The following is a 127,183-nucleotide window of genomic DNA, read 5'->3' as shown; positions in this document are numbered from 1 at the left end:
CAATGTCTTGTGTCGAACTTGTAGAGTTGATTAAAGGCCTCATTGACGAATAGGGGCTTACTAGCTGTCAATTAATCGTGATGGAGATAAATTATATGTATATACTTTTGCTGTGGGACAAGTACCCATTGAGCATTTCCATTGAAAAGACATTTAAAAACTTTCTTTGGACACCACAAAAAAAAATAATAATAATAAAACAAAACAAAACAAAACAAGTTCAAAAGTCAAAGTGGCCTGCAGGTTGCTGCAGTAGTTTGCTGTGTTTCCTCACCACAGTAAGGGTCCTGGTTTGATACTCTAGCATTTCTCTGTAGAGACTGTGTATTCTTCACATACATGTGTTGGTTCTCTCCAACTTCCTCCCACAGTCTGAAAACATGCAAGTCAGGGCTATAGGCATAAAATCAAATGAGATCATATTTTAACTGTGTTTAAAGTATCCAGTCAGGGCCAGTGAAGTGTTCCCTGTGGGTTTGATCACTCCATCTTGATCTCTGAAAAGAAAAAAAAAATCACATGAGACAAATGAAATAGATGGAGGCCAAAATATATTCCTACTTTGTTTTAAAAAATAAAAAGTTTATTTTTTCATGATCCGGCCTGTTTGAATCACAAAAAGCAAGTTCCTTTAAACCTGTGTTCCTTTTGCCAGCAGTCACTACAGAACTGTGAAACAAGTTTGGTTGCGTGTTCATCAATTAGAAAGTGACAACACCTTCAGCTACAAAGAGTTATTTAAACACAATGAAGAGGTTTCAGTTCTCATGATCAGGTTGGCAGTCTACAGGCTGCACCAAAATAAAGTGGAATATAACCTCCAAAAGACATTGTTTTAGCTCCACATATTACTCAGACTTATCACTTTCAGGGGTGGCAAACTCACAGTTTCATAAGGCCCGCCACTTTATATCAACTTTTTGTGAAATCCAGCCTACCATGGTGATGGCCCAATCCGTTGCTGGGATGAAATATTGACGCTGCCGGAGAAATATTCGGCAGTGTTCATGGGGATCCCATGTCATAAAAACAAAAATCAACAAACAAACAAAAAACTCTTGACATTTAGTACCCTGCCGGTGTCCTCAAAATATTGTTGAAGCAAGATGTCTCTTCCAAAGGCAAAGAAAAGGTTGATGTGGAGCACAGAGTGTTGCAGAAGTATCTATCCAGTTTAAAAAAGGGTCTGTTTTTAACCCATTTAGATGGAGCATTTATGTGTATATATGTTTAAGACCACATGCAACATTTCATTTCAGATCCATCTTAGCTGTCAAAAAGCCAGTCATAGAAGAAATAAAAATGAACACAAACTTTCCATTCTCCACATGAATTTGGATAAAAAATCTCCCAAACACGTTGTTCCTCTCATGTATATGTTATTAGACAAACAGCACACTTCATGAGACACACATCTTGAAAATAATGACAGGGACTGACGTACGCATTGCATCCAGCCTTGAAGAGAAAAATAAACTAATAAATAAAGCCTTAAATGTTGCATCCGGTCAAAAACAGTGTTGAGGAGTATAACCTTGAGCAGCATTATTCAGTTAAACCCATGGAACAGTACACAAAGTACCGGAGAGATGAGCGGACACAATGGATGCTGTTCAGCTGAAGACAGCTGTCAATGCAACATGTTATTTCTCTAGAGAGCAAGCAAGGAGACAAATCAAAGAAAAGGTCCATCTTGGTGATATCCATCTCTAAACCATACTGGGGTTTCAACTTCCTTGTCCCTCTGAGCAACTGTGACAGCATTCAGCAAGAAAAGAACAAATATGACTGTGAAATGGTTCATTTTCAGAAGTACAGTCGTTCAAACTGTTGAATGTCTACTTTTTTTGTGAAACACCTGAAATGGTCCCCCTGTGATGAAACTGGATGATCAGGTAATTTGAGGACCCCTGGTTTAGATGGCGACAGCTCACACCCTTAGAATAGATCATGGCCTACATTACTAAACCCATGTTGAATCAGCGCTCTTCAGGTTGATGATGGACAATGAAAGCTTTCTGGTGGGTTTTTGGAGTTCATTGGAAATCTTTATTGGTTGTGTACCTGCCCAGACACAGATCCTGTCTGAAAGCATCAGATTACACATTGGGTGTGTAGTTTTTTTCAGCAATCCCATCTAAAATTCTTACCCTCCTTGACTAAAAAAAGGGGAATTTACGTTTAAAATTTGGTTAAGGTTGAGTTTTGTTTGACATGAACCATGTGTAATAAAGTTGTGGTCTTTACACGAGTAATAATTTTATCCAATAAATACAAAGACTGATTATTTTTTCTCAATGGACTGAAAACTGTAAAGGATTTCATTCACATCTTTTCTTTCTCCTCATTCTAATTTATATGTGTAATGAGAAAACACACACACACACACACACACACACACACACACACACACACACACACACACACACACACACACACACACACACACACACATACATATAGCTCATTGTGTTAAACACACCAAGCCCTGAAGCTTCAGTTTTCACCTTTTAAGCTTGATAAATATGAGGTTATATTTGTGCCACTAAACTGATTTTTAATTAAAATATTGAATTCGAGAAAGCATGATGTGTAATGGAATTTAATGTTTAGAAAATGAATTTATTTTTTTAGTTGGATTAATTTTTTAAATTGGATTTGAAGTTGTCTTTTACCTAAGAAAATTTAACCCTTTTTATACTTGAATTCAAAAACACAGAATTAAATTTCTATTCACAAAAGGCAGATTCAGTTTTACAATTCAATTTCAATTCAGAGTGGCATGACCATTACGTGCCTGTTAGGGAGACTAATCGAGCACAGATTCACAGACACCCTCTACACGTCAGGGGACTCTCCTGTGGGAAAAAGGAACTGGGTGTGACGTCTTCTCTGAATCAAAGTTAAGTCCGAAAATAATGTGCTGACAAACCAGGGCCACAGTGTTAGCCACTGTTAGCCACTGTTAGCACGCCCTGCGTTTGGTTCACAAATACTACAGGAGGGATGTAAATAACACTGTAGCAGCATTTCTACAAATGTAAATTGAACGATACCATGTATACAGCTGATTTAGTGTTACAAACATTTGTCAGAAGTGGAGCTACAGCAGCTTATTAACTGTTTAGAATGGGGGGCAGCCATCTTCAATTGTCAACTCGGGGGTCAGTTGACAAGTTAACCGTAGTGACCAATTGTAACTCAGTTATTTGTCGGTCCCGATACGTTTCGGAGCAATGTGAGATGATGTTTTTAACAGAGGCCTAGTGATATTACTCTAGCTGTTTTGATCTGATGAAAGGGGCATGTATGTGATTTCATTCATTTCTATACCAGCTATCCCTTTCGGGGTTGCGGGGCGGGTGCAGGAGCCTATCCCAGCTGTCACAGGGCGAGAGGCTATACCCATCGCCAGTCGATCACAGGGTATCATAGTGGACAGACAACCATGTGTATTATGTGATTTCAAACCTGATTATTCAACCGCTGGTCTTCAGCCATAGTTGAACTGACAATCAACAGGGGAGGAGGAGTACAGCTAGACACAACACAGGAGAGTCCGCAATTGATTCAATTAAAAAATAAATTCATTTTCTAAACATTAAATTACATTACACATCATGCTTTTTCAAATTCAATATTTTAATTCAAATTCACTTTCCAGTGGCACGAATATAACCTGATTAGTCATCAAACACCCGATGAATCTATCCTAATAAATGGAGATGAATATCTGTATGTGGGCTGTGGTGCTCTTTGTGCACTCCATGGTCACTGCTGCATTTATAATGTGCTCCACATTTTTCAATAATAAATTCTTGCTGCTGGGATGTAATACTGAAAAAAAAGTGTGGTTGTTTAACCCGGATGCCCTCTGTTCCTCTTTTTTTCTGCTGACCTTCTCAGACAGAAATATGCCGTTTCAGCAGCTTTGCTTTAGTAAAGATTTTTTTTTCACTCATGCAAGTTTTAGTTTTAACTCAATCAAAGCTGCTCTGATCATTCATCTTTATTTCTAATGAGACACTATGACTGTTTCAAGGCCTGTGATGACTGCAGCAGCTGTCTAATGTTGCTTATTTGGCTTTTACTGAAAAAAAAAGTGTGAATCTGATTCCACAATGCTTCAGTGAAGTACTACTGTAATAACAAAGCTGCCAGTTTGCACCAGTAAATCACTTCTGAGGGACTAGCAGCTCAAGAGAGTGGATAAAAATTAAAAAAAAAATCAAATAATTAACAGATAATTTAAAGACATGTATTCACTTTAATGTTCTATGGACGTGAAATACTGTTTTTGTTATTAGTTTGTTCAGTCTACACCCACCAGCTCTCAGCCTATGTATGTTTTAACATTCCCTCAGTCTGTCAGTGCGAATAAAGCACGTTTGTATTTCAACGTCTTGTGAAATCTGTCCTTCCTCACAATCATCGAAGTGTTTCCTGTTGAGAAACTGGCAGAGAGCCAGTCCAAAACCCTCACAGCTCAACAGAAATCTGTGTTATTTGTCTTGATCTTCAACAATAGTCTTCTTAACCTCAGGGCTTTTAAACAGCCAAATGTCTTTTCCAACAAGACATAAAATCACATTTTGTTGGCAGACAAGCTCAGATAAATAATAATTTAACCCCTGTTTATCAAATGTCTCTAACCAACCAGTTTTAAGAGAACCTAGCTCCACCCACTACTCTCCTGGAAGTGTGTCCAACAGCGTCCAAGGACTTTAGGAAAGTGTGGCAGACCAGTGGATCGTCTTTGGGGTTAAGACGCAGAGAGCTTGAAGGATTATTTCCTTTCTCTGACTACTTAAACAATTTCTTCATATCTCTGACTGTGTTGTCGTCTCTACAAACAGAGGTAAGGATTGCTTGCAAACTTTTGTATAACTGCAGTTTCTTTAGTAAGAAATCACTTCAAAGATGAAACAAGCAAGTGAACAATCAGGGCCAGTAAAGAGAAAGAAGTTTGCAACATCCTGGTAAAGTTTGTACAGCAGTATTATGTGGGGGACAAGTTAAAGGGAGCACATTTTCCTGTGAAAAGCTAATGTTGGTGTTTTTTTTCAAGACTCCAGTCATTGAAGGGTACAGAAATGTCTGTTAAATACCATGCCTCCACACTGACAAACCTGGAAAGTGATGAAAGCAAAATTGACTACAAGCAACCTGCTTTGGATGGCAGCAAGTTTCTACGCTCAGGTAAGAAAACAAAGAACTACAACTATACAACCATAAATAATCAGAATGATAGTTGATCATTAACAACTGAACTTTGAATTTATGGTGAAAGATGAGAAAAATATGTGCTGTGAGTTCATCTGTTCAAACAGGCTAAAAAAAGGCAAGGACATCCTTTTTTTAACATTTTTTTTTTGGTAAACTAATTTGCAACAACACTCAGTCTTAAATCACAGATGAGACGTCGTCAGATCGCTTGATTTCTGTTATTTTGTGTCTCCACTCTCACTTTCATTAGTTCATTCAGTGAGGAAAACCCCTTTCGGGGTTGCAACAGTCTTCCTTGGCCTGCTGTGTGTCCTCCTGCTTTTTGTGGTGATAGGTCAGGGTGTTCACTGTGAGTCTACCTCTCCGTTCTCCCTGGAAAATGTTAAAGAGTTTGAAAGGATTTTCTCTGTCACAGTAATTTCATTGTTCAAACACTTTCTTTTGTCTTTTGCAGACCGAAAATTAGACCAAGACAACCAGAACACACTAACAACCCTGAGTAAAGACAAAGAGGATCTCCAGGAGAAACTGAAGACAGAGCATACAGCGGAAAGAGACATTGACACCCTCTGTAGCCAGCTAACAGAGAAGAACCGTGTTTTAAATATAAAGATAAGCCAGTTGCATACCAACTACATGATACTCACTGAAGAACAAAACACTCTTAAGACCGCTCAGAGCCTGTTAGAGACCAGTCACGCTGCTTTGAGCAAAGAGGCAGAGCAGCTAAAAGCCAGTAAAATCCAGTTACAGACTGTTAACAGCGCCCTGACCAAAGAAAAAGACCTGATACAGGAACAATACAACGCAGACCTCAAACAAAAAAATGAGTTACATGCCAGCTACGAGTCTGTGGCCAGAGAAAGAGACATTTTGCAGAATAGTTTCAATAACGTTAGCAGATCAAAAAATGAGCTACGAAAAAGTTACTTGAAACTTTTCCAGGATTTGGAAAAAACGCAACAAAGACACAACTTTTCTTCCATTGTAAAAGGCAAGATGGAAACGAGTCACCAGGCCCTGGCTGATGAACTGTTGAAGCTGAAGGGCAACTACGACACCCTAACAGCTCGAGAAAGTATTATGCAACAAAATTTTTCAAAAATAATGTCACCTTCAAGTGGGATAGAGTGCAGCGCTGAAACTGAAGCACTAGAGAGGCTGCAGAAGACGAACGACGCACTGACTGAGGAAAGAGACCGGCTGCAGGGGGAATATGACAAACTGAACGCAACCATTCACGGTAAGCAATACAGTTTCACAAAACACAAAATGTGTTTGAAACTCGAGACAAAAGTCTAGCTTTTATGACCGAAAAAACCTATCTGACACAAAGTGGAGAGAAGTTAAATGCAGTCTCAGGATTAGACATGAACATTATGGGTGAGTTTCATAATTCAAGGCACACATACATTGTGCAATGTTGGATATTAATGCAACCCAAATTCCAATGGAGACCCCGACTCATTTATCTTTTTTTCATGGGTGTAGTGTTGACATGTTTTTCCACTTTGGAGTCAAAAAGCTTCAACAAACTCTTCCTGTCACTAGACCTGGTCTCCTCTCTGAAGTCTCCATGGTCTGAGGCTCACAGGCATCAACCTGAATTCAACCAAGAGCTTTTAAAATTGTCAAACAGTCACCACTAAAGAGGCTTAATAGAATGAAACTATAAAACTTAAGATGAGCTTCATGTCACTTATTGGCTGTTTGTGTACGATCTTTGCCTAACTGGTGCAGTTTGGGTTCGGTTTGGTTTGTTCTTGGGGTTTGTTTTGATTCCCAACCCTCACCGTCTCAATGTCAGAGTATTGTTGCAGCGCCAAACCACTGTGACTATAATGCAGTGTCTGCGTAAATGTCTTGAATTTGATATTATGTTTGTGCATGCGTGTGTGTGTGTTTGATAGAGAGAGAGAGAGAGAGAGAGAGAGGGAGAGAGAGAGAGAGAGAGATTCAATACTGATGTTCGGAGTAAAGTACCTTGAGGTCAAATTAACTTCAATGCCATGTATGCATGCATCACTTCCACATCGGCATAAGGGGTTTGGACATTTCTGGTTACTGAAACTGTGCGTTCACACCAAAAGAGGCAAAAGAGGCAAAAGAGGCAAAAGAGGCAAGCACGCCCGAGAAAGTGGACAGCGGCCAAAGCGGCTAAATATTTTAGCCACTAGTCATGTGACTGACGTCAGAGTAATATTGCGCTTGTCATTTAAAGAAGCTGCACAGCGAACTTCTTCACAGAGGCAGCTGCTTGCTGTTGTTCAACTTCAGTTTAAAGCATGAACATAATAAAATCACCACCTGATCAGTCACAAGTGAATTGACAGGCAGGAAGCAATTTACAAAGGAGATAATATTGATATATCCACGACATCAAACTTTTACTGTTTTGAAATATACTTAAATTCTGTGGAGGTAAGGAGAGCCCATTTGCGCCTTTGCACAGTGTGTGTGTGTGTGTGTGTGTGTGTGTGTGTGTGTGTGTGTGTGTGTGTGTGTGTGTGTGTGTGTGTGTGTGTGTGTGTGTGTGTGTGTGTTCTATAATCCTAAAGAAAAATACTCAGGAGCCGGACTCAATGTTAATCTTTTTATCACTAAATCAACTCCCTGCACAGCCCGTGCATATTCCCTGTTCCAAAAAAATACCAACCAAGATAAAACAATATTCTCAATGTTCATAAAACAAAAATCATGAAAAAGTTTGCAACTAACGAAAAAATACAAGCTGTCCTTCACACTATTTAAACAGTCCTTTCATCCTGTTTTTCCAGTCCTCTTAAGTCCATAACACAAAACGACTTTAATCCACTAGAGACGAAAGATAAATCCTCAAGGAAGAAAAAAGGTAGCCCAAAACAGGCAAGTGAAAACCAGGTTACCGGCGTCCAGTAAAAGCTTTTCTGTATCCAAGACGGAACTAGGAACCAAAGTTACATGCGTTGTTCCTTTGGCCCGCTAGGTTGAAGGACATCTCTACTCTGATTGGTTGCCACTGTTTGCCACTGAACTGGGTCATAGCTAATTACCATAAAGTTGACCGAGGCTCAACTTCTCATCCGGTGCCTCATTTGACGCTTTAGCCGCTTTAGCCGCTTTAGCCGCCCAGGACGCTCAGGACGCTTTGGCCGCCCAGGCAAAAGCGTCCTGAGCGTCATTGAAAATGAATGGACTTCGGGCATGCTTGCCTCTTTTGCCTCTTTTGGTGTGAACACACAAAAAGAAACTTGACAGTAGCAGTAGACGGTGTTATGATGGCAGAGATTAAATAGACAAGTTGCTGGAGTCGCCTAAAGTGTCTGTCAATGATATACGGAGACTCACCCGGGCCTTGGTGCAGCACCATTTAACAAATTGTACCAAGGCTTCAAATTGTATGTGTCTTTATTTCTTTGCAACTTTGCTAACGCTTGCTAGCCTGAGCTAGAAGCTTTGCTTGTGTGTTTAAAGTTATGACTCCGTTCTGCTTTAGGCTAATCATACTTTAGAGTAACTTTAGTTGTGTGTATATACCTTTAACTTGATGTGTTCGTACTTTTATTAAAGTATCAGGTAAAAAAAATAACAGGTCTACAAATGAGATCCCCCTGAGAGCCCGCTAGTACACAACTCTCTCACAAGATATTCTAATACGATACAATCAACAGTTTTACACCTCTTAATGTCCCAAAAATAATTTAGAAAACCTCGCGCTAGCTAACCTCCGAATGGAATTTGCACTGATATGCTAGTGGTTAGCTTACACCGCTAAAACATTCTACAGCATCATTTAAACTTTTATCACTGACCACACAAAAAAATATATACATTATTCTCTTGTAAGAGATTCCTATTGAATACATTCAACATGTTATACACGTCAGCTCCTCCATACAGCAAGGTTTAACCAGAAGTATACCATGGCTGCCTGTGCATTATGTCTATCATCTATTCCTAAACACTTTTGTCCCAATGTTTGGTTATCAATCAGAATTCTTCTTCCATTCACAGGAAAGATATGCCCATCTGGCTGGAGGAGTTTTGAGTACAGTTGCTACTTCACCTATACTGTGACGAAAACCTGGAATCAGGCAAGAGAGAGCTGCCAAAACCAGGGGGCGGAGTTGGCAATTGTCAAGACCCGACAGGAAATGGTTAGTCATCGTGTCTGCACTTGTCAGCGTGTACAAGTGTGTCACCACATTCACGTTCATGAAGCGTACCATTCATTTCTTATTGGAAAAAATGTTAAAATAAACATGAAGGCTTATTGTTTTCATAGCAAGCATGTAAAAGAAAAAAAAAAACTTGTATTATGTAACACATTCACCTGACTCTGCAGTTTCACCCAGCTCCACAAAGCTGCAAAAACACAGGTTGGTTTCAGTTCTCCCTTTGTGAAAGGAAGTCTGAACAGCACAAACTAGAAAAAGACACTTAGAATGAGGTTAACAGGACTACAAAGCACATTTTAGATGCAGTATTAGAAGCTCATGATTTTTAAAGATTCTGAGCAAGCAGTAACCACCAGTCTAAAAATATGAAGCCTATGCTGAAGTGCTACAAACTGCAGTTTCTTCTTCGAGTCAGCTTAAGGCAGACTGCAGAAAGACCGGAAACCACAAACGCACCAAGACAAAAAGACAGTTTTTACAGCAAAAGTAAACATAGTACAATCGCTAATGTATGAGGAGATAACTGCCTCTCTACCCCTCCAAGCTCAAACTAAGCTGTGTTAAGTTCAGTACTTGTCAAGTACTGCCAATATGTTAACACTATGTTTCAAAAGTCTGTATCAGAAACGAACGGTTGGCATTACCAACAAACCACTTACCCAACCAAACAACTTTATTTATGAAGCACTTTGAAACAACCATAGCTGTAGAGCTGTATGGATAGCTAACATAAAAAAAAGATAACAACAGATAAGAAAAACAGATACATGAAATTACACTCAAAAAATGGTTAAAAGCGAGTGAAAGCAAATAAGATCAGATGACTAAAACCAGTCTTGCTCAGGTTAAAAGCCAAGAAACAAGAATTGGTTTTAAGATGCATTTTAAAAGTGGGCACAGACCAGGTCCATATGTTATACAGTCTGTGGTTCTGATACATGTAAAGTAGGAGGACTACTTTGGAGCACATATGAGTGACATTGGACTCTATGAATGTTTTCAAAGTTTAGGATTTTACTTCCTCTTGGTGACAGGCTAATAAAATCTTATAAAGTTACAGGGGCTCTTGGACAGGTTCTGTTTTATTTACCAACGGTGAAATAAAAAGGTTTTGATTTCAATTCAAACAAACTTTGACTGTTGGCTGACAGCCGTGGTTATGCTTTGAATAATATCAACTTCAGATCAATAGTTTGGTGCTCAGTTTGCAGAGGAGTGAAGTCCCAGCCTTTCTGGAGTCTATGTGGGAGCTAGCTTCAGGTCAAAGTTCATACTTCGACATGTTTTCTCTTCAACCTTGGAGCCTCATGTTTCCATTGGGATACCAAAATTATCATATTTGTTAATTTTCTTTAACCTAAATCAAAACCTAACAAGTGTTTTCGGCCTAACCTAGATTAAATTAGAACTTGATCTAAATGAAACAGAATCGTTGCTTGAACCATCTGTAGTTAGCACAGTTAAGCCTTAAAAAGCTCTGAGTGTGTTGGACCCTGAATTCTTATATTTTGGCTAAAGGCAGGAATGAAGATTATCAGGTGCCTCATTGTACTGAAAACATTTCCCAGGAAAGTTCAGTCATGGTAACAGCATTGTCAGGAGTAACGTTTTCGTAGCCTGAAGTACAAATACACAGTGTATGTGCAGAGTGCATACTGATGGACTGATGGGACGACACCATATCACTCTATTTGGATCATAAATCAGATCGACATTTAACAAGTTTGTGACAGCTGCAAATGAGACAAATTTATGTATTTTTTATGTAACCCTTTTATGTCACCATCCATTTTGCACAAGTTTTTTACTTTAACCTGAACAGTATCACTCGCGGGATGACTTTACCATTGGCATGCTACTGTTTATGATTTTCCCTTTTCTAAATACAACTCAAAGTAACTTGATTTGTAAGAGACACTTTGAATCACATATTTCTCTCCTCACAGGATTTCATCAATGGCCTGTTTCAAAGTAACATAGAAGCTTGGATTGGCCTGACGGATAAAGGAGCAGAGGGGCAGTGGATATGGGTTGATGGGACACCCTTGACCACGACGTAATATATTAAACTTTTATTTTCCAAAATCAAAAGCGAGGTGTCGAAGATGTTCAACAAAGTAAAATTTAATGTCTTCTCTCTTTTCTCATGTTTTCTCTGCCTGCAGGTTTTGGGCCAAAGGCCAACCTAACAGCCATAATGGGGTGAATCAGGACTGCGTTGAATTCTGGCACCGGGGATCAAATAGCGGTGAATGGAATGATGAGAACTGTAACTTAGCTCAATATTTTATCTGTGAGATGTGATTTTACTGTACATAAAGGACTTGAGGTTTGGGCCTGGCACAAATAATCATCATAAGAGGGGTACTGTAAAAATATTTATATTAAAAAAAACATCATTAACATAAAACACAGCATTTCTAACAGCTTGAGCTTGACACACTGTTTTGTGATGATGTATTTTGATGGATCTAGCAGATGGTTCACTTTGGATTGTGTTGATAAAAAAAAGTAGGTTGTTTTTGAAAAATATCCAAGGAGTGTCAAAACAGCTTAATCAACAAGGGACTGAGATTCTTATTGATACCTGTTAAATAAAACAATCCACTAATGTGCATCATATCTGTTCCCATCTCTTCAGAAACCAGCCCTTCAGCCAGTTTTGCATCCTACATGTGTTTTTTCTCCATCTTAATTTGGCTCCATCTGTTCTGTCACTATTTCTGGTAATTACTCAGAGACTCAGAGGCAGATTGCAGGCATGAGTGGCATCCAGGGAGATGAGTGCAGATTTAGCTTGCAATCTTTATTAACAGACTGACAGAAACTTGTATAAAATTGTCCTTAGCCTCAAGAAACCTGAAAGAGAGAGAAACTGCAAGATGGACTGATTATGAGGTCAAAGAAATTTAAAGGCACTGTGGGGACTTTATGGGTGATCCTGAAATAGTCTCAGTTTGATATGTTTGCCTGTTCATAATCCAGGATTTAAAACAAGAACAGCAACGCCAAAACCACTTGTTTCTAGATGTTAATTTCTCAGTTTCTGTGGCTTCAAATGAGAACATTTGTGGCAGGTAGACCAAAAGTTTATTTTATTCCACTAAGCTGGCTTGGAAAGCTCTACCGTGGGATGTGAGTTGACCCAGTGCAATGCAGGGTCTGAACTTTTCTCCAATAAAAGGGGTTTATTAGATTTAACTTGTAATGATGATGGACACTGGAGTAGCACTGTCGAGAAGAAAAAGGAGGCCAGAGCAGAAGTAAGCGAAACAGGAGAGTGTTAGATCACAGGCTAAAACATGGGTTAAGCTGTTTGTGATAAGTGTGGTGTTGTGGCTTACTGGCGATCCAACCAAAAGAAAAAACAACAACAACAATAAAAAAACAGCATGCCACGGAAGGCTTTGCATGGGAGTTACTAGTCACATGCACTCACACAAACACACATTCACTTTCCACTTCAAATGTTCGTTAACTGCTCTTTACTTCTAACCATATGGAAGTCCAACAGATTCTTCCTATAGCATACAAGATAAAGCACGGAAAAGCAAAACTAACTTGGCATGGCATGGTGTGGCATGGTGTGGCAATGGCATGGCATGGCGTGGCATGGTGTGGCGTAGCAATCAACATTAAGGGCCTTTTTCAAACCACCCCCTACACACTCCCCCTCCGTGACGGAGTCACACTGGCAGCTGAATGAAGTTCACTTCATCAGGGTGTAGGGTATAAATACAGCGTTGGGACAGAAACTTCCCTCTCTCAGGCGGAAACAAATATACAAAGAAAAAAAAGAAAAGAAAACATAGCAAAGACAAAAGAAACTTACTTCTTTGGCTGCATTTCTTTTTTTATTGAAGAGATTCTCATGTTTCACTCTCGCTTGAATGAAGTCTTTTGTTTTTGTGACAGTCCCTGTAAATATTAAACACTCAAACACGAAATGTCTGAACAAATGCAAGGCAGGCCTTAATCAATGACATGTACATCTTAAGTTGTGAACATCTGCTTGACAATCATTAAATATTTGTGTTAGTTTAACAGTGTTTGTGAAGGCACACATGCGTGGAACTTTCATTTGTCTGTTGCTTCCTCCATGGCTGACACCGGACACAATTTGGCGCTGCACGTGTTCAGTGAGTCGGCATCCATGCAGACTCGCTTTAGGAGGGTTTTATAGCCCACTACACCTCCCCGCAGATCGGTTTGAGATGGCCCTTAATGTGGCGGACCCTCAGTGAGAACGCACAAACGAAGGGGTAGTGGGTAGGGAAAGTGTGTAGGGGGCGGTTTGAAAAAGGCCCTCAAGTGTCAATCCCAACTCACCTCCCTTATTAGCAAACCAGCAGACAACAGGTGAGTGGATTTAGTTGTAACCCCTGAGACACACCCACAGTGACCCGCCACATAATGCCAGCAGAGTGTACACACCCCCATCACATCAAACCACAGCATTATCAAAACGTCACACATAAACATGCACATATATTTATATATATCCAGAAGTGTTACTTTATGTTTATGTGTAAAAGCTGGTGGAGCATAATTCACCCTCTTTGAGTCAAAGTGCTTCCCATAAAAAAGTAAAGGAAAAATCCTGATTATCTTCTTGATTTCATGACATCATGCCATGTTATTTCCTCTAGTTGTTTGAATGATTCAGTTCCAACACAGAGTGAAAGAACATTCCCAATCAATTTGTCTTTGAATCTCGTGGCTACAGGAGTAATAATGTGTTTCTGCACATCCTTTGTCCCCTAACTGGACACATAACATTGGAGATGTCTGTGCAGGTAAGTGTGGACTAAGATAGAACAGGACATCTGATTGTGCTGCAGACAAAAGGGCTGAATATGTTGTGTTTTTCAATACCATGAACTTTATTTAGGTTCCTGACTCATCCATGACGAGCATCTGAATTAAATCAGTGCCTGAATTTCATTTGCTTGATAATTTTATCAAGGGAGGTGGATATCAAACTTTAATACCGTGAACAAACACACCTCTGGGTGTTAGTCAACTTCATTCTGGCGTCAAATGCTCACAGTGCTCTTGCAGGCACTTTAGTCCACAAGGAATGGAGTGTGTGTGTGTGTGTGTATATATATATATATATATATATATATATATATATATATATATATATATATATATATATATATATATATATATATATATATATATATATATATATTCTCATGAATTTTAATCATGTTTTGTGCTTTTCCTTGCAACAGTCAGAGAACAGGGCAGCCACATCAATGGTCCAGGGTTGTAATATCATTCCTGCTCAGTGATTCATTTTATGCATTTAGGCTCAGACATAGATTTTTTTTCTTTTTTAATGAATAAAAAAAAAAAAAAATGGTATGAAAGGTTTTAATTCCTTTCATGGTCAGGGCCAGCATAATGAATAGCACACATTTTATGCAGAGGTAGTTCTGAATTTCTGAATGTATTCTAAACTTTTGTGTTATCAGGGCCAAAATACGTTATGCTCATTGCTATCTTTTCTAATTTCTTATTCTCTGTTTTCATGAAGTTGTAGCACTTTGAGATCTTTGGATGAAAAATGCCTTATAAATAAAATCCATTATTGTTATGATACTGCTACTAATACTACTACTACTACTACAACTACTACTACTACTACTACTACTACTACTACTACTACTACTAATAATAATAATAATAATAATAATAATAATAATAATAATAATAATAATAATGTTATTATTATTATTATTTCTCTGTCTGGGTAGGCCAGGACCAGGTTAACCTGCCACACCCAGGTGTGAATTGATACATTGACATCATTGTTTTTGTTAAACTGATCCTCAAAATACAAATGAAATGAATAAAAAAATCTAAAAAGTCATCATTATCTCCTTAAGCTCTATATTACAAAGAATGAAGTCATCACAAGTTGATTTAGGTCATTTTCTCCATGAAAAGGAAAACACTGAAATGATAGACGGACCCCAATCCCATCCAGCAGATTTGGATTAGTTTTAAAATTAACTGAACAAATCTATTTTACATTCAAAAGGAAGTATTTGGCCTGAGTTGCAGAGGGCATGGCATAGCATTAGTGTTGAAGTTCTCTGGAAATATACTGATTTGCTGGAGACATCTGCTGCTATAACTGCTGCAAAAGGTTGACCAACCAAATATTAAAGTTAAAATGAGTTGAAAACAGGAGGACTCACTCCATCTGATGTTTGTTGTGCACAGAGCAACCATCTGCATGTTTTGCGAGAAGGCGAAAAAGGTCAATACTTTCAGATCTGTCAGCTGTTGAAATAAATTTTCCCACCAATATAAGAACATCACACTGACCAGGCAGAGCTTAGTGTTAGGCACTCAGACAAATAAAGCTCTGATTGTGATCACTTTACTGAAATGCTTCTTTGGTCTGTGTTATGTACAGCGTTGGTGCCCCCACCTGGTAAGGTGTTCCTGTCATCAGACCAAACCCAATCTGAGGCCAGAGATATCAGCCAAAGTGAACAATATGAAAATAAATAAATAAACAAGTGTGAGCATTTCATATTTTGAGTACAAGAAATGGGTTTTTGTTTGAGTTGACAGTATGTGTTTTTCTATGCCACCTGTCCTCTATTGTGATAAGTTGTAGGCACAAGCTAAGAGAGGATCTGTTTACATGGAAGGAGTAACACAGAGACATTCTGAGCAACTGAAATGGATGGGCAGCTTTATGTGCTGTATGTGGTTTCATGTCTTTAGCCGTCCTAAGAAGGTACTTTGATCACTTTCTGATGAAAATGGGAGGACTCCACAACCCAAACAGTCCCAGTTAAAATCAAAATGTATTTGAGTTTGTTTAAAAAAAGAAGAATAAAATAAAAATGGAGAACACCTTTCTATCCCATCATTCCGGTTATCTGTGACTGTTATGGAGTGAATATGTAAACGTGCATTGAGCCTAAAAAAACAAAGACAGGTGTCATAGTGTAATAAGGGATTTATCAGTCTTATAGAGTGAGTAGGGCTGCATGGTGGCACAACTGTTAATGCTGCTGCCTCACAGCAAGAAACAAGAAGCACACTGGTTCGATTCCCAGCTTTCTGTGTGGAGTTTGCGTGTTCTCCCCGTGCATGCGTGGGTTCTCTCCAGCTTCCTCCCACAGTCCAAAACATGCTCATCAGGTGAAGTGATCACTCTAAATTGTCCCTAAGTGTGAGTGTGTGCGTGAATGGTTGTCTGTGTCTATGTGTCAGCCCTGTGATTGGCTGGCGACCAGTCCAGGTTGTACCCGCCTCTCGCCCAATGACAGCTGGGATTGGCTCCAGCCACCTGCGACCCTGAACAGGATAAGCAGTTTGGAAAATGAATGAATGAGTACAGTGAGTACACATAGCAAAGTTGAATTTACTGGGCCAACATACATAAACCAAAAAATCTGAACCCAAGGTTTAATTAGTTAACCACAGCCCAGGGATGACTGGATCACTGCAGCTGAAGGACTTCCACACTTTAGAATAAAAATATCTGTTTAAAAAAGTGGTAAAAGCACTGGCAGCAAAGTTTTTCCAGACAAATACAGTGAAAGTATTTCCTGTGAAAATATCATTTTACCCATGTACAATAACAAATTTGTAATGCATAAAAACAGACTCTGTACATAAAACTAAAGATAAATGTCTGCAGATTTACAGTAATAATACTTATTTTATAGAAAATACCATTATTTAAAGGATTTTTCCTAAATTATTAAGGTCAAACACCTTCAATATAGTGACGATGCAAAGAGTTCTTACAGCAAAAACATTTTGTTGAGATGATGTTTTGCAACCGTGAGTGAGGAGGGCACACAGAGGATATAAGACTCTGCTGAACATTAAAATCTTGCATCGGAAGAACATGCTGCCTGTGCAACACTGCATGGGCTGTCTGTGTAATTCAAATAACATTGTTATTAAAACACAAAAAAAATCATTTTTTTTTTTACTTTTTTTTTTTTTTTTTATAATTCTATGTTACAGCGTTTGACTGCAATTTTATGTTATTTCTCTGGAAACATTGCTGCCAGTGCATTTACCTTTCTTTTTTTCTTTTTTTTTTCACAGTTCTTTTTTTTTTTTTTACTGTGTAGTAAGAGAAAGTACTGTAAAAATTAAGGGTAAATAACTGTAACATTCAGATTTTTTTTTTGACTGTGTGAAATTACTGAATAATACTGAAGAATACCTGTAAATCTACTAGCATTTTGTTGTTTTATAAGAAAACTGGAAAAATCTGTCAAAAATTACAGACCATTTCCTGTAAAATCACATTTTACAGTACAGTGGAGCATGAGGACGAGCTTGTTCTGAAATCCATGTTTTTTTTGTGTGTGTTTTTTAATGTAGTCAGCAGTGAACTAACTTTAACTGAAGACTCTTCTTACCCAGACACTGTAGACATTTTTCTGAGGGCACCAGACATGTTGGATTAAGAACTAAGATAAAACAAAGCTGTATACCTGCTTTGTAAAGCTGCCTTTTGTGTATATCCATTGATTAGTGAAATTATGTTGAGTTAAGTTAACTAAATCTATAGCAGATGCTATCTGTTAGTGAGATCACAATCCATCTCTTTTCCTATGGTTTAATAATTTTTAACCCTTTGTGCATTGCAGTAATGACTCAGTGTAGGTTATAATAGCTTTAGAGTTGGCGTTGTTTGCAAACTTATGAGTTTGCAGCATTGCGGGCGGGGAAAAGGATTATTTGACTTGCGGCACAAACTGAAACCATCCTTTCTATAGAAGAAACCACAACAAGCTAAAATATGGAAAAAGAGGATTATCACATCACAGCAGGTCAGTGTAAAGTCAATAAATGTCAGGTTTACGACTACATAAACGGATGCTTGATTTGATTTAGAGCTAAATAGATACAGGTATGTGTTGCACCTGCAATGGCTCTAAAACCAATAAGCTTTTTCACAGAAATCACATTTCTGAAAAATGTCTCAACGTGGGGTACGATTACACTGACATATGTAGTCAAGTAAGTTATGAATCTTGGTGAAACTGGCTCTGCCCGCAGATAATGATGATGTTACACACCAGAGGTGTCCAAACTTTTCTCCTCGAAGGCCACACTTTGTGGGAAAATGACTAAGGGCTGTAAGCTCTTGGCATATTTATTAACCATGAAAACAACATTTGGATGCTCTTTTATCAACTATTTCTTTTGGTGATTTCTGGGGGGGAAAAAGAGGATTTAAAACAAACAAACAAAAAGAAAAAACAGTCACTTAATGTGGTCAAACACCTGCGTCATCATTACTGACTTATGAAACTAATGAGGCCCCCCCTGCCCCCCTTGTTCAAACCACTGCTAGGTAGACTTTGTTGTTGTTTGTGACCTTGATTGACAATGTAACTGAACACTGAAGTTAGAACATGATTCATTTCAGAGCATTAATTAACACTCTGGGGGTCGTACGAAAAAGGACCTCAGGCCATGATTTGCCTCTGTCTATGGCTTACCAGTTCTCTTCCTGCTGTTGCAACAAAGCAGCCGAGTTGACAGGAAGTCATAACCGTACCATCAACGAGAACCTCGTACAACCTCTCATTGAACTATCTTTTCCAGATGCTGTTTTTTTTCAGTGATTTTCTCTTCTATGAAGAGAAAAAGTGACGGCCTGGTGCATCTTTTGCTGTGTCAGTAAATCTGCCGATAGGTTTTTCTTTAGTTTGTTGAATTGAAAACACCACATTCAGCAGTTTTGTGTTATGTGAAATCTTACCCTTCCTCAAATCTGTTCCTGTTGCCAAACTGTCAGCTACTCACTGTTGCAGATCTCAGATGATTACACAAAGTGTATCTGCTTTATTCACTATAAATATAAAAAGTGGTTTAATTTTTTTTAAGAAATGATAAAAAAAATTAATAAATAAAGGAAAGAAAAAATAATTCTCAGTATTATTGGTACTGAAATTTGTGTTTTCTGAGTTTATAAGTTTGTTGGATAACTAATAATGATAATAATAATCAAGAAATTAAAAAAAACATGCTTTACAGATTCTCTGAGCCAAAAACCATAAATTGATTGTTAGAGATAAGATTCACTGATCAAGTTTAACGTCAGTGGAACAAATTTCTCTCACATGGATGGCACAGTGGGAGGCTCCTGCTCTGCTTCCTGACCAACCCCAGTTCCTGTTTCTCTGACCACACGTCCAACAAACTCAAACGAGGATAATGATGCACTAACAAGCTGTTTTTGTAAGCTGGAGAATGATCTTGACTGTACCCTGAGAGACTCACTCTTTTTTCCTTGGTTGTCAGCTCTACAAGCACAGGTACTTTTTCCTCTTTTTTAAAGTCTTTCTTTTAGGTTTGATGACATTTCTAGAGGTGGGAACACAAAGGCTGACTTCGTATAACAGAAAAGTCTTTAAGGGAGGTGGATGTTCTAATATAACTGCATATCGGAAACTTCTGAAATGTTAATGATACTATTTCTTTTTTTATTTGTTTCCTTCTTTTATTTTGTAGAGAGCCACCCATGGAGGACGCAGAAATGACTGACACCAGTAAAAATGGCTACAGGCAATTCACCAACGACGGTGAGCTTCAGGATTCAGGTAATAAAATATGAGCTTCATTCTAAAATGAGTTTCTTGTTAAAAAATGTGACATGAGAGAACAATGACTTGAAAATCTGTGGCCATAATTTCTCTATCCACTGTCCTATCTGATTAAAGGCGTGAAAAATAATACTTAGAAAAGAATTATAATAATTTGGATATCAGACACAGAAAATTAAAGTAATGCCTTGGAATGAGCTACAGAGAGAAAACACTCCATCAGCTCAGAATTGACTCTGGTTAAAGCTTGTTTGTTTTTGTGTTTAAAGTTCTGTTAAGTTCCTGTAAACAGTTGGGGGGACAGGTTAGGGGAGTGTCACCAGTTGGTTCTAGTCAACCTCAGTCTCAGATGTAACTTTCTACTAAACATCAAGTTTATTCCTGTACAAAAATTGAATGAAAAAGTCGACTGCTGTTTAGGCATGAGTAACTGAAGGAACAGAGATCTGAGACTCTTGTCCCAATATTAAATGCATGACCCTAAGTGCATTGCAATAAGGGTGTGCTGATCTGCATGTTGCACTAGGTAAGCGGGACGGGACATCACTCATGGGAACTACCAAAAATGAGCTTATGACTTTAAAATGAAACAAATTGTGTAAAAAAAGAAAGAAAGAAAGAAAAAAAGATTGCATTTAGCTTGACTTTTAGGACAAACTGACCTCATGGGTGCGGTCAGTCAGCAGGTTTGAGACATAGACTGTTTAAAACATGGATGTAGCCTCAGACCGCCACCTGTCTGTTCCTGAAACCGTGAAATGAAGCCAATCTGCAGACACAGCCACATTCGCTATGACACCTGCTGTGAGCTTCTTTTTGAGCAGCTACAGGGCGCCCAGTGGTCATGTGACCTGAACTGTGCCTCTGATTGAACAATCAAATGATCCTAATAACTTCTAAACTGCAAAGATAGACAAAAATTTCACTCACCGTTCAGTGTGTGCTGATAGTGAAATCAGTGTTTTAGACCAGAGCTGTTTTTTGAACCAGGCTGTAAATATGATTTTAATGCCGTAAAAGTCTGATTTTATGGCTGGGTGTCTATGTGACTCCTGGTCTTCCTGCAGCCAGCCTCAAGCAGATTCACAACAAACAGCAACTTTTAGCACTTTCGCATAGGCTTCATTTTTGATGTTTTAATTGTGACCTGCCAAGGGACTGCAGATGTAAACTAGCTCCAAGCTAACTCGGGTACAATGCATCAAATGGTGACATTTATGTTGGATATTGCACATGGTCCCTTTATAAAATAAATTTAAAAAAAAAAAAAAAATACTGATTGGATGTTGCCCCTTAGTATTGAGGTTTTACAGGCCATCATGAATGAAGAGATTCATCATCCTCCAAATTAATGGGTAAAATATATCTCTGAGTGAGTCCTGGCAAACTTGTGTCAAGAAAATTACAATGACCCTTAACATGCTTGTCATAACACTACATTCTACATGCCTCATAACAGTGGTGCTCAGCTGGTCTGGCTTCAGCACCCACCATCACCCCTCAATAACAAGCAGCGACCCTGAACAAATTTATGCAATTTAATTAAAAACAAAAACTGTCCAGTCCAATCAGCAGTCAACGGTGTATTACCCTGTGCCTGCTGCAAACCTGGAGCACTTCTGTTAGTCAGAAACTTTATTGACATCTTTTGAATGAAACCAACAGGCCACAAACTTTTATTATTCTTTTTATTAAATGTTAATAAGATGGCTGCACGGTGGCGAAACGGTTAGCGTTGCACCCTCACAGCAAGAAGGTTGCCAGTTCAAATCCCCACCTCTGCCAGTGGGCCTTTCTGTGTGGAGTTTGCGTGTTCTCCCCTTGCATGCGTGGGTTCTCTCCGGGTGCTTCCTCCCACGGTCCACAAACATGCTCATCAGGTTAATTGGTCACTCTAAATTGTTTGTAGGTGTGAGTGTGTAAGTGAATGGTTGTCTGTTTCTATGTGTCAGCCCTGTGATTGGCTGGCGACCAGTCCAGGGTGTACCCCACCTCTCGCCCAATGACAGCTGGGATAGACTCCAGACACCCGTGACACTGAACATGAATGAATGAATATTAATAAGATATGAATTAATAATATACAAATATTTTATTTTAATATGTGATTATGAACTTATGAAGGAAAAAAATGTTGGTAACGTGGTACCAATAGATTGATTTACTTTTCTTTGTGACATGCCATAAATGCTCCTCTGTGGTTTGTTTGTCGCATTTGGATGCAGTTCACTTTTTAGACAACAAAACCAAAGTAAAAGTGCATCACCATGCTGGTACTTGATTGATCCTTGTTATATATAAGTCAGCTTTGTTTTTTTGTTTTATTTTGCTGGAAAGAAATGTTTGTTCAAGCATTTTTCTTATATTACATCACAGAAGAGGCACATGATGGCAGCTCTTAGACTTCCTTAATGCTAAGTTTCTGTTTCCACCCACACAGTCACAGATGGTTCTTTGAGGAACAACCCTTTCCGGGTTGCAACAGTCTGCCTTGGCATTCTGTGTGCTGTGCTGCTGGTTGGGGTCATAGCTCAAGGGGTTCAGCGTGAGTCTACATTTTTTTTTCCCCCTTGTTCTTAAAATCCAAATTGTTTCTTGGTGTTCGATCGTATCACTGACTAATTTTTTTCTGTTATTTTTTGCAGAACAAAAATCAGAGGAAGACTTTATTGTTAAAATAACAGGCCTGAAGAGAGAGAAAGTGGATCTGCAGGAGAACTTGAAGGCAGTGCACGCAAAGAAAACGTATCTTGAGTATAATCGTGATCAGTACATGGACATTAACAAATACTCCACCCAAGAGGCGGAAAATTTGCAAAACTCTAACAATTTTCTGACCGAGGAAACAAACAATCTGAAAGCTAGTCAAAGCCAGCTAGAGGCCAGTAAAGCCACTCTAAGTGGAGAGACCGAACAGCTAAAAGCCACTCAATACCAGTTACAGGTGAATAACAAAGCCCTGACTAAAGACAAAGAGCTGCTGCAAAAGCAACATGATTTGGTGCTCAAACGCAAGAAGGAGTTACATGCCAGTCTTGACTCTGTGACCAAAGAAAGAGACGAATTGAAGACTAAAATAAGTAATGCAAGCCGATCAAAAGATGAGCTGATCACAAGCCACCAAAACCTGAAGAAGGATATAGCACAATTTAGAGAAAGATGGGTCTCAGCCGCCGCTGAAATGGACAAGATAGCAGTCAGTCACATGAACCTGACTGCAGAGAAGGCCCTCCTGCTGGAAGCTACAGAGGTACTGAAGAAATCGATTGCAGAGTTGGAAAAGGCGTTTGGAAGATATGAGAATGAGCAACAGGAGCTTAAAACGAAATGTAAAATTGTAGAACAAGAAAAAGAAAAGTTTCAGCAGCAAAACAACAATGTGACTGCTGAGAAAGACCGGCTGCAGGAAGAAATTCAGAGACTGAATGCAACTGTTGATGGTAAGCAGAAAATATTTCAAGGCTTAATGTTTATAATGTTACAAAGTCAGACCCATTGGGATTTATCTGAGTCACTATCACTTGACAGAAAATCCATCCTCACGCTATTTGAATGAATTACACTTTGGTCTTGAAAAAAGTGACTAGGGCTCAGTTTAAAATGTTTTAGCTGAGCTCATTACAAACCAAAACAGACAGAGCACATCACAACTTTGTCCAGCAGAGGACACTGTTGTTTCACCCAAAATACCAGACTATGTGTGACACTCTTAGACTACTAACACTGTTCACACGTGGCTTGGTGAGGACAGAAAAGCACCTTTTAATAATATTAGATACAATCAACTGACTAATTAAAGATAACTAACAACACATACATGTTAATGACAACATTAACATTAATAAAATAGCAATCATAAAAAAGACCTTAGAGGAGCTTTGGCTGCAGCCTGTCCTGTCCTGTCCTAAGTATTTTCTGTTTCTATTTCTATTTTGATGAAGGACTGCTAATATACGTCTTTTTGTTTTGTTTATTAACTGTTTTTACTTTGTTTTTCCTGCTTCTTCTGGAAGCTTCTGCTCCTCCTCCATCGGTGGATCAATAAAGTGTATCTTGTCTTATCTCTAATCCAATAACTCTTCCCCATTCCCAGGAAACAAATGTGCTAATGGTTGGAGGAAATTTGAAAACAGCTGCTACTTCACTTCAGTTCTCAAGAAAACCTGGAATCGAGCCCGAGAATTCTGCAAAGCCAGGGGAGCAGACCTGGCAACCATAAAGAGTCAGGATCAAATGGTATGTAACAGGAAACCAATGTGAAAGTGTCATATGTGGCATATAAGCTCCTTCAGGACAGACAAGAAAGAATGTGCTGCATAAATCAGTATTTTCTTGTCTGGTGGACACTTTTAGTGCCATCCCAGCAGTGGCTTGTGCAAACTTTTTGAAAAAAAAAAAAAAAAATAGTGACATGCAAAAAGAAACTTACGATTGAAGTGGAGTCACTGAGATTGGATTGAAAATTTGACACACCCCTAGTCAGCTGATGGAGAGAAGCGGAATAGAGTGAGTGAAGCAGCAGATGGGTGTGAGCACCCAGTCTTCCTGACTGAACTTTCGCTAAGTGACGAGTAGTAGTTCAAGTGGTGATTGTGACTGTGAGGCCGAGGCTGTTCATCTTTACTGATAAATGTCTGAGTTAGCTTCGGGGATAACTCTGTTTCTTTTCTTTACAGGATTTCATCAACGGCTTGTATGGGAGTGACCAAGAGGTATGGATCGGCCTGTCTGATGAAGGAGTAGAGGGGCAGTGGAGATGGGTTGACGGGACACCGCTGGCCACAGCGTAAATAAATCAACTTTTATTTTCCAAGATCAAAATCATTTTAACATCATTTAGCAAAAGATAACTTAAACTATTCTTGGGCTGTTCTTCCTCCTTGCAGGTTTTGGGGTAAAGGCCAGCCCAACAGCCATAAAGGGAAGGAGCAGGACTGTGTTGAATTCTGGCACCGTGCGTCAGGGAGTGGTGAATGGAACGACGAGAGCTGTGACATAGTTCAAAACTTTATCTGTCAAAAGTAAAACTGCAAAGCAGAACACATTATACTACAAATGTCAACATACTCCAGATTGTTGCGTGTACAGAAATAGGAGTGTATCAAAAAAAAAAAAAAAAATGAAACAAAGCCTCGCTAACATATTAAAGCTAATTTGCTGTAGCTTGTAATGAGCTGTTAAATAGAAAACTAAACGTGTGTCTCAATTCAGGGACTGTAGCCTTTGAAGGCCAACAGATGTGTCCTACTGTTTTAAAAAAGTCATGCATTGACCTTGGAGATGACCTTGGAAATATTGGTATCAGTTATGTGATGTGAGCAGTACCAGGTTAGACACTTTAGCCAGCTTGCTTCCTATCATATGCGATGGGACGCAGGTTTTTGGCCTGTATAGGTTGAGGAAATGAACAGAGAATCCTCCATGAACCAAACTGTTTGATCGATTTGGCTTTTGCACTCTGACCGGCAAAGAAGGCTGGGTCCCTCGATGACTCCAGCCCATGGATTGAGACACAGCTGTGTACAAACTGTTTTAGAAATGTGGGACTATATCGCTGTAAAGGGTACAAAGATTCCCTGTGATACCTGTATTTACAGTGAAACCATCATATGATAAAGCAATAACTGTTGTATAAGACTTTTTTCAAACTTTACCTTGTGTAGAGATCAGCATTTCCAGGTTGACTATAACTGAATCACAAACTCAAAATGTGCTTTCAGAGAGTGGTTTTGCTTTTTTTTTTTTTTCCAGGAGTGCACACATCTAGCTATAGAAATGGTAAAATTGATAATTGTAATGATTTATGCTGTGATGAATCACTACATGTTAACCAAGAATTCTGTGCTTCAAATTCAACAAAAGAAGATGACTGCTAATACTGTGATTCCAGCCTTTGTTTGACTCAATTTATTTTGTGTAATAATGGATAAAAAGAAAAATAAATAAACATATTTGGATAATTCACATGTTTCTACAGGATTAATCACTTGCACTCTTCATAATATTTCAAATCAGATATCAGTACAGAAATTTGATTGTGTTGTTAGCTGAACAGAAATTTAATATAAGTACATGTTTGTACTCCTTTTAACCTCCTGGCTTCTCATTTGGTTAGCATTCTTCTCACAGCTTAGCACACTGTAAAAAGGGAATCTTCAATCAGTTGAAGTGATGTAATTTTTTTTAATCAATCCAACTCAATATTTTAAGTTAAGGTTTCCAATGTATTTTTGTGGATCATATCAACTTGAAATTCTGTGTCGCTACAACTAATAAAAAGAAGAAGAGGTGGTTGGACCAACTTAAATTAATTGCTGCATTGGTCACACCTAAATAAAGTTCTTGGAAATGAAATTAACAAGTTCATTTAACACAACTTAATAGGTCAAATAAACTAAATATTTTAATTTTTCTCAAATCAACATTTTGCATCAATCCAACTCAAAGATTTAAGATGTTTCAACTCAATAATCTGCAAAACCCAAAAGGAAAAACCATGGATGAGGAGGGAACGCTGTGGATATTAGACCCTGATGCACATTAAGATACCACGCAGGGACAGTGTGTCTGTGCTCCATGGCATGGAACAGCTTGCTGTCTGTGGTCCACTGTGCTGGCTGTCCGTCTGTGCTACAAGGCATAGGCTGCCTGTCCTGGCTGCCTGTGCTCCACAGCGTTGTAGACATAGAGTAAACACAGCTTAAGGTTATTAGTCATATTCACAAACCTTTTTAGTGCAATTGTTTTCCTAGATTCTTTTAAGTAAGCTCAACTTGTCACATTTTTACAGTGCAATAAAGTATAAAAACACCTCGTCAGATTTTACTTACAGGTTTTGCAAATTATTGAGTTGAAACAACTGAAAACTTGAAGTTAATAAGTTCAATCAACACAATTGATTAAGACAAATGAACTTAAAGATGTGGTTGTTCTAAAATCAACATTTTGCATCAGTCCAACTTAAAGTTTTCAGTTGTTTCAATTCAATAATTTGCAAGTTATAAGTTATTTGAAATGAAGTTAATAAGTTCAATCAACACAATTGATTAAGCCAAATGAACTTAAAGATGTGGTTGTTCTAAAATCAATATTTTGCATCAGTCCAACTTAATTTCAAATAACTTAATTTATTTAGGTGTGACCAATTGAAGCAATATTTAAATTGGTCCAACTGTTTTCTTTCTTCAGTGCAGTGAGAAGCGACATATGTGTTTTAAATGCATTTTTACCGCTGAAAAGGATGTCTTGTATTTTTTTTTTTGTTGTAATGACAGACACTGGAGCTGGACTGTCAAAAAACAAACAAAAAAGACAGAAGAGCAGAAGAAAGCTAAACAGAAGATTGATAGAACAGAGGCTAAAATATAAGTCAAAGGCTAAGACACAGGTTAATCTATTTGTGAAAATGTTCATTTCAACCCACATGTCACGTCTTCAGGTCAGTGGGTGCCAGTGCTCATGGGAAACTGAGTCCTTATCCTGGAAAACCACTAGCTTTATACAGTCTATGGCTTTTACTAGTCAGTCCTCACAGCCCCTTTAAACTATAGATTATAAACAGGAAAGTTTACAAAAGTGAAATTAGATCACTTATAAAGTCCTCTTATAAAGTGATTTTTAACTTGAAAAGAAAAAAAGTAATAAAGAGGAATAAAATTAAAGAAAAACAAAAACGTAGCTTAATATGTTAGTATTTATTTTATTTACAATGTGTTTTCCAAAAGATTTTCCTTGTTAACACTGTACAAAAATAACATTATACATGTACGCTGGACTGCATTTAGTGTGCTTTGGCCTATTAAAGGTTAACTTAACGAGGAAACAATCAAAATCAGGAAAACTGACCTTAGTCTGACGTTGGTGGATCAGCAGCAGACACTAACTTTCAATCATAAGTATCGAAAAAGCCACACCAAAAAACTAAATAAACGCTCAAAAATAATGAGTTTTACCTGTATCACTTTGAATACACACGTGGCTGAAGATCATGTTAAAAGTTTCTTGTAAATAATGTGCATGAATGATCATTTTCACAGTAAAGATGTTAAAAACCGTCCATTTACCTGCTGTATTGTCCACAAACCATCTATCAATGCTACTATAATAACACAAAGTCACAATCATCACAGTTTCTGTTTGGACTGCATCATTGAGCTGTATGAATTTATACATGTACTGCATACTGTGTATTGCTGCTTTGTGATTGTCTGTTCATGGATAATTAAATTCACTTCTGGAGGGACCACAGCTTTGGTTGAACCTTTCCATCTATCTACCAGTGCTCATTTCATTTTAAACACATTTTACAATTAAACCACAGAGACACAGTTGAAGGGTTCTCTCATATTTGACAGTTAATGGGAGTTCAAAACACACATTGAGAGTTTCTCACATCACAATGAAATACACAAACATTAACACTGTGCAGTCTGGTCTTCTTTGTTTTTCAGTGCAGCAGAGTGACAATTTCAGCAAGGAGTCAGCGAGACATCATTCGCACGAACTCTATAGAAGAAATGAAGATGTTATGATTTTAAAGTGGTTACATTACACTTCTCTGTGTCTAGTTTTTAAGTTTCTTTTACCCACCTTCAAAGTCCACCTGTCCGTCTCCATTGAGATCCACATCTCGCAGGATCTCATCGATTTCTCGGTGGTTGAGCTGCTCCCCCATCAGCTTCTTCATAGCTTCCCTCAGCTCCCCGAGACTGATCTGCCCATCGCCGTCAGAGTCAAACTGCCAGAGGAAGACAAAAAGGGAAAATCTATGAAGTAGACATGAGTCATGGGTGGAAAATGAGAGAAAGCAGTTCGTTTTTCCCACATGAACGTCTTTTTTCATCTTTCTGTAGTTAAACTGATCACAGACCTCTTTAAATGCATCCCTCAGCTCTTTGACTCCAATCATGTCCGCAGTTTCAGCAAGCATCTTTGGACCCATTAGTTCCACAAAGTCTTCAAAGTCCACTCTGCCACCGCCTGCAGGGGAGAGAACAAGAGCTCAGGGAAGCTGTAAACGGTTCTTTAGCTGACCGTGTCTTTAACAGAGTCACAAAGCAAAGAGATGTGAAAATGAGCCTCTGTGGATGTGCTCTGATGTTAGCATGCACTCACAGATCTGCTGGCTGAGTTCAATCAGTTCCATCTCTGTGGGCATGTATCCCATGGTCCTCATGCACTCTCCCAGGTCCTTACAGCTGATGAAGCCATCTTTGTCTTTGTCAAACTCCCTGAATGCTTCTCGCAGCTCTGCAGGAAAAAGATGAGATAAAAAAGACAAAAGAAAACAGTTTTAATAGGGATGGGAATTGATAAGATTTTGTCAATACTGATACCCTTATTGACTCTGCTTATCAATCTAATTCTTTATGGATTCCCTTATCAATGCCTGTTGTGAATCTCCTTAGAACAAAAAGTAGTTTTACAGGCTTTCTGTGTCAACAACATTTAATTGAGTTTATACTGTAAGTGAATAAAATATAATTGGTCCCTGAGTCTGGATATTTCTGGGCATAATGATACAGAAACAGGTAAAAATTGCACACAGTGTGACTTTGATGTACTGTGTTGTAATATATTAATAATTTAAGGAGGACATCTAGTGTCTTTAAGTGGTTATAGCAATGGTTTAAGTTGTTTGGAAGCTTTTCGTAGTTATGAAGTCAGCCATGAGCCTTTCATTAGCCTGTTAGCTTTTGACATTTGAAATTCTCAGTATTTTTTACAAAGAGTTGATGTGATATGTTTCTGTGATGAAAGTTGAAATTCTATTCTGAAGCTGAGTTATACTGATCTATGCTAACTGCTAGCATATCAACGCAGTTTCTCATATACATTAGCATCAAACTTGCACTATTTTGTTATTTTGGTAAATAAGGGGATTTATACCATTTCAAATGTACTGAATACGAATCTCCTGAGGGGGAGAGTAATGTTCTTTTCTTTATGAAGTCAGTTCTTCATGAAAAAATTCAAGCTGAAAATCCTGAATCAGAGTTTTCTTGGGGAACGTTATCTAACTGCTAAGCTAAGATAGCTGCAGCAGACTAGTTGACGCAGAGCCCGGCAGCTCCGACACACTGTAAAGAATTGATAAGGGAATCATCAAGCACAAAGGCTAATATCAATGGATTTAAATATTTTGTATGAATTCTCAACAGGAACCGGTTTTTGATTCCCATCTCTAAGTTTAAATGACCAAAGTTGGTGCCATACCACCTTCATGAGTGGAACTTTATCACCATTTAGCACTTTAAATGCTTTTCCCCTTTTAATAGGTGACATCATTAAAGCTTATCATGTTTTATTTTTATGCTCTCAAGATGGTTTTGTTTTATCTTTATCTGTATCTGTATCTATTTCTATTGTCACAAACTCTGCTGTGACCTGACGAGGGTTACAAATAAGCCTTAAAAAATTAGCATTATGGCTAACTTTGGCATGGATGCCATGCTGAAATTTGTATATTCACTTTCCCTTTAGATAAATAAATAAAGAAACCTTTCTTTAAATAAAGCAAAAAAAAGTAATGCATATTTTTATTTTTTTTATATGTATATTTTTAAGTCATTCATCCAGGTGATTTCCCTATAAAATAAATCACATCACAGATATTCTGTAACTAAGGCTCTGTTTGTGTGAAATTCAAAAGAAAATGGTGAACTATTGTTGTATTTTGCACAGAAACAGCCTTTTGAGCAGAAAGTTTTAGAGGAGGTTTCATGATGAACTCATTTGAAAACACAGCCCCTTCTGTTGTCTGAAATGTCACTCCATTCACATGTGTACGATGTTTTCGATAAAAAAAAAAAAAGCCATTCATTAGTGGGAGGAGAATTCCACCAATGTGCTGCTGACCCCACAGGGTTTAGAAACAGTTTTTGGAACAGTGTCTAACAAGGATTCTGGTTTGTTGGGGACTCACTTCAATGGTATTTCATTAAAATCTTGGGTCTTAACCCAGTGCCCTGGATTGAATGCTACAATTTTTTTTTTTTTTTTTTTTTTTTTGCTGATGTTTACTGGCAAAACCCTGCAGACCAACCAAGCTGACACTTCATTTGCACTCTAGGCTAGCTGCCATCCAGCCTCACCTGAATCTTACAGGGATAGTTCAGTTTTGCTGAAACCAGCTAATCCAGTCTATAGTTTATGAGTCCCTGAAGAAGCATACATTTTTCAAAACTCAGTTTAACAAAAGGGTATTCTTCTAATGCCTAATTTCTTTCTAACCCCTCTACAAACTGCACTGTCTCCTTCACCTTTGCTGACTTTCAGTTTTCTTTGTGTGTAAAGTAGGTGCCTGCGTTTCCTAAAAAAAAGATAATGTTGTGCCTGGTTCTTCTGTATTAGTAAAACAAAACCTATGTAATCCAGGGCAGAAAGGAGTACTAGTGACAAAGTCTAATCCATATGAAGTCCTGACTGAATGATGGTTTGATGTCTGAGAATGTTACCAGGCCAGTTTTTATTCCCAATGAAGGCTGTGTGAGCTTCTCTTTTTTTGTTTTGTTGTTGTCATGCAGACAAGGAGCCATGAGCATGAAAAGGAAAGGTGTCTAAAACTAAAGAAAAAAAAAACACTTTTTCCTGATAATTGTCCAACAAAAAGTTTAAAAAAGAAATCTAACCTAATCAAAAACACTGATGAAAACCAAAGAGTCTCAGACCAGTCAAAAATTAAAATCCAGAATCAAAGACCAGGACACATGTGCGTGTCCTGTCATTACCAGGACCAGGTTTGAGAAACACTGGTCTAATGTATTGTTATGGAATTGCCCATTTGGTTGTAGGATTAGCCACATGCATGACTGCAAGTAATAAGCAAATCAACCAACTCCACCATGAAAGTGAGGCAATTGCAGAATGTCATATGATGACAAATCCGAATTACGCATGCCTACTATGCATCAACAGCAGCTAATATGGGGAGTGGTAACGGTGTCGCCGAGAGAATGTATATATAAAAAAAACAACAATTTTAGCAGAATAAATGGCAATTTTATTGCTAGAATATATAATAAACAAACAGTCGTTAAGAAATAGTCAGTCAGATAAACAAAGAGAATGGGAGGGTTTGACGAGAGATCTTAGAGTGAAACCATGTGATGTTTCTGAGGGCACAGAAGACCTCAAAACTAAAACAAGCAGTTTGAAAGCTGTAAGGACCCAGATGTATAGAATCAAAGCACCAGACAAACTTGAAAAACTGACGGCAATGAGCATTGCTGGTTTGAGACTTTGAATGCCTCCCTTGTCTCATCTCATCTGTTAGAAAAATGTAGTGAAATCTAAATATGCTGTAATGCTCCACATGGTGGTACTTATCAAAAAGGTTGGTTTGATCCCTAAATATCTGCTGTATTGGTACATTTCATCTTAGACGGCAAAGCATAAACACAATGTCTGCTTTTAAACAGCTGAACAGGTGTGGAAATTCTGTAAGGCCTGTAATGAAATGTCTACCACCATTAAATTTAATACTCTTGAGGGGCGTTGACCTTATAGTTTAGTTTCATTTAGCTGACGCTTTAGCCCAAAGCAATGTACAACACAAGAAAGAATTCAGACAGGAGGTACCTGGCTCATGCATGCCATTAATCATTATTATTATTTTTCTTTTATATTATTGTTTCCTTTTCACCATTAGAACAAATGATCTGTTTCCCTGCTTATGGCTGGGCATCCATACATTCCCCCTGAGCTCAAATACACATCCAGTTATTACACAAACAGGACCATTAGCCATAACCTACCATTGTGGAACGGTCAATTTGGCTGTAGCATAGGCCACATGCTTGACCACTAAAAACTGGCCAGTTAGCTAAATGCATGCACGAGCATGACGTCAGCCATCTTTAAAACAGCCTAACTGGTACAGTAATCCTGCCATTAGGGTCCGTAACGGTGTGGTCTAACACATGTTGATTTAATGCTCTGTTGGGGGGTAAACCTTAGTGCTGATCCATTTAATTCCATCATTGGTACAAACAATCTGTTTTCCTTGCCAATGGCTGGACAGCCATATGGGCCCTGGACATCACAAAGAAAATGACCTGACCCTGAAAGAGGGAATTAAAGAAACTAAATACAGTAAATATGAGTAATGGGTAAAAGTACATATGAGAGTCGAAAGCAGTAACCACAAGGGTGAAAATATGGACAGGGCACACAATCACAAAGGAAGGATTTACCACAATAGAAACCAAGGAACATGAAAGTGACAGTTTGTACACAAGGAGGACACAAGGGAGATACTTGAAAAATGACTGAACAGCAACTTCAGGAGGACAAGTAAAACAAGAACTCGTGACTTTGGACTACAGGAAGTGATACAAAACATGAAACCCAAGACAGGAAGCTGAATAAAAACAAGAAGTAGATACTGAAAAACAAAACTAGCAACTTTTTGCATCTTTGATGTCATTTGGCTGTTTTTTTTCCCTACTGTTAAGACCTTTGTTCCCTGATAAGGAAAGTCAGTTGGGGGGGTTGGGGGGATGCAGTAAAGGTTCACAGGTTGGGATTGAACCTTGGCCCCTGTTTTAGGTCTTAGGCCTCTGTCTGTGAGGCTGATGAGTTTAACCCCAGTCCAAACTGTGTCATCATTTTTTATTTTTCTAAAGGATTAAGCTTTACTCATACTTAATCACCTTGCTTATTTTGTAATACAGCTAGACAGTGTGTTGCTGCCTTTGTACCACTGTCATGTTAATACAATGCCTCATAGCTGAAAAGACAATCAGCTTTGCAGTATGTCCGTAAATAAATGTAAATGGCTGGATTTCACCATTTGTTTAGACCCACAACAAGCAAACAAACATTGACAACATCCTTCACTATTCAGTCTGTAGTTAAATGCCTGAAAGTGAGAGCTGGACCTGAGAAGTTGGCCCATCTTTTTCTTTCATTCTAAGTCTAAGTGAAACTACTCTGCTGGGAGCTGACTTTCAATGAGAGGGTGACGTCAGGAGAAACTTTGTGGTTTGAATTCAAAAAAGAGAGCGGTCACAGAAAAAGGACTGAGGGCGGAGGTACAGAGGGAGGGTTTGGATGAACTTTCTACATCTCTGTACCTTCCATCTCTTCTGGTCGTAGATCTCTGTCCTGTGTTGTTGCAGACAGATACAGAAGAAAGACATAAAAAGAAAAAGTTTGGTTATGAACACTCTTCATCTTTACATCTTGGTCTGTTTTACGTTGAACACCTGCAGTGACTGTAAAGCAGCATTATTTTGAAGCAGCGGATCCTCTGCTGCTGGGAATCCTTTGTGTTTCATGTTCATCAGCCCAGGCTGAGATTCTGTTACAGGATTATTATTGGGTTTTTGATCTGACTGATCCCTTGTGACCTTTTTAGTCCACAATCTCTTGTCCAATCTCATCCTGCTCCTGCTGGTGAAGGAGCTCTGATCGTGTAGGGGGCATATGCTCCTCAACAAGTGTCCAAATGTGACAAAAGGAAATACCACAGAATCTTTCTCTGTGAGAAAACAGAAACCAGATGCACACATGAGACAAAGCTGGAGAAATGGTTTGAACTTAATGAAACTAAGATTCTCCTCCATAACATGGGATGATGATTGACATTAAAACCATAAGGGAATTTTCATGCGAGAAACTACAGTCTAAGCAAAGCAGCAAACAGTTTTCATGATGAAATGGCTTCATGTGTTACTGTCTGAACAAAAGGTAATGCCAGGATGTGTCCTGCAAGGCTGTGTCATCATCAGCAGGAATAAAACAGGCCTGGATTAGAGAATGCAGGAGAGAGCGAACAGTGGCAGGGAGATTACAGCTGTAAATTGTATTACAAATCACGAAGGCTTATCGGTTTTTCATTTTCCTATCTGCAACTGATTTTTTTTCATCTGGATATGCATCTGCACCACAATTCAAACATGTGTAACAAAATTTCCCATACCTGCCCTAGCTGAGAATTCTGGAAACACATGTTAAGCTTTACTCTTTTTTTTGAGACCTTTTTTTTTAAACTCCAAAACCCAAACCAAAACAGCTGACTGTCTGGTTAAGGTGACATAAACACATTGGTGTTTGTTTTCATTCTGCAGCTTTCTCTCCTTTCAATCCCAAGCTACATTTCAATGAAAGCAACTCAGGATTAGGCTTTGCACCATTTGTTCAGGGCACAAAAAGGAACAAAAAACGGAGATAGATTATGGACATTCCTTCTGTATAAAAGATACAAAAAACAACAAAAGTGCATATGTAATGAACTCCCCCAGAGACTTTCATCTCACAGCCTGTATTTGGTTTGCAGTTTCAGTCTACAAAAGGAGGATTATGGGGATTAATAACCTGTAAATGCCAATAGTCTGACACTGTCCATGATTCTGTCTAATCTACTTCCTTTCTTGAGGAGTTTCATCTTTCCTTCAAGGTAAAACTTTTAACAAGAGGCACAGGCACAGGTGATCTGTATGGTCAGGGTGAACTTGATGAGATGAGAATTCAGTTGGATAAGTCAAAAAGTTTTTCCTGTCAATCGTTGTTCTTCAGCCCTTTTCTTCTCTCATCTAGGTTTAAACAGAGTTAAACAAACACTGACACCTTCTCTTTGTCTCGTTGTATGTCACAGACAAAATATTAACCCCAGACAAAAACTTTGGCACTCTTGTAGCTCTTGTAGCTTAATGCTCCAGTGTGTGTCAGTTTTGTGATATGAAAGTCATTTCCACTGGAACTTCATTCACCAAAAACTCCCCAATGTAAACGCCACAACTGATACAAAGCTTAAGTGAAATGAATAAAATGATATGGACTTAAATATATCGTAACTATACCCCATGTTTAATTAGTACAACAAACACTACTGGCCACTCTATCAGGCCCACCTCACTAGTACTGAGTTGGACCCCCCTTTAACTTTCAGAACTGCCTTAATCCTTGGTCTCAGATTCAACAAGGGAAGTAAGTAAGTAAGTAAGTAAGTAAGTAACCTTTATTTGTATAGCACTTTTCACAGACAAGGGTCACAAAGTGCTTCACATTAAAAACCATTTGATTCAAATACAATAAAAATTAACGTCAATATTACTGGCTCTGAAAGCCTGCTTAAAAAAGAAAGGTACTGGAAACATTCCTCAGAGGTTTTTCTCCATATTGACATGATAGTATCACACAGTTGCTGCAGATTTGTCGGCTGAACATCCATAATGAGAATCTCCCGTTCCACCACATCCCAAAGGTGCTCTATTGGATTGAGATCTGGGGACTGTGGAGGCCCACTCATCATCTTATTATCATGTTTTAAAAAAAAACAGTCTGAGATGATTCCAGCTATATGACATGGAGCGTTATCCTGTTGGAAGTATCCATCAGAAGATGGGTACACTGTGCTCATAAAGGGATGGACATGGTCAGCAACAATACTCAGGTAGACTGTGGACTTTAAACCAGGCTCAGTTGGTACTAAGGGGCCCAAAGTGAGCCAAGAAAATATCCCCCACACCATTACACCACCAGCAGCAGCCTGAACCATTGATACAAGGCAAGATGGATCCATGCTTTCATGTTGTTGAGGCCAAATTCTGACCCTACCATCTGAATGTGGAGCAGAAATCCAGACTCATCAGACCAGGCAATGTTTTTCCAATCTTCTATTGTCCAGTTTTGGTGTTGCTGTGTGAATTGTAGCCTCAGTTTCCTGTTCTTAGCTGACAGGAGGGTCACCTGGTGTGGTCTTCTGCTGCTGTAGCCCATCTGCCTCAAGGTTGGACGTGTTGTGTGTTCAGAGATGCTCTTCTGCAGACCTCGGTTGTAACCAGTGGTTATTTGAGTTACTGTTGCCTTTCTATCAGCTCCAACCAGTCTGTCCATTCTCCTCTGATCACTAGCATCAACAAGACATTTTGGACCACAGAACTGCTGCTCACTGGATATTTTCTCTTTTAGGGATCATTCTCTGTAAACCCTAGAGGTGGTTGCGGGTGAAAATCCCAGTAGAACGGCCCTCTCTTAAACCATATTTCTTCTCTGTTCTGATGCTCAGTTTGAACTTCAGCAAGTCGTCTCCACGTCTACATTGTCACATTATTGTGTTTTGACCATGTGACTGGCTGATCAGATATTTATGTTAAGTGGCTAGTGAGTGTTTTTTTTCCTGTTAGCAGCTCAGTCTTGCACAACCCCTTCAACTCAGTAACAAGAAGAAATATGATAAATACAACAAGACAAGTTGGATAAATATTAACGTCTTGTGCTTTGTGAACAGTAGACCTATAGTCTTGCTCTTGTCTTTACTCTGGAATATTGTTTCATTTGAGTGGACAGATATTTTCAGCTCCAGGCTAACTTGTGTCTGGTTAAAAAAAGGGGGTAAAGCATTGGACTCCTGAGGGATTATGAAAGGACTATTTCCTAAAAGTGTTTTCCCCAAAACAAACAATATTCAGGAATAAAAAAAATCTCAATAAATCTAATGGAAAAGAGTAAGTTTTGTCTGAGGATTGATGCTGACACATGAAGGGTTAAGTTGTCATTAATGGAGATTGGATCGTGGGGCTGAGATGATGATGGAGGCTCAACAGATGGATGGCCTTAACTTCAGCTTACCTTGGACAGTGTGTAAAATGGATGGATGAAGAGATTTATGGGATATTTTGGCTGCGATAATTCTGTAGTGTGTATATCTGTGTGCATGTGCGTGTTTGTGTGTGCGAGTGTGTGCATGCCATACATACAAGCTGGCTCTGAGCGAAGCTCTGTCTGAGGAAGATACAAGCAGGCCCCACTAAGTTGTGCAGCATGTTGCAGTTCTTCACCAGAGCACACAGGGGCTCTTCGAACTCCTTCTCGCTCCCCCCTTCCTCTTCTTCATCCGTCTCTGCCTCACCTGCACCGCCCGGGCCCCCCAGGGTGGTGGCAGTCAATGGAGTACCACTTCGTTCTACAGGCAACTCCCCCTTAGAGGAGGGGAACCAACTGGGTTAGGGCCTGGATAAGTTCACAACACTAACTGATAATTGCTGCTTTGGTTTGTTTTGGTTTTGGTTTGAACAGTTTTGACACAGTAAAGAATATCTACACATAGTGCAGGTTTAGATTTATACTGGAAGCACAAATATCTGAACAAGTTCAAACTGTCTGTAAGCTGTAAAGGCTTAAACAATCCTTACCGTCTTCTTTTTATTGTTCTTTTTGGAGGCTTTGTTGATGTTTCCCATCACCCTGCCCTCTTCTCCCCAACTGCCCCCCTCCTTACCCTCCTTGCCCCCCCACGCTTCTTCTTTTCCTCTTGCCCTCCTTCCTTCTCTCACCACTCAGATGCCAATTATAAATCCACAAAACCCACCACAGTCCATGGGTCAGTGTCTTTCACACCCTGTCAGCGGTGATGAATGTTTCAACTCACAAAAACGCTACTGCAAGCAAATGAAGAATCCTCTCAGTGCACGGGCTACGATCCCAAATCCCACCGGTCCAGAGAAGGCAGGTACGTGATGCTGCGTTAAATCTTTAACTCCTGTGGGGTGTTGCCTCCCGTCATGATGAGCTTCAAACGTGTGCTGTAGATATTATTGAACAGCAGGAGCCTGCTGGAGTCGGACAGGGTGGGGTGGGAGCACGGGGTCATATCTGGGCTGAAACAACCTGCTGCTGCCAGACTCCAGCTCTGATTGCATGACTCGACCATTTACACTCCCTCTCCCTGCCTCTCTCACACACAAACACACCCTTTTCTGTGTGTTTATCTTTCAAACCCTCTTGCCACGGGTGATCCCTTGAATTTGGACCAACTTAATCTAATCCACCCAACCCACCTTCCTCTCTCTGCTGCTCGAACATCGGGCTTACACTCTCAAAATGACTAGTCTGGCAGGACTCTGTGTTTATTTGTGTGTGTGTGTGTGTGTGTGTTTGAGAGAGAGAGGAACAGAGAGAGAAAGGGGGAGGGGATGGTGGAATTATGGGTGGAGAATTGGCTGCCTGTTTAATCCCTGGCGTTTCAGATTAGGAGGAGAGAGTTATGTTGACAAGCTGGGAGCACAGGATTGAGGAGGGAGGTATAGATGAAGAGTGTCAGGCTTACTTCAAAGCACACAGACAATGGAGGTATAAAGAGAGGGATGTGTGACCTCAGGTAAATGTCTGAATGTTGGACAGGAGCTACAGAGAGTCACTAAACAGCAAATGGAACCAAACAAGACAAAGAAGATGAGTAAACACTTCTCACCAACTTTAAACTGTGAAATAAAATGTAAAGCACAGCAAATGTATTATCAGACTCAATATGTGCCATATTTACCTGAATTGTGCTTGTTGAGTCTCTTAAAATAAAGCCAATGTCTTAATTCAAGAAGCTAAACCTGAACATTTTTCCAACCACAGTTATAAATTCTTTCACCCTTTACAAGCGACTCAGACACCTTTTTTGGCCTTTTTGTATCTTAAATGAAAACATTTTTTCTCTTTTTTTCGGTCTTGTCAGGTGAATGAGACTCAGGTTGAGTCTGATTAGATGTTTTTACAAGAAATAAGATACAAACACTTGCTTTGATGTCAGTTTTTGCAGTGGGGGGTGACACAGTAGTGATAGTTACTTTGACTTTGGACAATCATGTCAGAGCCAGAGGCTCAATGTATTGATAATGATGTCAGAAAGAGTGTTTTTCCTCATAATTATTGTTTGAAAGTCATCCTGCTCATATTTCTTGATCATGTTTTTCTATATTGTATTTTGTTTTATGTAGATTCCATGGTTGATATCATACGCATAGCGGATGTTTCAGATAGATTAGTGGAAATAAACACATTAATTAAACTCCTGGTTCCAACAGGAAGTGCTCATTAGATGACGACTGTGTGGTTCTGGCTGAAGCACTGTGTTAATACAACTGTTTAACATCACTGGACTGTCTGGTATTAATCCAGTAGAAAGAACATTGGGTTTTTTTGGGGTTTAACTTAATTTAATTCTTTCAGTTGTAGTTGTTCTAATCCCTTTGGATCCCTGAACATTTTGGCTCAGTCTAAGGTCGACCGGTCACATTTTGTCCCATTGCTCAACTGTTTCACTTTGCTTACTTAAAGTCCCCATGAGGACTTTTTATGGGAGTCCCTATGACAACACCATTCCAGCAGACAGTTTAGCAGTAAGAACCAAGAGCTGTGTTTTCCTCTGCTGAAAAAGGATTTCTGTGATTTATTTTGTATTAATGGTGGACACAAGAGCTGGAATGGCAAAGAGAAAAAAGAGCCGAAGAAAGCTAAACAGGAGAGTGACAAAGCACAGGCTAAAACACAGGTTAAACTGTTTGTGCTAATGTTGAGTCCAACCCACAGTCAGCAGTTATTCTGCAGTGGTCTGTTCAAACTTGAGAGTCTATCAATAAAATGAAGAGTGAGGTTACGTTAGCTCTGCTTGGTGAGGTTAGAGTTGGTAGATGAGCACTGGTAGGACACAACCAGGATTCACTGATGTTAAATGCAACAGGTTGGTTATCAAACCAAGGTACAAACTGAGTTTACAAAGTTTCATTGTCATCACATTTCAAACAATAAGATTTGCAGCTACAAATAAATACATGACTTTGTCACTTTGCATCCTGGTAAAGGTTGTCTTGACCAAAGAAAAGTCGTGTTGAAAAGAAGACCTGCTCTACGGTTCTACAGTTTCATTTAGCAGACGTTTTTGTTCAAAGCGACGTAAGACACAAGCAATAATTTAGACAGAAGTGCTTCAACTTATTTAGCTGCAGGGGCTTCCATTAAGTGCAAGTGCATTTTTTTTCCATAACTAACTACAATTAATTGCTGCAACAATATAGTTTAACATCCAACTGTTGTCATCTATTTTCTTATGGACCCTTTTGCACTATGCACTTTCTTACTTTTATCTTGTATTGCTGCTGTGTCCCCTGAATTTCCTCTCAGGGATAAATAAAGTATACGGTATTTTGTTGTGTTGTGTTGTGTTGTGTTGTGTTGTGTTATATTGTATTTTATTGTATTATATTCTATTATAACATCATTTAATGATCAGTGCTAGAAATTTCCTAAGAACTGGGTCTGAGACCTTCTGACTCATTCTACCCCTGAGGACAAAGAGGAGAAGGCTCAGATTAAGGGCCTCAGTATTCCCTGAACAGATGAGTCTTCAGACATATCTATAAGTAGAATGGGACTCTGTGGATTGTGTAGAGTAGGGTAATTCATTCCACCATTTGGGCACGGAGAAGAGTCTGGCTAGAGATTTGGAGCTGCGCTGGGAGCATTGGGAGCACCAGGCCTCTTTCACCTGCTCTCCATTGAAAGCAGATGAAAGATGAAGTCTTCTGTGTGGTCAGGTCTAGTTTGGGTTACTTTTTCTGATTTAATGGTTATTACTTTCAGCTATTAAGAAAAGACCCACAAGATGAAGAAAACTACAAACTCTTTTTTTTTAAACAAATAAATAACTTGTGAAAATCAGATAGATAGATAGATAGATAGATAGATAGATAGATAGATAGATAGATAGATAGATAGATAGATAGATAGATAGATAGATAGATACATAGATAGATAGATAGATAGATAGATAGATAGATAGATAGATAGATAGATAGAGCAAAGAGACAGTAAATTTTACATTTAAAAGCATTTCAGATTATCTGAAAGTTGTAGTGCTGGATGCTCTGCTGGATTAGACTTTACTAAGAAACCAAATGTGTAAGAAGGATGGAAATTTAACCAAAGAAGAAAGTTGCATTATGTTGATTAGTTAATTTTTTATTATAAACTAAAGGCAGAGGTGGTAATGTCTGTCTTGATTTTTTCTTAGATGGCCTCAGATTTATTCCAATTTCTGATCTTATCTCCCAGTTTTAAAGATAACTTAGTTCATGAGAATACATTACATAAACCAGATCCACCTTCTCTCCCATCTAAACATATTCACAAGCTGTTCTCTGATACAAAGGATGTGGGTGTATCACCTGAAGAGAAGCTGTTCCTAGCTGTAATACTGAAATATGACCACCAGGTGTCAGCCTCAGACCTTCTAAACAGAAAGACATTATCTCACATAGGAAGAAAGTGATGTACAACAGCTCATAATGTCCAAAGAGAGAGGGGGGGGGATACATGTGTGACGTAGCAAGAGAGAAAACCCTGATTTCCAACACTCCAAGAATAATCACCAAATCCCACCAGCTCCACAGAGACAACCCTCCGCCATGTCAAGAGAATGATTTCCATAATTGGTTATTTTTAAATCAGTGACATATTTTAAGTGGGAATGTGTTGTGAAGAGAGGAAAAAGAGGGATGAGCTGGTTTGTGATCAAGGATTTGTGTCCACGGTGTCTCGGTTACATAACAGTATGTGCCTTAGCCCCTGATCCAGCTGGACATCAACCAGATTAGTAAATGGAAGCCTCGTCCTTGTATCAAGCTTTTTTTTTTTTTCCTGCATTGTTTCCCATCACATATTCCACAATCATGCACAGAACGCTCCAGCCTCATCTCATCATGTAACTGCAACAGTGAACAAGGCTGAAGGTAAGTCGCAACATCAAGGATTACATGTGAAACAGTGAAAATTTGACCCTGGAGTATCGTTCACGCACTAAGAAATGAAAACTGGTTGTTTTAGAATTGTTGGTAGTAAATAGAATAAAATAAAAAATCCTGCTAAAATCAAAAACTTGGCGTGCTTGCAGCTGTAAATCCCAAAACAAAGCATTGGGTGAAACTCCATTCTCAATCCCTCGACATCAAACACACCAGATGCCTGAAAGATAGAAGACAGGCCAAAAGAAAAGCCTCTGCTGGGTCAGTGCTGGGCATGCTCCAAGAGGCAGGATTTTGCATGCCAAAAGATGTGACGTAGAACATCGTCAAACAATTTTTGCCTGGACGGGGCGTGTCCATGTGTGTTTGGCTGTTTACAAAGCCTGCACGTTGACATACAAACACAAATTTACTCCAAACGCAGTGAATCACGTCATAGGATGCAAACAGGGTGACCTACAAACGAGAGGCTGCAGATATTTCTATAAACAACTTAGTGAGGAAGAACGAGGGCAGCTGTATTACAACAGCCTTCATGAAGCCTCCACAACCAGGTTTCATCTCAGTCCTGATGCACACAGAGTGATAACCCTCTTTTGAGAAGTGAAAAGCAGTTTGATGTCAGAGCCTGCCCATTGACCTGAAGGTGCGATGATCTCTCAGTCAGACTGATATCTGCCGTGAGGTCTGCACCATGAGCTGCCTCGTCAGTTAATCTGAGTTTATGCAGCGCAGTTAAAGGAGAGTTGTGTTAAGTACTTGATTCTGATTGGTTTAAACCCCACTCAGCATGTATATTAAGTCTGGGATTTCTTCTTTACAGTTACCATGAAAGTGTGTTGGTGAGAGCAATAACATCAGCCATGGTAGTAAAAGGTACAAGCAGAGCAAACATTAGCATTAAAAAAGTACACTCAAAAAAAGGAAAATGGGTGTTTGTTCAATCAGCATAAATAAAACACGTAGCTTCTACTAGATTATTTCATGTTCAGTGGTTAAACATAATTAAAACATGTTGCTTCAGCATGATGTGCAAAATTGTTAAAACAACAAGATCACTTTATGTGAACTCAACCTAATTGGTTTAAGTAGGAATCCCATCTGCAACACCTCTCCAGAGCAGGAGGTGGCAGTAATGTGCAATAGGCCCTACACTGTAAAAAGGGAATCTTTGATCAGTTAAAGTGATGTAATTTTTTTAATCAATCCAACTCAATATTTTAAAGTTAAGGTTTCCAATGTAGTTTTGTGGATCATATCAACTTGAAATTCTGCGTTGCTACAACTAAGATTAAGAAGTAGTTGGACCAACTTAAATTAATTGCTTCAACTGGTCACACCTGAAAATTAAGTTCTTTGAAATGAAGTTAACAAGTTCATTCAACACAACTTAATAAGTCAAATAAACTATTTTAAAAAAAAATTCTCCTCAAATCAATATTTTTGCATTAATCCAAAATAGAATTTTAGGTTGTTTCAACTCAATAATCTGCAAAACCCAAAAGAACAATCCATGGGTGAGGAGGGAACGCTGTGGATATGAGACCCTGGTCTTGGCTGTCTGCGCTCCACGACAGTGAGGGCTCCAGTTGAAATACTCTCTCAGTAATGGCAATTTCAATATAATTGAAGACAAAACCCAGTTTGTCATTTCTGATCATAATTTTAGCTCATCATCACATCTCATTTATTAACATATAAAACATTAAACACTCTTAAAGGTACACTGTCTATGCCACAGGGCACAGACAGCAGGTCCATGCCATGTGGAGCACAGAAAGCCTGTGTCTAATATCCACTGCATTCCCTCCTCACTCACGGTTTGAAATGAGTCAGTTTAATAGGCTGTAAAGTAAACTTTATGAGTAGACAAAAAGTAAACTTAACTTAAGACCATCAGTTATATTTACAAACCTTTTTAGTGCAATTGTTTTCTAGATTCTTTTAAGTTAGCTCAGCTTGTCACATTTTTACAGTGTAATAAAGCATAAAAACACCTTGTCAGATTTTACTTTGAGGTTTTCAGATTATTGAGTTGAAACAACTGAAAACTTTAAGTTGGACTGATGCAAAATATTGATTTGAGAACAATCAATTTTATTAAGTTCATTTGACTTAATTGTGTTCATTGAACTAATTAATTTAATTTCAAATAACTTAATTTATCTAAGTGTGATCAATTTAGCAAAAATTTAAGTTGGTCCAACTGTTTTCTTTTTTCAGTGCAGTGTAAGTTGTTTGCCACCACCTCCCTAAATTAACACTATATAGTTCACTACAAAAAAATTTCTATCTTTCAGTGATGGTTAATTCACCAGGATTTGCAAGCTCTGTAACCAAAATTATATATTCAGTGCTACAATGTGATTAATTTTTGGTTGGTTGATTTTTTTTGTTTTGATTAATTTCTAACTTCTCACAGAATTCCAATTTTCTGGCTTAGATTTGGGAATGAAAACATGAAACCAGTTTGAAACTCCTCACTCCTGTTGGAAATAGGGAATCTATCTGTCTCTCTCTCTCAAACTTATTTAAGGTAAGTTTGCTGTAAATTCAACAGCTAATCAAGCTTGTTACCTCAATTTTATGGAAATTAACCTGTGTTGAATACTTGAATCTAATTGGTCAAAACACTATTTAAACTGTTTTGAAGAGCAGAGTGAGGCAAGACTGGAGACAACTTGATCAAACATGTCCAACATCAACTCAAGCTTTGGAAAAGCATCAAGCTTTACCACAAAGTGTTCATGATCTCACCTGATGATTTATTTATCATCATTTTGACATTAATGTGAATAATGGGATTTCATCATGGTGCTGGTATTTCATCTAAACAAACAGTAAAATCATCTGATCCTGGCTGTGTTGTTTGAACAGGTGAAACAGTATGTGGAAGCTCATTTTCAAATTAAATCCAATTAATTCACTTTTCATGGAATTATTGTGTCTATACTTAACTAATTCTACATGATAAAAACACATTAGCACTACAACATTTTAGCTGACTGTATGAGTTGGTTTAGGTTCAGCCAGTGATTTTTTCTGTTATTGTTGTTGTGTTCATTACTTGAACTAGCACTCATTTATTAAATTACCAAAAATAAAAATTTCAATTTCCATCCAATAATCTGATTTTTCCTTTTGAAGCCTACTCCAGCTGTTATTGGGTGAATAGTAGGGTGCACCCTGTACAGGTCACCAGCCTATCACAGGGCCAACATGGACAGACAGACAACTTTTCATGCACACACTCAAACTTACAGAGCAGTCTACCTAATGAGCATGTTTTTGGACAGCAGGAGGAAGACTGGAGAGAATCCACGCATGCACAGAGAGAATATACAAACTCCACACAGAAAGGTTCCTGCTCAGCTAGCCTAGCTGCAGCTAACCTTATTATTATAAGGTCTTACAACTACACCACACTGCAGACAAAACAACAGTCAAATCCAGTTTACATACTTCTTCACATTTTGGAGAAAATACAGATTCTCAGATTCCTGTTCTTCTCAGCTTCAACTTATTTTAACCCTCTGGTGCATAGTAGTGACTGCAGTGAACAACAAAGAGTCATTTTCTCCTAAAGTCAAAGGTCTCTATGATGGACCTGCATCAGCCTCTGGAGTGCTCTCTGCTGCTCCAATCCTTTGAGATTCTGTGGTCACTTGTTGTAACTGCAAGTCCATTTTCTTTAACTTAGAGATGACCGCCAGGGCCCTGTTCTACGAAGCAAGTTCAGCCTAGCGAGATAGCCTTGGAGCTACCTCGCTGAACTGAGCGCGGTAGCTGGCGGTCTCGCTACACGGTTTTACGACGCTGGTTATCAACCTCATAAGTGGATCCAGCTAGGCAATGAGCGCGTGCACGCATATAAGGCAGAGCCCGCTGCATCTGACCAATCGCGAACATGGAGCAGTCTGGAGCGTCAGAGCAGGCCGGAGAGAGAAGGAGCGCATACTTCACACAGGAGGAGCAGGAGGTGATCATGAGGAATTATGACGAGCTGAAACATGTAATTAACGTTAAAAGCAACACCGTCGCCGCTGCTAAAGCACGGAAGGAGTGCTGGCAGAAAATTGCTAACAGTCTGAATGCGTAAGTGTAGTGCAAAAAAAATCTTTTGTGCCATTATCATCCTGAAATACCACTGTTCACCATGCACTTTTACTGTAACATGCACCATACCTAATTTATTTCTTAGAAGAATTTATTCATTTGTTCATTCCTATCGTGTTTATATTTTTTGTGTGATATGTAGCCCACATGAGCCCCACATGAATTCCTGTCACAATTTTAAGACGGGCAATAAAATATTGCCATGGAACAGAAGTGTTGGCGTTGAAGATCTTATTACGGCAATGAGAGTTCTTCATTCCATTTAACTACCTGTAGAAAGTGTCATGTACCACCAACCCCTCCCTGGAAAACCGGTAACTTTAAAAAAAAAAAAAGAGAGTGGGTCGGTGCAGTCCCTGAAAACTCTCGCGCTCCGGAGTGCTCCTCGGACAATGCGAGCTCCGATGTCCACGGGATCGTCTAAGAACGGACAAGCCATTTTTTGGTGAGGGCTCATTGGTCAGTGGGCGGGGTTTTTATAGTCCGTGAGTTCAATCTGGAACCTAACCTGCCCCGGAGCAGGTTAGCCGTTCAGCGTATGTTGCCATGGAGACTCGCCTCGCTGAGGAGTGATCCTGTGTCGTAGAACAGGGAATCTGGAACCTATCCTCAAAGCTACCTCGCTAGGCAGTAATCCTGCTTCGTAGAACAGGGCCCGGATAGCTACACCTGACCCCGAGGAGAGTCAGGGGAAGTCATGAATCAAAACATAACAAAACAAAAACAAAAAAAAAGTTTCTTGTCTTAATGTTCGGTTTCTGTAAAAAAAAAAAAAAAATGTCTCAACATAAACGGGGCTAGACCTGTTAATGTTTCTGGAAAGTTTTCTGAGATAACTTGTCTTGATTTGGTGCTGTACAAATAAAGACTGATTGATTTTTGGAAGGTTTGGAAATTATTGTAAAAAGAAACTACTTCAGATATGTGGTACTATTGCTAGGGAGCCATTCACATAAAGAAAGAAAGGAAGAAAAACTAAACAAAACAAAAATAACAACTGTCTAGGGAAGACAGAAGACACTGATCACAGTATTTTTTGTTATTACAATTTATTCTCTTTTATCCTTTTCAGTTGTGGAGTTTTTAAATGCTAATGTTTCAGAAGGCGATCCACAGGTAACACAATACTGCATTTAGAATCTAATACTAGACAAGATGTGAAAGTGAAGACCTAAGCCAAATATAAATGAGGACACTCTTTCCCAGCCTGTAAATTATACAGCCATCAGTACGTCTCAACACGTCCTGTTTTTTTATGCCTGCTGGCAGCTCTGATTTGTCAACGTGTTTATGGCGTGGTTGTTTTCCACCTGCATGTCGACAAACAGCATTGATTCCAAGACAGCAACAAGTCGAGCCATGCACGATTCACATGGAATGTTGAGCCACAATGCTTGTTTCAAATGACACAGAATATATTAAACCATGATTACAGACAGTGAATTTCACTCTGACATGACATGATTTTACAGACTACAACATCATGAGGCAGCCTGGCTTGGCCCACATCCTGTGCTCTCATTCTCTTCCCCTGACCCCTCCTGCACCAGAGGATAATGCCTGTTGCACCTGTCTACTTTTTTTCAAGCGTTTTCATGTGACCTAAAAGTAAAATTTGAGGTCCTGGAGGTCCTTTGGGATTAGAGACACTGAAAAATAGGATGATGGGATGGGAAGACATAGAGGGTTGGAGTGGATCTTCATCTCTTCCTATAATATAGGGCACAACTGTTGCAGCTGAGAGCGCTGCGGGGGTAATGGACCAGGAACTAACCCGTTTCTAAATCTGTCCAGCAAAGCTGCTTTGTATCCACAGGAAACAATCATTTGGCAGCAAAAAGCTGAGGCTGGTATGATGCTCTCTGATGAAGACTAGAGAAGAAACAATTTTTAAATTTAACCTCCCTCATAAAAGTCTTTTTCCAAGAGTCACATTTACAGAGTGAACTAATCCTTAGTATTGTGGCAGTTAAAGTTCTGACAGTTCTTGAGATGGCGTTAAAAACAGTACTTGGGCAAAGGTGCAGTTGGACCAGAGGGTAAGGGAACTTTTAACTTTGGGTTATAACAATCAAGAACACACTGCTACGCTGTTATACAGTTACTTTTAGTCAAACACAAACCCAAGGATCTGTCTCTTGAAATCGGCTTAGAAGAAACATCCCTGCTGACCCACCCGTTGCTGTAATGCATGGTGTCTTTTGATCCAAGTCAGTGCTACAATGGAGGATTCCTATGAATGAGACTACTCTAAGAAGAATGGCAGACCTGAGTGACCTGGGAGAAAATAAAAAATAAAAAAAAAAGGAAAAAAGGAAAAAATTTAAAAAAAGATTGTTTAGATTCAACTTGAAGCTGGCGGCAGGGATACCAGAAACCACAAACACACCAGATTATTTTTACAATACAAATTAAATTTTACTGCCTGGCTTAAAAATCTGTTTCAGTCTAAATGTCTCTTTCTCTATCAGTTACATTTTATGGGAAGTGAATTTTCTTATTACCTCTTCGTTTTTTTTAGTAATTTAACTAACAAGTTTTGCCCATATAAGGGCATGGCTAAATTACCTGGCTTGGCTGACAGGTGAGCACCCTGTAGCTGTCTGTAAAGTGGCTAAAGGCTCAACTCTCTGCCTCATCCAAACATTAACAGAGCTAGACTGTGTTGAGCATTTCCAATAAAGTCCCTAAAATGCTGAGGTTACAGAACGTTGCAGATAATGTCAAAGACATAAATTTACATGAGTTCTAAGTGCAAAAGCCATCTATGATGGAAAATCTGGTTCTAGCAACAAGGTCAGCCTGTGGTGAAGTGACACCAAACCATTTAACCGATTTTAGTAACTGTGACATACATGAGTGTTTAACCATCTACAGCTGTCAGCCTGTTTGAGACACATTATTTCCCTTGCATTATTACAATCTTTACGGCTGGCCGCCAAGATCCAAAACCTTCATAAAACCCAAACAAAAATGCCCCCTTTAAGCTGCACAAATTGTCTTCCAGCTTAAACCAAACCCAATCCTATCAATGGCACTCCAACAACAAAGAATTCATTTCAGCTGTTTTTTAGGGCACAAAAAAAGAGTTGTCAGGCCCTTGTTGCAGAGAGAATTCCACATAACAAGCTTCTCTTTCTGGCTTTACTTAAAATTCTGATCAAGCTCAGAGGCCACTTGAAGCTGGTTACCAATTCAATGAGACAACCTATAGTAAAGAGGGAGCCGCAGATGTGCAGATGTGCAGATGTGACCAAAACCGACAGGTGATCGTCACATTATGAAGAGAAAACACTGTGACATGAGGAACAGAGTTGAACAAACTAAAATCAAAGCAGCTTTTGCTAAAATCATAGAGAAATTGCAGGGAAAAATACAAAATATAGAGCGCTAATATTAAAGTTAATATTTGGTAATAATATTAAACTTTAGATTTTTAGGATGGTAATATGAATCAGGGCCAACTCAAAAGGTAGACAACATTAAAATTCAAGATTAGAGTCAGTCATAAATTCAACAATGGTTTAAGTCATAATTAATAATGACAACACTGGCTCGCGACCCCCCTTGTGGCTGGGTAAGAACACTGCAGAACAACAGCAGGAGCTTTTAGGGGTTTCGTATCAGGACACTCCAGCATGTGACTCCAGGAGCAGGGGTCAAACCATCAAACTTCAGAAAGAGGGATGACAACTTAAGAAGAGGATTAATTGATAACTGCATAAACTTTTGTTGTACCATAGCTCACAGCACCACAGCTTTACAAGTATCAGGATTCTGAACCGATCCCACAGGAAACTATGTACTTCTGAAACTAGCATTTGTCCATTAAAATGAGATTATCCGCACAAAAATGGATTATCTTAAAATGCTACTTCTCAGTATCTGTGGTCAAGTTGGATTTTCCCAGGAAACATGAATCCATTTACAGCACGCAGACCAAAAGCCCCTTTGATGACACAGTGAAACAGAGTGAGAGCCGATAAGCTGACCAAGTGGGAAGCAAGATCTGTTTTTTTTCTGCTGAAAAAGGATTTCTGTGATTTATGCATTTCTAATGTTTGACACTGGAGCTGAACAGCCAAAAAGAGAAAGGAGGTCAGAGCAGAAGAAAGTTAAACATGAGAGTGATAAAGCACGAGCTAAAACACGGGTTACTCTGTTTGTGCTAAAGTTCATTCCAACCCACAGTCAGCAGTTATTCTGCAGTGGTCTGTACAAACTTGAGAGTCTATCAATAAAATGAAGAGTGAGGTTACGTTAGCTCTACTTGGTGAGGTTGGAGTTGGTAGATGAGCTCTGGTAGGACAGAACAAGGATTTGCTAACAATACATGTTGCAAACATGTCTCAGCACACTTTACCTGCTGTGAGTAACAATTAACATAAGGTCTGCTCACCTTCTGGGTCCTACACTACAAACTGTCATAATAATAAGTCAAAGACTCTTTAATATAGTTATATTAAAGAGGATTGGAACTTAAGAAACACATGTATTTATATAGTGTGCATGCTGAATTTTAATCTTCTGTCCAAAAGATTCTAAAAGATACAAATGTGTATTGGAGCTTAGACCACATTCAACCAACAGTAAATTTAAAAAAAAGAACAGAAGAATCACTGACTGACTCTAGCTTTAATCTTCATACATACAGCACTAAGACATCCTTGGATAAGGAATGCAACAGAATAATTTTATAGAAGTGTTTCATGTGTTGCACTGGAAAAAAACCAGCCACCATGTATTGTCATGGCAGATTTGCTAGTCTGAGTGCCCAGACATCGGGTCTCCAGGTCAGCCTACCCTGAGATGAATGTTGGCAGAACATCTGAGTTAGTTATACAAATATTTTTCACAGGATGCATGAGAGAAGTGTGCAAGAGGATAAAGGCTATAATTCATTACCATAGTGATGGCCTTATCACAAAAAGCTAATGTTGATGAAAGACTGTAAAAATTAGAGGAAAGTTCAGACAGGGTCCTGTCTGTCTAGGTTTGTCCGGAGATGTGAACTGCGTATTCTGTCTTGAATAAAACCTGCAAGAGGCTGCAAACCGGATCCTGGGTCAAACTATTTTTCTGATTAGGAGAATCTTCAGCAGTATTTTAGGTAGTATTAGTGCATGCACAGTTTTCTGGGCTTGAGCTGAAGCTCTGCTTCATTGAAATTAGCTTTCTAACTACTGTCCACAGTCAGAAACAGAGCTTACCTTCATTTAAGAAAGGTTTTGTGACATAAGTTGACACAACCCAACAGCAGAGAACAAAGTGCTGGATTGCTTTCAGTGCAGACTGATGGAGGAACACAGATGTTTAAGTGTCACCTATTTGATTTCTGTCAACCTCTTGCTTACAGCTACAGCATGCCCACCTGGCAGTGAAGTTAGAGCTAGAATGGCCTTCATTCACTAAATATTAAAAAGAATATGAAAAATTTTACTCTGTTTTTTGACGCTGTGTTCTCTATACAGCAAAAATTAACAATCACTAAAAATCAGTTTAAATAATAATAATAATAATAATAATAATAAATAATACAATAATAAATAAATATAAAAAAATAAATATAAAAAAATAAATGAATAAAAATAAATAAATAAATAAAAAATAGTAAAGCTTTGTACAGGGAAAAAAAAGTATCAATTTCAGCTGTGATTTTAATGATGCAGAATTTTAAATAAAATAACAGTTACAAAGAAGTCACCCCTGTATGTAAGCTGTTAGATAATTTTGTTTTGTTTTGTTTTTGATGGCTGTGCTGTGGTTTCCAGTGTGGTAGCCTGTTTCAAGAGGATGCTTGACAAACTACAATTATAACATTTCCGTAATGGCTTCACATTTCACAACCCCTGCCTGCGAAGGACAAAAACACAAACAGCAAACTACTGCTATGGCAAGAAGAGAGACCAAGAGAAAAAGATGATCTGATCTGAAGGATAAAGATCTAAACTCTAAACTGAAACTCTCCTGAAAATGATCATGTTACTAGTTTGTCTCTTCTGTGTAAGAGTTAAAAAACCTCACTCTGTAAGAAAGAGGCCTCTAAAGAAGGGTAGTCCAGTTTTAAGTCTGTGCTGCTAAAAGCCACTGAGCTCTGTATTATATCTGTAGCAGTGGGGTTTTTTGAAATGACGAAAGTACTTTTTATAAGCAAGAGAAGGAATCCTAGATAGTTACTGTTCCCTATTGCCATTTTAGCACCTCAACTAGAGAGCACTTCTCTTCAGCTTTTCCTCTTACTGGCTGTTGGTTGAAGTATGTTTTTAATGTGGATGCCAGATACTTACTTAATGCCACTGATATTACAAAGAAAAGATTAAACAAAGCAACTGATCCAGGAAATATTACCCTTGAAAAAGGAAGTCTGGGTGTATGAGATAAATCATACACTCCTCCTTGATTTTGACTGATTGATTCATTAATTGAACTTTTCCATGATCACAAAAGTCAGAGTTCCTCCTCTGTGACCTCTGTGTGACTGTCAGTGTGTTTTTTTAGTTTACTTTCAGATGTGAAGCGTGATCAAGGAGTGTCTGGTATCTCTGTCTCCACCTACGTCTCCTTCACTCTCTGCAGACCTGCATCAGCCTATCACCACTGCCTTCAAGAACCCTGATCTACACTGTAAACAGGGAATCTTCAATCAGTGAAAATGATGTAATTTTTTTAACCAATCAAACTCAATGATTTTAAGTTAAGGTTTCCAATGTATTTCTGTGGATCATATCAGCTTGAAATTCTGCGTAAACTAAAAAAAAAGAAGTAGTTGGACCAACTTAATTTAATTGCTTCATTGGTCACACCTAAATAAATTAAGTTCTTAGAAATGAAATTAACAAGTTCAATTAGCACAACTTAATAGGTCAAATAAACTATATATTTTAACTATTACTACTTACTACTACTCAAGTCAACATTTTGCATCAATCCAACTCAAATTTTTTAGTTGTTTCAACTCAATAATCTGCAAAACCCAAAATGAAAAACCATGGATGAGGATGGAATGCTCTGTACATGAGACCCTGCTGTACATCGAAATACCCCGTGGGGCCAGTGTGTCTGTGCTCAATGCCATGGACCAGCTGGCTGCCTGTGCTCCACTGCGCTGGTTGGCAGGCTGCCTGGCTGCAGTCCATGGCATAGGCTGCCTGTCCTGGCTGCCTGTGCGCCACGGTAGTGAGGGCTCCAATTAAAATACTCTCTCAGTAATGGTAATTTAAATATAACTGAAGACAAAACCCAGTTTGTCATTTCTAATCATAATTTTAGCCCATCAACACATCTTATTTATTAACATATGAAACATTAAACACAGTCCATGCCACAGAGCACAGACAGCTGGTCCATGCCATGTGGAGCACAGAAAGCCTGTGCTCTTGGCAGGTTAACATCTTAATGTACAGCTGGGTCTAATATCCTCTGCATTCCCTCCTCACTCATGCTTTAAATTAAGTCAACCCAATAGGCTGTAAAGTAAACTTTACAAGAAGACATAAAGTAAACTTAATTTAAGACAATTAGTCATATTGACTATCCTTTTAGAGCAATTGTTTTTCCTAGATACTTTTAAGTAAGCTCAGCTTGTCACATTTTTACAGTGCAATAAAGTATAAAAACACCTCGTCAGATTTGATTTTGAGGTTTTGCAAATTATTGAGTTGAAACAACTGAAAGCTTTAAGTTGGACTGGTGCACAATGTTGATTTGAGAACAATCAAATTTTTAAGTTCATTTGACTTAATCAAGTGTGTTGATTGAACGTAATTTTAAATAAATTTATTTAATTACGTGTGACCAAATGAAGCAATAATTTAAGTTGGTCCAACTGTTTTCATTTTTCAGTGTCACATCCAGTTCTTGGCACATCGCCCTGTTCTGCTATCCTGTTACTCTGCAGATTCTGTGATAAAACTTTTTGGAAAACAAGACCTGTCTGAGTCTGCTTTTGGGTTCACAGAAGAACATTTGATACTAAAAGTGTCTTAGCAAGGCTGTGCTAAACCTAACCTGAACTGGATCACAGACCAGCAGAGAATTTCATCCCATCATTTTAATTTAAAAGCAGATATTGGTTTCTAAAAACTCTCAAGCGAGTGTTTTAATCTGAGGTCCAAAACTTTTTAAAATAATTAATTCTTTGAAAAAATCAAACTTTTAACATTTTAAATATTTAAATGCAGATTATAACAAATTTATCTGGTTATATTTCTCCTGTTGATTTCTTCTGTACCATTTGTCTCAAACATGATTTTCTGCATCTGCCCAACAAATCAGTGTTTTAGAGTGAAGTTTCACCAAATACAATCACAGGCCCAGTTCTTTGTCATTTTAGTAAAGCTGACTGACCGATGTGCTTCTGTTTAAGCTGTAATCTCCCTTTACGTTGCAATCAATCTCTTCAGTTTGTCTCTATGACATCCAGCCAGCAGACGCTCCCCAGCAGCTCATCCCCGCCCACCCGCTCTCAGTTTCTCATCATTCACTCCATCTGTTGCTCACTGTGCAGCAGACTCATTGGAACAAAGAGAACAGGACAGGGGAATACAAAAGGAGACAATTCTTTACGGTAACCTGATAAAACACTCACAGCTTCGTCATGAGCTAATTAGATGTTTAATCCCACAAGACTCAACCGTTACGGGAGTTCCTTTCAGTAAAAGAAGAGATAAAGATCTGAAAGACTTTCTCTCTGCATTTAATTTACCTGCATGCTTAAACATCCTGTGAACAAACACGTGGGAAAATATCAAATGCTGCAGGACATCAGAACCCTCAAGCAACAGCATGTGTGTTTGCAAAATCTCTCATTCATACACACAGTCAGTCCTTCACTTGAGATCGACATGTCTGGACAAGTTAGTCCAGTGTTTTTTTCCGGGAATATCCAAAAGCATCAAGTAGTTTCCTGGACTGTTTATGTGACATCCAAGCATTCACTGAGCATGTTTTGTACATGAAACATCCCTACCTGTCCAAAGACTGAGTCCACTATTGGTCGCAGCTTTCTCCTGTCTCCCTCCTGCAGCCAGAGCTCTTCAGGGTCACCCACAGGAGAAGACAGACTCAGGGTCTTGGCCTTGGGCTTTGGAGGCCTCTTCATGCTTGCTGAGCTCCATCGCCTGAGAGACTCTATCTTCTTCTTGATGGAACCCTGGAGACAGGACAAAGAGCTTGAAATGAGAGTTTTCCCTTATTCCCCACACAGAAACGGTAATAAAATAAAAAATAAAATGACAACAGGAGAAAGTAACCTGAATGAAAGGTTTTGGTTTATGAAGAAGAGATGATACACATATACAGCAGCAGCACTGGTATGAGTATACACTTACTGAGAGAGCAATATCATTAAAACAAAAGCATCCTGAGTTTTATGTAGGGATGGGTATCGAATTAGGTATAGATATAGGTACCAACCAAATTCAGTCATCTTTGTGACTGTGAGGGAATGGGAGAGTAGGTGATTTTCCATTTGCTGGATATGAACACAGCATTGCAAGGTTATAAATATGTAGAATAAACATTGAAGAAAAATATGTTAAATTGAAATTTTTTTGCATCTCATTATCAAAAAAACTGATATTTTTTACCACATAAACACAAAAACTACCGAAAATTGGTACCGTTGGGTACCCATACCAATTAACAGGTACCGGGCATCAGTACCGCATTGTTTCAAATGTGAAAGGTACCCATCCCTAGTTTAATGTGACTTTACTTTTGCACAGTTTCAAAGGGTTTTCTGTACTGGCTGAATGTGGTGCCAGGAAATGACAAACTGACTTGAAAAAGTTAGATTTTCATTCACACGCTCAATTAATGTTGTGTCACAGATAAAAAAGCAGAAGGAATGAACCAATAAGGAAACAAGGTGGAAGTGTGCCCATGTACTTCAGGCTTCAGATGCAGAAGCTGGGTCACCACACTATATCCTGTTAAGTTAGTAAGAGCAGCTGTGGCAGGATTAAGGACACTGCAAAAGTCATTCTACTGCATGTACATCCACTGACCTTCTTCAGTATTTTCCCTTCTGGCACCTCCATCGTCGATACGCTTTTGGCGTCAGTCATCTTTGCAGCACAGCTTGCATGCACAAAGGCGTCCTCGTCCTCTCTGTCTCTCCTTCAGCACGCTCTTGTCCACTCTTCCTCTTTATCTGCCTTTAGAGCGTCTGACACCAGTTGATAATCTGGGCATATCTCTAACTGTTGTTGCTCCCGCTCTCATCCCCCTCTCCCTCTCTCTCATTCATCCCTCCTCTGTCTCTGTCCACACAGACCCCTCACTCAGACTGTCAGCTTTTGTCCAGCCTCGGAAACAGCTGGAGTGCCTTTTGTCATGCAAAAGCATTTTAACTGACCAAACAATAAACAGGAAAAACATCTCCTGCTTCTAAAAGTGCATCTGTAACATTTTCTTCCACGTGTTGTGTTCTGTGAGCTGTTTGCTGATTTCTGTCCACGTATGTGGCATCTGCATTAATCCTGGGTTTATTCCCTCCCGGCTCTCAAGCTGATGTAGGCTGATGTCCTCAATCCTCTGCCCTTTAGATTGCTTCCCATTGTTTATTACGTCCTGCATATGGGCCTGTGCAGTCCATGATGATTTAACAAAATCTCTCTCAGTATAAAATTTAATCTCTCTTAATGAAATACAAAATATAACCAGAACAGGTAATGTTTTTAGCATTCACAGACACAAGTGACTGAACAGAGCTTAAGGTAATGTAGATTGGATTATGCTGATGTTTGGACCTTCCCAACATTATTCACTGCAAAGCCTCACATCCACTAACCCGTAAGAAGATGAAAATGTAAAAGGATCAGAGAACATGCTGTTGAAGTTTTCATGTTTAAGAGATGGATTCTCTCGGGAAAAATGGTGAGACTCTCCTTTAGAGATTGTTATCATTAGTGTCCAGTCACTGTAAGGCCCTTAAAAGCTGTGTTTTAAGAAAAATGAAAAACAAATAATAAAATGGACAGTGCACAGTGCCACACTAGCTAGTGCAGCTACCTCAGAGTCCTGGTTCAGGCGATGTGGGCCTTTCTGTGTGGAGTTTGCATGTTCTCCCTGTGCATGTGCGGGTTTTCTATGGGTACTGGATTCCTCCGTGGGTTGGAGTGTGCTTGTAAAAGGTTGTCCACTTCTTTGTGTCCACCCTGGGATTGACTGGCGACCCATCCACGTTGTACCTAGCCCTTCACCCAAAGACAGCTGGAATAGGCTCCAGCCATTTGCAACCCTGAACAGAGCAGAAGATGAATGAATGAATTTTGTGAATTTGAACATTGATTCAGTTTGTAGAAAAAAACAGAAAATATAGAAAACAAGACAGAAAAAAAAGATTACAAATGACTGAATAAACACAAGTGACAACATTGCAACAACATTCAAAAAAGGCTTGGGTCTGAAACACTATTTTGCTATCTGCACGCATTGTATGGGGGGTACATTTTTTGTCTTACTCTGTGGTTAAGAAGATAATAGGAGCGTCTTATCCAATCAGAGGCACAGCTCAGCTCACATGACTGAAGGTCGCTATATTGCTGCTAGAAAGGAAGCACTTCCCTTCAGCTTTTCCTCTCACTGGCTGTTGGTGATGGAAAAGTGTGTTTTAAATGGCGACGCCCACCCCCCTGTGAGCCAAAGCAGAGAAGTTAATCATGCTCAAGCACAGCATTTTTTCACTTACACAGGCCAAAAGAACTGGGCCTGTATGCACATTCAGTCATTGAATAATGGGACCATTAACGCTCTGTTATAGAACAGCTTGTTTGGCTGCATGCACCACTGCAAATTATTGGCCAGTTAACCAATTACACAGGTGCAGATTACATCATAATTAAGGGGAACCTCCTGGAAAACCCCATCAAACAATATGAACTGCTCATATCTACCACTCATAAACAGCAATAAACCTGGCGAGCGGTAACAGTGTGACTGAGAGAAGATCAAGAAAAACGTTTTCAGCGGGAGAAATGGAGATGTTATAACAAGAATGTACATGGACAAATAGTTATCAGTGAGTCAATCAGATTAATGAAGAGAAAGAGAAAGTTTGGTGATCTTGAATAGAGTAAATGTGTGTGTGGTCTTTCTGAGGGCACAGTAGAAAACCTCAATAATAAAATCAGTAATATGAAATCTGCTTTGAGGAACAAAGCTGCAGCAATGCCCCTTTACCTCCATGGATAACTCTCAAAGCAGTTTATGAACGGCAACATTTCAGCACACACATCTTTGAAAGACCCAGATGCATAAAAGCAAAGAGAGAATCAAACTTGTAAAACTGACAGCAACAAGCCTTTCCTGTTTGAGACTTTAATCATCTTCCTTATCTCATCTGTTCGCTAAAAAAATTTCATGTCTTCTAAATTTTAATTTGCTGTTTGGCTACATATCGCCACCTTTCCAAAGGATTGTCCACTGTCTTTGCATATTTTATCTCAAACAATAGCATTGTATGATGTCTGCCTTTAAACAGCTGAACAGGGGCTGTAATCCTGCAGTTAGCACCTGCAATGATCAGATATACCTTCATTAAATCTAATGCTCTATTGGGCCGTTAACCTGGCTCATGCATACCACTAATGTGTATTTTTCAGTTTGTCAGTGTGAACACTCCATAAATGCTTAAAACTGCAAGACTCAACCATTGAGGGAGTTCCTCTCAGTAAAGGAGATTAAGATTTGAAAGACTTTCTCTCTGCATTGTTTTTAGGGATTAACGTCAATGCATGAACATATCCTGTGAACAAACACGCAGGAAAACATAAAATGCTGCAGGACATCAAAACCCTCAAAACTGGCATGTGAGTTTGCAAAATCTCAACCATACACACAGTCAGTCCTTCACTTAAAATCGATGTGTCTGGACAAGTTGGTCCAATGTTTTTGTCCGGGAATATCCAAAAGTATCAAGTAGTTTCTGGGAATGTTTATGTGACATCCAAGCATTCACTGAGCATGTTTTGTACATGAAACATCCCTACCTGTCCAAAGACTGAGTCCACTATTGGTCGCAGCTTTCTCCTGTCTCCCTCCTGCAGCCAGAGCTCTTCAGGGTCACCCACAGGAGAAGACAGACTCAGGGTCTTTGCCTTGGGCTTTGGAGGCCTCTTCATGCTTGCTGAGCTCCATCGCCTGAGAGACTCTATCTTCTTCTTGATGGAACCCTGGAGACAGGACAAAGAGCTTGAAATGAGAGTTTTCCCTTATTCCCCACACGGAAATGGTACATATATATATATATATATATATATATATATATATATATATATATATATATATATATATATATATATATATATATATATATATATATAACCTTTGTAGTGCAGAGTCGTTGTTAGTTAAATCAAAGGCAACACATTTGTCGCTGTGTGTGTGCTTTGTGTTCTGTGGAATAACAGACACCAAGTCTATCACCAGGGTTATCCCACAGATACCAAGTCCAGATGTTTCAGATTAGCATGTTAAGACAGGAGGAGCTGGACACACTTTCAAGAGAAACAGTGTGTCTTTAAGGAATGCAAGAGAATCCCCCTAACACACACACACACACGCATGCATGCACACACACACACACACACACACACACACACACACACACACACACACACACACACACACACACACACACACACACACACACACACACACACTCTCTCTCCTTAACTTGGCACCCTAAGAGGACCACTGGTGGAACAATCCTTTTCGGCCCAGAAAATAAATCAGTAATGCTCATCAAAATAATTTCACCCAATGTTCATTTAAAGAAACGTGCTGTCCCAGATGGGTAGAGTTATACATAACTTTTGCTCTTGTACAGCTGCCCATAGCCCCACCCCTTCCCAACTTTAAGAACCTGGAAACTAAGACCCATCATCAGTCTTGTGTTCCAACAGATATTATAGAGATAATACATATACATTAAAGTACCCTGAGGCCAAAACGAGTGCCAATGAATGCCAGCAAAAAGATGCTGATCAATTTTACATTTTTTGAATAAAACACTTGCAGAGGAGGACAGACTGGGACAAAAAAAACAAACAAACCCTGGACTATGACTGGCCCACAACAATCGACAACAGACAACAACAATAACTATTATCATTGTTATTCATGTACCATACTAACCATCATTTCCCTTTTTTTTTGCATTGTACTGAACAACACAAACTGGGTATAGATAAAACTGCAGCAACCTGAATAACATGTTTCAATGTAATTACCTAATTTGGATGATAACTTATTTGCATACAATTGTCGTGGTCGCTGTAGGTAAGAGGAATAACATCATCAGAAAACAGTCCGCATATTAATAACTATAAATAAACTTTCTTCTGTTGATTCTTGTATTTTTTAATGTCAAAATATCAACCTTCCTCCTTAATCTAGGCTTAGGACCAGCATAAGTGACCTAAAAGAGACAAGCAAAAGCTTAAATCATTTGCATGCTCTGGCTGTAGCTTGGAGGGAACGCTGTATGAGTGAGGAGCACTTATCCGTCTGTGAGGCTGTTTTTTTTTTTTTTTCCAGCACCCACAGCCCAAAGAGAAGCAGCAGCAGGTACTGAAGATCAATACATGCTTTTACATCAGAGTCTTCACACTACAAAAAAACTTGCTGTGGCAAAGGCTAAGCGATCTCATCTCCAGTTTAAAATGTCTTCAAGACTTCGAGCCTAGTAAGATATTAAGTTAATATGAGCCACATTCACCTGACAAGTCCAGAAAATTATTTTATTCTGTTGCATCAGAGACGACCCAGACCTAAAGAGTAGAAATAGTCTCCTTGTACTGTTGGAACTTGTGCATGAGTTTCTAGAAATAGAACATTTTTCTTAATTTGAACTTCACAGGCGATTCTTTTCTCTCTGACTAAAAAAGGGATCTATAAAACCTCAAGAAATGACTCTTCTGGTTAATTTCCACATTCTCTTAACAAAGAATACAAATGAAAAACTGTTGAAACCATTCAAGATTGAGCAATATCCTCATCTCAGTTAGAAAGAAATATGTGGTCTGTCACTTCATGCAGCAATAATCACTTGAGTAAAACCACAGGAAAAGTCCCAATTTCAGCAACAGTCTAACAGCCTGTCCCTGACCCTCGTGTGACAGAGTGCTGAAACAGGAAGCATGCTAAGCACTTCAACAACAAGAAAAAAAGAACAAGTTTATGCATGTGAGAAAACGAAAGTAAGCAGCATTTTCCAGAAGTGAAGACAAGTTAAGGGAACTCTGCCCAGCAGATATTTCATTTGGGAAGAAAACAAAGAACCTATTCAACTTCTGGAGCGGCCCTAATTTCTGTTATCTGACAGCAAGTGATAAGAGTTGTATCTCAAGCTAAGAGCAAAGAGGCGGACTTTTTCCTCCATCTGACCAGGGGTGAGTACTAGTTGTAAGAATTTCTACTCTCATCTGCTTGTTGAAATTACACTCAGATTTCCTTCCATCATATTCTCAAAGGGTAAAACGTTTAGTAAAACAAATGAAGTGTGTTTACGTGATAGCATACATACAGCACTGCTTCACAGTCAAATGGAAGTTGCAGGCATTTAATGTGCTTTAATTTTCCATCCAGCATCTGTCCGTTACAATTAATGCAGCAGAACATTAAGTCCTTTAAAGCAATCTCTCCCTCTCCCTCCCTCTGCTCGTACTTTCTTTTCATTCGCGTTTATGAGCACCAACTGTTTCTCACTGTGCCTTATATAATCTCTCCGGCTCCATCATATACCACATCTCAATGTTCTCACTGTTCTCTTGCGCGTTCATTATCTTAATCCGTATCTGCGTCTTTATAAGCATCACCATGACTCTAATCTTTCCTACATCTGTGTCCCTCGCTCGGTTCTCTCTGACTGGTCGCATGAACTGCACTAAAAGTCGTTCACGAGTCTCATTCGACTCGTATTATCGGTTATTGGCTCGTCCTGTGTTTTCTGACATCTTCGTGACCACGTATGTATCCAACAAGTGAAAATAAAACACCAGTAACGTTTACTTACTGAAACTGAAGCTTGTTTTTGCTAGCTGTGAGCATACCGTGTCTTGGAAAGGAGTTTTGCTTTGACTGCTCCTGCAGCGTGCACTGTAAACCCGGATAAGTTGAGTTTACTTGAAAATAACGGTTACCTTAAAAAAAAAAAAAAAAAAAAAAAAAACTAAATAATTAAATATGAAAATGAGTTAATTTAACTCATCATCTTAAGTGGTAACGATTGTTATGAAAAATCATTGTGTGTAATCTCTTTAATCCAATTAACCTGATGCTTATTTGTGACAAATTAATATATTAAGTAATGTTAAAAAAGTCTTGCATATTACTGTAAAACACGATAAGTTGACCTTACTCGAAACTGAAAGACGATGTCAATAAATTTACCTTATAAATTAAGTAAATGTTATAATAAAAAAACTAAAGCAGATCTGAACAACTAAATTAAATGAAATTTTAAAGTACAGCTTGGTCTTAAATCCACAACGTTCCCTCCTCACTTATGGTTACAAATGCTGTCACAACAAAAATCAGCTCTAATTTCATAACTTTAGTAACCGTGAGTGAGGAGGGAACGCTGTGGATATGAGACACTGCTGTACATTGAAACATTATACTTCAGGGGGCACAGGTTGTCTGAGCCCCACAGCACTGACAGCACAGGGTCTTATACATATTGACTATTGCATTGTGCGCCCAATTGTAAATATACTGATAAATGAAATGTTTGACTCAGGCCAATTTTGAAATTAAGTGTAAAACGCTGTAATTTATTCATTTTTGACACAGCTGAGCAATGCCACATAGAGAGTAGACAGCTGAGCAATGCCACAAGGAGCACAGATACTGGTCAATGCAAACAGTCTAGGCTGCTGTATGTCTCATATGGTCTGTGTCCCCTCCTCATTCACGGTAACAAATGCAGTCACAAACTAATAATTTAAGTTGTGCTTACTTAAACGGTACAAAAAATAAAATCCACTCAGAAATCATCAGTTTCAACACTGAAAACTAAATAGCAAGTAAGTAGTAAGTAAATTGAACTATCAAATTTTAAGGTTTCATAGCTTAATCAAATTGAGTGATTTGAATGTTGGGTTTTACAGTGTGGCATTTGCAGCAGGGGAATATCTGGGTTTGAACTGGTCTCTTTAAATAGTTTTAGAAGCAGACTGAGGTGCTGGAAGAAGATGCTTTGACTGATGACTTCCTGTTATGGGATGTTCAGCCGCTGCTGCTTTTGGCTAGGACATTGTTGAAAATGAGCTTTTCCTGGCTAAAGTTGGAGAAAACAAAATAAATAACAGTTAACTGTTGCTGCCATACGACAGCACATTATATGAAGTCCAGGAAACGTATAGGAGGAACAGGAAAGAGATGACTGTCAGCAAATAAATCAGACTTGGTATTCACACGGCGCTTTGCTTGAGGAGGCAGAATATAATCTCATCCATATTCTAGGTTTACGAAACAGAATTCATACCGTTATCTTAGTTTTTCATGATGGTTTCCAAATAAGTAACTCTTGAAATGTAGAGATTTTAATTGATAAAGGCTTACAAATCCTGCAGTTTAGAAAAACAAATGACATCAAAACTAGACCTTTTATTCATAAAAATTACTTAAACAACTTCTTAAACTTGAAAGTCTAAATTGTTTTCGAAAGACTAAAGGTGCAATGCAGACTCAAATGTTGTGGCTCATTAGGGTTTAGATCTTTATAGAATAAACTGTAATTTTATACAGAAAAGTGTAGAGCTGATCTGTGTCTCTGACTCTTTATTTCAGAACAACAGAAGACAAATTTCCTGAAAGGAAGAAGAATAATCTGTCATTCCAATTGTATCACTTGTTTCTTTTATAGAGGCAGAGGAAACCTGAAGTAGAAAAAAATAAGCTGTCCCAAAAATAAATGGAAAATAAAGTCTTTCCTCGTGCTGAAACATTGAACTTAATTTAACATTCAAATAGCAGATCTCTGAAATAAAGGTTAGAACATAAACTCTGGTGGCACACTTTAACTTCCTTCCTCCTGTTTTTCTGAGCTGAAATTTTGACTTAGTGGTAAATTTCAACACTTCAGAGATAAGAGCAGCAACAAGAAAATAGATGAAGACAGAGGAAGTGTAAATGATAGAGAGAGATGGGGAAATAGGGGCTGTGACTGGTGGAGGATGAGCATTACATATTTCAGTCTAACCTGTTGCCTTTAATCCTGCTCTGTCTTTATATTCTAAATCTTTACTCTACTGTATTCCCTCCAAATTACACCAACTCCTGTGATAATCCCACTCTGCCATGGCCCACATTACACCTCAGCCTGTGTCGGTCTGTCCACATGAGTGTAGTGGAGCTTTAATATTGTGATGGCTGATCATGAATGAAATTTCAGGTACTATGAACCAATCTGTCAGAAAGTGGTTTTATAGCACTTTAGAATTTAAATGCTCTTGGATTACAGGATCTGAAAAGCATAATCCTGCCCTATCGCATCATGTCTATTAGTTACCCAGTGCTATGGCGCTTTCTTGTGGTCATATACCAATACAGCATGAAGCCTGAACCTTGTATTTCCACTTTTTTGCTGCTTTTCCAATATAGAAAGTTTGAAAGGAACATTGTGAAATTTTTCACTTCACATTTGTTTTGTTATCGTTAGATGTCCTGTCTTAATAAAATAATAGGAGTTTGGCAATCTTTTTTTTGCCTTTAACATAAACAGGGAGGTGTCGAATTTGCAAGACTGGGGAATAGTTTCTGGAAAGACTGTAGATTTTTGTCATATATTGAGCTGGGTTAATGTAGCCTCTCTTACAACTTAAAAATGAATGAAACACGTGTTAGAGCGTACCATGGAGAGCAACCGCAGGTAGATCAATCTGTTGAACAAAAATGCTATAAAAATGTAATTAAACATTAAAGCAGCAACAAGCAAACAAATCTGCTTTCAAAATTAACATTGTCTCTTTGGGATATCAGTCAGTCGTTGTTATGAATTTAGTAGTGATCTACTTTGTCATTTAAGACCCAGCCAAAATGTATTTGGCCCACCTAAAACTGAAATCCTGGTGCCATCCCTGCTCTTCATATTTATATGTTAGAGAAATCTTTGGATCTGTTTGTAAACTGTTATAAACACTCAATTTTTATTTGTTAGTTAGATAGTTAGTTTTGTTTTTCTAAGCATGAGCTCTCAATGAGACTTGCTAAAATGGTGAGGTTCTCATCCTGGTTAATGGCACAATGGAGGGGCAGGCCTCAAACACCAAGGCCTGCCCATAGCCCCACCTCCGACAGGCCTCCAGAGGGCTGGCCAATCGGAGTGAAAGGGGTTTGTGGAGAGGGGAGTCAAATTTTAAGGTTTCATAGCTTAATCCGATTGAGTGATTTGAACGTTGGGTTTTACAGTGTGGCATTTGCAACAGGGGAATATCTGGGTTTGAACTGGTCTCTTTCAATGGTTTTAGTAGCAGACTGAGGTGCTGGAAGAAGATGCTTTGACTGATGACTTCCTGTTATGGGATGTTCAATGGTGTCTGCTTTTGGCCAGGACATTGTTGTAAATGAGCTTTTCCTGGCTAAAGTTGGAGAAAACAAAATATATAACAGTTAACTGTTGCTGCCATATGACAGCACATTATATGAAGTCCAGGAAACGTATAGGAGGAACAGGAAAGAGATGACTGTCAGCAAATAAATCAGACTTAGCACTCAAATAGCGCTTTGAAGATAACTTCACCCATATTCCAGGTTTATGAAATAGAATTCATAACGTTATCTTTGTTTTTCATGATAGACTTCCAAATAAGTAACTCACTTTAAGTTTGTTTAGTGGTCGTTAGATGCCCTGTCGTAATAAAATAATAGGAATTTGGCAATATTTGTTTTGCCTTTAACATAGACAGGGAGATGTTGAATTGGCAAGACTGGGGATTAGTTTCTGGAAACTAACTCTGTGGTATATTAAGCTGGGTTAATGTAGCCTCTCTTACAACTTAAAATGAATGAAACACCTTTTAAACCAAATGTGGATTATATAGAAGCTGTAAATAATAAAAATCCCTTTCTGATTTATTTTCAGTGAACAATATAACTCTTGGTGTAAGATTAGAAATCAAGAATGAAGATTACTTTTGATATGATTAACAAAATAACCAAATGCCGAGATCTGCCAATAGATTGTTTTGTATATTTATATTAAAGGCAAAGAAAACCCAACATCCTCTGTAGCTCCACCCTCTGTGACTGGCAGAGTAGTTTACTATAAAACAGACCCAACAGAACAGTCAAACTACATACTACATGCAAAAGCATTAGATGATATGTAGTGCCTATTACATACTACATTCACATGTAGAATGTAGTAGGCGGTTTGGAAAACAGCCCTGAGGTAGCCAATTACATAACAATTAAGGGAGGGCATGGTCCCCCTTGGCCACCCTTTGACTCATTCCTGATCAATATTCTTTAAAGTCTTGGGTGTTTCTTTTTTGATTAAGGTAAACTGTTTCATTTTCCCCATGTTTATTTACATAGCTTGTGGTAAACACTGAAAGACTGGCAAACTTTTTTTCTTTACATTTTACTGACAAAAATTGGCGGTGAAACAGAGAGAAGCACAACCATAGCTTCTGTTTCTATCTCACCTTTTTGATGCCAAGTGAAAAAAGCAAAAGGTGTCTTTCATCAAGGGCAATGAGTGCAGTGACCGTCTGATACATATGTCTATCATCTTATCCAGTTATCATTTGGATATGATATGTCATTAAACTGAAGTGTTGCTTTGACTTACCTGTAACCTTCAGGAAAGAGTTCAACAATATTACCAGTTTCCTTTCTACAGGCCTTGAGCCTTAGGATTCATAGGTGGTGCACTAAATTAGCTTTACCTAAAAAGTCCTAAAAGTAGAACAACATTTTTATCACATATATCACAGAGTCGCATCGAGTGTTACACTAAGTTAAACACAAAGCCTAAAACGTGAGAAGCAGCTTTGAAGATGATGGGATATGCTGATGATCTCAGAGGTTTAAAAAGGGTGAAAACAGTTTTATTCAGTTCCCTGGAGAAACATTGTTCTGACAACTGCATCTGGGTGGTTACAAAACATTTTATTTACATGAAATGTTAAACTTTTAAGTATACTCCTTTTTTTTTCAAAAGGAGTGTAACAGTCTCAGCTTTGCTCCACCTTATTTCTGTCCTTGTGGCCCACAAGAGGTGAAGGTGGTGTGAAGGAGGGTTGGAAGTCAGCTGTGGGACGGGGTGAACATGAACCCCTCGGTGAGCCTGGTGTTCCTAAGCCCACATCCCTGCTGCTCTTCCGCCTGATATGAGCTCTTAAACTTCTTCCCGGCACCATTAGTAGTCCTCCTCCCTCCTCCACCAGGCCGTCAAACACGGCCCCAAGACTCTGTCGTATTCGCACACAGAAGTTTGGGCAGCTGAAAGCGTACAGTATGGGGTTCAACACAGGATTCAGGAAAGCAATGGTTGTAGCTAAAGGCAGCCCCACCTCCACCAGGTAGAGATTCTTGTGCACGTACTGGGCCGACACTTCAATGATGCAGAAGATGTGATACGGAGCCCAGCAAAGTGCAAACGCTGCGATCACAAATGTCACCATCTTGGTGAAGCTCTGGGACAACTGGCTGGGACTGGTAGAGGGGGACAAACCAGTTGGTGTCAGGGATAGAGAGGGACCAGAGGATGGAGGCTTGAGAAACATATCAGTGGTTTTTGTGGGTGTATCTGTAGATGAGGCACCATTTTTGTTTGAAAGGATAAGGGTTTCAGTCAGTCTGCTGGCACTTTGCTTCCTCCTCCTCCTCCTTTTCCTCAAGCTGAGTCCTATTTGGATGTAGCTCCCTGCTATCACCACCAGGGGGAACAGGAAGGCTATTAGCAGCTTGGAGATTGCAGTTGCTGCCTGCCTCACTTTGCAGTTTCTCTCCAGAGTGGCTTCAGATGAAGCATACAAGGCAAAATCATGATAGCACAGTTTCCTCCCATCCTGTTTCTCAGTCACAGAGCGGAACAGGAAGTATGGAAATGTATTGAGTGCTGCCCACAGCCAACCCAGTGCACACACTTTCCACGCCCCTGCCACGGACCGATGATTCTGACTCCACACCGGCTTGGCCACCAGAAGGCAGCGGTCCAGTGAAATGGCTGCGAGCAGGAATGCTGACACAAACATGTTCAAGAAGAAGATGGAGGCTTGTGTTTTGCACAATGGGCCCCCAAGCTCCCAGCTGTGGGAGGAGCCCAGGTAGAAGGTGAAGAGAGGCAGGGTCAGAGTTGCCAGGAAGTCAGACATGGCCAGGTTCAGCACCCAGACAGAGGCCACAGTGCGGCGCTGCAGACGAAATCCCACCACCCAGAGGATCAGAGCGTTTTCTAAGATCCCCAGGCAGGAGACCAGACCGTGGATGCAAACCACCACCATGTTTGCCTTGGTGTTATTGTTGAGGCTGTGTTCCCTCATGGCCTGCAGCAGGGGGCAGTACAGCTGGCCCCCAGACACATCTGAGATCAGAGTGCTGTTTGGCATCGTGCCCTGAAAATAGAAAAAACAAGGGTAACATTTAGGAGGAAGTGCTAGTTGATTAATCTAATTTCAGTTCCACAAATGACAAGACCATACAAGTGGTAATCATTAAGCAACATAACAAGGACAATGTTGGGGAACTGCAGTCAGGCAAAGTTATGAAATATGATCCAGGTTTAGAGCTGCATGAATAGATCATATATAAACACAACAGCAAAGGGTTAGAAAATAAAAAAAAATTATAATAAAAAAATAAAATAAAATAATAATAATAATAATAATAATAATAATAATAATAATAATAATAATAATAAACAAAAAAATATAGTAGTAATAACATTGCAGCTACTGAAACAAGGTAATACAATGGGAGGGAAAAAAAGAAAGCCTAGGGGAGACTTTTTTTCCCACTTGCTTTACATTCCCTGAAGAACATACTATAACTTTAATCAGTGAATATAAAAATTATTTTAAAGTTAATGCTACAGTGGATTATGGCCAGTTTGGCCCTGTTAGAAAGAAAAACGTCAGGTCAAGTAACTGCAGCACCAAAAAAAGAAGAAAAAAAAAGATTCTGAGTGCTTAACACTGGATTTCCCAGACATTTGTTGGAATTCTATTTTTTTTTTGTCTTACAGTTCTGAGATCAAATCCAAAATTCTTGGAAATTCTTCACTTTTTTCTTACAATCTTTTTAAGTAAGAGATCCGACTTTTTCAATCTCTTAGAATGATGACTTTGGAAGCCAATTTTTTTTTCATGGAAATTGTCTTATTGGCTCACGCCTTTGTACTTATTTTTACTACTTAAAAATATCAATGGGAAATGTGATAGAACTTCTAAATGTACAGTGTGTGACCTGTAATTTCATGATACGGAATAAATGAAATAATAATAATAATAATAATAATAATAATAATAATAATAATAATAATAATTGCAGCCACTCTTTGTTTTGAAGCAATGCAACTTACCAAATGCTGCAAAGCTCTGTTCTTATGGTGATTAAGATGAGATCAGACTCCATGTCTTGTCTTGATCGTCTTATTGATTGATTGATTGATTGGTTGATTGATTGATTGAGTATTTTTGTTTTGTTTTTAATAAAAATGTCTTACTTCACATGAGCCTAAAAATGATTAGGCCTAAATTGATTTTTAACAATCAAAATTAAACTTACTACATTTTATTTTAAAGCGCCTTTCTGAACACTCAAGGTCACTCTACAGTTCATTTAAAACACAAATAAAAAGACAATCACAACAGAAATAAATAAAACCAACAGACAAACAGGGGTGACATGAAGTTAAAATGAATCAGAGAGACTGGATTTTCCAGATTGAAACATATGGTTTTGGTTTTGATTTTTGAAACAAGAGGGTCATTGTTTCTGATGTGAGGTGGACGTGAGTTCAAGAGTTTTCATAAGCAATTCAGGCAGCATTTTTCCCCTAAATTGTCCTATGATAAGACATTTTTCTGGACTTATAAGGTGAATGTGACTCATGGTAAATTATTAAGACATTCTTTACCAAATTGGAAAAGGCTTGCTCGGATTTCAGACTTTGCTGTGAACAAGGTTTTTAACTCCTGCAGCTCTACCACAACTTGAAAGTAGCTACAGAGAACACAACTTTTAACTGAGGTAAAATAACAACAGAGAAACAGGCATAAATATAACATTATCGGTCAGACTTCTTTCGCCTCACCATCAGAGTCTTCATCTGCTGGCCACTATGAACATCTGTGTAGTTTTAACGTCTCAGTGTAATTTATGCTCAGATGGTGTCAATTTACACATTTTTGTTTTGGTTAAGCGTCTAAGATTTGTTAACTTCTGCGTGAGCTGATGATTTTATTCATCTTTGTGGTTGTCTACAGTGGGAAAGATTTCCTGGAACATCAGTGATGCTGCTGCTGCTGACGATCACGATACGATCAAAAGACTTGCCCTTTCTTGTCGACCGTTAGTGCAGCAAATTACTCCCTGTCCTCAAACAGTGATTAAAGGAAATGAGCTTCATCATCGTCTCGCTTGTTATGCTCGTTTAGCCTCATAAAAACCCCATAAAATGAAATTACGATGATAATGATTAGATTAAATCAACATGCCTGACATGATGATAAATCCTCCTGAGCTGTGTGTTTCTGGGCAGTAGAACGTCTGCCTTGGTATTACTCTGAACTACAACAGCATTGTTGTTGGGTTACATTTTCATAGGAGGAACAAAAACCTGATACAGAGACACCTTGTGTTCCTCCTGCTCTGATGTCTTACAAAATGACAGATACAGTCATTTTAATGACAGGCCTCAGGCTACACTTATATTACACTTAGGGAGAATCTGCTTATCTAAACAGTGGGTTAGGGAGCAAATTGACTCTAAACACTGCTATTTAATTTATTGTTTCCTCTTCCATACACTCTGGAAAACCAAATGAGAAAACTACTCCTACACTGTTACAAACATGTCACAGCCTGTTCTTGTGGTCCAACCACATACCAAGTCTTGGGCAACTACACATGTTATGTGAGGCAATGCAGTCTGGGAATGTGTGAGAATCCAGGAAGATATCAGCATGAGGTGTTCAGGATTGATGCTTATCTGTGAATCCATCAGTCTTTCTTTTGTTCCCCTTTGATATAATCACTTTGGTCTATCTACCCTGGAGTGAACCTGCCAGAACACATAAAATCCATGGAAAGTGGCAGTTTAAGAGAAAACAATTTACCTTAAGTCAAAAAAGGTCACTGCACTCCTTTAAATGCCAAATATAAAGCAAACAGGATGGTGAAGTAACTGTTGTTATTATTCAATGCACCAAACTCTTGAGTAATATCAACATTGGTCTCTTACTAACAAAAATATTTTAAAAGACTGAACTTTTAGGAGGCTGTTGGCATCTACTCAGGAAATTATGAACTCCTGATCATGTCTAAGAATTCCACGATAAATATCAAACTCTTCTAATTACATACAGTCATAGCAAAACACTTAGTCACATGCTCTAATCCCACCTTTTGTACACATGATTAAAGACATCAGCAATAAATCTATGACACAAGGCTGATGTAAATGTTTCCTCCTCAGGTGAAAATAGTACGTCTTTGTGTGAGAGCTGCTTGAAAAATAAACACTTAAAACAACAAAACAGGCAGATGACTCTTAGAGCTGGGCATGCAGTACAGACGATAATAGGTCTGGTGAGCCAGTCTCAGTAACCAGCTGCCAACCCTGTCACATTCAGCAGTATGCTTTTGCTTTTACTAATACTGATGTTGTATGTCTAAAGTTCACTGGGGTTAATTATTTTATTACATGTTACATTACCCCTGCTCATAAACTAAGTTTAAAGTAGAAGTGAGTTGCTTAAGATTAAGCTTCATCCAGATATTATTAGCATGGAGTTTAAATTACTGAAAAAACTTTTAGTCTGTCCTAACCTCCTGGCTACCAGGAAAAAAATATTGTCCAATCACAAGGATTTTAAGATTCCCCAATTTTTTTTTTAAGTTTTTTATATTTCAGATATTATTTATATTACTAGTATATTACAATGCTAAAATACAGTAAAAATTATTTAGACAATGTTCAAATGTGTTGTTAAGAGTCCCATATAAAATATGACACCAAAATTTCAAGCGAAAATTTGCTTATTAAAACATTTTATACACTTACTTTTCCTCTTCCCATAAATTGCACTTCCACTGATGGATGCCATTTCCTTAATGAAAAAGAGAAAGGTACCAAAGCCCCATCCCTTTACATTTGGTGTCATTGCAAAGCCCTGAATGTCCTCTGTAGATGGCATGAGGAGTTTATCCAGTAGTGTGAAGTAAGTGGAAGATATTTAGGTTTACAAATGTCCTCCACAGAGGAAAAATTTGAACTACTGGTAGTCAGGAGGCTAAAGGAAAGGAAGACAGAATCTGAAAAAAAAATTACAAAGTTATTAGACAACTACTTTTTTGTTGACATGGCCATTGAACCAATAAAACTAATAAAATATTTTCTATGTCATCATTACATCATGATGCTCTTTATACAGAGGTAGAACAGAGTAGGGATATGCGAAGGAACATTGAAAATGATGTACTGGCCTAGACCCCATTCAGCAAATTTGGGCGAGTTGTAAAATAAACTTGGTAGATCTAACGAACGTTCAAAGGAAAGCCTCTGACTTTAGCGGCAGAAGCCATGGGACATTAGATGACATTAGAGTTGAGTTTTTCAGAAAATATATTGACACTATGCCAGAGACATGTGCTGCTGTGACTACTGCAAAAGGTGGACAAACCAAATAAAAACAAAGGGACTAACTTCGCCTGATGTTTGTTGTGCTCACAGAAACCATCTGCATGAATTGTGGTCATGATTTTAAGGCAAAGGTCAGTACTTTCAGATCTGTCAGGTGTCCTTATTGGTTTGGCCACTACTGTAAAAAGCAGGATCACTGAATGTAATACAGATACTACACCGTAATACACGGATAATCAAATAAAAGAATTAACTGAACTGATTTTTTTTTTTTTAAAAAGCAGCATTGTATTTGTATATCAATCTTGATTTCATTATTTAGGCTTTTTATTATGCTGCATAAAACACCAAGCATGTAAACCTGATAATAATCAACCAATCTTTATTAATATATCCCCGAATCAAAACAAGTGTTATTTCAAGATTCTTCACAAAAACAGCAGATATAGATGTGCTTATGTTATAATCATTTACAAAGACCAAATAACAGGACAAGATAAGAATTCTGAATCAATGACTGCAGTGTCTGTGATGTCTAGATCTATAAACATAAACAGATCCCATAAAAGTACTGAGGCAACATTAAAAGGAAAGTCTACAGCAAACATCCTTGAAACCTTTTATAAACAACAAGAGCAGAATATAAATGAGCATAATAAGAGGCACAAAGTAAACAACAAACGCTGAGGAGAGGCAGGAAATAGTTCAGGGTACAACCAGAGGTCAGTCTGACTGGACTTTAACAACATTTCATTAAAATGTTTTCAAGGTTAGAGAATTTCAGGAGAATTTTCTAACTTACCGAGAAAGATTACATCTGTAGATTAAAAACACCTCAACCACCCCCTGAAAGATCGGTCCTAAAGATCGGTCCTAAAGATCTGTCCTGTGCCTGTTTCTGCTCTCACAGCCACTCATCCCTCCAGTTCTGTCACTTTCTGCTGCTCCACTGTTAGGGACACGCCCACACACACACACACACACACACACACACACACACACACACACACACACACACACACACACACACACACACACACACACACACACACACACTTGGCCTGCCGTGCTGATAAATTGTGATGGATGTGAACACTGATGCAAATTAAAACAGATATGGGACGGAGTTAAAACAAACAGTGTAGTAAAACATGGAGAAAAATAAAACCAGAAAGGAGCAGAGACTGAGAGATGATGTCAGTGACATGTTGTCGTCTGTCTTAGATGACTGATCATCACAGCAATCTGGACTTGTGAGAACTAGTTTCCCAGACATTTCCCTCTGTGCTGTTTCTTCCATGATTCCATCACAACATGTTACATCAGTGCAGGCACTCGCTTACTGACACATCTGTACGTCAGTGTCTGTTATTGAGACATAGCTAGAATTTACAACAAATGTCTTTTTTTATTTTTCCACTGAGGTTATCATTTTTTTAATAGTTACATAGTAACAGCTCAGAGTATAAAATCAAAGAAATGAGAGGGGACTTTTTATAAACATCTAAAAATGTCACCATCTGGTGGTGATCTCAGTGAATACAAGCTTAATGATTTTATCATTTTGTTATGGGTGGTTACACAAACTGGTACGCCAAGTTCATATTACTGTAACAGCTCAACTCTATGGACTTCTGACTGGCAGAAATGAAACCAGATATGATGGATCAATCATTCTTTTCGTGGATAGTATCTGAGGATTTACACGATTCACACATTACTTATGTTTTAGAGTTTTTTTTTTTTCCATTTTAGTGATTGTAAAAACTTAGCAATAAAGCACAGAAAACAGAAATCTTTATGAATGAGGCTGCTGGCTTTTTGCAGCACATCATGACGTGTGTTGATTGTGTTTCTCATTCATCTCTTTAAAATGATTTTCTTTTGCTTTCAAATGCACTTTTTTATGCATGGCCATGGTTCGATCCTTTAATTGTGTGTGTTCATAGGTTTCTGGCACACATACATATTTATTAATAGTTTGTTTTAATGTTAATGTTGTCTCTCTGCTCTATCTATGTCATTTTTTTTAAAGTTACAAAATTGACTTTATTTCAAAAAGAAAATTTATACAGACTCCAAATAAATTGACTGTGGCCCGAAACATATTTTGCAACTACATTGAGGGATACACCTCTGCAATTTCCTTTTTTCCCCTTTCTTTTTTCTTATATTTTTTCTTTTATTTCTAAAAGAATGGACAGAGTAGAGTTGCTTTAACATATCCTTTTTTTAAAGTCAAATGCCACTTTTACTTATCTTTACATGTATGTCTTATTTTAACCATTAATATTTGATGTTGTTTTCAAAACATTTTATGTCCTTTTGTCCGTTTTTTGTCTTTACTCTTTATCTCTTTTATTTCTATCTTAATTTGGTTTTACTGTCTGGTTAGTTTTTTCCACTGTTTTATCTCTTGCTCATTACTTTATCATCACTTTTATCATGGTTATTATTTATTTTATTATTCTTCTAACACTCTTATTATTGTTAGTACTGTTGTCAAAGTACTCTGCCAGTTTTTGTTTTCAAATTTGCTTTATAAACAAATTTATTATTATTATTATTATTATTATTATTATTATTATTATTAATATTATTATTGACTTCAAATTATTCTATTTATTATTTTTTGTTGTTTTAATTTTTCCTGCTGTTTACCTCTGGCCCTTGTGCTTTCAGTCTTTGTTGTTGGCTTCTTGTGCTTCCTGGGTTCTCTTCTCTTGCTGTTAGGTTTTTGTAACATTTGAGGTTGTACCTCTTGTTAAGGCTCTAACATGTCTCTGTTCAATTATTTTATAAATATGACAAGTATCTCTAAAGTTTAAAGGAGATTATAACATCATTTCAAAATTACGAAAACATTTTGTTTTAGTTGTTGTATAGGCTCAACAGTTTAATACACAATCCCACTGTTGGGGAGGACTACTACTTATTAGTATATCAGTATAGCTGAGTCTTCCAAAGATTACACTGCTTTTTAAATTACTCAGCATTGCAGTGATTTAATGACAAAGTTGTGTTGTCACCATATTTGGGAAAAAAATTCAATCAGTTGATGTTGAACACTGAGCAACATGCTCATATTGTAAATGTGATTATTTACCAGTCATAAAGAAAAATATGTTTGTGTTTATACAGTGTATAATTGATATTGTTAATATATTATCCAATGGGTTTTCAATGTTAATCTTCAGATAGTTTATGATGTGTTTTCAAGAACTATCTGGATAGTTTGAAAAACGTATCTCTAATTGAGAACAGAATCACAAAACAAACCAGTGACAGCAACCTGATAACTGACAGACAGTTTTTCTCTCCCTGCAGACTGATCATGGTTTCAGCGCTGGTTAAAGTCCTGCTGGTTTTGGGACTATCAGGGCACAGCGTGGCCTTTGTCCCACTTGGAGGTGGGACATCTTCTCATCAAGGCATCACGAGTTCAGCTCTGCTGCAAGCAGTGGCAGAAACGTGTCGGGCAGTGGCCCAGGAAGCTGGTTATGAGTTCGAACCCACGGTATGATGAAAAATAAAAGACAAACACACAGCAACCAGACATACACTGCAAACACAAGCTCACCTTCAACCTTATATGCTGCTCATTTTGCCACTCTTTGGGTCTAGTTGCAGGGAAAGATAACAGTCAGTCATGCAGTTTGGTCCCAGAATATTGGATTGGGTTTATGCTGACAAAGAGATTCATCCTCTTTAGGCAGACTTTGTGGTTTTCATACATCTCTCAGCTAACCACTGTCCAGAATAAAGCCAACAAATTTAAGAAACATCTGATTTTTTTTCTTTTTCTTCAAAATAGTGTAGCTAAGTGGCATTGTGTCATAATTTGGCTTTTGTTCATTCAAATAATGACATATCATGAGAAACACCTAAGCTTTGTGTTGTATGTTGACACTTTTAAATGAAATGGGGAAAACTGTGTTGTTATCATTCCTGACACCTCAAACCTTTGTTAGTGATGATAAGAACATCATTCCAATGTGTGAATCCTACGTAAGAAACTGGATTTCTAAATGAATCAATCATATTGTTCTGATCTTCATTTAAATCAGATTCAAAGAATTAAAAAAATCAAAAATAAGCTTTATTAGCATCAAGTTATTTTATTTTATTTTTTTTGCCAAAGCCATTGTTCAGTTGAAAAGGATTAGAACAGGCCAACCAGTCAGAGACCAAGAGCCACAAAAATGACTGTGGTACTACAAAGAGCTACGTCACACACAGGGTCTTACAAACACACTTCCTCGAGATTTATTGTGTTTGTTAGTGTGTTTAAATTCATACTAGAGAAGAGAAACTGAAACTTAAGTATCAAGCTGTACACCCAAACATTGATCAACCCTGATCCCAAAATTGGCACCAGTATATAAATATTTTATATTGATCGGCACACTGCTACTCTTAACCATACATATATATATATATATTTATTTATGAATGGATCGAAGAGCTGCACGCTGAAAGGCAAAGAGCCACATGTGGCTGAAAAAAAAAATCTGTGGACAGATGAAACCAAAGTTGAGTTGTTTGGAAGATACACACACACTTTGCTGCCTCAGGGCCTGGACGGATTGCTAAAATCATTTGAAAAAAGTATTTCCAAGATTTTCAAGACATCTTGAAGGAGGCCTTAAGACCATCTGTTTGCCAAATGAAACTCACCAGAAGAAGGGGGATGCAGGACAATGACCCAAAGCCATGAAGAAAGCCAACAACACAATGGCATCAACAGAAGAAAAAATGCCTTCTGAAGTGAAACAGACTGAGCCTGACTGTGATGCTGTGGCATGATCTCAAGACAAGGGTTCACACCAGACATCCCAAGAATATCGCTGAACTGAAACGGTTTTGTAAAGGACACTGGTCCAGAACTCAGTTTAGGCATGACTGAGTCTTTCCAGGAGGCTGGTGGGGGTGACTTCAAGAACAGCATTCACAGCCTGGATCAGACATTCATTTTTAAAACTCTCTTGCCATCCATCCCCAAATGTTCTCAGTGTGGTTTAGATCAGGGGAACACACAGGATGGTCCAACAGAGCAACCTTATTTTGTGAATGAAGTCCTTTGTCAAGCAGGTGTTTTTAACTGCAGTGGTTTCCTGCTGAAAACCCAGTCAGTCCTACACATAAAAGGGTTTTCCCCTGCAACATCTCCGCACAGCCAGCCTCTGTTTGACGTCTCTGCATGACCTGACACTCCATTGTTCCATTAAAAGAAGAAGCCTCGCTTCCTCCAGCTTGTTGCAGGGGAGTTTTTTGGGGGGTCAACGCCTCAGCTTTTATGTTCTTTAAACCTCAGGATCATTTAACATGTTTAAAATGACACTTTCCTGCATCAAACCTCAGAGGTGATAGTGCGCTGCAAGTGGCCTTGTTTTTGCCATAACTATCAGGAGGTCATCAGTGTCAATGCCTAATTGTAAAACACATTAACATAATTTCTGAGCAAACTTTTTAAAGCAGTGATCTTTTAGCCAGCTGATGTCCAGCCAGTTTCAGTTTAAATGCAGTCTTCAACAAATGACTGACCCTCTAGTTTTCATCTTTTTTTTTTTTGTTTGTTTCTTCTCTTTGCATTTCAAAGCTCTACATACAACCTGCAAACAATCCAGCGGTGGGGCATAAAAATCGTCAGTTAAATGACTCAATTTAAGTCTTTGGACTTTGTTGGGAGTTACATGTCAGTTCTGTAGGTAAAACGTGGTTTTTGCAGCCCTCCTCTTTCTGTTCAGATCGTCTTCTCTTCCCTCAGTGTTTTCTTTATTTCTGGATCTGTGACCTCTAACCTTTGACTCCTGACTGCAGGGTAACTCTGCTGAGGAGCTAGTCCAGGCCTGTCTTGGTCCCACAGCCACAGGAGAAGTTTCTGGTGCAAAGTTTCATTCCGCCCTTCAAGAGATCTACACACAGAACGGACTGGTAGACCGTGACTTTGTCAACAGGTGAGAGAATTACAGGAAAAAGGAAAATCAGTGGTGGGACTGTGGTGCAAAGCTTTCAGTGTGATTTGCTTGTGCTCTCTTTCAGTGCTCCACACCACTTCAACTCAGAGGCTTTTATTGAGGGACGCAGACTGATCACAGAAGGGGTTGTAGCGATCAAGGCTAACATTCGTAGTGAGAACTTCAAGGCTGCCAGAGAAACTCTGGGTAGAGTGCTTCACACACTGCAGGTGGGGCGGGTGGAAAGAAACAAGCCTCAATGATTGTTTTTAATGAATTATAGCTTTGAACTTATTAATGATTCTGTTTTTGTGTTTTTCCATGCACTACAGGATTTCTACAGCCACAGTAACTGGGTGGAGCTTGGAAACACAGACCCATATATCAATCTGATACGCCCAGACCTTCCTCTAGAAAACCTGGCAGGTGTGTAAGCATATGTGTGTGTGTATATTTTATGCACAAAAAGTGACTCTGTTGTTATTTTCATGGATGTACAGTAAAGGCTGTGATAAAGCTGTCATAACTGTAAAACAGGTGAAACTCCATCAGAGAAAATATCAACACAGCAAAGTGTTAATTCTCCTCTGTCACTGTTCAAAGTTGCAAAGAGTACTTTGAATTTTTTACAGAAGATGAGTTTGATTTATCACAGATAAGCACACAGATTCACACAGCACTCCTCTTTGAGTTTAAATGTAAGAAACATTAAATAATGGAGGACATTATGAGTGTTTTTTTTGTCTGTAGTTTCATAGGTTTGTTCACTTCCTTTCAATCTTATATGCCTTTCACTCCCGTAGACAAAGAAACTGCCACCTGCAAAGACTGTGCCAATGGACAATGCACCAATCCCATCCTCCCCAACATCCTGAGGGAGAAGAAACTCACATCAGGCTACATGGGAATCTACTCAAATGATAAGCCAAAAGGTTTCAAACATATCCTCCAAGGCTTGTTTTTGTATTCATTTAAAAAAAAAAAGAAATTGTCATTATTACAAATTATACCTACTTCTTTGTGTCATTATCCCTTATCCCATCTGAAGTCAAAGACAAACATGTTGAAACTTTGCCTAGTCCCAAAACCAGAAGGACTTTAACCAGCGCTGAAACCATGATCAGTCTGCAGGGAGAGAAAAAGTTTCTGTCAAAACGATCCTACAGCAACATTCATGTGTGATTTATGAAATGTACGTACCAGGGCCTATCACAGCGTACGCCTGATCAGATGTTGACAAATGTGGCGGCGAGGCATTATGGGGGAAAAGGAAACATCCCCATGCTGGTAATCGACAACCCCATAGCAACAGAGGTTGAGAGGAAATGACGCTCCGTTGTTTGGCAGATGGAAAAGTAGAGCGAATCAGAAAAAACTCACCTGCCAGGACATCACTGCAGCCGTCAGCAGCATGGATGTTACAAACTAAAACACAGCTGAGTCAGGCTTATTAAAGCCACGATATTGTAAATTGTTCCCGTTCAGGTCCAGAAACGTGGAAAGTTGTCTTTGCAAGACGTGTTTGAGCTCTGAAAGAAGCTGCAGACTCCTGCCTGAACCTGAACCCGTCACCAGGTCTGCGTTAGTTTCAGGCAGGAGTGACGGAGGGACAGACCAACCTGCACTGTATCAGATACAGACAATAACACATTTTCAATACTGCAAACTAGTTCACCTACAAAATGATCTCATTAACTTCATTTGGGGTCGTTTTGGTGCCTGGACAAGATGTGTGTCGATCGTGCGCAATTATGCACGGATAGACCGGAGTTTTATGATTATCTGTAGCACGGGACGAGCACATTGGTTGTGATCTTATTAAGATGATCGTCTTTTGTTATGAAATGGTCACTTTTTCGCACACAGTTCACGTTTATATGATAATATTGTGAGGAGTGAAATAATCACCACGCTCCCCACTGACATAAAAATTACATACACAAACCCAGACCTGGTGTGGGATTTGAGCGTACCCGACGCCCACGTTCAGATTGATAAATGCTGATCTCTGCGCGAGAAAGGCATACCCACACTTTTCAGGCGTTTCATAAATCAGGGCCATTGTGATAGTCACGAAACTCTTCAGTCCTACTTTAATGTTATACTCCCTTTCAGCAGACTGTCTGCCACAATTTGGTGTTAGTTGCAGGTTTGTTCAATAATTTGTTTCCTGACAGTGTTGAAAATTATGATGACCCAGTACATATTTCATATTCCAGATCTTAGTATTCAGAATATTGGCAGGCTCTGGATTGTACTTTTACATCTGTCAGAAATTATGGTGACCTTATCTTGTATTGTTTTGCGAAGCAATCCGGCCATTTATTGTGGAGTTATATACACATGACGAAAACAGCCCTATCTCACAATGATAAAGAATCCTTTAAAAAAATCCTGGAGATGATCCGGATCACCTCCAGGAGTTGATCACTTCTTCCTTATCCCATTTTGAACATGTCCTAAAAGTTTCATCAAGATTCATTTGTTACTTTTTAAGTTGTTCACAGACAAACAGACAGACCAACTCTCCCAAAATCATAACGTCCCAAAATGTCTTCTCTGCACTGTGCCAGGTAAATGCAGTCATGGAGGTGCAGGTGACCTAACTGGCACATCAGTTCCTCGGGGAGGCATCAGCAAGGACGAGCGTCATTCAGCTAATGCCGCCTTTCACGATGCCGCTGTGAAAGCAGCAACTGCAGCCACCCTCCAGCTAGTGCAGGACATTAGGTTTTCTGCTGGAGACAAGGACTTCCTAAGGTTTGGTTTCAAACATTCCCATTTGATCTAAAGCATTCATTTATGATGGAACTGAATCTACACTGTTAAGACAAGACAAGTAGAGGGACTTGATGTTCCTTTCCCTTTGTTTCTACTGTCTTTTCTGCCTACAGAATGATGGGGATTGCGCGCTCTTCTGCCATATGCTTTGTTATTGACACAACAGGCAGCATGAGTCAAGAAATCCATGTAGCCAAGTCAGTTTCAAATGAAATCATTGACAGCACAAAAGGAACACAGGACGAGCCATCTGAATACATACTGGTACCTTTCAATGACCCCGGTAAGAAAACTTTTGCCTGAAAAACAGAAACCCTCAGCCTCAAAGCATTATCTCTAATGCCCCATTATTACCTCATATGAAAAACTTTCTTTTATGAATATTCATTGATTTTTATCACAGTTTTTGGTATTGTTTGTTATAACACATTTATTTGATTTAAATGTCTTTGACTAAGGTAATTATGCTATGAGGCAAACAAAATGACACCACAACTATATCACAAGTGCGGGTTTATGCAGCTGAGATTTCATTGATCTTATTGTGTTCAAAATATGTAGATTTTGGACCGTTGACCAGGACATCAGACCCTGAAAAAATGAAAAGTGAAATTTCTAAGCTGACTGCAAAGGGAGGTGATGATGAACCTGAGATGTGCCTGTCAGGACTCCAGGTAGAAAAAATAATATTTTTTGTATTGTTTTAATGTTTGTATTAATTTATATATATATATATATATATATATATATATTAGGGCTGGGCAACGATTAAAACTTTTAATTGTAATTAATCGCATGATTTCCCTGATGAATCATAATCAATCGCATTGTGAAAGTGCCATAACATCTGTCACTCAAACACTAAATCAGTACTTGTTATACAGTAATAGTTGAATCACATCATAAAGTGCAAATCAAATATTACAAAATGTAAATACAAACTACAAACACCCCCTCCCTGCTCCTCTGCCGGTTTCCTCTGCACTCAGACGGGGCCATATTTTACTTGACCAAAAACACAAATAACTGGACTCCCGCCTAAAAAAATCTGATATCGGTCTGCATTCACGCTTTATTTAGGGAATTTTCAGCGCGTTACTTTCTCACAAAAACACCGCTAAATAAGGCTCTAGTTCTCATCGTGTCTCTTCGTCCTGGCAGACTACCTGCTTTTGTTTATATCTGGCACGCAGTGCGCGTGGACTGATACACTAAGCGGCGAGCGCCTTTAAGTTCCGTGGCGTTGCACCTCTTCTCCATGCTTATTTTGGTTTCTCATCGTGTTTTCCGCCAATTTCACTTCCGGTTCCACCGCGTTCAGCAACAGACATTTACAAAATGAAAGCATGTGAGCAACATGCACTAATGTGCGATAAAATATTCAACGGCGTTAATAGATTGATGGGCTAATGCGAAAATAACGCATTAACCTTCCCAGCACTAATATATATATATATATATATATATATATATATATATATATATATATATATATATATTTATATATATGTATCATTTGTTTATTCTATTTGACCAGGTGGCCCTCGCTGGGGCCCCTGACTCCTCAGAAATATTTGTTTTCACTGATGCTACGGCCAAAGACTATGACCTCAAGGACGCCATTGTAGCACTAATCAGAACAACAAAGTCGAGGGTAGGTACCACAACCCAAGATGCCCTTTTTTGTTATACAATTAAGACAAAGCAATGTTAACTATGGACTTAAAATGATCCCCACAGGTCTACTTCTTTATGACCAACGCTTTGAGCAGGCGCCGTCGCTCTCTTAGAACTGCCTCTTTTGAAGACTACAAGGAACTGGCCCTGGCTTCTGGAGGCCAGGCCATCCAGGTGTCTAAGGGACAGTTGTCTCGGGCCACAGATATTATCCGTGATGTGACCACTTCAGCTTTGGTAATTCTGTGCAGTTCTGAAATTACTTTCTCTGGCATGAACCAATTTCTAGAGATAGCCAAAAAGATGTATTAAAGTTACTTTGGTTCTCTTCTTTATTTCTCAGGTTACAGTTCTCCAACGAGCCAGGAACCCTGGGAAGCAGGAGACTTTCCCGTTTATGTTGGATGAATCTCTGAAAAATATCACGATCTATGTCACAGGAACATCCCTGTCCTTTACACTGACCAACCCAGCAGGTACAAAAACAGTATCAGCAGATTACCGCAGTGATTATGTGCAAGGCTGTCATTTTCTCATACAAAGAATGTCAGTGTGATACCTCCTCATGAATTTCAGGTGTGAGCCAGAACCAGAATGAGGCAAATGGTAAACTGGGCACCATTAAGACTGCAGGAAACCTGTGGAGGTTTAGGCTCAATGCTGACAAACAGGCAGGAACCTGGAAGATCAACATCAACTCAAATGAACCATACACTCTCAAAGTCACAGGTCAGATATGAAGTTTTTCACAAGGCTACTACCTCAGCTGTTCCAAATTTCGACATGCCTTTTGTGTCTATTGGTTACTTATGTGGTTTCCTTTTCAGCTTTTTGCTTACCTCAACAGACACCTTCATCCTCCACCAGTGCTTGTTTGGTGCTAGTGCTTAGTTTGCTCTAATCATTTTCTTCCTAAGAACTGGTTTGGTTTTTCATTGGCAGAGAGCCAAGACGGAGCCACAGTATTCCGTCTCGGTAAAATGTCAGTATGTCACTGCATACGAAGCCATTAGGGGAAGGCTGCATCTTCTGCTAACACTTGGGGCACTGTGGACAGCAACAAAGTTGGTGCCAGGAACTTTTAAAAATAGGCAGAGATTTATTTTACGTTGTCCTTTCTGACTATCTGCCACACAGTGTGTGTGTGTGTGTGTGTGTGTGTGTGTGTGTGTGTGTGTGTGTGTGTGTGTGTGTGTGTGTGTGTGTGTGTGTGTGTAAGTGTGGATGTGTGTAAGTGTGGATGTGTGTGTGTGTAAGTGTGGATGTGTGTAAGTGTGGATGTGTGTAAGTGTGTCTGTGAACCCACCGAAGTGGAACTGTGCAGTGCACTATAGAAATAGCAGGGAATAAACGTGAATGTACAAACATGAGGCAGAAATGATATCCATGTTAATAAGTTAATTAATACAAGTCTGTTTAGTCTGTCAAATAAGATTATAAGGCACTGACCTGATCATCAGCACCTCAAAGTCTGAGGCCATGGTTCTCAGTCAGAAAAGGGTGGACTGCCCACTCCAGGTCTAGAGAGAGTCTTTGCCCCAAGTGGAGGACTGGAGGAGGTGAATATACAGGTCAATCTACATGTCGACCCACACCTATGGCCACGAGCTGTGGGTAGTGACCAAAAGAACACAGTTGCAGATACAAGCGGCTGAAATGAGCAGGGTGTCTGGGCTCAGCCTTAGAAATAGGGTTCGGAGCTCGGAAATCCAGGAGAGGGGTGGGGGGTTAAATATGGGCTTTGTGCCTCTCCCTCTTAACCTGGCGGAGAATTGAGATACCCCTTCACCAGACATGAACGTAAAGCCAAGGACCAAGGAATACAATTGGTATTGGCTCTTAATCTCTTTATCTACAGTTGAAGGATTGGTGTTCTCTAAACCTCAGTCATACTGTCCTATGTCATGAAAAATAGAATAGAATAGAACAGAATAAAACTTTATTTGTCATTGCAACCAGTGCAACAAAATTGCAAGAGCCCTTCAGTCAGTGCAAAACAGTTAAAAGTGCAAAATAGCTGCCATGTTCAGGTACATTCATGACATGAGGTAATTGTTTTGTAATTATATGACAACACATGAGGTATTGATTTCAGCCTTTGTTTAGGACTCTTACTGCTGTTGGGTAGAAACTCTGGACCGGTTTGTCCTTGTAGTGATTGACCTGTACCACCTGCCTGACGGTTACAGATTAAACATGTGGTGTCCAGGGTGAGAGGGGTCCTGGGTTATTTTTCCCGCCTTTCGGAGGCAGCGGGAATGGTGCAGTTCTTCCAGTGTGAGGAGTGGGCAGTAAGTGATGTTTTTGGCTGAGTTGATGATCCTTTGTAGTGACGTCTTCTGAGCCACTGTGCAGCAGGTGTACCACACGCACAGACAGTACACCAGGATGCTCTCTATGGTGCACCTGTAGAAAACACAAGCATTCTCTGGGGGATGTCGTTCTTCCTGAGCACCCCAGGAAGTGCAGTCTCTGCTGGGCCTTTTTCACTAGCTCAGAGGTGTTCACTGTCCAGGTCAGGTCCTTCTCTAAGTGGACTCCCAGAAAGCGGAAGTCCTCTATCCTCTCCACACATTCCCCGTTGATGTGTAGGGGTGGAATGTCTGTTTTAGTCCTCCGAAAGTCGACGATCAGCTCCTTGGTCTTAGCTGTGTTGAGGAGCAGGTTGTTATCACTGCACCACCCAGTCAGCTGCAAAAAACAGCTGTATGTTGATTATGTAAAGACAGTTCACTGAGTTTACTTTTGGTGTGTACATCTTAACCAAAAGTCTTTACTTGTGTCTCCAGGCCAGAGTACCTTAACCTTTATCTACGACTTTGTGGAAAGCTTCCATGGACCACACCCAGGTTATGCAGTACTCAGTGGGCGTCCACAAGCAGGTAAACCACATGCAATAAAGTTAAACACTGTCTAACACCTTAGTTCAACATGATTAATTGAACAATCATCAATTATAGATGGCCTTGCCCAAATATTTTTATCAGATTAAATGTTCTGCTACTTTATACTCTAGTCTTGTAACACATCTCACGGTGCCACCTGGACTTATCATCAGTGATTATCCCTAGGTCAGTGGGTGTTTCGGGTCTTGAATTTAGTACACCATCATAGTAAGGGTGGACCAGACCCTAACATCTGCCCTGCTAGGGTACATCACCACTCTTCACCCCTTTTATTCCAGAGCCACCAGGAAGCCTTTTTTAGCAGCTTCCAAGATGTTCTTGGTGTCTCTTTGTCTCTGCAACCCACAGATCCCCAATAGTCTCAGGGCCCTGTGCAAGGATTACCTTGCAAACACCCTGTATCACACTCCACTCCTGCGTTTTGGTACTCTATACGATATGTTCTTGGCTCTCTTTCTCTCCTGCTCCTCCTCCATCCTGTCTTCTCAGGGGAATCTTAGTTCCAGCACTATCACTCCCCTATGGCAACATGGCCATGTCAGACCTAAGTGAGGCAGCTGCAATGGGGTCCTGGAACTTCAGCTGCCAATGCAAGGGGGATTTGTTAGGCCACGGGTGTACAGGTTTGAAAGGAGTTGGGCGGATGGGTTAGTATAAATGGGTTAGTATACCAACTGAACAAAGTATTTTTCACATTTTCGGTGAAACATCATGCTAACAGGGCCTTAGGGTCCTGAAGGTGTACAGATTAAGGAGGGATGGCAGGTTGCAGCCAATCACCTTCACCACCACACAACATTGTAAGGTGAATACATGTAGGCATTGTGTTGACAATCACTGCAAGCAAGCTGGTAGCACAACATTTGACACCCTTTCAAAAAGCATTCTTCAAAGCCCCGTAACCAAGGTTTTTTGGTTCTTGTGACTTTTTTTAAACTTAAGGCCCTTCTTATAACAGAGATATTTATTTCTCAGTTCACTTCTGAATTGCAAAAAAAGATTTCTGTGGACACAACAAACTGAAAAGCAAATAAGTCAAGTAACCATGATTGTAAAACTTTAAAGTAATTCATATTTTGCACATTCATTTAACTCTTCTTCTTCTTCTTCTTCTTCTTCTTCTTCTTCTTCTTCTTCTTCTTCTTCTTCTCACTTGATCATGATTTCTCTGCTCTGGGAACCAAGGCCTGCCTGCTACCCTGATGCTCAGAGCAATGGGAAGGAGAGGTCCGTCCTCATTGTCAGTTGGAGCTGTTAGTCTAGTGACTGTGTCTGGTTCTGAGACTGTAAGCAATGGCACAGTCACTGACTTGGGCAATGGGGACATCTTGGTGACTGTTGATACGGTCCCTGAAGGGGAATTTGTGGTCAGCTTCAAAGGAACTGACAAAGTATCAAACAGTGAATTCCAGAGGCAGTCGACCACACAGATGTCTGTTTCCAAAGTGAACATCCAGGTTGGTCCCCTCACCTTATCTTGTTTTGAAATATGATTAAGATGTCTTGACACGTTTGAATATTGTTTTACTTAAGTTACATTCAAGAACTTATTTGTTTTATTGTGTTTTCTCTCACATATTCCTCCAGGCTGTGGTAGACAGCAGTGCAGAGCCAGGAAAACCCTTCAAGCTCCCCTTTAGTGTCAGGACTCAGGGTTCTGGTGGTCAGTACTCCATCCAAGCCAAAAATGACAGACAAATCCCCATGGACTATCCAACAAGGTGAGAGGAAGAAGCTGAAAAGGATTTCTTTGTTGAAAAGTAATCCATCAAGTGCAACATGTTTTTATATTGATATTATCCCCCTTAAATCTTTGAACTATTTATCAAAAAGAATAAAAAGTGTTTGCCCGTGTACAAGTGTTGTGGCAGGATCCACCTTTCACCCAAGGGCAGATAGGGAGAGCTCTGAGGGAAAGCTCAAATCTCAATACCAGGTGTGACCAGGAGGGGGCGCCTGGAAAGTATCCCCTTTTCACTTTGGACTCATGCTTGGGGGACCTCCCTCCTGACCCCTGGCTACCCCCCTTTCATATTTGGGCCTCTTTATTTCCACTTGGGGCAAAGTCTCCCAAATTAAAATGAGGGTTAAGGAGGGGGAAAGTGGCCCCTCCCACTCCATTTGAGGCACTTTTTCTTCAATTTGGTGGGCTTTGTCACCTAACTTCCCAGATGGTCTCTGGGTTTGTAAGGGTGACCCCTCCTACTCCATTTGGTGCACTTTTCTTCAGTTTTGGGGAGTTTATACCCAAACTTCCAAAATGGTCTCCCAGTTGATAGCTGACAACAAGGTGTGGGTTGGATCCATCCTCCTGATCTAGTGCAAGCAGAAACCTCTGGTCTAAGAATATGAGACATTGTGGAAGTGCTACAATCTGCTGTTTTTGAGTGCCCGCTTGGGGCTGGCTCCTGGAGTCACATGCACATCAAAAAAAAAAAAAAAAAAAGTTTTCAAAGCAGAAATTCACCAATATACAGCCTGGTTCAAAAAACGTATCTGAATCGCCAATTTCACTATCGGCACCATAGAGTGTATAAAGAATGAACGTAGTCTCCCCGACGTCACTTGTCAGTTTCCATAGTGGCCATATTGGGAGTGGCAAAGGCTTCATGCTATAGGGCGCCTGTCGGTCATGTGACTCTGAGCTGTGCCTCTGATTGGGGGTGCTCCTGATCCTAATATCCTCTAAACTGTCAAGTTAGAAAAAATTCACCCCCAGGTGGACAGGAGACGTGTTTTGAACCAGGCTGTAAATAGGTTTATTTCTGCTTTGAAAACAACTTCTTTTGGCTTGGTGTGTATGTAACTTCCAGTACTTTAAGGGCCAGCCTCAAGCAAACACTGGAGAAACAGCAGACTTAGCACTTCAGCATTGTCTCATATTCTTAGACCAGAGGTTGCCGCTTGATCGGAACACACTGTACAGGGGTGAATTTTTTTCTAACTCGGCCGTTCTGAGGATATTAAGATCACGAGCTCCCCCAACCAGAGGCACAGCTTAGGGTCACGTGACCGACAGGCGCCCTATAGCTGTACACGAAGCCCTTGCCACTAACAATATGGCCGCGATAGCTTGATGTGCTTCATTTTCGGTTTAAGAAACAGACGGGTGACGTTGGGGAGACTACGTTCATGTTTTATAGAGTCTATGATCTAGTGACAGTATTTTTTATACATAGCACGGTAAAAGTTAACAGATTCAATTTTTTTAAAATAAAAACAGTAGCCCAAATTTACCTCCTCAATATGAAGCACTGTAGAAGTAAAGGCATACGTTTTGGTTATGTTTCAAATGAAAACAAAAGCCCATTTTTTTCCTTCAACAAATAAGACTGGAAAAGTGAACAGGTTCATTTGGACTACTTTGAAAATGGGAATAGTAGCCCAAACTTACCGACTTAAGTAACCCATATTTACCTCTTCATTTTGGTCTTCTTGGTAGCCCAAATTGAGGCTCCCCATTTAACTTCACTAAGGCTCCTAAGTTACTGAAAATTACCAAATGGAGATCCCCAAACTAACCCTTTTAGGGATTGCCTCCTTGCAGACCTTTATTTATTGATTCCTCATCGTCAATAATTTGTGTGATAACTTGTGAAATGAATACTACTAAAATACTTTGTTTTGATCCTTAATCAGGAATTCAGTTTAAAGATTGTATTACTTACTGGTTACCACACTCAGGGGGAGGCTTTTTTTTGTCTTGAGTAAAACTTGCTCAACTGTCCAAATTTGACTGTTCCCGTGAAGCCTATTTTGGCACCAATCGAAGACTGTGTCCTGTAAAACTTTGGTCAAACCTTGATTTATCATTTTCCAGCCACTAATGTTTGCTTTTTGTTCTCTGACAGCCTCACCTTGACAAGCGGACAATACGCTAATGCTACTTTGACCATTAAGCCACCCAGCAACATACCATCAGGCACTGATGTCACTCTGACATTGGAAGCCAAGTCAGCCAATGGCGTTGACTCCAACTATGCTGTGTTGAGGGTATCTGTTGTCACTAAGGTAACCAGACACAACATGAATGTCAGAGTTACAAACGGATCAAAACACAGAGGGTATGCACATGATGTTACAACGAGTGGATGTCACTCTGGTTCCTCCCACTGAATGGCAGCATTGGCCTTAATACCGTCTAAACTTAAACTTTATAAAAATGGGGAAGAGCTGTTGTGTAATTGATTGTAACAAAAAATCTCAGCAATTTGCAGAAACAGCTGAAATTGAAATATTTGTAAAACGCCACCGACAAAAGTGATATTTAAAAGTATGACATAAACACATTCTCATCTGTAGGTGTCTTGCTTTAAAAGATGATTTAAGGTTGGAAAAAAAAGATTTTGGAAATGCTGCTTGTAAAATCACTCTTCAGTTTTTCTTATTATGGAGGAATTTTGAATTATCTTTTTTTGTCTCATCAGAGGGGTTGAGAAAATGAATTATCTTATAACAAAGACTTGTTTCTCCAGCTAATTATGTCACTACTCCCTTTCTCCCATCCTCTACCCCATACAGTTAAGAATTCCCCTTTCAACCACAAAGCCCTCCACCACCAGGCCCCTTCCTACCTCGCTGACCTCCACTATCACATTCCTACTCGTAACCTCCATTTCTCACATACCAACCTCCTGTCTCCACCTCAGAGAACCAAGCACTGAACCTGGGGAGACAGAGAGTTCTCCATAACTAGCCCCACCCTTGGGAACTCACCCCCCACTTATATTCAAACTACTTTGACTCATTATTCAAATATCTGTTAAAAACTCACCTTTTTCACGTTCAACCTGTGGTTTTACTTTTTTTGTTTTGTTTGACTTGTGTTCCTTGTTTGTGTTGATTTTGACAATTTTTAAGTGTCTTTGGGTTCTTGAAAAGTGCTATATAAATTATTATTATTATTATTATTATTATTATTATTATTATTATTATTATAAATAATAATATTATAAAGATAATATAGAATCTATGAATTTATGAATTAAGCTTCTGTCACTTATCATTAGTCATGGTGACTTTAATGGCTAACCACAGGAATATTGAAAGGAAAAATATTGTTATCTATTTCAAATAGTGCAAAGATGAGTAACTGATGCAGCACTTCAGCTTAAAGTATACGGTGTACTCTTATTATGAGGTGTTGTTAATATGTTTTCAAGCTCTGAAAACACAATTAGCCATATCACAACTTTTTCTGAAATATTTAATCTCATATATGTACATGTATTTGACATGTTCATATCCTCTTCTTTTATTCAGATTACAGACTTTGTTCCTCCCCGGTGTGACGTGGTCAGTGTTCTGGCTGATGATTGCCCTCAGGATGTCTCTCAGTGTGAACCTTTCCAGTGGGAATTTTTGGCCAACCTCACAGACGGAAATGGCACTGGGATTGATAAAATTACCCTTCAACAGGGAAAGGGAAACCTGACCTTAACCCCTCTAGACAGTCCTTTAGTCCAGGCTAACTACACAGCATCCTGCTGCTCACAGATTGTTGAGTTTACAGCTGTAGATAAAGTTGGAAATGTGGGCAAGTGCTATCATTCCATCGTCCGTTCTGCTGGCCCTCCGACCTCAACCCTTTCACTGCCGCTGTGGTTGTGCCTTCTGGTATCTGCTCTGTCGAGGCTTTAAAGGGCCTGTGTAAGGCATTCATCGAGTATTGAAGGTTGATGCTACTAATTCTTCATAGTCCCACTAAATCAGAGACCATTTATGAAGCAAGCCAAAGTCAAACCAAATCTTTCTTTACATTTATTACACCAGGGGTGTCTCTCGTTTTTCACAGAGGCTAACCGCTGAGTTTGTGAAAATGACCAAAGGCCAGCGGCTCTAATTTTGTTTATTAATCAACCATGAAAGTATAAATGCTCTGTTTGTTAAGACTTTCCTTAAGTGATCGATAAATAGGGTCACGTACATTCTTGTGCCATCATTACAGACTTATGAAATCAAACCTCACATGTCTCTCAGTTGTCTCTTGGTACCCAGCAAATACTCATCTGTAGTCTGTTTCTTTTTTGATATTGGGAAAATGTGTTCTTATCTTGCTTGAATGCACCAGTTTTTGCCTTTTTCTGCACCATTTCATAATTTTAACTCTTTTGCTTTTTGAACTCTTGCATTTTCACATCATAATAAAACATTCACTTAAAAACATCAGCTGTAAGAGTTACAGAGTTTCTGCAGATTGTACAGTGTTTTAGCTTTATACAGGTAGTCTGTGCACAGTCCAAATGTAGTTCAGTGACACATTACTAGATGCACTTTGTTTTTATTTCTGCTCTCTACAAAAATGTTAATATTTACATAATTTGAAATATGATTTATTTTAGTGATTTATTATAAGATGAAAACTAAGGGCTGTTTGGAAATCGGCCTTGTGTCAGACTGCATCACACCGACACAGTCTGAAGCCTTCCTGCTCCTGGTCACACCTGGCTCCTACCACCTGAGGCCTTATCTTTACCCTCTCTACAAGCCAGGGGCTCCACCTGGTGTTACATGTTAGAACTACTAAATTACAAAACTAACATCAAAGCAGGTGTGACTTTAATAGCAACAGTCATGCAGAAATAAAATCACCCTGAGTGCCTCCAACTCACAGTTTTAGTCTTTCATTTCAACACCCTCATGAAATAACAACCAGAGTTTTTTTTTCTTCAGAAAACTTAAGAAAACCTGACCCAATATTGAATTTATGATATTTATGAATAATTTTGCTTAAAGGGGTCAGGAAAGGAGATGACCAGTGTCTGTCAATTCTTTAAGATTAGAGGAATAAATACACAAATTTTATAACAGGCTGTTCTGACTTTAGCAGTCTCAAACCCTCGACTCTGTCAGCTAACATACTTACAGTTGAGTGTTTTATTGTCTGCACCATCTTAAACTGTGTGTTGGCCTCTGTCTCGTCCCTTTAGCGACAGCCACATTGTCTTTATCAGTGGATGAGGCCTGGTTGAAGTCAGAATTGTTAAGTGTATCTCCTTTCAAAGAGGAAAGCATTATAACTTTCTGAGGTGTATGCTCACATATATGTGATTATTATGTGCGGCCAGGCAGGGTGTCTCTGATAAGCATGTCTCTCCCTGTCTTTGGTTACCCACCTCCTTCTGCCTGGAGCACAGGCTTCCTTTGGACCAGCACGTTTCATTGTTCGTTTTTGTTATTCTAATTTGGGCTGGATACCTCTGATAGTGCAGTTTTCCTCCTTTTTGATCATTTAGTTTTTTTTATGAAAGTTTAGTTTGGGGAGAGGCTGGGTCGGCAGCGTTCCCTTTTTGTTTCTTTTGGCCAGGCTCTCCTGCTCTTTTGGGTTTGCTTGTTTGTTTCTGTCATTTAGGTTGAAATAAAGCCTGTGGGTTCAATTTTAAATCTTTTGTGGCATCCTTATTTCATGCTATGGCCTTCTACCTTGAGCCTTTGTTCGTTTTTTGTATTTGGGTTGAGGAGGCTGTACCAGTGATTATTCTGAAAAAAGCATGTGGACACACGCACTGCACAGCAGGATGACTATGGTACTGGTTACATGGAACTATGATCATTGATATTATGTCCAAGTGAGCTTTTAATTAAAGAAAAACAAGCCAGTAAAGAAAATCTATTATATTTTTAAAGTTTATTATACAGACTATTTTTTTGTTGGAACATAGTAATGAAATCTTTCTCATTGAGATCATGTAATGTGAAAAAATGAGACTCAAACTGTTGATGAAAGGTTTGAAAAGACAGAGTTTATCATTATATCTTATATTTTAAACCTATAACAAGTGCACACCCGGACACATTAAACAAGTTTCCTCCAGCTCTAAGAATGCGTGTTTTAATTTACCAATCCGTTTCATTATGTTCATACATTGTTCATTAATTTTGTTTACCTGGAAATACAGAAACACTAGAAAATCAGCTTTGTGTGGCTATTTACTGTAGTGCATCCAGGTCTACTGAATGACGGGTATGCACCCTAAAGGCCACCAAAGCCCGGTTTCCACCAAGCCACTCAGTTGGGTTCATCTTGACACGGCACGCATTTTATGGCGCAACTTGAAAAACACATTGTCTGACAACTTTAGTTGTCAAAGATCACAACCCCCCTCCCCTCAAAATGGTTTGGTCAAAAATTTCTCACAGCAACCAGCGTGTGTAAGCTGTTACTCAGAGGAGGATGAAGATGACGACGGTGAAGGTAAGCGGTATACACACTGTAGATTAACATTATTTTAAATTGTTTAGGTTTGGCCTCAGAATTATATGGAAAGCTTGTCTTGGACAATAGGATGGTTATAGATCTAAAGATGGGCGCTTGTGTGGGAGCGCAGGAGAGTGGCGAGCCCCATTAAATCCATTTAATGCTTTAATTTCATCCGTCGCAGTGGTTTGTGAGCGTAGACCCGTCCCAATTTGTTGTTTTATTCACCCAGCGCACGGTGTGTCTCTGCGGAGGGGGTAGGAATCCTGGCGGGGGTAGCTACCTTGGCACAACACCTGACTGCTCGGTAGAAACAGGGCTTAAAGTGATACTACGGGAAGGAACAAGTTGGGTCCTATCACAAGGTTTATGGCAGAAATTACCCCTACAGCAGTGTTTTTGTGCAGCAGAAGCCCAGAGCGCTCGCACCAAACACCCCCTCCCTGCTCCTCTGCTGGTTTCCTCTGCACTCAGACGGGGCCATATTTTACTTTACCAAAAACACAAATAAACGGACTCCCACCAAAAAAATCTGATATCAGTCTGAATTTGCGCCTTATTTAGAGAATTTTCAGCGCGTTACTTTCACACAAAAACACCGCTAATTAAGGCTCTGGTTCTCATCGTGTCTCTTCGTCCTGGCAGACTACCTGCGTTTGTTTAAATCTGGCACGCAGCGCACAGACTGATACACTAAGCGGCGAGCGCCTCGTAGCCAGCTGTGGCTCTGCATCGGAGGTAGCGCCGTTTTGCGACACAATAATTTACCGTTCTCTATGGCTTCTACTTGTAGAGCATTAAGTTGATACTGGAGTTAACATCTAATTAATTTGATTAAATTCCAAACCTTAAAAATAACAGAAATAAGCATTACAGTTGGGGTTCTCATGCTTATACCTGCTTCACATTATCACAAGTCCCACTCTACTTTACAGCAGGCAAAGTGTAATGTGAGGAGACAAGAGGTATTATCTACAACCAGCCTGTCTTTCTTTCTTCACAGCACACATGCTCAGTGACCATTAGAATAACTGGGTCTGTAAGTATGCATAAACTGGGTCATGGATCAAAAGCCCTAATGGAAGTATTGAAGCACATTGAAAAGACTGGATCTCTCTGGCCCCACGCCGAGCAACACATCTTGTTGGCATTGAGTTGATCAGGTTGTTGATCATGGCCTGTGGGATGCTGGTCCACTGCTCTTCAATGTCTGTGCCAAGTTGCTGGATGGTTGGCAGGAAGTGAAACATGCTGTCGTATACACCGATCTAGAGCAAACATGCTCAGTGGGTGACATGTCCAGTGAGTGTGCTGGTCATGCAAGAACTGGGATGTGTTCAGCTTCCAGGACCTGTGTACAAATTCTTGCAAGTTGGGACAGCACATCATCATGCTACAACATGAGGTGATAGTTGCAATAACACACCTTGGGATCTCGTAACGACTCACGACGATGACCTCTACAAACTACTCGCCCACACAATGCCTTACACACTGTCTGCCCTGTACAGTGAAAAACAGTATTTCAGCATTTGCACACTCAAGTCAGTTACAATGAATCAACAGTCTATCAAAAAACTTTTTTTTTCACTGAAGTCACTGTCATTGCGAAATGAACACCTCAGAGTATCAATAACAGAAAACAAATTTGTGGTGTCTTTTTTACGTCTTTGTCACCACCTGGTGGTAATACCTGTGAAAACATGTTCAGATCTTAAAATGAACCAGTGATCATTTGAAATGAGCAAACAGTAGGCTAAATTTATTTATTTATTTATTCATTTATTTTGAATTTACTTGATATGACCTTGAAAAATGAAAATAAACTGCCCCTGATCTCAGGAGCAGTTTATTTTCATTTTTCAAGGTCATATGATATTGGTAATTTAGGATATGCACCAGAGGAAACAAGAATATTAATACAAGAGACACAGCATATCTATGTTTAGAAAAATAAAACTTTTTTTTTTTTTTTTTCCAAATATTACTGTCAAACAACTATATATCAACTAAATGATTCACTTCTGTTCAGAGTGAAGTTTCTGTAGTATGTGACAGTTTAGGGTGCTGTATCATCTGCTGCACTTTGTCCACTATGTTTTATAAAATCATGGAGATTTTAGGACACTTTCGGCCTTTCTCCGTCAACAAGCTTTATAGAGATGGTGATTTTACTACTAGCACAATTTACCACCTGCCAACAGTGCAAAATCCACTACCAAATGGTTTTCTGACAATGCTTGATGTGGCTTTTGCCAACAACAGGCTCAAAAGCTCTATATCAGGAAAAAATTGGTGATGTCACAGAGACAGCATCCGTTTATCACATGGTTTATGTGAGAAACCCCTGACCCGAAAATACAAAACAGCTGAAGGCCACTTCCAGAGCAACCTGGTTTTTAACACCCCCTCAGTTGAGCATTGATGCAGAAATTCAAATGTGGCAAATTAGAGATTATAAATGAATATCCTCTTTAGAAGTTGGAGATTTCTGTTTGGTAAGATCCTGTTTTTTTTTTTTTGTTTTTGTTTTTTAGCTTTCATGAAATGAATATTCCATCAATACTCATTTTCATGTCATACATTACTTTCATTGTTGAGTATCTCAGTATCAGAGTAGTAACAGAGCTGAAATCAGTCTGGTTGTGTCACTAAAAGTTAAACAGTAATCAACATCTTCAGGTTCTGTAATGACTTCCTGATAAGATTTCACTGTGTGTGCTACACACGGGACAGAGTGACAGGGGTGTTAGAGTCATAGTCCTTCAGTGCTTTGAGAATCTTGTTCCAGTGTAAGTGACTCAGTTAATGATAGATAGATACTATGGGTGTTCCTCAAACTAAAAATGTCACATCATAGCATGACATGCTGTTTTAATGTAGGCAGTCCTTGCAGATAACAGCTTTGATAACCACTAGAAATGGCCCAACAAGGAACCACCCTCAGGAACACACCTGGGTGAAATTTTTCCTCTATTCTGCCTCATATAAGGACACTGAACACCTTTTTTCTTCTTAAAGAGCTATTGGAGTCATCAAAGCAAGGACATTCAGGTATGACCACCCTGTATGCTTAAACTTTTGATTTGAACATAATTTTTTTTTTTTATCAACACATGAAATGGTCTAGAAATTCAGTGAAATGTTTAGGGACAAAGTGATTTCAATTATTTCATTTTTGGAAAGACAAAAAGTGTGAAACTTCTGTAGTGTATTTCTTTACAGAGTAGGCAGATTTGTTTAGAACACCGCAACACAAGGATTCATCTGACAACTAAAGCAGAGTACTGAGTGATTAAAAAATCACATTTTACCGCATGAATTCCTGCCAAGAAGGTTTCGAGCTTAAACTACTTTTATCCTCAGGCCAAAATCAGCAGAAAATCAAATAACGGACAGCTTCATTTATGACAATCTGATTGTTTTGAAGAACTTTTTGTTGAAAGAAAAAGAAAAAAGAAAATCAAACAACAGCAAGTGACTTGAACAGCCACAATGTAAGCAGCCTGATGTTAACCTTTTCTCTCCCCGCAGACTGATCATGGCTTCAGTTCTGGTGACATTCCTGCTGGTTTTGGGGCTATCAGGACACAGCATGGCCTTTGTCCCTATTGGAGGTGGGGCATCCACTCATGTCAGCATTTCTGGAACAGCTCTGTTGCAAAAAGTGGCAGAAACGTGTCGGGCGGTGGCCGAGGAAGCTGGTTATGAGTTTGAACCCACGGTAGGATGAGAGATAAAACGTGCTCAAATGTAGGAATGTACGGCAAACAGACGTGCACTGAAAACACAAATGAACTTTCAATGTTACTTTAATACATAAGTCCAAATGCTGCTCGTTTACCCACAATTTGGGTCTGTCTTTTGGGAAAGTTGCTCTTCAGAACAGATAATCATGCAGTTTTGGTCCCGGAATATTTGAGCTCTTAGGCACTCAGAGATTGAGGGGTACATGCAGCAAGGCCATGGAGGCTTAGTGCAGGGAGGCTAGTGTGGAACAAGACAGGTCCTAAAGAAGAAAGGAAGCTGATCTCAGAGCAGATACGTCAGCAAGAGAAAGTTGTTGGGTGGCTCAAGCTCCACAGGGGTCACAGGGGAGCCCTCATTCCCACTGTGTGCACAGACAGCAAAATTAAAAAAAAAAAGTTTTGTCACAAAAACGTTTCATCTGAAAATGCTAAAAATCTGCGTTTACTTAGAAACGCAGAGGGACTGAAAATGCTGTAATAAGCATGGTCATCTGGTGTATTGGGGAATACTAAATTCAAAAGTGGAGAAACAAATGCTCATTTTGTTAAAGACAGTCAGCAGATTCAGCAGATCAAGCAGCACAAGCACAACATCTGTACCCTGAAAGAAAAAGATCATTAGATTAACTTAATTTTAATGTGTACGTCGGTCCCACACTATCAAAATGTATAGATCCAACATCACTTTCCTCTTTATCCCAACAGAATATTTCTTTAGATTCAAACATTTTAATCAAATAAGACTGTGTAAATTAAATCTTTTCCAAGTTACGATTGCTCCAATGAATCGTGTAATTTGGAATTTGGTATATCAACTTAATTTTACCATGTTACTAATACTCAGAAGTATTGTAGTATTTGTTTTTTGTTTTGTTTTGTTTGTTTGTTTTTTGTTGTTTTCTTATTTGATGTTACGTTACTATATTGCCATGTATGATACGTTGTTTGAATGCTCGCCTGTTATTAAATTTAAAAAAATAAATAAATAAATAAAATATCTGACCTGATAATTAAATTTAGATCAACTTAAATTCATTATACACTTGTTTGTTTAAAAATTCAAAATCACAAATATGAAACAAAGATACACTCAAAAAAATAGTCATTGGAAGAACATGATTTTTATCATGGTACCTTTGTTCCATTAAAACAAACCAAGTTAAGTCAATTAATCTTGACTGTGTTGTTTCAACTTAATCAAATTTCTTTCATTCAGCAAGCTCCCAATGAGCTGTCACAACAAAAAATACTTCATTAGTTTTTACCAAGTAAACAAACAAAGGTTCACATAGTTATGTCCAGACAACTCCTGGTGACAGCAAGTAGACTGTTAGCTCATCAGGAACTTGAACCCTTCTAAATGATGCCCACATTACCCAGGTTATCCTCTGGCTCTGCTCTCTGATGAATAGGGCCTACTGCACATTACTGCCACCTCCTGCTCTGGAGAGGTGTTGCAGATGGGATTCCTACTCAAACCAATTAGGTTGAGTTAACGTAAAGTGATGTTGTAGTTTTAACGATTTTACATATAATGCTAAAGCAACATGATTTAATCATGTTTAACCACTAAACATGAAATAACCTAGTAGAAGCTACATGTTTTACTTATGTTGGCTGAACAAACACCCATGTTGATTGTTTTGAGTGTACTGTTGTCCTGTTGTATGCGCTTGCATGAAGCAGAGTGTGACGTCACCATTTCTACTGAAAACGCTAGCTTACTGTTTACACTGCAACAGTGATGGCTACGTTTCAGAAAAATCCCACTCTGGAGGCCGTTTTCAAAAGTTTCAAAAGGCTGAAATGCAACAAAAATTTTGCGTTTTACCCCAAAAACGTTGTTGTGTAAACGGCCCCTTAGTCTGTTCAATAGATGTTACACATCCAGCTTAGGGAAATGTGAAGTTAAAGAGAAATCTAGCTCTTATCTAGTTGCCTGTGAAGATAAGAAGCTGCTGTTGTGCATGACAAGTTGGATCCTCTTTTTTTTCTTTTTTTTTTTCTTTTTCTTTTTTTACAGTCAAAAACGTTTATCCACCACAAACTATTTTCAACACCTTTCTCTTTCCTTCTTCCTCATCCAATCAGTACATTTAACTGTCACCAATCAAAATGCTTATGTTTCAGTTTGTTCATTGCATGCTTTGGTAGAGCATGATGCAATATGGCTTAAGTGAAAGGGTTGTGCTAAGTTTACAAAAACAAATCAACAATCGAATTCAGGCAAATGGACTCTAGTTTGAACATTCGTATTCTCTTCTACTAAGTCTGTTCAGCTAAATAGAATAGAATAGAATAGAAAATACTTTATTTATCCCCGAGGGGAAATTCAGGAGTCACCGCAGCATTTAAGAAAACAAAAGCAAATACTGCTGTAAACTACAGACTGTACCTTTAAAGCACAGCAGGGCCTCACAGAACTCCAGATCATCAAAGTTCTCCTTTTGCTGAAAACTCTGTTCCAGGATGATATCAACCAGCAAAGATCTGAGACCATCAGGTGACTGCACACCAAGCAGAGTCAGTCCCAGCTCTGTATAATGTTGAAGGCAGGCTGAATACATAAGTTTATGAATAAAACATCAGGTGGTGTTTGGGTAATCTTCACCAATTACATTAACAGTGTACAGCAGGAGAAAGATCCTGGCAGTTTGGAAGACAAACCTTCTCTTCCCTCAGTGTTTTGTTTATTTCTGGACCTGTGACCTCTAACCTTTGACTCCTGACTGCAGGGTAACTCTGCTGAGGAGCTAGTCCAGGCCTGTCTTGGTCCCACAGCCACAGGAGAAGTTTCTGGTGCAAAGTTTCATTCTGCCCTTCAAGAGATCTACACACAGAACGGACTGGTAGACCGTGACTTTGTCAACAGGTGAGAGAATTACAGGAAAAAGGAAAATTAGCGGTGGGACTGTGGTGCAAAGCTTTCAGTGTGATTTGCTTGTGCTCTCTTTCAGTGCTCCACACCACTTCAACTCAGAGGCTTTTATTGAGGGACGCAGACTGATCACAGAAGGGGTTGTAGCGATCAAGGCTAACATTCGTAGTGAGAACTTCAAGGCTGCCAGAGAAACTCTGGGTAGAGTGCTTCACACACTGCAGGTGGGGCAGGTGGAAAGAAACAATGACACTTAGTGAGGATGACTCATTCATTGCCTTTAATTAATCATAGCTTTTAACTTATTAATGATTCTGTTTTTGTGTTTTTCCATGCACTACAGGATTTCTACAGCCACAGTAACTGGGTGGAGCTTGGAAACACAGAGCCATATATCAATCTGATACGCCCAGACCTTCCTCTAGAAAACCTGGCAGGTGTGTAAGCATGTGTCTGTGTGTTTTATGCACAAAAAGTGACTCTGTTAGTTTCATGGATGTACAGTAAAGGTTGTGATAAAGCTGTCATAACAGTAAAACAGGTGAAACTCCATCAGAGAAAATATCAACACAGCAAAGTGTCAATTCTTCTCTGTCACTGTTCAAAGGTTGCAAAGAGTACTTTGAATTTTTACAGAAGATGAGTTTGATTTATCACAGATAAGCACATTTACACAGCACTCCTATTTGAGTTTGAATGTAAGAAACATTAAATAATGGAGGACATGACGATTTTTTTTTGTCTTTAGTTGCACAGGTTTGTTCACTTCCTGTGAATGTCATACTGTATGTCTTTCACTCCCGTAGACAAGGAAACTGCCACCTGCAGTGACTGTGCCAGTGGAACATGTCCCAATCCCATCCTCCCCAACATCCTAAAGGAGAAGAAACTCACATCAGGCTACATGGGAATTTTCTCAGATGATAAGCCAAAAGGTTTCAAACATATCCTCAAACTGCTCTTGGATCTAATAACTGATTTTGACCCTGCAAGGCTTGTTTTTGTATTCAGTTTTCTTTTCTTTTCTTTCTTTCTTTCTTTTTTTTTTATACAGAAATTGTCATTAAGAAAAATATACCTACTTCTTTATATCATTATACCATATCCCATCTAAAGTCACAGACAAACATGTTGAAACATTGCCTCTTAAAGGTGTCGTAGGCAGGATTTAGCCAGTCAATGTTAATTTTTTTTGTGTTTTCGTTGAAATAAATGTTAGAGTATCCATTGATAACCCTCTATGAGTGTAGTATAATTGCACTACCGCGAGGTCGCAGCATTTCCATCTGTCTTTGTTATAAGCTGACAGGGATTTTCGACTGCTCCAGGTATCTTTGACCAATTAGAAGGGCCCATGAGGCTCTATCCTGATTGGTCGAGGAGTGGCGCTTCGTCCTTTATTGCGATTGGTTGTAAAGCTCTTCGTTCTCGTGAACGCGCATGAGGAAGTCCTGGCTCGCATATTTGCCTGCTGTGACGGACTTCGAACCACCAAAACACCAAGGAGTTAAACGAGGACAGCACAAAGAAGAGGGAGAAGAAGAAGAAGAAGAAGAGCAAAAAGAAGAACCATAACCTCATGTGTAAACTTCTTGTGGGAGGGGCTAAACTTGCGTAAGGGCGTGATGTCAGAGAACACAGGACAGGAGGGGCTGTGCTGGTTTTCAAATTGCCATCTTACATGGGTAATCCTGCCTACGGTACCTTTAATTCTGTAGAGACAGAAAAAATGCATAAACACCAGCACACTGGTCCTTTAAAAATGTCTTCTCTGCACTATGCCAGGTAAATGCAGTCATGGAGGTGCAGGTGACCTAACTGGCACATCAGTTCCTCGGGGAGGCATCAGCAAGGACGAGCGTCATTCTCATAATGCCGCCTTCCATGATGTCGCTGTGAAGGCAGCAACTGCAGCCACCCTCCAGCTCTTGCAGGACATCAGGTTTGCTGCTGGAGACAAGGACTTCCTAAGGTTTGGTGTTAAGAAAACAAACATTTCAGACCTATCCAGTTACAATGCATTACATTGAAACAAATTTTATATCTAAAGTCTCTTCTGCCTACAGAATGGTGGGGATTGCGCGCTCTTCTGTTGTGTGCTTTGTAATTGACACAACAGGCAGTATGAGAGATGATATCGATGAAGCCAGGTCAGTTGTTTATGAAATCATTGACAGCAAAGCAGGAACACAGGACGAGCCATCTGAATACATTCTGGTACCTTTCAATGACCCAGGTAGGAAAAGTTTTACCTGACCATGATCTGAAAAACATATATGGCACCAGACTTATATCTCAAGATAAACTTTGCAAACCCTTAGGAGCTGTGTATATTGCTGTATATTGTATGTGAACTTTTATGGGACCAAGCTTTCGTTGACCCTGTTGTGTTTCATGTATGTAGGTTTCGGACCAATGACCAGGACATCAGACCCTGAAAAAATGAAAAGTGAAATTTCTAAGCTGACAGCAAAGGGAGGTGATGATGAACCTGAGATGTGCCTGTCAGGACTCCAGGTACTATTTCCCGAACAGTGCAGACTGTGAAATGTCACCTGCTGATCACTGCTGTACAGTGGTGGCCAAAATCATTAGAAAACCTGACAGATCTGAAAGTATTACCCCTTTCTTTGCCTCCAATACATAACCATAAAATATGTAGAGGGTTTCTCTGAGCACTAAAGATAACAGATGAAGTGAGTCCTTTTGTCGTTAATGACTTTGAACTTTGATATGTAGACATGGTTGAATTCTGGATTTGAGGGGGCCAGTCCATCATTTTAATGTTCCTTCTCAGAAGGACATGAATTAAATTTTTGCTATGATTCCTCAGTTCTATTGCAAAAAGAGCATTGTGACATAATGATGACTTTCCTTTATTTAAGATATTTAATTTTCTTTTATTCGTTCTCATACACATTTTGACGGCCGAGTCATCAAAACAATTTAAACCTCTTAAATTTGCCAAGTGTTCTGATCATTTTGATCAAATGGGTTTTGGTAAAGGTTGTAGTGATTCAAGATGAACTAACAAGAATTGTTTATTTCATTTTACCAGTTGGCTCTCACTGGGGCCCCTGCCTCCTCCCACATATATGTTTTCACTGATGCTACGGCCAAAGACTATGATCTCAAAGACACTATTGTTGCACTTATAAGGACAACAAAGTCAACGGTAGGTACTAACACTCAAGGTGCCCCATTCAAGTTTTCAATTTGAGTCATTCAATTTTAAAAACGTGCATGAAATGATCTCCACAGGTCTCTTTCTTCATGACTGGGCGTTCCGGCAGGCGCCGTCGCTCTCTCAGGGCTGGCTCTTTTGAAGACTACAAGGAACTGGCCCTGGCTTCAGGAGGCCAGGCCATCCAGGTGTCTAAGGGACAGCTGCCTGAAGCCACGGATGTCATCCTTGACACGTCCACTTCAGCTCTGGTAATTTGGTGCTGTTCTGATTGTAATTTAGGTAGCATGAACCAGAGATTTTGGAGGTACTTTGAAAGATGTACAAAGGTGATTTTGGTCCTCGTCTTTATTACCCAGGTTACAGTTCTCCAACGAGCCAGGAACCCTGGGAAGCAGGAGACTTTCCCGTTTATGTTGGATGAATCTCTGAAAAATATCACGATCTATGTCACAGGAACATCCCTGTCCTTTACACTGACCAACCCAGCGGGTACAAAAACAGTATCAGCAGATCACCGCAGTGATTATGTTTGAGACTAATTTAGTTTCATTTTCTCATACAAGGAACTTCAGTGTGATACCTTCTCATGAATTTCAGGTGTGAGTCAGAACCAGAATGAGGCAAATGGTAAACTGGGCACCATTAAGACTGCAGGAAACCTGTGGAGGTTTAGGCTCAATGCTGACAAGCAGGCAGGAACCTGGAAGATCAACATCAACTCAAAGAAACCGTACACCCTCAAAGTCACAGGTCAGATATGAAGTTTTCTTAAGGCGACTACCTCAGCTGTTCCAAATTTCAACTATGTGGTTACCTTTACAGTTCTTGGCCTACCTCAACAGACACAGGGCAGGGAAAGGGAACATGATAGTCACTATTTCTTCACAAGTGCAGAATTGTAAAGAGATTATTCAAATTTAAACTAACTTTAAAGGAAACAGATGTTGAAAACGAATGAAACAGACAAAATTTGATTTAGCGCTAATCACTGAGCCGTATATTTGTTGGTTTGTCAGCATTGTACGGGACGCTATTTCCTCTTTTTAGTCTTTGCTCTCAGCTGACCTGATGTCTGATAGTGAGGGATGGTTAACTTAATCTTCAGTTGTGAGATCAGAGTATTTTAAAATCTGCACTCATATGGTCCTATGTTGTGAGCTGTTTTTTTAATTACATAATTACAAAAGAAAGTTCCCTGAGCTTGCTTTTGGTGTGTCTGTCTTTACTTATGTCTCCAGGCCAGAGTACCTTAACCTTTATCTACGACTTTGTGGAAAGCTTCCAAGGACCACACCCAGGTTATGCAGTTCTCAGTGGGCGTCCACAAGCAGGTAAACCACATGCAAAAAGTTCAGCCCCTTTAGTTTCACATGATTAACATAAATCAGGAGGGCCTTGCCCCAATGCTGTCATCAGCATAAATGATCTGATGTTTTATTACTTTAATATACCTCATGGTGACACCTGGACACATCATCAGTGACGATCTGCGGGTCCCTGCGGGTTGTGCAACTGCTGGTCGTACTCTCCGGTAGGGGTACTTGTACTTGAGCACGGCATGGTTTGGATGGCCAGTGTGACCAAAAACTTCAGTTGATGCAACTCAGTTCTCCAAAACTCCATCCAGGTGATCTTTCAGTTAGCAGCATTGTCCCACTTGGTCCAGAAACCCTGTTGCCCAGTGTCTGCCATCTTTCTAAAGTGAACCTCCCCACTTCCTTCTCCACCCCGCCCTGGATTAACTGGATTAGCTTTTGCCTCTCCTTGCACCCAAACATGGCCCACCCAGTCACCACTGTGCCAAACAGGATGTTGTGCTGCAGCCTTGCCTCAGCTCAGTTGATACCATGTCTATCCCACTTTGATTGTGTCCGCATAAAAGATCTTGGTGTCAGCAGAGTCTCAGTAGAGCTGGACTTCTCTGTCCCTTGAGATTCGAAACTCTTCAACCAAACTGCTTAAAAGAAGCTGCATCTTAAGCCCAGTTTCCACCAAACAGTCAGGTTTGAATCAGTACATCTTGATGCTGGTTGGATCGGCCCTCACTTGGTAGGCAGGATGTAAGCCAGATACTGATAGCTGCATCAGTTATATAATAAGGTGACACTATAGCAGCCCATCAAAGTGTACTCCGCAAATAAATACTATGATGAAGAAAAATCTGGCACACTATAAATAAAAAACAACAATGGAAGACATCCAAAAATTTGCCTTCTTTTTGACTGCCACGTTACTCTCTGTTCAGAGAAGGCTGTGTACCACAAGGAGAAATACAGCAGTCGCAAGGTACATGATGATTTGTCCAATCAACAGGCTGCAGTTTTGTAGCTCCAACTTCTGGGGTCGGATCAGTTCAGTTTGGCACCTCAACAGAAGGGTTCCAAAAGCTTATGAGTCAAGTTATCACAAACTTAACATTCAAAAGTGGTTCATATTTTGCAGAATAATTTCTCTCTTCTTCTTGTTCCCCTCACTCAATCTTCATTTCTCTGCTCTGGGAACCAAGGCCTGCCTGCTACCCTGATGCTCAGAGCAATGGGAAGGAGAGGTCCGTCCTCATTGTCAGTTGGAGCTGTTAGTCTAGTGACTGTGTCTGGTTCTGAGACTGTAAGCAATGGCACAGTCACTGATTTGGGCAATGGGGACATCTTGGTGACTGTTGATACAGTCCCTGAAGGGGAATTTGTGGTCGGATTCGAAGGAACTGACAAGGTGTCCAACAGTGAATTCCAGAGGCAGTCGACCACACAGATGTCTGTTTCCAAAGTGAACATTCAGGTTGGTTCCTTCACTTCCTCTGTGCACCCTGTGTCTCTTTTGGTTTTGTTTTGAAGTATGATTAAAATGTCTGAACACATATGAATATTGTTCTAATTCTTTCATTTAATGGTAAACTTGTTTTATTGTGTTTTCTCTCACATATTCCTCCAGGCTGTGGTAGACAGCAGTGCAGAGCCAGGAAAACCCTTCAAGCTCCCCTTTAGTGTCAGGACTCAGGGTTCTGGTGGTCAGTACTCCATCCAAGCCAAAAATGACAGACAAATCCCCATGGAATACCCAAAAAGGTGACTGCGACATGTTACTAAATTTGAATTATCAGTCCTTGGTTTGGAAGCTATTTATCATACAGAACACAGCATTTTCTTCTGGCTGGATCAAGTTGTTTCTCAGGGTTTGAAGGGAATGACCTTTGATTCAGTGTTTTTTTTTGTTTTTGTTTTTTTTTACATTTTTATTTATTGATTCCACTTTCAGAATAATTTGTGACAACTTTTTAAATGAATACTTCCAAAGTTATTTGATTTTTATTGCTAATCAGGAATTCAGTTTAAAGTCTGTACTGCTAATTGATCCCCAAACTCAGGGGGAAGGCTTCCCTTTCCTTCCTTGGTGAAACTTGCTCAACTGTCCTAATCTGTATGTCCCTGTGAAGTCCTTTTGGTGCCTAAATCTTGCCAATCATCCTAAATGTTAGCATCATCAAAATATTGTGTCCTGTAAGACTCAAAACTTAATTTATCATTTTCCAGTTACCAATATTTATTTATTTTTCTCTGACAGCCTCACCTTGACGACTGGTCAATATGTTAATGCTACTTTGACCATTAAGCCACCCAGCAACATACCATCAGGCACTGATGTCACTGTGACGTTGGAAGCCAAGTCAGCCAGTGGGGCTGACTCCAACTACGCAGTGTTGAGGGTATCTGTTGTCACTAAGGTAACCAGACACAACATGAATGTCAGAGTTACAAACAGATCAGAAAAAAGTGACACTTAAAACAAGTTAGTAGTCTCTGAATTTAGTTAATGTTTAAGTATAAGAGGAGTCACTTTTTTTTTGATCAAGGAATACATGTTAGACAGATCATTAATATCATTTGCACACTAGCAAAGAGAGGTTATTGTGTTTTTTAGGCTCTATACTGTTGTTTTGGTGCTATAATAGAACTTTTACACATTTTGCAGCTCCAAAATAAATAAATAAACAAATAAATAAACAAATCACTATTTCTCACACACTAGTATTTTAAAAGCCCCATTTTTAGCTTCTGCCTGAAATACTTTGTTTTTTCTACTGTCTCTTTAGATTCTTTCACTCACAATATTTCAAAAGCAAACTTATAAAGTCATGTTGACTTTCATTGGTAAATGGTTAACCACAGGAATTACAAATACATCTTACTGTAATCTATGATTAAAAGGGCAAATAATGACTGACGTGGTACTTCAGCTTTAAGTAAACACATTGTACTTTCATTATAAAGTGTTAATACATTAACAAGCTTTAAAACACACAAGCAGCCTTATCATGATAACTTTTTGAAAAGCAATGGAAATATTTGATCTGTACATGTATTTGATATTTTTATATTCCTTTCTTTTATTCAGATTACAGACTTTGTTCCTCCCCGGTGTGACGTGGTCAGTGTTCTGGCTGATGATTGCCCTCAGGATGTCTCTCAGTGTGAACCTTTCCAGTGGGAATTTTTGGCCAACCTCACAGACGGAAATGGCACTGGGATTGATAAAATTACCCTTCAACAGGGAAAGGGAAACCTGACCTTAACCCCTCTAGACAGTCCTTTAGTCCAGGCTAACTACACAGCATCCTGCTGCTCACAGATTGTTGAGTTTACAGCTGTAGATAAAGTTGGAAATGTGGGCAAGTGCTATCATTCGATCGTCCGTTCTGCTGGCCCTCCGACCTCAACCCTTTCACTGCCGCTGTGGTTGTGCCTTCTGGTATCTGCTCTGTCGAGGCTTTAAAGGGCCTGTGTAAGGCATTCATCAAGTATTGAAGGTGATGGTGATGCCAGTAATTCTTTTCTCTTAAATCCTATTTATTAAGCAAGTGAAAATTAAACCTACTCTTTCTGAACATTCCATTGGACCATCACGGTCTGAAACCTTTCTGCTTCAGGTCCCACACCTGGCTTCCATCACCTGAAGCCTCGTTATGTTCACTAAAGCCAAGGCTAACCAGGTGTTACATGTCAGAACTTTATCTCTTGGTTATTTGACACTAAAAATAAAGCAAAAACAAAAACCCTGCAGCATTGGCTCAGATTCATTGTGTATTGTTTGATATTGACTATTGTGTAACATATGAGGAATAAATGACTTAGGGAAATTTCTGAATATGGCTTTGTGCCTTAAGCAATTTTAAAACCTTCAGCTCTGTCAACAAAACTAACAAAGTAACTGAGTGTTTAGGCATTGTCTGCTTCATCTGGAAAAGAGTCTTGGCCTGAAATACTGTTTTGCCCCTGCCTGTACACTGCACAGCAGACATACTACAATGACTGCCAGATGATTCTACGATTACTAATAGTATGTTCAATTATTTTGTTTATGAAATAGAAACACTGAATTAAATAGGGTCCTTGGTCATTGTTTGTGTTGTTTTAAAAGACAGACAGGAGTTGACAGAAAAATAATCACTTGTAACAGCCACAGGCTTTGGAATCTTCTACCCTTTGCTAAATGCTAACTACATGGACCTAGCTATTTTTCTGACTAAAATATTGACCTTCAAAATGAAACAACTCCTCAGTATTTATAGCCAAACTGTATTTTCGTAAACCTCATCACTCATCAAGAGGGGACGAGTCCTGAATCAGTCTACCTGGCATACTGTTGCCCACAATGCACAGTGTTAATGCGGTTTGTCCATATTGGTGGTACCAAGGAGCAACCTCCAGTCTGAAATAATGAAACAATGTGGAGAGTCACAACCAGAAGTCACATATTCACCAAAGCCCTTTTCAAAGGAGAAATAAACATATTTACAGCCTGGAACAAATGTCTCCATCTGAATCGCTAATTTCACTATTGACACACACTGTACAGAGGTGAATTTTTTTTCCCCCTTCGGTTTAGAAGATATTGAGCTCCAGAGCACAGTTCAGCTTATGTGACTCAGGCCCTCTATAGCTGTTAGTGTGGAGACCCAAAGCCTGCCCCATTTCCAATATGGCAGCGCCAGCCGTTCTGCTTCAAAAATCTGTTTTTGAAATAGATGGGTGACGTCAGGGAAACTTTGTCCATTCAGATACAGTCCATGGGTGGCACACAGGTTTAGGCGCATTGCTTCCACCTACTGGAGTGATTTAGCATTACAACAACGGTACAGCAACACTTGCATCCGTGAGATAGAAGTGAAGTGATGGTAAAGGAATACTGGTGAATCTTCTCAAAAGAGGTCTTAACTTCCAAAAAATAATTAAAGTCAGTGTAAACCACCTATTAACTTTTGTTAAAACCATAAGTGGATTATATGGAATGATTATTCCATCAGCTATAAAATGGAGTTAATCTATTCAAGATTTATTTCTAATAAAATGGATTACTTTTTTGTGCAGGATTAAAAATCACACGTGATAAATTTTGCTGCAATATTCAAAATTGATATTCTATGCCTTTCCTTTTTCATGAAAACACTATTTCTATCATCTAAGAGAAAAAAAAGTCATATTTGTCAGTTATTACAGTTTGGGTTATTTTTCTTTCAAAAGCCAATTTGATCACACAGCAATACCTGGCAAAACCCTAATGAGTGCTGACTTTTAAACTTCCGTCTGTGGATTTTACGAGCTGCACATAAAGCATCGAGGGATGACGCCGGTCTCCTGTAAAAGCGCGTGCGCAGTGAGCAAACCAGGAAGCAGATCAGATGAGCTCGACGAAGATTTTTGCTTAAGAAAACAGTCAGTGAGGGTCTATGTGGACACGAAAGAGGGATATTGGCAGGATTAGGAGAAAATCCCAATATTTAATTTATGGTTAAAAATTAGGTATTGAAAGGTGAGAAACATGATGTCTGAATGTGATCCGACAGACACCAGCGAACCTGTAGTGGACTCTGGAGCAACACCGGTGCCTCTTTCAGACTGTGACTTTCACTCTTCGGAGCCTTCAAATGTTTTAATTGACAGGACTAAGATTGGTTTTGGGCTCTCAGTGAACCCTGGAGGAGCCGTCCGTATATCTGACTCTTGTGAAAGTGTGTTGACTGAGCTGGAGACCGACGGTTCTAGTGAAGAGGCTCTGTTATTACCATGTTTAATAGGAAGCTCATCGTCCCCACGGAAAGCTCGACAGAAGCGGAGCAGGAGAAACAGACTAAGCTCGTCATCGGATAAGGACACCTCGGCCTCCCCAGGTAGGCTTACTGAGAAAGACTGAGGCGTCGAGGTTCCAACAGAGAAACATCGGTTGGCTTTTTGGTTGATATCCCTGAGGACATATGTCTTCTGCTATCTCAAGGTGTAGGGAATATTTTCAAGGGCTAATGGTGAGATCACGGTGGTTGGATACATCTGATGCAATCGGACACGGTCAATTTGTTGTTGTGTTAGTCTTCTAGGTGTTGTTCATATTTACACTGCGGTTAAAAACCGGCCTCCACCTGTGAGACGACAAGCCAACCTCCACTATATTCTTGACGTGCGCGTCTAACATGGGCAGTACGGCAAGCGTGAACAAGTTTTGCGGCTTTCAAATTTTCAAAATAAAAGTAATTTTGAAGGGCAGTCTTTTTTATGGTTGCATTTCAGTTAAAACTTATTTTAAAACCCAAAAGCCTGTTCAACCGGCTGGTGTTACATTTAACCCACTCAACTGGGACTGACTCAACATCAGGACATTTAGATAGAATCACTTTATTAATTCCAACCTGAGAATTTTGTGGTGTTACAGCTGCAGTTTTCGGTGCAAGTTTAACAGGTTGAGGTGTGATATGCAAGTCCATACCACGAGATTATCTACTATCAATCTGTACCAAAATAAGTCATCGAAGCCCTGATTTTTCCTCATCTCACATTGAAATAATCTAGACTTGTTGCATTTTCACCCAACATGCTTTTATTTTGAAAAAAAAAAAAAAAAATCAGATCGACCTGAGGTGGACTGCATCTCAATGTGATGATACCGCTAATCAGTTTGCATCAAAATATATCAGTGGAAAAAATAGGTTAATGTTGAATACATAATAACCAGAAATGTTTCCTATTTTATACGGCCTTTATTTGAAAATCCATATCAAAATGTCCTGATGTGGAATGGCAATGTGGTGGAGTGTGTGATCTTTTGAATCAGGCAATGAGATGAGTTTCAATTGAGCTGTTATTATTATCATTTTCTGTTATTTAAAGTTACTTTAGCTTTGGAAATGAACATCAGAATATCACAATTGAAACAATGCCTCCTGACTACTTTCTTTGACTGGTCTTTATTTTCTGCATTTGTGGTCCTCACATGACTAACTGAAGTCTCTATAACCTGATTTGATGGCCATATAACAGAGGTAAAACAAACAAAACAAAAAAAACATTAAAATTAAAATTAATCAATTAGACTTTATTAATGAAGCACTTTTCATGCATAAGAGTGGTGACACAAAGTGCTTGACCAAAAGAAAAAATTAAAAAAATCAAAACAAAGTGATCCAATTACCCTCCATAAACACACACCATGATGCCAACAGGGCAGCGGAGAGGTAGAGTAATGCTGTGTGTGATTTTTTTTTTTTAAATGGCGAGACTTCTTAAATATACATGATACAAAATATAACAGTGACTGCATGTTACCCCTTTTCTTGTTGAGAAATACCATTGTATAAGATTTTAAAGATGTTGCTAAAAAATTATATTGAAGTATATTTTTTACTTTGCTGCAGAAAAAAAAGAAAATAAAACAAAAAAACAGGCACTGCCGGTTGCTGGAGTACAAAAAAAAAAAAAATACCACAGGGACGTCATACATTTGTCTTGCACCCAGGAATTTATTGTCATATGCAATTATTTTTATCAATTGGTAATTAAAGGAGTCAAATTTGAACACTGCTGATTTTGATTTAAAAAAATTACAAAAAAAAAAAAAAGAAACACAAACTATTTGTACATCTACCTTAATCTACACAGCTACTACCTACACTAACAGTGATATGGCTGACGTGTTGCAGCTGCTGGACAACCTACCACAGACCTCTATATGTGTCTGGTGTACCGTAATGCTTGTACTACATGTGCACCACTAAATAATGTAGAGGCTGGCTGTTTGGCAGAACATTTTACAGGTGTCTGAACCCGACTTGCCCTGGTACGTTGAGAAGTGATATATATTAATTCAGTTCAGTCTGAGTAGGGCCAAGGGTGGTAGAAAAGTGTGTAATGGGGGAGCTCAGTAATTTATTGTGCATTATTTAAATGAATTAGAAACAGCACTATGCAGTTTCACAGTTTTCGACATGAAACAACATTACTATTTGTGTTCTATCAAAGAAAACCACAATAATCACAAATTCTTTTCTTGCTTCAGTTACCAACAGTGGAGACTTCAACAACTTCCCAGAAGACCCAGACTTTACAGAAACTGTCCAAAAGGCAGAACAAGCCATCGAGGATGGTGTTTTTCCAGAGAGAATTTCCCAGGGTTCAAGTGGGAGCTACTTTGTCAAAGACCCAAAAGGGGTGAGGAAAGAACAAGTAATAACAGGATGTGGCGAGTTTAAGACCCTACTGGAGGACAAATGTACTTAAGAGAATTGTTGAAATGTGCTCAAAGAAAGTTTCAAACTAAGAACAGTAATGTAGAATGCATGCTTACCTTTATGGTAGTTAAATCATCAAAACAATGAAAGATGCAACTTTCATGCTAGTTGCATATTTGCGACTTAACATCTGGCTTTGAGCTTTAATTCTCTAATGGTCTTGTTGCAGGCTGTCAAAATAACTTTTGATCAATGTTGTGTTGATTATTTTCTTCTTCTTCTTCTTCTTCTTCTTCTTCTTCTTCTTCTTCTTCTTCTTCTTCTTCTCTTTCCTCCTATAGAAAATCATTGGTGTTTTCAAACCAAAGACAGAAGAACCTTATGGCCACCTCAACCCCAAATGGACAAAATATTTTCACAAGGTACATTTTGTTAATTGTTTTAATGTTTGTGAAATCTTAAGGATTGAAAAACACAGCTTTTTTTCCTCATTGATTTTTCAGTTCCTTCTCCTTCTCCGTTTTTTTGATAGATATGCTGCCCATGTTGTTTCGGCCGAGGCTGCTTGGTGCCTAACCAGGGTTACCTCTCAGAGGCTGCTGCCTCACTGGTCGATACCAAGCTCAGTCTTGGAGTGGTACCTAAAACAAAGGTAGGAATTAAATCACTAGGTCAGAGGAGGCATACGTCTCATTTCATGACATGTATTGTTTTATTTTATTTAAATGCAAGGTTTTGAAATAGCATGCTATTTCAGTTCCTTTCATGTGTTGAAATAAAGCGCTTGATGGACAGCAGCATATCTAACATAAATGGACTGTTACATCTTTTCACTGAGTGAGACAGCCCAGCAATAACAACACTGCACAAACAAAGCTTTTAACTGGAGGTTCTTCCTACACTCTAACAGGTCGTGTATCTGGCGAGTGAGACGTTCCACTACAGCGCCATTGATAGAGCAAAATCGCGGGGGAAGAAGTACGCTTTAGAGATAGTCCCTAAGGTGGGGAGACGCTTCCACAGAGTGGGGCTTCCACCCAAGGTAACTTTTCATGAAGTAGCATTGTTTGTTTTTTGTTTTAATGTACGAGCAAACAATGCAAAAGTAGAGAATTAAGACCTCTTTATTCTTCAGATGAAAGTGTCTTGGTGTCTGGCTTGTGATTTATTTGGTTGTGCCTTGTTATGATCTGCAGATTTGATGTGAGATTTTGTATAAAGATTGCCAGAAAACTGAACATTAAATGATGCGGTACAGTGTTTTTCTTCATGTGTGTAGTTTTTGTAAAGTTTTGTTTTTCTTTCTTCCCAGCTGGGTTCATTCCAACTTTTTGTGGAGGGTTACCGTGAAGCAGACTACTGGCTACGGCGCTTTGAGGCAGAACCTTTGCCAGAAAACATCAGGAAGCAGCTGCAGTCTCAGTTTGAGCGTCTCGTAGTGTTGGACTATGTTATCAGAAACACAGGTCAGGGTTTGTTGACGTTTTCACCACACAAACTTCTAAAATTAAGCACAGTATAGCAACTCAGTTCTTTAGTCTCTTCTCCTTCAACTTCTGTTCACACTTAATGATTGATTTACTTTCTGACATGTTTTTATGCAAATTCATCAAAATTGATTTGCACACTTCATCATAGAAAGCACATTTGTGATCTCTCCTTTTCATGTTTTTATCATTCATACTCCACATTTATGCACTGTATGTGAGGCACCTGTCAGATTTACCTGATCCAGTTCAGGGTAAAGTCTCTTGCCAAATGACGCCTCAGCATGTGGACAGCAGGACCTTGAACTGATATGCACGACCTTAGTTAAACTAATTCGAGCTCAGTGCATTTTGCCAATCACAAAGTTTATTACAAATTTGATTTCTTTTTTTATAATCTCTTGATTTCACACATTTTCTCTCTGTGCTTCCCTCAGATCGAGGAAATGATAACTGGTTGATAAAGTATGAGAATCCAGGAGAAAGAGAACAAGGACAGAAGGTAAGATTAATCATTTACATGAGATGTGTCCAGATGGAGCAGAGTGCAAATAGTCACCCTGATAAACCTGCTGAATTATTACTTTGAAAATGTACAGTGCAGCACACAGCTGTTAGTAAACACTTACTGGAGTCCCACAGTAACACACAGCTGCTTTTGTGTTGCTCATTTAATAAAATATTGTGGAATTTCAGTTGTTTAGCTTCAAAAGGTGAAACTCCTTCATTAAATAGATTACTTTTAGAAATATATAAAGAATTATTTTAAACATTTTTTTCTTATAAATTGTGATGATTATGGCCAACATTCAATACAAATCTCAAATCCAGTATCTCATAATCTTTGAATATTTCACTAGAGCAATGGTTTTTGGTTTGGGCTCCTGAATGAAAAACAGCATCTTATATAAGATCAGCCTGTGACTCTGCTGAGGTGTTATGAGAGCCCAGGTTATTTTGTTTTCAGCTTTACTGGGTCTGGTGTCTCATCCTCCTCTTGACATTACCTCAGAGAGTCTCTTTGAGGTTCAAGCTTGTGAGCAAAAGGAAGGGGAGCAAAGGAAAGTGAGTGTTGCATCTTCTTAGAGAAGGGACTGGGAGATAGGGATGGGAACCGAATTAGGTACTTTTATAGGTACTGACCGAATTCTGTCAAAAGTACTGGGTACCGATTCAGATAAAATCAAAAGGTACCATGTTAAGGTAACTAAGTGCATACTTGTGACTGTGAGGGAGTGGAAGAGTAGGTGATTTTCCATGCTGGACATGAACACAGCATTGCCACCATTGTTATATATTGAAGGATAAATATGTTAAATCCAAGTATTTTTATGTTCTTTTGTTAAACAAATTGATTTTTTTTACCACATAAACACAAAAAAGTACCAAAAATTGGTACCGTTAAGTACCAGTACAGACTGTTAGGTACCGGGCATCGGAACCGTATCGTTTCAAATGTGAAAGGTACCCATCCATACTGGGAGATGTCTCTTGTGGTGGTTTTTCCAGCTCTCTGTCCGCGGAATAGAGTGTGCTCGTCTGTGTGTGTAAATGTAAATGCACGCACACGTTTGTGTGTCGGTAAATGCGTTGCGGCGGAACTTCGCCATGCGCGAAACAGTGCAAGAAGAAATGTAAATGAGATGATATACAAATGACATCACGTCATTTAAATTAGATGAATAGCATAAGGCTATTAAGTCTGTCAAATAAGAAAAACATAGCAAGGTTAAGACTGGATTTATGAGAGGTAAGTAAAAATTACTTATGCTGTGATTTGGCGCTATATGGAAAATAAAATTAACTCAACTTCCAGGGAGGGCCAGTGCCTCCATTGGCGGCTGCCCCCCAATACAATGGTACAGGAAACACTGCTAAGGCCATGTCCACACATAGCCAGGTGTGTGGGGAACTGTATATATATTTATCACTGTTAGGCGTGTTATCCACAGTTGTACATCACTAAAACGAATGTTTTCTGAAAACTCCAGCCAAAGTGATGATTTTGAAACATTATGGTTTTTTGTATAAGATGGGAAATAAAGTTCTTGGTTCTCAAACATCACAGCTGAGTGAGGAGGGTTCATTCCGAATGGCTGACTCAGGTTTTACTTCTGAAAAACTCTGCAGAATATGGGTTTGGCATGCTTTGAGCTGCACTCATTGGTAGACTTGCCTGGTGCATGTGGACAAAAGTATCTTTAAAAACAAAGGAGGGGGCTATTCATTTTTGAAAATACCTGGCTTCATGTGTACAAGGCCTAGAAGAACATTTATAGACTCAGAAAACCTTTGCCGGTGTGACGAGTTAATTAGCTGATTAGAGCGTGACACCTTTAGTTTTATTTAATGAGACACTGTATTTGAGGTTGAGCCATAATCATCATAATTAAAAAAAAAAAGTTAATTCATTATGTGTATACTGAATAAATATGTAATATACAGTTAGGGCTGCACGATATGGCCAAAATCCAATATCTCGATATTGTAAGGCTACATCTTGATACACGACATATATCTCGGTATTCTGATTTCTCCTCTAAATCATGATATCACTGTTAAATCGAACCCTTTGATATATAAAATGACATCAGTATAATGATTCAAGCAGACCTTTTAGTTGGATTTTTAAAATTTGAATGCAAAAAGTGAAAATCTCAATCAGGTAAAGTTTAGCAAACCTTTTATTTTAAACCAAACTTTATGTAGTTGCATATTTTTAGCTCCAGTAAAATAATTCATTTAGATTTATTCAACTGGCTGATTATATGATATTATATGATATTATATGATATTATCATGAACTAATGTTGGAGATAATATTACTTTCATTGCCACAAAAGTGAAAGTTAAAAACATGCAGCGTTTGTTTCACTTTGTAGAGAGTTGAGAGAGAGAAACAGGGATCATATGGACAGCTTAGCAAGCCAAAATAAGTAACTACACTCTAGAAAATAAGCCCCAAGAACCCACAACCCGCAACTGCTGAGCTGCAGAGAGTGAAACGAGCGAATCATCGAAAAGATTTACGTTCTGATGCCTGAAAACACTAACGTGACTGTTTGCACTCGATGGTTGTGATATAGTCATTTTATACATCTCATGTGCAAAAACTTGTGGTACTTTGAGTATATTCGATATATCCCCCAGCCCTATGTACAGTGAGTTTCACTTTTGAATTGAGTTCCCGTATTCAGTTACGTTTTCCGGAATACTTTATTTAATTGAAATGTACCTGTGGGTCTGGTGCATACTTGTCTCCATAAACACTTTACTGGTTGCTGCTGTTAGCACACAACTATCAACAACTATTAACAGCCTGTCAGTATACTAAATGTCATTAGTCACTAGTCTAAAAGTGATTCTTTGTTTCTCCTCTCTGCAGGATTCTGAGTGGCCAGAAATAAGTTCAGACTCCTGCATCAAGATCGCAGCAATTGACAATGGCCTTGCCTTTCCCTTCAAGCACCCGGACGAATGGAGAGCTTGTATGTTGATCACTTTTTTCCTCTCATCTCATTTCATTTTTTTTCTGATCTTTCACAATTAGTGCCAGTGCAAACTCTTTGTCCTTTAATTCCTCATTCGGTCTGAAATTAAGTGCCCAATAAAAATATCATTTTAATTAATGCCTACGGGAAATATATGTTGCACTGTTAGACAGCACTCCATTTCTTCATATTTCACATGCATTAGAGTCCATTTCTAGAGGATAATGCAAATATTTGTTTTAATATATGGCCAGATTCAAAGCATTTAGATAATCTGTGATGTGATTCTTATTTAGAAAGTAGACCCATAAGACTTGAAATAATGCACCAAGATGTTATTTGGTGTTCATCTCAAACTCAAATTTCCAGTTTCAAAAAGGACAGCTCCAGGGTGTTCACTTGTTTAGCTGACAATGATCTCCTAAGTAAAATAACATACACCCTTCATTTAGCAGGATCACACAAATGTGTTGAGGGTTAAACAGGCACCCATGTTTTAGTGAGCCACATACCAAGATGACTGATAGCTGTGATGGTCCACACTTCAGTGATTATTATCTTAGTAAAATTGGAGACATATCCTGATGATTTTGCACAAAGTGGTCTGAGTATACACATTTGGCAGCAGCAGAGTGTCTCTCTTGTTCTCTTCTCTTTGCAGGCTGCACACAGACTGGCAACAGTTGACTAATACGGCATCTGAGACACATTGACTGTCACTATGCAAATATTTTTTAACTCCTTGTTGCCCCGTAGTTTGATTTAAATGAATAAGAAAGATCTGTAAATAAGATAATATTTCTTTTGAAGTGTCACCTGAACCACTGAGAATGTTTACTGTCTTAAACATGCATTCAAAAAATCACATTTATCAGGGCCAACATTACATTATTTTCTTTCTGAATGGGTCAAAAACAGATAATCACAGTTAGAGAACAGAAGACAAGATAGACAAAAAAAGAAAAAGAAAAACTAGAAACTCAGGCCACACATGTCAGACTTAAAGCACCTTTCCTGTGTGTTCTCTATTTATTATATTTTTCTATTTTATTTTATTTGAAAATGATATCCCTCATATTTTTGTTTTTCTTACTGGCAACTTTAAATACATTATTGTAGTTAATATTATTTTTATCATCAGATGCATTTTTTAATATCTTTGTTTCCATTTTTTATGCCATGATCCCTCTCTACAGTTGCTGTATCTCTGAGCTTTCTGCAGAACTTGAAGCACAATCACAGTAAAGTGAGGCAAATTAAAGTAAAGGGGGAAAATGAGAGTGTCCCTGACAGCTGTGGCAGAAAAAGGTTTTTTGAAACACCATGTGATGAGAGTTGGACTCATTTCTCCTTCTATGTTTCCTTGTTCCTGCAGACCCCTTCCACTGGGCCTGGCTTCCCCAGGCCAAGGTTGCTTTCTCCCAGGAGACCAGAGATCTAGTATTGTCCCGCCTGTCTGACATGAACTTTGTCCAGGACCTCTGTGAGGATCTTTATGAAATGTTCAAGGTATGAGCCAGAACATGAAAGAAGATTAATCTAAAAAGTGAAGTGGTATCTGTTGTGTTTTAAAGTGGTTCCCTAGCAGCAGGTTAACATTAACTGTATTTTTTTCCCTCCTCAGGCAGATAAAGGCTTCGACAAAACCATGTTCGAAAGACAGATGTCTGTAATGAGAGGACAGGTTAGTTTTTGTTTCTTCAAAATATCCATACCCTTCCAGTAACTATTTCAAACAATGTGACGGTAACTCTTTGAAACAAATTCTCATTTTCTTTCTTGACCACTTACTAATGAAGCAAACATTTTTTCCCTTGGAAAAAACTAGGTAACTAGGAAATGTGAGATACAAACATTTGATCATTTGTGGAAAAAAAGGCTTTTGTTATATCGGTCAGGTGACAGGGTCAGATCAGCCACAGTTAATTATGAGATTATCAGGTCTTGGCTTTCTCTGTCAGCACATACTGCAGTGGAGGTGAAGTTTTATAAAACTAGTGACTTTCAAATATATTTATCTTATGACTTTTGACCATACAGAGCCATGGCTGACCTGACGGGTGGTCACCCTGTGTCTGCCAAGTGGCTAAAGGCCCACCTCTGTGCTTCATCCAAACTCAAACAGTGCTAGGTTGAGTTCAGCACTACCAATGTTTCCCAAGTGCCAATATTTCTGTTATTTTGAGATTTGGTTCTCTGCTTGTCTGATGAATATGAGATTATGTAATCTGATTGCCAATCTAATTGATGTTGGTATTGGAGATGGGCCGATACACTTTTAAACATACCAAACATTAAACAAACAAAACATTCTCAATTTCAGGTCATTTATTAAATAGCGTTGAAACAACCTGAGTTCAATATGTAATGGCATGGTATGTAGGGATAAACCGATCCAACTTTTTTGGTTCCGATACCGATGCCTGGACTTTGGGTATCTGTCCATACCGATACTGATCCCATACCAGTGTTAACTAGTAACCTGCATGCCCTACTGTGGGATAACACTGGTAATGTTTTGGGTAAAAGGCAAAAAATGAGTAGATGGAAAAACTGAGGTAATAATTTATTTATTTTTTAGAGTATTCAAATGTTTAGCACCGTTTTGGTAAAAACAATGCTTCAGAATGTACAGAAATTCTACTTTTATACCCTGTAGACTGGCAATGATGCAAAAAAGTGCTTCAAAGGTAACATTTTAAATCAAGTAGCCAAGAGTGTAAGTGAAAAAAGACAGGGAGCTGTTTGCCTGGATTGGCACTATGGATTGGCCCCTTTCTCACTGATACCGATCCAGCTTTGAGGGGAACCAATCCACCGATACCTGATACCAGGATCGGTATCGGTGCATCCCTAGTTGGTATTGAGTTGCTGTAGGTCAGGGATGTCAAACTCTTGCCATGGAGGGCCAAGAGGCTGCAGGTTTTCTTTCCAACCAGAAACTCCACCAGCTGATTTCACTGATTTCCTCACCTTCAAGCAGAGAGTAGGGACAAATCAGTGAAATCAGCTGGTGGAGTCCTTGGTTGTAAGGAAAACCTGCAGCTTCTTGGCCCTCCATGGCATGAGTTTGACATCCCTGCTGTAGGTGAAAGGGTATATCACGTTTACGTTCTGTTAATATGCAAATGAAGTAAGAAGTTCTGTTGCCATTTTGTGCTGCACAGCATGAATGATTCACTCTTAAATGATTCCCAAACTGTTGATGGGTCAACTTTGGGGTTTGATAATTGATTTATACTTACAAATGATTTCATTTCACATTATTCTAAATCATAAAGTTTGGGAAAATAATCTGAAATAACCACAGGCTTTCGTCACAGTTACTAGGGCTGGGACGATATGCTATTCTCGCGATTCGATTCTATTATATTTGGGGTGCCGATTCCATTTAAATTGTGATTTCATGTCTATAATATTTTCAATTTTTGCACTTTTTAGTTTGCTTTTTAACAGCAGACCATGTGAAAAAGTTAAATGATGAGGATAATGTCTACAGAATATATCAGGAGCCATATTTTCTCATAAAATGCACATCACGTGAGTCAGGGAGAAACATTTCACCCTCTGCTGGAGAAAATTGGTAACTTTTTTTCTAATCCAGTTTATAAACAAAGACTGAATTTTATTAAGAACTGCCTTTTATTAGAGCATTTTAACAAATCATTTTAATATCTTGTCTTTAATTTTGCACTGCAAATTTTATCTTAAAATCTGTTTTTCAAATCTGTTTTTAAATCTGTTTTAAAATCTGTTTTAAAATCTATTTTAATCTTGTTTGTTTGTTTTTTGTCGTTTGATTTATTGTATCTTTTTAATTAATCTCATTTCTAATTGAATTTTAATTGTTTTCTATAACTTGTTTTGTCTGTAAAGCACTTTGAATTGCATTGCTGAAATGTGCCATAGAAATAAACTTGCCTTGCCTTGAATTGGAGAATTTGAATTTGAAATTAAAAAAAAGATTTTTTGACAGAGAATCAAGATTTTGACATTATCAAACAAAAAATCCTGATATATTGATCTTCAATTTTTTTCTCCCACCCCTGGTTGTTACCATGAGGAAGAGCATTATCCAAAAGAAAATCATTTATCTGTAAGAATGTCGTACCAACTAGACAGAGAAAGTTTTTTGCACAAAGTTGGATTTACTACTCAACGTGTTAAAAAAGATCACATTTTATGGGCTGATGTGGAAGAGATGGTAAATGTATCTCTACATTCTCAATTTGGGACATTTCTCTCATAGCCTGCACGTGTCAGACACAGATATTTTAGAAAATTTCAGGCCCGTCTACACAACTTTTCATCTGAAAATGCAAAAACAATCAATGAAAAAAAAGCTGTGTCTACACAGAAATGCTGAGGGTTTGAAAACACTGTAGTCTTTTGGTAGCACTCCGCCAAAGTAGAGGTGGGCTGATCGTCTGGCGTATATGTTGAATGGGTCTTCGCTGGTTTCAGTGGTGGTGTGACAGATACACGTGTTGTTGAAAGGCAGTCAGCAGATACAGCAGCACGGGCTTTGTGAATGATTATGAATCGTGAATTAAGAAAGTGTAATGCGCAAAGTGGAGCGTAACGTCAGCATTTTTACTGAAAATTCCACCTTGCTGTTTACGCGGTGCAACAGTAGCAGCTGCGTTGCAGAAAAACTCCATTCTACAGGCTACTTCCAAAAGTTTTGGTTTTGGGTCTGCTGAAATGCCACTTCAGGGTAAACAAGAGGCCGAAACGCTGCAATACGTTTGTGTTTCACCATAGTGTAAAAGGCCTGTCATACTATTGTTCAGTGAAATCCTTTTAACACATCCTGCTCCTTTGCTAAATTAACCTTCTTTTTTGTCAAACCATGTTGCTTCGGATCAAATAGCCTCTCAAACCAATGTCAGTGTGTCAAATGTAAAATTGCATAGTCTTGTAATGAACCATTTTCCCTCTCACATCTTTTTCTTAAAGTGATAAACTCTGTTTGCTTCCAGATTTTGAACCTGACCCAGGCGCTGAAGGATGGGAAGAGCCCCATCCAGCTGGTCCAGATGCCTCGGGTGGTAGTTGAGCGAAGCCTCTCGGGCGGCCAGGGTCGGGTGGTCACACTCGGCAATGCCTTCACACAAACCTTCCACTGCAAGCGTCCGTTTTTCTCCTCTTGGTAGTCAGATGTTCAACAGAGAGATGAGGAGAGACATCTGCGAAGGCCTTTTCTGTCCTGCAAGTCAGGGGACAAAGAGGGCAAGGTTCATGCTGGAGAGCGCTTTCACTTTATTTACAAGAAATAAAGTCATAGGAAATGCCAAGAATGTAAAAAATGTGCAGCATAGTGGAAATTTGTGTTAAAACCCATTCCATTTTGAAGTCAAATTGCAGCAAGGCATTGAAGCTGGAGAGGCTGTGGGCTGTTGGGGGTTAGATTGGCCTTGATAGTCTGACGGGGTAATCAGCTTTTCTACAAAGACATTTGGTGTATCTCTTGAAATGGGAGTGGTTTTTACTCAACCAAAGTTCCTACTGGAGTCTCTTTCTTGTTCTCTCAGTGGACATTTAGCCAAAGAAGAAGCACTTACAAACCACTGATTAATTGATCAACAGTCTGGTGTGGTTTGGTTTCACAGGTCCCCACGTAAGTGTTTCTTTTTGTGAGTTTGTTAGGGATGGGTATTGAGAACCAGTATTTTATGGTGCCGGTATGTGACTGGTGGTACTTAAGATACAGTTAAGCTCATAGACAAACTGCGATCATTATTTTATGTTGACACACTGTCTTAATAATGCAGGGCTGTCCTTACGCCCTGGCTTAAAGCCTTGTTATCTCCAGAGTTAGAGATGTCTGAGCTGTGGTGGTCCTCTCCTGCTGATGCAAAGACTCATTCATATGAGTCAGTTATTACACTTCCTGTCACTGCTGGCAGAGAGGTTTATTTCGTAATGATTGTCAGATCTGTAACTCACAGACTCACATCATGGTGTGTGTTTATTTGTTTCACTGCAGAGTCTACACCTCTGCTCTTATTCACACACGTTCTCACCCCCTCCCTCTCAGTCCTCAGATGTGTTGTACACTTACACTTTGATTGATTAAAGATACACCAAGGGAGCTCGTATCGCACATTCAGTGTTCAAGGTAATTTAGGTTGTTTGAGGGATAAAGTGTAAATGTTTCTTAATAACCTAAACATAGAATTAATATCTTTTTAATGGTGAAATCTGTCGTTATATATTTTGTATTTGGCTTTAATGTAAAGTGTATAAGTTAAGTTTTTGCTCCAAAATGTATAAATGTGTTTTTGACATATTTAAATATTGTAAATGTTAGGACACAATCTTTAGAACTATTTCATGAAGGGTATTATGGATAAGGGAACTGATTAATATCACCATCAACAAGCAGAGTTCGTATTGGTACCGGTATCCATAAAGTCCTAACAATACCCATCCCTCATGGTCATTGTTCTTCACCTTATGGTTTGTTTACTATACCTGGGGCTGTGTCCAGGTTAGAATGACATCTATTTCATTTGCCTTACGCTCCTTTGGTTTTCAGAACCTCATCTGTTGAAAAAATACCAAATGTTTGAAACTTTCACCACTGCCAAACTTGATTTCTTAAGGAACACTTATGAGCCTTTTCATTTATAGTGTCACATTTGAGAGGAACTTGAAACATGAACATTGCTTGAATGTAATATGTTTACGATTTCTGTATTGACTCTTGATCCTGTACATTTCAACTCCAGTGAATGCTGTTAAGAATATATCTTCCTCTTATTGGTGAATGTAATGCAATTATTTGTCTGAAACATTTGATGGTGAGCTGGTAGGATGTTTCCTCTTGAGACAAGGAAGGAGGCAAGGCACCTTCACCCTCCCTCCTATAAAACATATGAAGAAGAAAACAAAGAATGTGTCACATCTGCTTGATGGTGGATTGCTTTCTTGGGTATGCATCTTTAATTTTTTGTTTAAGTTTTATGAAATATGTGTATTAAACAGATGAAAACAAAATTTGCATTATGTCCTTTTTTTTCTTCTCAACCTTTTTTTTCATTGTGCCCAGAATAATGTTAACAAGGGACTGTTTCAAAGCTTTTTTAGAAGAGACTGGACATTTTTTTTGTTAGTCTTGTAAGTTTTCACAAAATGCATCCCGGTTGTCATGAAATAGTTTGAAAAAGGAGACAAGACCACGAGGAACCAATAGCAGTGAATTTCATACATTAACCCTCTAGAGCTCATGCAGAGGGACCAATTCTCTCCCAAAACTGTCAACAACCTTTTTTTGTACCTGGCCTCTCAGGGTAGAAAAGTTAAGCTTGGCTCTCATGGTTAACTTTTCTTTATTTGCTAATTAATGAATGGAAACATGTTAAAAATGCAAATGTTGCTCTGAAACAGCTCATGGCAGGAAGAGATGGCAAGCTATTGAAGGAAAGTTTCAGGGAAAAGAGAGATTGAAATCACCCTGTGACCATTCTGCTTTCACTCATCTCCGAACAGAGACGTGAGTGTGCTCAGAAAAACAGGAACACTGACACAGCTGAAATCTTAAAGATAGCAACAATCACAGATGTGAATAAGTTCCCACTTATAGAACACGGACATTGTGGTCACGAGATCCAAAAGAGATCATCCGTTAAATAAACATCTAAATCACAGAGGGAGGCAGGCGGGCGGGCTTGAGCGAGCGCGCCATAACGCACTGAGCTGATGGAAAGAGCCTCTTGACCCTCTGTTCTGAGTGAGCGTATCTGCCGAGTGAGTAAAGAGCTCGGCAGATTGGAATGACAAAAGTGATATTTCACTCAAAAATCAGCTCCAGACTGAACTCGGAGAAAAATGTGCACCACGCAGTCCTCTAGCACCGATCATTACAGGACATCTCTATGGCGCTCGATCTATCCAAGTCTTTTTTGCCTACCTTCATATTATATTATGTTACGTT

The 127,183-nt window shown here is 39.1% G+C and overlaps 7 protein-coding genes across 7 annotated transcripts; 5 read left to right on the top strand and 2 right to left on the bottom strand.

The window, feature by feature from the left end:
- Positions 1 to 4,725: 4,725 nt before the first annotated feature.
- Positions 4,726 to 13,072, top strand: LOC141808130 (uncharacterized). The gene is made up of 7 exons (XM_074694517.1): positions 4,726 to 4,858; positions 5,069 to 5,199; positions 5,477 to 5,575; positions 5,681 to 6,469; positions 9,220 to 9,362; positions 11,330 to 11,439; positions 11,549 to 13,072. The coding sequence occupies exons 2-7, from the start codon at positions 5,094 to 5,096 to the stop codon at positions 11,685 to 11,687; spliced, it is 1,386 nt and encodes a 461-aa protein (XP_074550618.1). The 5' UTR covers positions 4,726 to 4,858; positions 5,069 to 5,093; the 3' UTR covers positions 11,688 to 13,072.
- Positions 13,073 to 19,586: 6,514 nt separating this feature from the next.
- Positions 19,587 to 25,957, top strand: LOC141807788 (uncharacterized). The gene is made up of 7 exons (XM_074693997.1): positions 19,587 to 19,705; positions 19,902 to 19,990; positions 22,434 to 22,538; positions 22,639 to 23,433; positions 24,087 to 24,229; positions 24,670 to 24,779; positions 24,880 to 25,957. The coding sequence occupies exons 2-7, from the start codon at positions 19,912 to 19,914 to the stop codon at positions 25,016 to 25,018; spliced, it is 1,371 nt and encodes a 456-aa protein (XP_074550098.1). The 5' UTR covers positions 19,587 to 19,705; positions 19,902 to 19,911; the 3' UTR covers positions 25,019 to 25,957.
- Positions 25,958 to 27,766: 1,809 nt separating this feature from the next.
- cabp2a (calcium binding protein 2a) lies at positions 27,767 to 62,707 on the bottom strand. The gene is made up of 10 exons (XM_074663614.1): positions 62,642 to 62,707; positions 59,616 to 59,798; positions 56,631 to 57,865; positions 55,592 to 55,774; positions 37,696 to 37,917; positions 34,069 to 34,099; positions 29,108 to 29,242; positions 28,863 to 28,972; positions 28,583 to 28,730; positions 27,767 to 28,498 (listed from the first exon to the last, which is right to left on the bottom strand). The coding sequence occupies exons 3-10, from the start codon at positions 56,688 to 56,690 to the stop codon at positions 28,473 to 28,475; spliced, it is 915 nt and encodes a 304-aa protein (XP_074519715.1). The 5' UTR covers positions 56,691 to 57,865; positions 59,616 to 59,798; positions 62,642 to 62,707; the 3' UTR covers positions 27,767 to 28,472.
- LOC141784295 (prostaglandin D2 receptor 2-like) lies at positions 59,354 to 69,185 on the bottom strand. Its single transcript, XM_074662079.1, has 3 exons — positions 67,824 to 69,185; positions 59,616 to 59,798; positions 59,354 to 59,371 (listed from the first exon to the last, which is right to left on the bottom strand). The coding sequence occupies exons 1-3, from the start codon at positions 69,183 to 69,185 to the stop codon at positions 59,354 to 59,356; spliced, it is 1,563 nt and encodes a 520-aa protein (XP_074518180.1).
- Positions 61,783 to 94,042, top strand: LOC141785331 (von Willebrand factor A domain-containing protein 7-like). The gene is made up of 18 exons (XM_074663602.1): positions 61,783 to 62,018; positions 76,769 to 76,958; positions 79,262 to 79,398; positions 79,484 to 79,628; positions 79,731 to 79,824; positions 80,202 to 80,330; positions 81,972 to 82,158; positions 82,293 to 82,462; positions 82,741 to 82,853; positions 83,717 to 83,833; positions 83,920 to 84,093; positions 84,200 to 84,332; positions 84,433 to 84,585; positions 86,646 to 86,738; positions 87,948 to 88,219; positions 88,350 to 88,483; positions 90,614 to 90,773; positions 92,025 to 94,042. The coding sequence occupies exons 2-18, from the start codon at positions 76,776 to 76,778 to the stop codon at positions 92,400 to 92,402; spliced, it is 2,772 nt and encodes a 923-aa protein (XP_074519703.1). The 5' UTR covers positions 61,783 to 62,018; positions 76,769 to 76,775; the 3' UTR covers positions 92,403 to 94,042.
- A 3,838-nt stretch (positions 94,043 to 97,880) lies between these two features.
- LOC141784276 (von Willebrand factor A domain-containing protein 7-like) lies at positions 97,881 to 109,824 on the top strand. Its single transcript, XM_074662059.1, has 18 exons — positions 97,881 to 97,918; positions 98,494 to 98,683; positions 101,444 to 101,580; positions 101,666 to 101,810; positions 101,930 to 102,023; positions 102,393 to 102,521; positions 103,372 to 103,558; positions 103,653 to 103,822; positions 103,991 to 104,103; positions 104,645 to 104,761; positions 104,848 to 105,021; positions 105,130 to 105,262; positions 105,371 to 105,523; positions 106,012 to 106,104; positions 107,280 to 107,551; positions 107,705 to 107,838; positions 108,335 to 108,494; positions 109,166 to 109,824. The coding sequence occupies exons 1-18, from the start codon at positions 97,881 to 97,883 to the stop codon at positions 109,541 to 109,543; spliced, it is 2,817 nt and encodes a 938-aa protein (XP_074518160.1). The 3' UTR covers positions 109,544 to 109,824.
- A 1,592-nt stretch (positions 109,825 to 111,416) lies between these two features.
- pi4k2b (phosphatidylinositol 4-kinase type 2 beta) lies at positions 111,417 to 126,220 on the top strand. The gene is made up of 11 exons (XM_074663859.1): positions 111,417 to 111,938; positions 114,095 to 114,246; positions 114,608 to 114,688; positions 114,799 to 114,918; positions 115,177 to 115,308; positions 115,579 to 115,732; positions 116,191 to 116,255; positions 119,139 to 119,241; positions 120,620 to 120,753; positions 120,869 to 120,928; positions 124,227 to 126,220. Exons 1-11 carry the CDS (start codon positions 111,590 to 111,592, stop codon positions 124,398 to 124,400), a joined length of 1,524 nt encoding a protein of 507 aa, XP_074519960.1. The 5' UTR covers positions 111,417 to 111,589; the 3' UTR covers positions 124,401 to 126,220.
- Positions 126,221 to 127,183: the final 963 nt, after the last annotated feature.

Source organism: Halichoeres trimaculatus, unplaced genomic scaffold, assembly GCF_033239565.1.
Source record: "Halichoeres trimaculatus isolate MK-OKI-2021-1 unplaced genomic scaffold, fHalTri1.1 fHalTri1_scaffold_2, whole genome shotgun sequence".
Taxonomy (NCBI): domain Eukaryota; kingdom Metazoa; phylum Chordata; class Actinopteri; order Labriformes; family Labridae; genus Halichoeres; species Halichoeres trimaculatus.
This window is presented reverse-complemented; position numbering and strand designations above follow the sequence as displayed.

Coding starts and splice junctions, on each gene's coding strand:
- LOC141785331 (XM_074663602.1), top strand. CDS start 76,776: ATGGTTTCAGCGCTGGTTAAAGTCCTGCTGGTTTTGGGACTATCAGGG. Junction 79,399..79,483: donor GACCGTGACTTTGTCAACAG/GTGAGAGAATTA, acceptor GCTCTCTTTCAG/TGCTCCACACCACTTCAACT. Junction 84,333..84,432: donor TACACTGACCAACCCAGCAG/GTACAAAAACAG, acceptor CATGAATTTCAG/GTGTGAGCCAGAACCAGAAT.
- LOC141807788 (XM_074693997.1), top strand. CDS start 19,912: ATGGAGGACGCAGAAATGACTGACACCAGTAAAAATGGCTACAGGCAA. Junction 22,539..22,638: donor CATAGCTCAAGGGGTTCAGC/GTGAGTCTACAT, acceptor TATTTTTTGCAG/AACAAAAATCAGAGGAAGAC. Junction 24,780..24,879: donor GGGACACCGCTGGCCACAGC/GTAAATAAATCA, acceptor TCCTCCTTGCAG/GTTTTGGGGTAAAGGCCAGC.
- pi4k2b (XM_074663859.1), top strand. CDS start 111,590: ATGATGTCTGAATGTGATCCGACAGACACCAGCGAACCTGTAGTGGAC. Junction 114,247..114,607: donor TTGTCAAAGACCCAAAAGGG/GTGAGGAAAGAA, acceptor TTCCTCCTATAG/AAAATCATTGGTGTTTTCAA. Junction 120,929..124,226: donor TGTCTGTAATGAGAGGACAG/GTTAGTTTTTGT, acceptor GTTTGCTTCCAG/ATTTTGAACCTGACCCAGGC.
- LOC141784276 (XM_074662059.1), top strand. CDS start 97,881: ATGGCCCAACAAGGAACCACCCTCAGGAACACACCTGG. Junction 102,522..103,371: donor CTCAGATGATAAGCCAAAAG/GTTTCAAACATA, acceptor GCACTATGCCAG/GTAAATGCAGTCATGGAGGT. Junction 103,559..103,652: donor GGAGACAAGGACTTCCTAAG/GTTTGGTGTTAA, acceptor TTCTGCCTACAG/AATGGTGGGGATTGCGCGCT.
- LOC141784295 (XM_074662079.1), bottom strand. CDS start 69,185: ATGCCAAACAGCACTCTGATCTCAGATGTGTCTGGGGGCCAGCTGTAC. Junction 59,799..67,823: donor GCCACAAGGACAGAAATAAG/GTGGAGCAAAGC, acceptor TCCTGTCTCCAG/GGTTCCATCAAGAAGAAGAT.
- LOC141808130 (XM_074694517.1), top strand. CDS start 5,094: ATGTCTGTTAAATACCATGCCTCCACACTGACAAACCTGGAAAGTGAT. Junction 5,200..5,476: donor CAGCAAGTTTCTACGCTCAG/GTAAGAAAACAA, acceptor CACTTTCATTAG/TTCATTCAGTGAGGAAAACC. Junction 9,363..11,329: donor TCAAGACCCGACAGGAAATG/GTTAGTCATCGT, acceptor CTCTCCTCACAG/GATTTCATCAATGGCCTGTT.
- cabp2a (XM_074663614.1), bottom strand. CDS start 56,690: ATGACTGACGCCAAAAGCGTATCGACGATGGAGGTGCCAGAAGGGAAA. Junction 34,100..37,695: donor GCTTCGCTCAGAGCCAGCTT/GTATGTATGGCA, acceptor GCAACAACACAG/GACAGAGATCTACGACCAGA. Junction 29,243..34,068: donor ACGACCAGAAGAGATGGAAG/GTACAGAGATGT, acceptor TTTTTCCTGCAG/AGCTGCGAGAAGCATTCAGG.